Below are 144179 nucleotides of genomic sequence, written 5' to 3' on the forward strand. Positions count from 1 at the left end.
TGAGCACACTGTGTCATCTTTATTTGTACCACTTCACGAAACCCTTTCCTGAGTGAGTGGAATGTCTTTCTGGCCTTATTTTCCTTATCTTCTCCTCCTTGGTATAGGAATCCTGTGTTGACTCACAAACATTCATGCTCTGCTGCTGATTGGTTTGGGACTGGTGCCTGAGGCCCAGAAGTTGCCCATTTTCAAAGCCTGGAAGATACTTGAGATCATCACCTTTGGCAATACATCTTGTTTCAGAATTACCCGTAGCTTACTACCACTACGTATTTCCAGTTTGTCTCTAGCACACTGATTTTGCAGCTACCAATTCCTTCTCTGGATTGCCAAGATACCACTTATTGTATAAAGAATTGTGGCCAAATTTTATATTCAGCTCTCCTGTGGTAGTGGGAATAATATCAACGCCATTTGTGGCTGAAATTTTGAAGGACATTTACTTTGTTCTAAGTTGGCCATGGAACCAGTGACATCACAGAGGGTCAGCCAGGGCTCTCCCGCTCATCCTATCTCCAGGCTACTTTTCACAGCATGTCAATGCTAAAGCTATAGAAAATAATTTGGAGTAGAATTGCATTACAAAAGGTGTTTGTCTGCCTTGCTGAAGAAGATCTGTACTTATCATCTTGGGAATTTTCAGCAGATTTTAGGAAAAGGAATGGTATACTTTCTTCCTTACTGCTGATTAATGATTTATGTTTGGTGGAAACTCAAATTTCTGAGGTCTTATATTCTTTAACCTGCTTGTATGTTCCTGTTTGTATCTTTATCAGATAAATTTATCTGAAAATAGCATAGCCACTGCATGCATAGTAGTGGGTTTTTTTTGTTGTTGATTATATTTAAATATCAAATGTAAAAACTATATTGAAGAAGAAAACGCATGTTCAAAACATTGAACAGAAATACAAGAGACTAGGAAGGAGTATGCTGTACATACTAGTGAATCCTATTTTACACATTTGTACTTCTCCAGATGTGGCACGGAATATAGATTTTGCTGCATCATCATCTAGTAGTGTCAAGGTATTTTGTTAAGCATTCTGTGACACGGAAAAAGCCATTGTATAACTTGCCTTTAGCCATATTACATGCGTGTCATGCGTGTAAAATATGCACTCATAAAAGGTCAGACAACAGTATGGCATAAAGCTTTCTTGACTCTAGTTTGAGTTGGAAGTCTTGTTTTTAACACTGGAAAGATTATTGGTTTAAAAACATGCAAAATATGCCCTTAGAATTGTTCTGAGAAATAGATTCACAAAATAATTGTTTTGTTTTTGAATATGTAGTCTGGCAGAAATAATGTAAAATGGAAATCAGGTCAAATTTTCAGCTTAAATTTTTTTTTCAACTGTGAAGCTCAATTCCTCTTCTCATACATGCATGCAGTTTTCCTTTTGGTTTGTGCTTTTATAATAATTGAATCATTATACTGCACTCTACATAAATCCAATTAAATATTGGTCACTGCTCTTACAAAAAGTGCTCACATTTTCATTGTAGAAATGACTTGATTTAATAAATACCAATAACACTATAATCATTACCTAAAAACGAACTTGTGTCATAAATGCAAGAATTTCTATTTTAAGATAAATCATGTCCATATGTTAAAGTCTGGCAAATGTTAACTTTATTGTGTAAATCCCCTTTACAATTGATGTTCCTTGATTTGAAATCTAAAGCACTTCAAAAGTATTGTAAAGTTGGAGAAATAATACATCAGCTAAAATCTGGAGGTTTAGGATTTGCTCTTCTTCACCCCATTGAGCTTTGTGTAATAAGTAATGGAAAATGCCTTTTCATTAGTGTAGTTGATAAAGTTAAAACTTTTCTTGATTAATATTCTCTTGCAGAAATCAGGTATTGCTATGGATTTATGCTACAGATGTGTCTTGGTGCTTGTAATTTCTTTTGTACTAAAGATACAGCCGATAAGGATTTTGTTTAATAAGGATAATTGTTGTTGAAGGGTTTGAATGTTTAGTATTCCTTAGGTATCTCTACTGCCAAATTTAAAAAATGTGAGAATCTCTGATACTTGACGATGACCTTCAGTGATATTACAGGGATTTATGCAAGTCTTATTCAGGTAAATGGTGCAAGGAATATGGTATTTCATTGTCCTCATGTTGATATAGGATATAAAGATAAGGCCTGCAGATGGTGGGTACTGTGGGCAACTGTATGAATCTAAATTTTCTTTTTGACTGCTAATAATTGACACAGTTAGTAGATGGCACCTTTTAAATTCCATATAAGCCTTACTTCTAAGAATTTTGGAAGCATTTCAATATTCTGCTTCCATCCCAAGTCATTTTGGGATAGTCATGCAACTGTCCACCAGTTAAAATTAATATAACTATAACAGCAACAAACACTGCACATGCATCAACTGCAGCATGTATTGACTATATCTATGTAAGTTAAACATGACTGAGAACTTTCCTGGGCGCTGTGATCAGCTGGTAAGAAATGGCACCTGCCAATACTAGTCTTAGCCTCCAGAACAGGAAGTGCACACAGTCTGGGAAAGATCCCCAGAATACATTAACCCTCAATTCATGTCCTGGAATGGTTTGAGAGAGTGCTAGCAGGACCCCAGTCTAGAACCAGGCGAGGATCTTATTAAAGAGTTGATGGTGCAGATTAAAATCTCCCAGGACCGGGAGATGTTCTGGTGCACTGTCTAATACATTTTTAAAATGTGACCTTTCTATCCCAATTAGTCTTGGACAGATTGTTGGCTGCACTGGGTCTTCTAGGAGTATCAGTGACAGAAGAATACATTCAATGTTTACTTAAAAGAAGAAGACAGCATGTATGACTTATGAAATTCGAGAACTCAGGAGGAGAGAATAATAGAGTGACACTAAGGATAAAAAGGTCAGTCAGAGAATATGTATCTGGACCTACACCATATCTGTATAAATATTTGTATGTGCTAACATGCTCTTTCTGCATACTAGCAGAAAAGAGTTCTGTTAATGTAAAGGGAGATTCTCAGCTAGGAAGCTTCCTTGTTTTCATGCATTTCAGTAGCTTCACTTGCTTCAGAGTGCAGGACCTGAAGACCAACTCCATTCTCTGTTGGCAATTAACTGCTCCATTGCTGAAGAGAAATTATTCACAATTATACAGAATATTCAAATACTGTGGGGACATTTTCATGCTCACAGAAGCCCTATGCCTACAAGCGAGTTTAGATACTAGGCTACAAGCTAGTTGAACTATGTGTACTGGCTTCCTCAAAGAAGGCAGGAAGAAGAACTCACTCCTTGTGCATGAACCATCAGTATCAGAGTTAATGGAAGACACAGATTTTCTCTGAAAATATTACTTTGCTATTTTCTCAAATGGACATCAAAGAGTCACTGGGAATGGTTGCCCAGCTGCTGTAATGTCTTGAAACACCCTTGAAACACCAGTGAAATCAATGGGAGATATAAAGTCTAAAGAATCTGCTGAAGATCTATGCGCTGCTATCTATTTCCATTAATCTTTTGAAGTAAATTTAAGACATTCAAAGCAATTTAAAGGTTGACACTTTGCAGCTATACATATTCATTATCTTAAAATGTTTGTTTTCCCCCCTGTTGTCTTTCTCATGTGTATCCGAACTGTTAAGGTACTGTGTTTTATTCAAGGACTCTTAAATCTTTTTTAATTCCACAGTGGTCATATCCTCCACTAAGTTTACGTTTAGCTTTTTTCTCTCCAGGTGTCATTTTATCAGTGAGTAAAATTTGGCTGATTCATTGACATATTTCTATTTTACCAGTGATTTTTTCCTCTTTTTTTTTTTTTTTTTTTAAATTATATTTAAAACGGAATAATCCGTTGTGGGCTGGTCAGAGCTTTGATCCTGATCTCATCCTTGATCACTTGGCATTGATTTAACACTATTCTTGCCTTAGCAGGCAGACTAGGATAAAACTTGTCATGTGCATTCATCTTTGTTAAAAGATGAATGAATAAGACAGGCTTTAAAAGCTTTTTAAAGAGCAAGGTGCTGGAACTACATTCTCAATCTGCATTCTTTCCTGCTGTTTTACGGGATGTACTGAAAATGTGCTTTTTAGAGGTCAGACCATTTTTTCCAGGTGTAAAAAAAGGATGTAAGCCATAAATTAAAAGGCCTATAGGATAAGTTCAAGAACTAGTCCATTCCAGCTATAGATGCCATATTCCCTTGAAAATTATGACTCATCAAAAGCAAGAATTACATCTCATTTCTAGAACTCCAGCTAGCTTAACTCTTATCCATTTGTGGATTGGACTTTGTCATTTACAATAAAGTAAAAAAAACACCAACAAACACAAAGCAAAAAGCCCCTTTCTTTGTTCTGTTAACTCAGGAAAGAAAAGTACAACCTATTGGAACAGCAAATACTTAGAGGAGGTCTTACTTGATTGTAAGTATCTACAGGGACTTCATCTTTTATTCTTCTCTAAATTAGCAGCTAACTGATAGATGTATGCCATTTTCTACCTAGCTGCCCAGTGTCATCTTAATATGAGAAAAAAAAAGAAGAAATTAATGAATTCCTTGGAAGCATGTCAAAAAGACACAGTAACAGGGAAGAATACTCAGCATGGTCAAGAAAGCATGTCCAACGTGACGGAAAATGTGCCTATTGAAATACGAGGTCTGAAAATTGCCTGGCTTTCCTAGGAGAGCTACCTCTTTGTCAGTATTCTTTTTCTCAAGCAAAGAAAATAAATTCAAGGATACATGTTTCTCACTCCATCTTCTTTATGAGTGACAGTCTGAGTATATTTTTCTAAACTTATGACAAAGGATCCTGAGCTTCTGTTGTTAAAATTAAATTAACAGAAGCAGACAGGTTAGGTTTAAAATTACTTCTTTGTGGACATTAAGTAATGTTAGAGAAACAGTGAGATTATGCTAAGTAACACTGCCTTGAGCCTGTCACTACCTTTTTTCTCTGCTACACAAGCTGTTTTTCCAGTAGACACTCTTGTACAATATATATAGAATGGGGATTTGAGTTACAGTGTAATGTAGGATTACATTTGGCACTTGGATTAGGGCCCTTACTTCCAATTCTCCTCTGGTTTGCTGCAAAAATCTAATAAGTATGTGTCAGATCCGTTTCTCTTTTACAGAGGTTTGTGACAGGGATAAACCATATTCTCCTGCTATTCTTGTTAGCCGAAGGCTCAGTGATCAGGTGCTGTACTGTTTCCCTCATTTATTCAGCACTGTATTACCTTCAGATGTCTCTTGATTGATTTGAAGTTACTTAAACATTTGTAGTCCACAGAGAAGATTAGAACATTTCTACCTGTCTTTTAAAGACTTTCTCTTAGGATTTTGAGTATGACAGGACAGTCATGGCATTCTAGATCTGGAAGAAAAGTGACTGACTCATTAAATAGTATTTATGCAGAAAGTAGATACCAGAAACCAGGACCTGGAAACTCATGGTCAGCTGTTGCCTGAGACTTGCCACACGTAAACCTCATATATATATATATAGTTTTGTTACTTTTGACAATGAACAAATACTGAGTCCATGCCTTTTCAGGTGCCTAAGAGCACTTTGACTTGGCCGATCAGCACATTGCCACCTGAATAGGATTCCGAAAACACCTAGTTTTCAGTTTCAATTAGCCTAACCATCTGCAGCACAGATTCAACTTCGGAACTAATTATGATGGATTCTCTACATGATCAGTAGAATAATGTAGGTAATTCTAGGGTGGGATCAATCTCATCCTAAACTAAACAACCAAAATAGTTCACATGAATCATGCCACAGAGGTACCTCTTTCTCTCTATTAACTGTACAGGGAATCTAAACAGATATTTCAGATGATGACATTGGAAGCTAGTTGAGATGAAGGCCACCTCTTTACATTCTTCCTTCTAGTTCCCTGAGGGGTTAATCATAAACTACATTCTCAGAGCTTGCATAACAGACTGAAAAGACTGGCCATGGCATAAATACAGTTGGTGCTAACACTTTCTTTTAGAAGAAAAGTATAGTTACTGTCCTTGTGTCACATTTCATAAGAGCTTAGTAGGCATGGTAACCAACAGTGGACAATCAGTTGGTTGAGATGGCTCCCGTGATGCCATTGTCCCAATGTGCTTCCTTGAAAGATCACTAAGCAAGGAAGAAACAGATATAGAAGACAGCAGGACTGTCTCGTAACAGTGAAAAAAAGGGATATTTGCAGCACTTCTGTAATATAAGATCGCTCTTTCCCTCTGCTGACACCTGATGTATGATGCAGTCAATGGTGAATGACTTAAGATTTTCATGGCTGATGGATTTAATTTGAAATCCATCAGCAATTATTTTAAGGAATAAGCCTGCCAGTTCATCAATTCCAGGTATGCTCACTTTTCTGAAACAATTGTTTTGCACTAATGAAAACTGTAATTTCTCTATTCCTATTATTTCTATTAAGCTTATAAAAGGGTTTCAAACTATTGATGACATAGAGTGAATCACGTTTGCTCTTTATTGTATAATGAAAAATGATTGTTTCCTACACAAAGCTAAAGCAGGTGATATTTTTAGAGTAGAAATGTGAATAATTAAAGTTTGAATGACATGATATTACTGCCTTGGGCTGTCCCACTCACAGTCAGGAAAGAACTGGTGAACTAGTTTAACCTCATGGTTTATAGTATCATCACACATTTCTTTGTTTGCTCTTCTGCTACTATGCATCAGCAGAACATTGCTCTGCTCTCTTTTCCCTGAGTAATTACATACTGAAAGCAGGATAGCATATAATAGCTACTATCATGATGTCAATACAATGTCCAAAAGTCTTTTTTGTTATCTTGTTATTTATAGCAAAGTTAGTCATTTTGACAAAGGAGTAAATCCCTTAAATGGTGTTATCCTTTCTACATCCAGTTATTAAATCAACAGATTTTCAGAGACAATGGAGGATTGTTGATCCATGATTCTACCTGAAGAAAACTCATGCAAAATAATCCAAAAGGCATCAGAGAAGCTTCAGAAAAAAATGAAGACAAACACTTATACCCATTGTTTTTGACTTGTTGTTTTTGTTGTTAGCAGTATGATTGTACAAGTAGTAGCAGGTTGCAACGATGTACACAACCCTATAAGGTACCTACGGGTAGGTCAGAATCGATGGGTATACACTGGTGTCATTCTTTATAGCTAGTGGACTGAAAAGTGACATCCCTTTCTTTATTGCCTGTCTTTGAGTACTCTGTTGCTGCTAATGTTTTCTACTTTTTCACGCCCTAATTCTGGGTTTGGCTAAAGCTTCTGCATGTCAGCTGTGGTGGTGGGTAGATGGATATCACAAACTGTCACTCATTCTCCCCAGTAATGCCTCTGCTTTAGAAATAAACTAAGTAGGACTGATCTCACTTAATTTGATATCTACATCACAGACATCTACCTTTGAGCCCATCATTACTTCTAGGACACATTACCATTTGACATACTTTAGATGTCTTCCTTTCAGTGGTTGGAATTGCATACTCAAAGTGCTTATTTCTGTCTCCAGACTATGTGGGTTTAGGAGCCTCAATAAGGACTTTTGCATAGTGAAAAATTACTTTTGGACTGATGAAGCTGCCTCAGTGAGTCATTGCTTAGACTGTTCTGGGCTTCATGAGTTGCTCACAGGAGACTGTTGCCAGGATCTGCTAGCCCCCTGAATGGACTACCTAGATGGCATCAACAGGAAGGAGATGTGAAAGCTGCATTAAACATTCAGTATAGTCCAGAAATTATCTAAACAGTGGCAGAAAGTAGAAAGAAAATCAGCTCGTTTCTGCCACCAAGACGGATTCAGAGCTTTTGTCCAGTCGGAGTACATCTATACTGGTAAATTAAGCAATTCCAGGAAATATTCCTGAGTACAGAAAATTGACTGTCTGTACTGATGAATTATTGAAGACATTTTTGTACGATTTTGGCCTGTGTTGACAGTTTTTAGATAGGGGGAGTCAAGAGTTAGGGACAGAAACTCCAATACATAGTTTGGATATGGACATGCTATTTTAGGGAATAGACAAGTTTAATGATGTGGTTGTGGACCATTTCATTCCAGTTGCCCTCACTGCCATAGAATATTCCTGATCATGTTTAATTTGCTGGTATAGATGTAGATGGAGTAGATGCATGTATTAGTTCCTGATAAAGTTAAATTCACTGTATTTTCTGAAGCTTCCTGAAAAGTTAACTCTGACTTTTCTGTACTGTAGAAGCATTCTGTATTCTGTGTCATTAGAACGATAACATATTTGATTATTCTTCTCATTTGTGTGTCCTTTGGCTGTTACCCAAACTGCCAGTAGCTAGTTTTTCCCGTGCACGTTGAGAACAACAACAAGTGTATCTCAAAATGAATATTAATTTATAATGAAAATAGTGTCCACTGATAGAAAAGGCTGTATGAACTGAAAGAAGTCATGTTGCTCTGGCCACACTGAGTTTCTTATATGGTATGGCACGAGCTACTGTTTCTGCTACTCCCTGTCATTCTTTTGCGTAGGTTGATTTCTGAGCCCCTCATGCTTAACCCTTAGAGCTTCGCTTCATCAGAAAGGTAAATACAGTACTTTGCAACCACAAATCCTTCAAAATTTGTTACCACTATACCTACAAAATCGTAATCTCTAGGAGATGGTTTCAATAAAAATTTAAAAAGTAGTATCATAACAGTTGGCAATATCCAATCACAAATAAGATTCAATGTCATGTTGCATATTTACATAACATAAAAATCTCTTAAATAACAGCCATTTGGGAGAGATGGAGCTTCTATGAGCAATTATCAGTGACCCTTTCTTGAATACACCAATCAAATTAGCATTTCTCAGGACAAAAAAGGACATTTTTTTAACAATAAAAAGAAAAAGGAAGTAATCTCAGAATAGAAAACCATAATGAGTGTCAGTAGTTCTCCCAGTGGGAATTATTCATGATTATGTCAACCTTTTTCAGACAAATTCAAATTCTGAGAGAGAGAGAACAAGACCCACAGAACTAGGAGCAGAAATTTTCCAGTCCATTTCTTAAAAATAAATGTATTGGTCTGACAAGTGAGGTAAGGATTCAGAATCTGACCTAGGAGTGGTAGACAGCTCTTTCTAATGTCTAATTATAGGCAATGACATATCTGCTAGGACAAAACCCCAAAGGAGGCGAGTGAAGCATTTAACATTCAGTACTGAAAATGATGAACCAGTTATCTGTCTGAAATAAATTGGTTTTATTCTGCTTAAGAATTTAGTCCCGTGAAGTAGATTATTCTAGGTTTTTTTACTATTTCCTTGTTTGTCTTCACTCAGCTAAATGACACAATAAGGAGAATAAAATTTAATCCTTGTTGTGAGTTGCCCTGTAATTCAGAAGCCTCCCAATAATTAAGAATTATTTTTTTTTTTTAGAGATTTCATACTCCCAGAATGAATGCTACAGATCCCAGCACTGGCTACAGTTGTGTCTTCTACATTAAATGCACACAGGTTAAAACACAGAGCCAGCCCAGGGAGCAAGGATTAGAACCCATGAATCTCCTCCCAGCTTAGTGCACTAATAATAGGCTGAGGTGTGTTACTCCCTCTTTATAGTTCAATGAATCATGATTTCTTTTTTTTCTCCCCAAAGATGAACAGCTTCAATAATCAGAGCATAAAATTCATTTCCTCACTGCAAGCAGTCTGTGAACTTGTGGAAAGGCAAAAGATACTGGTATGTACTCTACCAAGCCTAAAAGGGTACATAACCACTCTCACATCTAACATTTTGTGTAAAGGGAGGAGTTACCATGACTGCCTCTTCCATCTGCTTTTTGTTTGCCTTTTGCTTCCATCTGTCTACTTGGTTTTAAATAGAATGACCAAAATAAGTATTCCAAAATGCTAACTATGAGCACACAGGGGTCTTCTCCAGACCCTCTCTTAGTCACTGAGACTCCAGGGAATGGATTGGATTTGAATATTCACTGCTCATGTTGTTTAAAACTAGTTAGTTTTCTAACTCTGTCTTACAGGTCATGGGGTTTGGGTATCTCAGTATGAGGTGCCAAATTCTTCCCCAGCATTTTGTAAGAAAGTAAGGTGTGACAGTGTTCATTACTTTGTTGCCTGCCTCTTTCGCTTTATATCACTATGAACCATTTTTCGCTAATAAGTACAATCCTAGAGGTAGTAGACTCAGATTATTGATGTTTGAGAGTGATTCCATGTTTTTTTTTTTTATTTTAACACTAAAAGAATTTGGGCCTGATTTTTATTATCTTTATTTTATTATCTTGTTATTATCTTTATTATTGGTGGACAAGAAGCTCAATATGAGCCGTCAATGTGCTCTTGCGGCCCAGAAGGCCAACCGCATCCTGGGCTGCATCAAGAGGAGCGTGGCCAGCAGGTCGAGACAGGTGATTCTTCCCCTCTACTCTGCCCTCGTGAGACCTCACCTGGAGTACTGCGTCCAGTTCTGGAGCCCCCAACATAAGAAGGACATGGACCAGTTGGAGAGGGTCCAGAGGAGGGCCACGAAGATGATAAGAGGACTGGAGCACCTTTCCTATGAGGACAGGCTGAAAGAGTTGGGGCTGTTCAGCCTGGAGAAGAGGAGGCTCCGGGGTGACCTTATAGCGGTCTTCCAGTACTTCAAGGGGGCCTACAGGAAAGATGGGGAGAGGCTGTTCAGGAGGGCCTGTTGTGATAGGACAAGGGGTAATGGTTTTAAAATAGAAGGAGGTAGATTCAGGTTGGATATTAGGAAAAAATTTTTTACCATGAGAGTTGTAGAACACTGGAACAGGTTGCCCAGAGAGGTGGTGGATGCTCCATCCCTGGAGATGTTCAAGGCCAGGTTGGACGAGGCCCTGAGCAACCTGATCTAGTTGGAGATATCCCTGTTCCTTGCAGGGGGGTTGGACTAGATGACCTTTGAAGGTCCCTTCCAGCCCTAACCATTCTATGATTCTATGATTCTATGATCTTTATTATCTTACATTAACTTAACTTGGTATTGACTAAACTTGTAAGAAGACAGAGGTTTGTTAAATTAATCAGGACAATTTTGATCCATTGTTTTTGTTTAAAAAAATCAAATGTTGTGATCTAGAATCCCTCCTTCCTGCTATTTCTGTAGGCAAAGGGGAGCTTGTGCTTAGAAGGGAACCAGTGCAACAGTTTTGAGCTTTGTCTCAGTTTGGAGTCACTGCTGAGATGGCAAAGATAATAGGATTACAGGACGTGATCACTAGTGTGACAGCAACTCACATTGACAAGATCAGCCTTTTTGCAGCCTAGCTCTCACCCATGCCGCCAGTGGGATAACTGTGACAATACAGAGCTCAGCAAAGGCATGCAGAACACAGATGGTACATGCGACAAGTAGTTGGCTGTCCCTTGAGCTGTATGGTCACAGCTAGACATTAATACTGAGGGTAGCAAATGTAAACCCAGATTAGATACATCTATATAACGCAGAGCCACATTTGTGATTAAATTGTAGAGAGTTTCTATTCAGAATACGAATATTTATCACAGTACGTTCAGTTCTTTGTCTTGACATACATCACTGTAATATGACTGTCCAACTCTGTCATTATTTTTCCGGGTCTATGTCACCTTAACTGTCCTCAGCCTGGTCCCCAATCCTAAAGAAATAAAATAACATGGTGATGTTGATTAGAATCTTTCAAAAGGGAGAGGGAAGAAAGGTGTATCTATCACCCAGCAGAAGCATCAGGAAGACTGCATTCAGTACTTTTTCTTATCTCTCTGCTTCTCTGGGTCTGGAGCAGTACTTTTCTGCTCCTCATAGAAATGTCGTGTGATATGGTTTGATAATGCCTTTAGTGCTTAGTATAGTGGTCCTGAGGAGATAAAGGAAAAATCATACAAACTGACAAAAAGGAAATATAGGTGCCATGTTTCTTAATGTGAATTTTGACTGTCAAAGAGTCTAGATAAAACACCTATATTTTGCTTCATCTTAATAATTTTATTTTTTTTTGGCATATACTCTTGATTATTGTATCAGTATCCCTAAATCTGATCTCGTTTTTTTATTTTCTATTTGCAAAAAGTTTAGGGCTGTATGAATTTTATTAAGTCTATCTCCCTTTTCTCTTGCTCTTCCAATGAGGTCTCAGGTTTTTTGATCTTGCTTTTCCAAAACTAGGTAAGCTTACACACTTCTAGGTAAGATTACCCACTTCTGTTTATGGAGTCTGAAGGGAGAGTCCAAGGGAGTAAACACCTGGTCAGATGAACTTATTTAACACAATTGAAGTGTGTTTTTACGGTCTGAGAGAAAAGGGGTTCCTTCTTCTCAGCTTGATGGTATTTCTTTTTCTCTGTGGAGGCAGAATTCAATACATCTGAATAATATATCAATTAAGAAAAACACAGAACACAACAAATATAGCAAAGGTTCCAGATAGTCAGTACCCTGTAAATTTGAGCAAACCCTTCACCTTTGTTCTGCCCTGTCTCTCAGTAGAATTGAACAGATTGATACTTCCCAAGATGGAAGACAAAAATGGAGATGGAAAGCTCCTTTGCAAGAAACTGATGGAAAGTACATTTAAGAACTGAGAATTGACAATGAAGAGTACAAAGAATGCCAGCTAGGCAGAGAAGAAATCATTAACATAATATGGAAAGATAAAATATATGGAATTTTAGACTACTGATGTAGGGAGGAAAAAATAACATGTGTGAGAAGGAATGAAAAAAAAAGTGAAAAATTGATGGTCAGCAACCACTCTTGTGTGAAAGGAAATGTTCATCTAGAGATTCATAAAGTCTCTGAAAGGGAGAAATGTCATAGATGTTGCACACTGAACAAAATATATGAATGGAGGAATGTAAAGCATTCTTGTCTGCAATAAGTTGAAGCAACAGACACAATAAGACAAATAAGTCTCCTTTTTATACTATTATAGCAGTGCATGGGATTTCACTGCCTTGGAGAAGACCATCCACAGGTGGGAGTGGTTATAACAGAGAAACCAATGAGTTGATTAACTTCATACATGTTTTACTAGTTTAAGTATAATTAAAAGAATGGGCTTATTCATAGTTTTGACTCCCATACTGACACAGTTTTTAGAAGACAAAATATGGATTTAAAGAACAGTGACTGGCGTATAAGATGAAGCTAAAGCAGTGTAGGTAAGATACAGCTCAAAACGTGTTTGTTGCGGGTCTCTACTAATTCATTTTAGCATCTCTGTTGATGCACTTTAGTGAGGTTGATTTAATTCTTCTTAGGCTTCCTTCCACTGAAATATCTGATCTCCTTTCCCAAGGTTATGCTTTCATCTCCAAGTTCCTCTGTGAACTGAGGAAATGGATAGAGAGCTTTAAAGTCTGGATTCTCATGTTCGTGTGTGAGCATCCAATCATGTTTACAGTGTCCTCTAAGATAATTCATTTTTGTGTGTGCATGTATGTACAAACACCATTTCATAGTCTTATAACAGATTGGATCAATACTTTTATATTATTTTGGATAGCACAGTTAAGACATTTACTCGAAGTATTGTCTAACACAAGCATTCCATACATGTTATTCATACTGTTTTGTTTTGTCTTTTTTTTGTATGAGGTCTTTAGCACACTTTCTTGCATTTGTGAGATAGAGAAGAATGAGAAGAATCATTAAATTTTTTGTTATATTGCCTGACTGAATCTTGTAAGATCCAGCTCTTTACATGAGTAAAGGGACAGGAATGAAGAGATACGAAAAGGGGATCTTATCCATTCTGCCCTATTAACGTATGAGTCTCTTGGTCTGTATTAAGCAGATTTTACAGGAAAAAAAACGTTTTTTTTTTCCACAACAGCTGGGTTGAGGAAAGAATCTCTACTTAGGCTGCCCCTGAGGGAAACCATACAAGGTTGCAACTTCCCTTAATACACATTTAGCATAAAAGAGAAAGACCCTGTAGTTGACCTAATCTATGGGAAAATATTTAATCAAAGATTTTGGATTAATAAAAATCAGAAATTTCACTATTTGATCAAAGTTTCTTTCCTACAGAAGTCTAATAAGTCTAACAAAGATCAACTTTAGGATCCATAGCTGTAGTAGAAGTCAAAAATTCAAAGAAAATTGAGACATAAATTCATCAATGGCCAGGCTTCAGTAGTTCTGTTCATGAAACTACTTGTTGTCTCAGTGAAGCAGCTGGTGATGGGTTAGATCACATTATCACATTCTGCTCTATATTAGGAAAGCTATGCGAAGTTCAATTCTCAGAAGACTGATAATGGGTCATAATCTTCCTGACAGTATTTTAAAAATATCCAACACCGATCTAACTCTCCACTTACTGAAAAAAAATTAATAACACTTTCATGAACTTGTTCATTCTCATTGCTTATCACTTATCAATTCATGCTAGGACTGTAGTTTGAATTTGAACTAGTAATGAATTAAACTTTCCACCTGACACACAATTTTTTGCTTGCTTTGATAGACTAAGCTGTCTTTTCAGAAAAAGGGAGCATAAATCCATCCACTGCCATGGGATCCTTACCTGTTGTGACAGCAGGAAGACCAAGAGGGCACTTGGGCTACAACTACAATATTAAAACCATTAGTCCTGGCTTCTATGTCAAATGATGCTCAGTGATGAATCCACTCTGTTCATGTCTCATCTTTTCTTGCATAGACTTGTGTGCCCTTTCTAAGAAGCACTTGGTCCTTGACTTTTTTGAACTTAAAACTTTCACATGTATGTATGAATGTAAGGGTGAGTAAGAGGCATAACATTTATGCTTCAGCTTGCAGAACATGTTTTTCATACTGCAAAACTGATGCAAGTTAGGCATACCTTATGATATGGCACATGAAATATGACATTATTTGAGGGTATAAATGTTCTGGCATAGTGTCAGACGACTTTTTGGACGGGAGCAGTTTAAAGCTTGTTCCACTGTACTTTCTGGAAGCTGTTCCTGGAGTAGACCAGTCTCTCAGAACCCGCCTCAAACCCTGTTCCAAAGAGAACTAGCTGATTTGGTAGATGGTGACTGAATGAATTAACATTTGTGCAATGAGGACGACAGGAAAGTAGGGGACCAGTATGTGATTTTGGCAGTAACATTTATTGCCTCTTAATAAGTTAAGCAGGGATCAAATGGTATGGCACTGTCTGTGTTACCTAGATCCACAAGACAAAACAGAGATCCTATCCAGGTCCACAATGAAAACCATTACTGGCATGTGCTGTTCCCTTCTCTGTGCCTGAACATTGACTGGGAGAGTCAACATAGCCAGAAGGATGCTTATAGTTAAAGAATAATAATGACTGACAGCCGCTTTTTGAACTAATGCACTGATCTAGTTTTTCTTACTAAGATAGATACAACCAAAACCCCTATGGATTTTACAGCTGCCTATCCAGCATTTCTAGTAAGGGAAATTTACTTTTTTTTTTTTAAGGAATAAATATCTAAGTAATACATAATTTTAATCAAAATTAATAGATGCATTCAAAACAATTAGATGGATATACTTGACTCTTCTAATGATTTTAAACTGCAGTTCTTGAACATCTACTTTTGGGTAACAGTTTCAAAATTAAAATAATTTCAATTTCATTTTAAATGTCTTTCCATTTAATTTTCCTCATTAAAAATAGCAAGCAATTAAAATTAAAAAGTAAGTAGACTGCCCATACTTAATTATTTTTGTGGGGTAAAAAGTATAAAATGATACAGAAACGCATTAGTTGTCATGTCATTATCCATAATAACTTCAAAGGTCAAGAGTAGGATGCAGAGAACAGATACAAGTGTATGGTTTAAAAATCCTTTAAATTTAGGTTTAATAAAAAAAAAAAGAGAGAGAAAAAAGGATGGAGACAAAGGTCTCTCAAACTTAATTCCTCACTAAAAAAGATAATACTCATTAGAAATAGTTTCTGGATTGACTTCTAAGTCTTCTATTAAAAGAATAAAAGCCACTTTGCTTGTAGTTATTTAGAGCAGGTTTGTGTATATCCAAGTACTTAAAGGGTTAATTTGCTCTTTCAGCATATGAACTTATTGTGTCTGTGCTTACTGTTTGAACAGCAAAATTCCCAGTCTCTGATGAGACTCAGGGCTTAGTTGTGCTAGATGCTCTCCAAACACAGAGCATTGTCTCTAGTCTCTCTAGTATAGGATATGGCAGGAATTAATGCTGCCTGGAATAAGAGCTGTTAGTTTCACATGTCAAGACAGTTGTTCTAAAAAAAAAGTATATCAGAAAGGATATGTTATGGGACAATCCTAACTCTTATGTCAAATCATAGCCTCGTTCAAAACACATGACCAACACATTGCCTCAGGTAAAATATCCAGCTGAGTGGAATCTAATAAATCTTTAGATTCAGTTTATTATTTTTCTCCCTGAAGTTACTGTTAGTACTTGAGAGAGAATAAAAAAAAAAAAAAAGAGGAAGAAAAAATGCCTGTATTTTTCAGCCTTGTTGGTAGCCTGTTGGTTTTCCGTATTACTCTGCTGTGCTCCCCTGCTTATCTTCCATTCTACTTCAGCAGTTTTAACAGGTGTGTGTGGATCATTGGGTTGGCTGCTTTCCATGTGCTCTGGTCATACTTAAGAAGTTGCTCTGCTATCTGCAACATTTTGTTTTCCACTGCAGAAACAGGATTGTATTTTCCATTAAAAAGTAACTTTGGACTTAGAAAGATTCACCTAGAAAGCAACATCAAAAGAAATCTACTGGCTGGCCCTCAAGTACCAAAAGATGGAAATTCACAGTTAAAGATAAAACCTGCAAAACTTGAGTTCAGCAGTGCTCTCTGTGGGCAGTCTTAAGGCAATGACAAAGCGTAAGTAGGCAGCAGGGCTTTGATTTTTAGCTGTGCTGTCTAGTTTGTTTCAGTCAGCAAAGTAATATTCTTTTCATTAAATATTTAATTTGAATTTTCCATGTTTAACTGCAAATTTTTTAACTTGATAAAAATTCTTGGGTGCTTGGGGCCATTATGATTGCACTATCATTTTGTGCTAAATCTGCCTTTTCAGTCTCTTTCTCTCTCTCTCTCTCTCTTTCTTCTTTTCTTCCTCTTTCTTCTTTTCTTCCTCTTTCTTCTTTTCTCTGTCTTTCTTTCCTTTCCCTTCCTTCTCTCTTTCTTTTTTCCTTCCCTCTCTCTTTGATTTGGCACCTCTCTCTCTTTCCTCAGTTTCCTCTCTCTCTCTCTCTCTGTCTCATTCCCTCCCTTCTCTATTTGCTGCCCATTCCTTTTCCCAGTTAATAGGCCTCTGTACGTCCAAAGACATACTAAATAAAGTATTAAAAAAGTGCATATTTTAGGAAGGTTTGTTCCCTTTTCTTTTCCTGTCTGTTTTATTTTTTTCTTACCTCCAGTGAAGTTACCTGACCCCTGGCTCAGACCTTATTGATAAAGACTGTGTGAAGGTAAGAAAGGCAAGGAGAAAATCCTGAAGAAAATACTTGATGCCGAGTCTCTTGATGCCAACAGTTCTTTGCCACACAAGAAAAACAGACAAAAAAAAGACGAGCCCAACAGGATATTAGAGCTAACCTAATTTATTTATTAGAGCTTGAATTTCTCTCCTCATGACCTGCTAATTTGTTCTGTCTCCAGCAACATCAGTAATTCAGAGAACAAAGCAAAGAGAAAGGTGAATTTTATTAGTCATTCAGTGAATCTGTGAATGGCTGTGCCTGTCGAAGGCTCCTTTTCATTCATACTAGCAATAATTTCTTCCACATTAAGCAGCCCATTTGTATAAGTGGGGGTCATTAAAGCTCCTATGAGAGCCTAGTGGAGTAGATTTGGATAAGTTCCACTTGGATATGCTGCTATTCCTCATGTTAGATGTGGAATATTATTTCTGAAAACTGTTTACAACACTGAAGATAAGGTAAGAAGGATGATATTGTCATACTTTCTCCAAGGTTTTATGGAACTCTGATAAGGATTTACTTTATACACTATATTTCATATTAATAAAAAAAATAAATCCTCCTATCTTTATCTTCCCAAAATTCTCGGATGAAATTCAGTGCAACATTTTTTGGAAGTTCCTTAAAATACTCAGCCTGAAACTGAAAGAATGAAAAAAGATATTTTAGGTTATTGTTATGTCTTCCTACTTCGGGGCTGGAAAGACCTTCGATATCGTTTATATATTTTTGAAGGACCTAGCTTATCATATACTCCTTAGTTTTTGAGGAATGCTGTCTTAGATTCTGTGACATTCTGGAAATCTTTCACAGCTGGATATTGAGCATCCTGAGTGGCATAAAATATCCTAGATTTCTGTCGTGGCATAAAGAAGTTTTGGAGTAATATGACCCATGATAACCATTCTTCGGTGTAAAAGTCAATAAATTTGACGAAAGATGTAAAAGGGAACTAAAGAAAAGATTTTTCATATGTCTGAGAGCTTCCCTCATAGTCATAGAAGAGAGATCTAAAATAAATACATGTATTCACATTATTTTAAACAATATCTTCTGTCTTTGGTATCTAATCATACCAATGCACACTTTATTGTCATGGAAAGCTCATTTATGAAAAAACATTGTTGTTCATGTTCATCATGGTAGTGCCCAAAGGCAATATCAGTTCCAGAGAGCTTGCCATCTAAGTAAGGAGGACAGACACAGAACAGGGAACAAAACATATTGGCACAATCTTCTCATACTTCTATAAAATTATGCTTTATTAGATGCTGCAGATGATTGTTGCTCATTAAAGCTCTCAATACGTCACAGATAGACTCCAACATAATACTGAGTTTTCTAATCTCAACGTTTCATTCAGCTTCCTCTACACTCTGATATTTCCTTCTTTTTTCTACGTTTTCTTCCTCAAAGAGGAGTAGGGATAAAAACCACTTTTATCTGTACTATTGCCAAATGGAATGACTTAGCAGTCAAAGAACAACTGACTTTCAGTAAGACTTAAGCTCATAAATGACTTTTAACAAGTTCTTCTTGGCTATTCTTCAATCTTATGCTGCCTGATAAGTGTGCATATCTGCTGGGATTGGATCGATTGAATTCAGAAATCTAGATTTACTGGTGAAGTCAGAAGATATTTTTCAAATTATGAAGGAGACAGTTTGCTGTCCAGAGCTGTCCAAATGTAAAAGAGTAGCTCATAAAATTTTTTTTCTAGGAACCACCTAATTACACAAGTGCCCATGCTCAATGGTTTCTTCATTTTACAAAAAAGAATTCCTTCGTGTTGTGTTGATATTAGTATCTGGGCACAATATAGTTGTTTAAATTAACTATTATTAATTAATCATTACTCTTTAAATAAAATGGTACCTCAATGGTATTAAATTATCACTCTCCCATACAATTCCCAGACTTGTTTAGTATTTTGGAGAGGCTGGGCACCATTCCCAATAGGCAAGCTGGAGTCAAGCTTCCTCTTTTGGGTGATTGAAGATTTTAGCTAATATTCCTATGTTTATTGGACTCAATGTCAGAGAACAGTTCTGGGCTTGTTTAGTTGGTTAGTAGAGGTATGACCCATGTGAACTAACCTTTGGTTTTCATTGTGGTGAATTGATGTTGACTGGACATCAGGTTTCCACCAAAGTTGCTCTGCCACTCCCCTCCTCAGCTGGACAGAGGAGAGAAAATATAATGAAAGTCTTGTGGGCTGAGATAAGGACAGGGAGAAATCTCTCAGCAATTACTGTCATGGGCAAAACAGACTCAACCTGGAGAAATTAGTTTAATTTATTATCAATCAAATCAGACTAAGATAGTGAGAAATAAACCCAAATCTTAAAAATGCCTTCTCCTCACTTCTCTCTTCTTCTCGGGATTAATTTTACTTCTGATTTTCTCTACCTCCTTCCCCACAAGCAGTGCAGGGGAACAGAGAATACGAGTTGCAGTCAGTTTGTCACACGTTGTTTCTGCTGCTCCTTCCTCCTCAGGGGAAGAACTCCTCATGCTCTTCCCCTGTTTCATTGTGGGGTCCCTGCCATGAGAGACAGCTCTCCATGAACTTCTCCAACATGAGTCTTTCCCATGGGCTGCAGCTCTTCACAAACTACTCCAGTATGGGTCCCTTCCGTGGGGTGCAGTTTTTCAGGAACAGACTGCTCGAGCATGGGTCCCTGATGGGGTCACAAATCCTGCCAGCAAACCTGCTCCAGTGTAGGCTCCTCTCTCTATGCGGTCACAGGTCCTGCCAGGAATCTGCTCCAGTGCAGGCTTCCCATGGGTTCGCAGCCTCCTTCAGGCGTATCTGGCATGGGGTTCTCCACAGCTGCAGGTGGATATCTGCTCCATCACTAACCTCCATGGGCTGCAGGGGGACAGCCTGCCTTAACATGGTCTTCACTACAGACTGCAGGGGAAATCTCTGGTGCCCGGAGCACTGCTCCCTCTTCTTCTGCACTGACCCTAGTGTCTGTAGAGTTGTTTCTCTCACATATTCTCAATCCTCTCTCCAGCTGCCATTGTTGTTACATCATTTTTTTCCCCTCCTTAAATATGTTATCACAGAGGCATCACTGTCTCTGATTGGCTCAGCCTTGGCCAGTGACAGGTCTGTCTTGGAGCCTGCTGTCATTGGGTTTATTGGACATAGGCGAAGCTTCTAGCAGCTCCTCACAGAAGCCACTGCTGTAGCCCACCACTACCGAAACCCGGCCACACAAACCCAATACATCCATGCATACACAGAGGGTCATTGTTAGGTGGAACTAGATGTTTAGCTTCCTTCTAAGGTCTATTCTTATTCATCTTATTAGAGAAGACGCCTAAACTTGCCTAAGTTCCTGGAGTAGGTCTGACAGATGAACAGGGCTGGCATACAAAGACACCACAGCAATCTGTTTTTTCAACCCACAACTGGCAGTGAAGCAGCTGCTTACTTCTGCCTAATTTCTGCATAGTGACAAGTGGCTGGAGCAGTCAACATTGAGCAAGAGACGTGTTCTAGACCTCCTTAAGCTTATATTTCCACTCCACTAAATATTTCCAAGTGTGTATGTGAAATCTCTGAATCAGTCTACTGAGGATGAACTATTATGCATGTAGGAATGACTGTCAGAGTCGAGAAAAAAAGGAAGTCTATAGTTTAGAGGAAAGTATGACCCAAATCTAATGAGAAACACTGAATGAGGTGTTTGTATGCCATAAAAAGGCAGATGTTCAAACATGTCTTGTTTGTAAATGATTGTTTCTGGGAATTGTCTTTATCAGTGTAAGTGTAAGATGTGCCTTTCTCATGGTACTGACTACAGCAAGCCTAATTGCTAATTCTAGTATCTTATGTGATCCTATGGGAATGAAGCTTTTAGTTTTCAGTGAATTATGGTGCTCTGACTCTGGAAATAATTCATTTGGTCATCTTGACCAGTCAACTTGGGATGTCTGTAGATTCAACAGAGAGGAACAATTACTTTTAAGGTGCATTTATTTTAGCTTGTCTGAATTTGCTCTGAAAATTCACACCTCAGAAATTACAGTTCTCTTTACTATTTCTGAGGGAAATCTAGCTTAGATTTAACATTTAAATTTTATATATTTTAAGTGTTATGAATCCCTTTCTCTGAATATGGCTATAGATGTCTAAAAATGTGACCTTAAAATGTAAAGAAGAAAATTCATTTCTTGAGCCTTCTGTGTCTATTTGAAAGAAATAGGTTATGAACATGTTGGATAAGCTGACACATTCATTTTCTGCATTTATGGGTGTTTCTTCAACCTTCAGAAAAGGTTCAGGTTCTTTAATTACTCATAATTAAACAACTTAGAATTGGAAATTCCTGTTAGTTTAAGTTCGTTCAATTTTAGAACATCTGAAGTTGTTTTGTGATCTGAAAGTTGATTTCCTAAGACTGTGTAATAACCTACATTAGCTTAGTAATAGCTTATTTGTTTGTAAACACCTGTGATTTTATAATTTTGATCACATTCATTAATGGAACTTCAGTTGCTTAAAGACACTTTTAACAGACTCCAGAAAATGTTAAAAAGCAGCACAAAATAATAATATATTTAATAGCAATTTGCTTCTCATATTTTCTTTTATTTATCTGAGAGAAAAACTTTCTAATCTCCCCATTCCTATTGCCTTGTTCTTTGGTGGTATTAAAAGCTGCAGATTGACAACAGAATAACTTCCTGGATACTGGAAAAAAATGGACAATGACAATGTATTTGCAGAGGAGGCTCTTTGAAGTCATCTCAAAATCAGTTTCATATATCAGAGCTTAGAACTCTAAATATGATTCTTACTTCAAAATATTGTAATGAATATTTAGTATAATAACAAACACAGGACAACGTTAACATAAATTAAATGATTAACTGAAATTTCTTATAATTGATTTTGTCTTCTACTTGTTGAGCAACAGAAAATTGCCTGTAGAAGTACAAAAAAAGTGAGAGAAGCACAGGAGGATTCCCAGAGGTGGAAGCTTTTCCTCTCATTACCACTTTGCCCCATTCTTTACAATTACACTTTGTCCAAAGAGTTGGCATGTAAGCCTATCTGTTTTGATAGCCTTATTTCAAATTTGAGTTACTGGTGATGTTACTAGCCAATTCTCTCAAGCCCTGTGGAGTGATAAGACTAATAGGAGAGAATGATGAATGAGTGTAGAGGCAAGGCTCTAGACTAATTATAATTTTTTAAAAAAGACTGTGAAAGGAAAGTAGTTCTTTGCCATCAGGGAAGGAAAGAAATATGAACATCTTTGGATCATGCAGCTCAAATGACTTAAGGCAATTCATAACCAACTACTAAAATAGAATATACTGTCAGCAAACAGAAGAAGCACAAGGTAAGGTAACAGAAACCAGGTTTGTCAATGTATCTTCCACAATTTAGTAGGGTAATAAAATGAATGTGTTAAACTGTATAATATTCAGAAATATGGGTAAAGCAAAACTGAGAGTATACTACTACTGTAAAGTAATCCTGCAAAGAAATGTAGGTCTCTTCTAAGTAAAATCGTGTTTACCAGGTTAACTTCCTGCCCTTTTTGTTTTAAAGATAGAGAAGTCTGAGAACAAGTGCATCTGGACTTGACATTGAAAGCCATGAAGGAAGGGTCCCACATATCTTTGTGTTTACGGAATCGCAACATTTTCATTGCCTAGTGATCTTCCAGTCATGTCATAATGTTCAGTCATCGAATGTCCATGGATCAAGTCATCCCTTCAGAACTAGTTTGTTTTTGTGTATGTCTTCCATAGCTATGCTTGTTTGTACAGTGAGATACTTTATAAGCTTGACTGTATCAGCGGTTATTCAGGAGTCCTCCAGAGAATAGCCTGATGCTGTTGACCAAGAAGAGAACTATATTCCAGTTCAGTTTTGATCAAAACTCTCAGCGCCAGGAAACACTGTGTTAGTCAGTTGTCTTCTAAATACAATGAAGCACAGATGAGATCTGGTGTTGAACCTCATACAAAGACAGAATATAGACAGATGTATGCTCAAATTGATGCCCTTCATGACATCGTTTATAAGAGAAGAAGTATTAACTTTTATGAATTGTCTTATTTCTAGTACCAAAAGTAATATTTATCCACTTAAAGATACTTCACAATACTGCTTGGCTAAAGCATACTTCATTTCTCATCCAAATCTGAGTTTGTAGTATTGTTGTGAGCTAGTAAAGATTTCTCTTTTATTTTCAGTCTAAAAGTCACTGCGCTTCATCAACAGATAAAATTAGTTCTTTGTGGGATTTTCAGAAATACCTGGAACATGAAACAACTAGTCCTGCCTCAGTAATATAATTAAGAATACCTAATTTAAGGCTACCAGATTTAAGGCCACAGTACCAAATAAAACATTAAGAATAGAAAAAGGCTGTGTACATGTGGGATGCACTACTGCTGTGTCCCTACTGGGACAGCATCCTTCTTTAATACAGTATCACTGTGGGGTTTAGATATTAACAGTATGATGTAAATATCTGCAGCTTAGACTAAGTCTGGATTTGATATTGGCACTTTATGGTCTGTGTTCAGAGAAAGGAGACAGTCCTTGATAAGTTGCCATGGTAATAGTGTGGAAATGCCTCACGTAGGCAAATGAAAGCAGAGTCAGGGTGTGATTCACCTGACTTACTGTAATAATCTAAAGCCATCCTAGATACATAGGGTACTCCTAATCTCCAGCTGTTGTGTCAGAAAGGCACGAAATTCCCATGTGTTCTGTCTCTCAGCTCCACATTTATACCTCAGGGGCATGAGAGTATCTCAGATAATATGAAATAACAAATAACCTATATTTAGGCAAATTAACCACTCCATCAGACTTCTTCACTTTTTCTATCTTACATATCTAGGTATAACTATTCTTCTCTTTATAGCTCAATTTCTCTCCTCATGGCGAATGTCTTTCTGAAATGTTATGCTTCCTCCAGCATCTTCCATTGCTTTTCAGTTAAAAGACTTGCAGCTCTGTGCAGACCAAGATTCTGAACTGTTTTGCACCCACCATAACCTGCTATATAACTGTGGACATTGCTACCAGACAATGCTTCAAAGGTAAATCTCTAGCATCTTCTCAGAAATCAGTCCACTAAATTTGTGTCTTTAAAGGTGAATCTAGAGAATAAGATAGAACTCCAAGTATGTAAGACATAACTTAATGCTTTTGTACAGCTGATGAATTTTAAACATGCTTTGTGCATGCTTTCATGGTGGTCTCACTTGGGATTTAAAAGTATGTAATATATACGCATTCCGTTCCTCCTCCTTTCAGTTTTTGCTACCACCCCTCCTATTCCACCAGCTGTCAGTGTAATTCGTAGAATGTTTCACTGGTTAAGCACACTAACATAAATCCCATACATTTCCATGTCTGTAATGGGAGGAAAGTAGAACATAAATATTGCTATGTTGCAGAGATCGTAGGGGAGAAAAAAACCACAACATTTTTAGTGATGGTGAACCAAAAAGCCCAAACACTCCAAGATTCTTGACTTCTTCGATTGAAATCTGTAACTTTAATGAATTTTGGTTAGAGTTACAGATTAAATTCAGGCTCTGATGTAGTTACTTAACGCATGATGTCACAGGGAGCTGCTCTGTTATGATAATATATGAATGACAGGATTCTATCACTGGCAGCTATTCTACATGGGCCTTGTTATACATGGATGTGGCATTACATCCATGTCTAACAATTTGTCCTGCCAGTCAAAAATCTTGTCAAATATTGATCTGACATCAGATTCATGTATAACAAGATTTTTGATTGACAGCTGAGCAACTGTCCAGAACTAAAGCAAAACCCCACTGTTTTTAAAAGCTAAAGCTGCAAGGCAGTAATCTGGCTTTTCCGTAACTTTTTCCCAAATCCATAGTGTCTTGTACCTTTAATTTTATATACGAAAAAAATTTCAAACTGATAACATTACAAAGATTGGATTTAGCTTCTTAATGAAATTTTAAAGATAAGAGCTGGTGTAGCTATGTTAACAAATGCTATAGAAAACCATGTTTGGCAGCTTCAATTTTGGTGCAGACATATGGGATATCAAAACAGCAGGAAGAAAGTGAAAAGGCCGAGGGGAATTAAGGTGATATGTGTAAGAAAAACATGTTAGACATGAGGTTTCAGAGCCTGGGTATTACCATTAAAAATCCCCAGAAAAAAACACCATCAGGATTTTTGAAGTTTATGGAAACTTGACCAGAATAAGAGTCTCATCATTTCTGCTTACTTATCTCTTACAATATTTATGCTATTTTGAAGAAGCTTTCTGGTTTCTAGTGATTAGTAAGAGGAAGAGGAGGGGAGAGCAGTGTCAGCTTCACTAAGCTTTTGGCAGGCCTGTGCAAAGGATGTTGTCGCAGCCATGAGACATAGAGAGAATAAGAAAGAACATAAGCTAGAGTGAAGAGATTAGGCATTCATCGTTGAAACTGCCACAAAACCCAAATCAGCCAAGATATATCATCAGCAACAGAGAATTACTCAGGCAACATCAGTCATTGAAAGCAACCAACGATACGGCTCAGAATTTTATTGCAGAAATGCCGTCAACAGCACGAGTATAGTTTCGTATTTACCTTTAAAAATGACTGTAGCTGATGCTGCCTATTTTAGTAATTTCAGGAAAATATAAACACACTCAAAGAGAGCTTATGCCATGGAACAATCACACAGAAGCTCCTGGCTATTAAATAGAAAAAAAGTTAACAAATAGTTTTTCAGGTCAGCACTGTAGACTAAAGTGCAAAGGGAAATGGCTGATGCAGTCCATTAAATTAGACTAATTATGATCAGCAGTTTAAGACAAATGGGAATCTTATTACAGATGTCAATTGGCTGTGGATCAAGCTTTAAGGGATCTCGCCTACTTCATACATTGCCTTCCCTCCTTTACTCCAACTGCTTTGAATTAATCTGACGACCCAAGGCAACCACTACAAGGATACAAAGTACCTGTTAACGTAGCTTAACTGGTTGGTTAAGACAGGTTTATGGCTCCTTTGTGTTGCTCAGGCATTGCAAAACATCCAGAACATATCAAGTCTAAAAGCTATAGAGACAGATTTTAAACACATATAAACATGTATGCACCATTTCTCCTGTGCTTATCTTCAATTTATTCAGTATCTTAAGCCACTTAAAAAAACATTAATTGAACCTTTCAATAGCTCTGCACGCATTTTACTTGGGAAGGCTTTATGTCTGTTTTATGCTTCAATGAGCAATTGCACAAGGATGAGACAGCTTGCTTGGTTAGTTCTGTATTTGCAATTAGATTTCTGTATTATCGGTTTCCCGTTACCATTAATACTCAAATAAACAACTGAGTATTTAGAAGGACTGGAGAAGAAAGATGTGCATAAATACAGACAAATAGAAATTTATGTGCATGTGTACGTACATGAGCTTCCCTTTCAAAATGTCAGATTCAGTGGTGGAATCTGAAGATGTCCAGAGTCAGAAAATTACGGAACTGCAGCAGTTGGAGCAGAATCCAGCTTAAACTACTGAAATTCGGGTTGCAATTTTATTACAAGGTTTGATGCTGCTTTTAAGATATGAAACACTAATTCGTTCACAGGAATAAGAGTCACATTTTTCTCCCTTAGCTACACATGCCTCAGGATAGGAGAAAAGTAGGAAAAACTCTTTGTCAGGGTCAGGATTTTTGTGTGCTGTTTGTGTTTTATTCAGTGCAATCCATTATTAATTCCTACATTCCTAAAACCTCCAGCAATGTTGAAACCAGTGCTTTCAACTTCAGCCTAAGCCATAGTATCTACTAAGTGAGGCCTTTGAAATCTCTGCATTTGAAACCACTTTCAAATCAGAGAATCTGGTAAATCTCTCTAGCCTTTGCATATGTCTGTGAAAAGGCTTATTTTCAAAGAACTGCTGTTTTTTTTCCCCTCTAGGTTGAGAGTGGCTTCAGCCTGAGTGCTGATACTTCAGAGGTTTCCAACTACAGTCATGTGTCTGAGGCTGGATTTGAGCTTGCAGTTTCAACAAAGAATAAAACTTTCAGTTTCTGAGACTTTTATTTATTTTAAAATCAATTTTAAATCAAATATGCTCTGGTACAGTGTGTGGAAAAGTGTACGTTTTTATTTTGGATGTTGAGAGTTGTGAATGTAATTAAAACACATAGTAAGCTATTGCAAAATTCAGAAAATCTGTTTTAAAAAGAACAAAACACAACCTAAGACACATTAATATGGACTGATTTATACAAACCTGATGTATTTCAAATAGAAGGAATCTTTATTGCACAATGCAAACAAGTCTTCTGGAATCTTTTTGCTATACCTGACAACATCCTGATCTAGCAAGAACAGTAATTTCAGTAGCTTTTTTCTATGGCTTTTATGTTTTCCAAATCTTGGAATATAAACAGGTGTATTCCAGGAGGCTGTCACAGTGTGATTTTATTTGGAATTTCTTTAGTTCTTCTGTACTGTGGGGTTTTCTTTCATTTTCTTGGGTTATAACATCTGTCAGTTCTGTTTTATGGGTTTGTTTGTCTACAGAAAATGGAAAAAGTAATGATTGTGCCAAGAGACCTCTTTTTCTACCAATATCTATGTATCATTTTATATGACCATGAAGAATGACCATTTATGACTTGCTTACAATGAAGACAATGGGCCTGATGCTGATAGCAGTTACACCATTGTAAAACAGAAGAAGCTCCACTGTATTTCACCAGTGTAAAATTAAAGTAAGATTTGAGGAAAGGAAAAGCTTTTCAAAATCTGACAGGGTATAAAACAAAGTTCATGCAAGTTCAAATATTTTTTTAATAAATAATTTTAAATTCACTTAAAATCTCTATTTTCTCCCCTAAGAATGCTCTAATTGGCCATAAGGGGAATAACACACCCTAGGCCTTTCAGCTGCTTTGAGAATACCAGATTTCTCATGCCTCACTATGTATCCAAGCTGTGTAGTTCTCTCACGACAGCTGCACATGCTGTCTTGAGTTATTAAGTCCAGTAGGAAGCCTGAGGAACTGCTGAGTAGCTTCCTTTCCGACAGGGTTTCTACATTGGCTTTGTTGGGCTCCTGCATGGGAAGTGGATGGTTTAGAAGTCACCCTCTTAATAAGGACTCTTTGGAAGCTTGATTCAGATACCAAAAAATGACTACTCTTCTTATCTTGATCCAGGCTGTGTTCGGGGAACAGAAAGAAAATAAAGTCGAGGAAAAAAAAAAATAAAAATTTGTCTTGTGCTTTGGCCACATTTATATTTATGGAGATCGATTCTTTGAAAAAAAAATATTCAAATTGCCTAATGAGAAGAAGTTGGGCAGGGAGTAAGCTGCTGTGCAATGGTTTGTCTCTGTGACCTAGGGTGAGCTTCATGTGCATTTTCTCTCTGTATTAGTATGTCAATTAAATAGGGGCAATACTGCTTCTATAGGTCAGGTTGATAACTTCTGAGAACAAGTAATTACTTTTGAGATACTTAGATATTATACTGATCGGTGTTTACATGAACTGATACAAATGTTGAATATTTAAAGTTTTCTAACTGAGCTGTATATCTGGCCAGCAAGTTGTACAGTGGATGACCTGATTTTCAGTAGCTGAAGTAAAGTATGACAAAATCTTTGGAATAATAAATGGTCTTATGAGACAACGACAAAGCTTTAGAGTGGTAAATAAGTCAATGAAGGAACTTACAAGGTAGCTTAATTTCTTCACTACCTTCGCATTAGAAAAATTACATTGAGTCAGTTTTCAAAAGGCTCTGTGTTCTTTCCCAAATGTGGGAAAGAAAAAATATACAATAGATGTAATGACTTCTCAGCACATTTTGCAAGTAGTTGGTTGATGCCAAGTTGCTGTATTTCGCTATGCCTGTTGCCAAGGCACTTCATTTCTAACTTTCTAGTTACAGGTCACAGACCAAAAGGACACAGGATCATGTCCATAGCCAGACAAGTTGTCAAAATCATAGATATTCCCAAACATTAACGTTTCCAGTGGGATGTGAAGTTAACATCTTCCCCTATAGTGTGTGAATCAGGTATTTTGCAAATACTTATTTTCCTTAGCGAAAAGACTGTCTTTTTTTATTCCAAAACGTCCTTCACTCTCCTTCACATATTATTGCTCATGTAAGATGCCTACTTAATGGAATTTATATGTATAACTTGAAAATAACTTACCTTCTCAATCCTCTTTTGTCTTTCTGCCTCAGACAACTCTTGACATCTGGATCTTCTGCAGAGATACAGACAAAGCGGCTGGGTGAACATTTCTGGCCGTCATCTTCATCCAGATACAAATACTTTTCCCCAAAATATTTGTGCTGGCATTAATAGTCTCAGTAATGCAAACCTGAAAAGACAAATAAGGGGGGTGGGGGTGGGGCTGGGGCTGGAATAAAATATATGCAGGAAAATATTATTCAGGATTACTTGTGTTTTAATATGAGATGTGATAGCTTTTGAAAAAACAGACTTGGATCAAATCTTTGAAGAAACTTGACCTGCATATTCTACGGAATTTTATTAGCCCTTTGCTGTTAAACTGGAAGCAAATGCGATTCGTAAAATTTTGATCTCGTGGAATTTAATTACTAACCCTTAATTGATTTCAGTGGGTTAAAATTTCAAACTGTATGTGTATGTTAATTACATGTTCATTTGAATTCAGAAATAGTTTTCTGCATACATGGAGCTAGAATATTTTTGAGTATTTAAATTGGAACTCATAATAAAGAATGGCAAGCTAAAGCATCTGTTCTATTCTGTTCCTCTCTAAAGTGAAGGAAAAAGATTTGGCTTTATTGACTTTTTCATTCTATTTTATGGATTGGTAGGAAGAATAGAAGGGGAATCTACCTGTCTATTTAGCACTAACAAGATTTTCCTACTGTTTGGCTTGAGACATGTGAAGGCTTAGAGAGCCCATAGAAATGACTGCGACTCAAAGATGAGAGACTGCCAAAGTCAGTAACTACAACAGATGCTGATGAATCTATTTTTAGCTCCTGAAAAAGTAATACTTTTCTTATCTATGCAATCACCTCAGATTAGTTTTATGTAGCCTTTTCTATACTGTTTGACACTTCCTGACACAATTCTTTACATAAGAAAGTATGTATAGGAGTGAAATTTTGCTATATAATACAAGGTGCGTACTAATGAAACCTGAGTAAAGCATTTGGTAAAAATGATAATGTAGAAAGAGATGAGGAATGTCTGATACCAAGCAAATGAAATGAAATTTTTGGTAGAACTTATGTATCTAAGCTCCACTTATATATTATGTAATGTTCTGGGCAATCCTTTTCAGACTTTTACAAGTTTTACAATTCACTATTGAGATACAAATGTTGCAAACATGAATATGTCAATCAGGAACTGTACAAAACGGTATGATGTTACTTAATAAAATTATGTCAAGTATTATAACTTCCACTATTTCATGTAAGTCTCTTTTAAAAACTCTGGAGAAAGGTCAGCAATTACAAAGGCAGAAAGTAGGGTTACATCTGTAAGATTTCTAAAGGAGTCACTTATTTAGCAAGGTTTGATGGTACACTTTAAGGATTATTACAAATCAATTATTCCTTTGTCTGGAAGAAAATAGTGCCTGTAATGTGATTGCTATGTCAATACTAGCTGTGAATTAAGTTTTGAAGCATGTAGAAATGCAAATTTCTGCTACACACTGAGTATTAATCCTGCAACTAATGAATATTCACTTGACTTTTGTAACCTAACCTAATTACCCATAAAGCCACAGATAGGTTTCCTTTGACCCCCAACTTTAAACTGCTCCTTTGCCTGATAACAGAGCGATAATGCGATTATTTGTGTACCAAAGCAGAAAAAGGTTGATTCCCAGTAATATGTCAGTGAGTTGCAGAACATAGAAAAACTCAACAGTTTTGGAGAAATTCCATTAATTTTTTAATTGTCTGCCTGAGGAGTGTAGGAGTCTTCTAATCATCTTACAAAATAATATCTACCCTAGGCTTTAGCAGCATCATCTGTGAGGGAAGGAAGGAAAATAAATGAGATTAAAAAAAAAAATAAGGGAAACAGAAAAAAGTTCCTTCACCTAGGCTTAAGTCAAGTTATTACACATTTACTTTCATTCCATGCTTAAGACAAAATCCCTAATATCAGTGGATATGTGCCTGCATAAGAAAGGAGTTGAAATCGATGAAAAGTCTCTTGATTTGATCTTCTATCTTAGCAGTGAGGTAAAGGTCCAACAAGTGAAATGCCTAAATGCTGTCAGTTCTACATAAGAGAAATACATAATAAATAGAATGTGCATCACAAGAAATCTTAGGAAAACTGGAAAATTACATCTGTACTTTCTGTATTTTCATACTACATCTGTATTTTCTAGGGAAGCATTTTGCCATCTCACTTTAGTAACTAGGTTTTGTTTCTTTATGAGTAAAGATTCTCTATTTGGCCATGTTCCCAATGACAGCAGACAGCAGCTGGAGATCAATAGAGTTGTTTCAGCCTGGCGTTCCTCGTGTTCAGCTTGCAGATATACAAATGTACACCTGTTTTTTTCTTTGTGGACTTGAATAGAAGATTCTTCTCCTTTTTTAAGTTTTAGCTTCATGTTCTTCAGTAGTAATACTTGTGGAAATTGCTCCTAGCCCCTCCTTCAGTCTTCCTTACTTGTTCTTTTTGAAGGGTTATTTTTCCACTAAGGTAATTTCTGTGACTTAACCCACCTCCTAGCTTGACTGGGGAGAACGGTGGCTTACAGCACCGGGAACAAACAGCAGAGACTGAAACAGTCTGCAAACTCTTTTATGAAGAGATTACGACTCCTCTCCTGCTCTAAGACTAAAATATGGGAGAGATCCAGACTCACTCTTCTTACTCACGTTTTAATCGTTTTGAGAACTGACAAAAGTACACTTCAATCCTGTAAAGGTGAAAAGTTCTGGCTTTAGCTCACCCTCATTATCTATATACTGTTAAGTCTTCATCTTGTTTATATGTCTTCCGTGTTCCTGTTTGTTCTACTGTCACTGATAATAGTGCAAAAAGCACAAGGCACATGAAATATGCTTGAAAATTCTTACTCCAGTGAATGAAATGCTTCTTTGTAAGGGGTTCAAGTGTCAAAAATAGGTTTCTCACCATTTTCACTAGAGAGAATTAAAACAGTAAAGCTTGGGCATGATAAAAACCATGATGATGCTGTCAACTTGTCTGTCATGATTAGTACTGCTGGAACAGGGGGCTGTTCATTTGTTCCCTAGAGGAAAGCTAAAGGATGTTGTCTTTCCTGCTTTTCAGATTGGGTAGAGAGAAGCTTCCAAAGCAAGTGCTTATGTTTTCGCTTTTCAAACAGTGTTGCTCAAAAATGCCATGATTCCAGGCACCGTAGTGAAAATACAATACAGATCCCATGCAGCATCAGGAAGTAGAAGCTAGTAAAACTTCTGAGTTTGCGCTTCTTGAGCTTCACATGAATAACAACAGGAAGAGATAACCAAAAAACATTGTCCAAGCAGAGACAGTGTTCATCCATATTCGGGAAAAATGGATCAGTTCTATACATCCACAAAAAGACTGGCTTGCCCAGGAAATCCTTGATTGCTCAACAGTCCTCTACAAGCCTTGCTTATGGACTAGGGTTAATAAGAACTGACAGGAGATGATTTCATTACTGAGTAAAATATTCCCCTTTCTTCCCAGTTTAAGACCTCTTCTACAGGTGAAAATGATGCTTAATTTTGACAAAGTGTGGCCAGAAGCACACATGAAACATCACGTCTGAAAACAGAAAAAGTGAATGAATTTGCTTAAATCAGTAAATTTCAATTATACTGCATCTGTTGCTTTAAAAAAACAATAGTAGAAATCTAAAAATAATGATTTAAGGATCTCTTGTTGCTGATGAGAATATTTTAAGAAATACTAAAGACTGTGGGTCAAATTCAGCTTAGGTGTAGGTGGACATAACTTCCATTGCCTTCAAGGAAAATTACACTAATGTAAAAATAAGTGTTGCCATATATGTCACTTTCCTTTTAAACTGAATAACTGGGAAATTATTTTAAGAGCAGGAAAGTTTTCATATTGTCTGCTGCTGATATTGAAGACATGCATGTAGTGTTCTGTTAGGTAACTTATGGAGAGGTACATTTGTATTTAATGTGTTAGGGGTTTCAAAAAAGACACTCTGACCTGCAGCTAAAATAGTTGTGAATCTTTCTACTTGTAGATGACAAGATGCCTCCTGAAATTATTTCTTTTGTAGTGTCTTCACAAAGTGACACTATTCTCTCTGCAGGCAAACAAGAAAGAAAGAAAGAGGGGAAAAAAAAAGGCAAGAAACTCAAGTAATGTTTCAAGGCCAAAGAATTCACCTTTTTCCTGATGTAGCAAAATCCACTCTGCTTAGTCTATGTAGATTTATTAACTTAAAGACAGAGTTTGTAGGGAAGGATGTTAAGAGTGCTTCTCTTTTATTACCCAGAAGAAATTAAGGTTCCAAATGGAGGAGAAAAGATACCTTTTTCACTGATCGACGATGCCAACAGGCTGTTTGATATTCAATTTGGAGCACACAACCTATCAAAAATGACAGAGGACTCTCTCTCTCTGCAGATTGCCTCACACACCATATGAATAAATCCCACTGGTTACCTCTGGAATATATCGTACAGGAGAAGAAAGATAAAAATTCTTCTATTTCAGCAGCCTCCATTTACCCAGAGTTCTTTAGGGTTACCCTAATAAAACCCACAACATGATGAGTTATGAATTAAGATAGAAATTAGCTGACGTAACCTGTTATCATGCTGCAGTAATTCCCTAGGACGTCTGACCTCAATCTGGATGGGACATTACAACAACTAAGAAAAATGGTGCAACTGGGAATAAAAATTATTTACATTGGCTCTTTTCCATTCTTATGCAAGTCTACTTAGAATTATTATTTCAGGATTGAGGAGCAACCAGATAAATCAACATACTGCACAGTCAGTTTGTATGGGTAGGAAATATTTAAAGCAGCATATATTGTGTCATTTTGTACCCTTTTGCACATTTGCAAAGCATCGCAGTTTCTAATGTCTGCAATTTCTTTCCTTTTAAGAAATATAAAATAACCTCAATGTGTCAAATCAAAATAATAGATAAATTGTAAAATTATGAGATAATTTCATGTTTTGGCCAAAAAGGCTGTCTAGGCAGAATATGAAAGCTTTTCTATGTTAGTTAACCTTCTGTGTTGTGATTAGAAGATTGGACTAAGTGGAGTGCATATGCCTAGCCTGATGTTCTGTCACTGTCTTATTATCATGGAAATTTTCCAAAAAATATCATAAATATCATGCCACATATAAAACATGCATCGATTAAGGATTTTTGCAAAAAAAAAAAAAGGAAAATTTTGCAGAAAATATTGTGGTTTGCTAATGATTTATTTTTTCTTTCTGCTGAGAAAATAAAAATGAAAGATTTAATATGAGGTTGTATTCATACTATTTTGTTGTGCGTAACATTACAGGAACAGTACTTTGTTCACAAAAGGCTTTTAATTACTCCATGGCATGCACTTACCATCTGGACTACAATTCCCAAAATGCATTCTGGAGAGTTCTCTGACTGAATCGTCCAGTGTTTTAACGGAGCTTGACTGTGGTGCACCACTAATCGGTAAGGTGCAGCAATAAAGGAAAAGGAAACACAAGGTGCCACTGTGTTTTAGGCAGATGAAACTTAATTTATTTTGGGTTGAGTTGACAATGAGATTGTACCTGAAATGTACAAAACACTAGGTGCTTTGTGTTTCATTTCCCTTTATCTTTCAACATTTTCCTTCCTAAATCTCTTGTTATGCAAAAAAGTCAGTTTTAAATAGTTTTCTTTGGTTTTCATCTATTCTAAATATGAAGAATTCTTGCCATTCTAGTAAATATTTAGCAAAAGTTACCAGATTAAATGACTCATTGCTTATATATATATTTATTTAGCTATTTATTTATTGTACATCTACTGATAATAATAAAGCATATATTCTGTCTTTTAAGTCCAAATAAGGACAGAGATTTAACAGTGAAAAACCTCGAGGTAAGTTTCAGGTTTTTTTGTTGTTTTTTTTTTTTTTTTTCTGTAAATATTTTTGGGTTTTGACCTCTCAAATATTTTTTGAATATATTCAAGAAACATGGCCAGCAGGTTGAGGGAAGTGATTCTCCCCCTCTACTCTGCTCTCGTGAGACCCCCACCTGGAATACTGCGTTCAGCTCTGGGGCCTGCAACATAAGAAAGACGTGGATCTGTTAGAGCAGGTCCAGAGGAGGGCCATGCAAATGATCAGAGGAATGGAACGTCTCTCTGATGAAGAAAGGCTGAGAGAGTTGAGGTTGTTCAGCCTGGAGAAGAGAAGACTCCAGGGAGACCGTGTTGGAGCCTTTCAATATATAAAGGGGGCTTATAAAAAAGATGGAGAGTCCCTTTTCAATAGGGACTTCAGTGACAGAACAAGAGGTAATGATCTTAAAGTAAAAGAGGGTAGTTTTAGATTAGATATAAGGAAGAAAGTTTTTTACAATGAGAGTGATAAGACACTGGTGAAGGTTGCCCAGAGAAGTTGTGGATGTCCCATCACTGGAAGTGTTCAAGGCCAGGTTGGATGGGGCTTTGAGCAACCTGATCTAGTAAAAGACGTCCTTTCCTGTGGCAAAGGGAGTTCAAACTAAATGAAATTTCAGAGTCCCTTACAACCCAAATCATTCTATGATTCTATGTATTCCTGGTGAAATTTGGAACAGATACTGAAATGGACAGTTAATTTATATTTTTTTTTTAGTTTATCAAATACATATTACTGATGAACAATCACAGATTGACAATATAAGTACTATTGAAAAATGTTGAACTGACATTGGTATTAGAGAAAATACATGAAAATGGTTGCTGACATTTTCTTTGCTCCCTATACAGTATGGATATGTCTGTGATACTCTACTAAGCATCTTCCTGGAATACAGAATCCAACTCCTACTTATCTTTAATTTTTGAGGCTGCTAACAGTCCTTGTTAAATATCCCATAACTTTAACTGTCACTTCAACTCAAATGACTACCCTTTTCTTTCCAAAATTTCTTTTGAAATAACAAAACAGTTTCATCCTGTTAATATAACATACTTCTGTCTGAAGTAGGAATATGATCATCTTTACCTGTAGCAGTTTCCTTAAAAGTAGTACTTTCTCCATTTTATCTATATGGTTTCTTTATTTACTTCTGCAGCTTTTCACGTCTTTTGCATAGTGATCTAAAAAAAAAGTTTACCCTCTTGATCTGCTTCTAACTGCTGTCATTTGGCCCAGCTATCCCACCTTTGTTTAGCTCCCTTCCTACAAAGTCTGCAGGACAAACTGTGCTACTTAACATCTGACCCTTATTTCTCATCAGAGGCTTGGGAAGATAAAAAAAAAAGAGCATCTCATTTCTCCAGTTACCAATCAAGGCATTGCCTTTCATCATTCCTGCCTCACATTTGCCATCTCCAATCAGCAACCAATAGCTATTCTTATCTCTCTAGTCATTGCTCACAATATCTCAACTGATTTTAATTTCAGTACAGTTCTAGTGATAGTACAGAAATTGCTTTCCTTCATCTAGCTAACAACACTCTTGTTTATTTCTCCTTTCCTTCTAGACTTTAGTTGACATTTTAACACTGTGGACCACTCCATGCTTTTGACCCAGTTCCACAGACCTCTATTGTTCAGTTTTCTTACATACCTAAAAAAAATACATAAATCAAGACAAACAACTAAAAAACCCTATTTTGTTCTGATTTTTTTCCCCCAAGACATTTATCTACAGAATTGCCTTTAACAAACCTCTTTGTTTTCTTTTTTATCCATCAGTATTATTTCCCTTACCTCATCTTGGATGTAATCCACAAAAGAGATCATTGTGATCCTTAGGATCTCACCCTATTTCTTAAGGCTTATGTCACATGGTAGTACAGACATTTTTAGTTTGGGTTCAGATCTGTTTCAAAGACTGAGACTAGGTTTAGTATTTATGACATCCTCATCTTACTGTGCCCCCCATAAAAGACTAGCAAGCTGCATAAATTATTCATTAATAGGTAGAGAATAAGTTGTATTTAGTCTTTTTACCTGTAGGAAAGTGAGATGTGGAATTCCAGACTGCAGGTAGCCTTTTTACCTTCCTTTGCATTCAGGAGCTTAAAACAGTCCTTTCTAAAGGAAAAAACAAAACAAAACAAAACCAACAAACACACACAACTACAAAAACAAACAAACAAACAAACAAACAAAAGAACATGCTGAATAGATTTTTTTACTTACATAATTCTTCATAATTCAAATATCAGGGATGTTCTGTCAAGGACATCCATTGCGTTATCCAATTTTTAGAAGACCTGACTAACCAGGAATAGGAGAATATTCTGTCTGGATTGCCTAATCATCCAGATATTTTCACACGATGGGAATAAGTGTTACATGACTCAGACAGCATTGGCAATGATTATCTTCTGTTGAGGCTGTTGCAGGGAATAATTTAGAGTGTACTGAGCCACAGAAAGAGAAAGAATAAGCTAGATCAAAAATTAGGATTTGATAAGTTTCCAATTTAACTTCTCTTCCTGGGCACACAGTGGGATTCAGAGCTCGGAGTTAGATTTATGTCTTCCCACATAGGACCTGGAGAAAGCTAAGCAACCCAGAATTGAATCCAGGAAACCTCTGGGCTTCCTGAGAAGCTACCTTGATGTAAGCGTGGGAACTACTGACAACAGGTGTATATCTAACAGACTGAGCATCTCTGAAGTCTGCTGGCTGGCAGAAAGCTGATCGGAAGATGTCTCCAGCCATTTGTGATCCCTGATACAGTACCCTGCCTAGAAGGTAAGTTGCCTACTTACAGTTCGTCTTTCAAAGAATGAAACAAAATTCTCACCTGTGGTAATGATTAGGGTGTCAGAATTGTCCAATTTGGTAGGATTGTCTAAGAGACATTTATAAATTGGGAATTCTGTAGGTTCAGAACCGGGTTTTTTTGAGCCTGAAAGAGCCAGACACATTTTTTTGCCTTCCTTTCAGGGTTTTATATAGTGTAAGTTTAACAAGATCCCCTCCCTGTCATGTTAAAGTGGTTTCATGATCTACGGAGACAAAAATAGAAATGTATGAGAAGTGGTCTCGTCCTGTAGGTTGTCATGCTTGGGGTTCTTGTGTGGCAGATTAGAAACTTTACCAGTTGCATCATGTAAACGTATATAGAGAGACTAAGCTAAAAAACAAACCAAGTTGTTATGAAGTCCTATGATCCCCGGTGAACAAAACACTGTTAGTCTAGTCATAGACTCGTTATATCTGTTTCACCTAGCCATTGCCCTGATGCTGAGAAAATTATGGAGAAATTGTATGTTTCTGTACTACTTGGGAAAAGGGTGATTGTTCTGAGGATGTCTGTTTTACGGTTTATGGCTGTTTTGCTTTGGAGACACTATATGGGGAATACCTGCGAGTGAAATCCAGCTGATTAAATGCAGAAATGTGCAAGATACAGTGAATCACCCAGGAGAAATTAAAGCTGCAAAGGGGCAGTTAAAGCACTATACTGAGGTAGATGTCCAAAACAAGTCTGTTGTATTGCACCCTAAACCATCGTTTCTCGCTCACTGGCTATAAAAAACCACAAATGTAGATACCTACACTATAGCATGCCTAAAGTAATAGGAGAATCATATTTACTCAAACAGCTACTAATTTCTAATCTATTATGTCACTTTGTAATCAAAATACATATATTCCTCTGGATTACGAAGTATAATTACCATATGCTATCTGTGTTACATGATTGGTCACTTGAAATGCATGTCCATTCGTCGAATAGGTGAAATGAGCTTTTCTAACTAAAAAAATAATAAAAATAAAGTAATGTACATAAATAAAACAAAGTATTAAAAATATCCAGTAGAAAACAATGTGTGCTAAAATTTATAAAATCATTGGGATTTTCAAAGATATTTACTAAATGCTGTTAATCGTAGAATCATAGAATGGTTTGGGTTGAAAGGGATCTTCAACAAGACAAAGGAACCAGAAAGGTGTGCCTTTGCCCAGGAGCGAGGAGAGGGGAGGGGAGCCTTTCCCACTTGCAGCCTGTGGAGAACCCATGTTGGAGAAGAGATGCCTGGGCCTGAGGACGGTACGCATCTAGAGTCCGTGTGACAACCCACGTCGGTGGGGCGGTGTTTTGTTTAGAGGAGATGCCTGAGCCTGGGGACAGTTGTGAAGCATGGGCACAAGTAGAGATGCATTTAGAGTCTGTGTGACGACCCATGGTGGAGCGAGTGGCAACAACTCCCTAAGAATCTGAGACTGTGGTAAAGCCCTCACCCGAGCAATCCGATGGGGAAGGATTGCATCCTGCGGGTAGGACTCACACTGGAGAAGTTTGTGGATTTTCCTCATGAGTAGGGGATCCACTGGAGCAAGGGAAAATGGTGTAAGGACTCCTCCTCCTTTAAGAAAGGAGTGGCAGGAACAACATGGAATGAACTGACCTGCATTCCCCCATTCCCTGTCCCCCTGCGCCACTGGGGGGAGGAGGTAGAGCCGGGAAGAAAAGGAAAGGGGAGTGGAGAGGTGTTGTTTTTAAGATCTGGCCTTGTTTTCTTTTTATCCTCTTAAGTAACTGGTTTTGCTTGTCTTTATTAAGTAACTGCTAATAAATTGTTTTGCTTTAAGAAAGCCGAGTCTGTTTTTCCTGGGAACATGGTTGGTGGGTGCTCCTTCTCTGTGCTTGTCTCGACCTTCAGTCCTTTTATTATATTTTTCTCCTCTCCACTTTACTGGAGAAGGAGTGAGAGAGCAGCTGTGTGGAGTTTAGTTGCCGGATCGGCCTAAAACCACGACAATAGTTTAAATATTCTCCTCAATATATCAGAAAGAAAACGTGATTCAGACTGCAGATCTTCCCATGCAAAATTTCAAAGCCTCAGTTGTATATATTGACTAAGACCATTTCAGTACTTATTTAACATCATGGTAGAAGGTAGTAGAAGAGAGACCTGGTCATGCCTGTGAGATTGTAACTCCAGAGGTTGCCAGTCCAGGGCCAATCGCCGCTCATCTGAGGGTGCTGCTGCTTATATACCAGACTCACAAACGAGGCTCAGCAGGATCCCTGAGGCAAAGACTATGGCTTATCTAGGCCAGTGTCACCCACATGGTATAGTCCAAGCGAACATTTGTATCTTCATTCTTTTCACCTTTCCATTAGAAGATCCCACTGTATCACTTCTTAGATCTGATGTCAGAATTTATATAATATTTAATAAAATATACCTTCATCCCCTTGTAGTAAATTACTATGATATCATCAGCACTGCACTTTGTAAAACACAGTAGCTGTGGAAATAAAAGCACATCTTTGAAACTGTCCAGTACAATTACTTTTGCACAATAGTCTTTTCAGGGAAGTACAGTAATTACCAAATAGAAATATGTGCTCATTATTCTAATCCAATTACCTTTCAACAACTGGAACTGTGACTGTTTCTGTCACCGATTTCTAGATTTTAACTTTATTTTGAATTCAGTAAAACCACAAGTCTTCCTTAATCACAGGTGCTTTTGGCTTCAGGACAGATGATAACTAGAAATTATAACAGAATTTTTTGAAAGTTTTACAGGATATCTAACAGGGCTGGCTGGGTCATTGGTTAAATAGCGAGATATGCTTTCTACTTCTAGACCAGCAAAGTGCCTCTAGCCTGTATCAATATTACAAAAATTACCTGCAGCAGACTAGCTTTTTCTTAAGAAGAATAGATAGCCCTCTATCCATTCTGAATACTCTTTTTAATGTTGTATACTTACCCCAGGAGTAACTTAAATAAAGCGGCTATATAAATGCACATGTGTTTAGATAAAACGTCACTATAAATATTCACATTTACAGCAACTATCATGACTGTAGCAGAAAAATCATTCAGATCTGTAATACTGCAATCTCATTATCCAGTTATGATATAAAAAGCAAACATATATATATATGCATATACAGCAAATGTAACACAAACTTTAATGAATGTCTCTTCTAATGAACCCTTGATACAAAGCAGAAGAGCCTCTTTTTCTTTCTCTTTTTTTTTTTTTAGTTTCTAATATTTCTCAGTGCATTTTGTGAAACGAGTGTTATTTTGGAATAGCTACATTTGTTGACTTAAAACCACCACCTCTTCCAATATTTTTCACTTCACCCATAGCTAGAAGGTCATGAGCCAAATAAACAGTAAGATAGACCTCTATGCTATTACAAACAGTTACAGTAATTCTGCTTTACATTGTGTAGGAGAAAATTTTTGTTATCTCAGTAGAGGGGAATGGATTTATTCATTGTACATCGAGTTGAATCATATCCTAAAATCTGTGAACTGAAGGTGGGTCTCACAAAAGGATCTACCCCCTTTTTGTTGGGGGAAATATATCTGTGAGTGAATCAGATATACAATTATCATAAATATAAATATCTATCTTCAGATACAGAGTCAAAACCCTTCTCAGTATCTCAAACTGCCTGGCTATCAGTATGCTGCTGTCATAGAGTTTACTTCTTGAATTTGTCTCTCTCTTTATATATTCATTGCTTTAGTCCGTGATGCTTCTCTTCTGAAAACACAAGATAAACACCTTTGATCAGGGGTTTATTTAAACAAAGTAAACAACCTTCTTCACTGAAAAACTATCCGTAACATAGAAACTAGAAAATGAAGGATATATTTTTTGCACATTACACAGAAGTTAAAACAAGTATAAAAATGACATGCCTTGCAAGTTAAAATACAGTATTTCCTTAGCAGTGTGTGCTAATTGAACTGCACAGTAGACAAAAGAAAACATCACTAATTATAGCAGTGATTAAAAAGTTACATAGAATTATCTGGCGGGTGATGACATTAGTTTATGTCCAAGGCTAATGGAATAATACTTTTGTTTTATTTTAAGGAGGTACTGTAAAGAATTGCTTGTTTTAATTCAGTACTTCAGGGGCGAAGTTCAGGACAGAGTGGCTCTGCTTATAGCCAATGCACTAATGAAGTGCTCAAAGTATAGAGTTTGTGTAGACTTGTTCAGGTCATCAGTACAAAAGAGGAATTTTAGCCCAAACGCTATTTATCTAGAGAGCCAGAGTCTAGAAACACCACTAAATGATGCACCTAGTTGTTGTTATGGGGTAAGTTTAGTACTAACCTGAGAGCTACAATTCATAAACAACTTCAGTATCACATATTCCACATACATTTACTGTTAGTTGTTGTTTATTAAATAATTAATTGCTAAAAAATGCAATGGTTTAGTGTTTAAAACACATTCCTGAAGATACTTGCAGGGCAGGTTGCCTGTATTTCATTGTATTTCCTTTACTTTGAAAAATGTGGTTCTGTGTTTTCCAGACATTTTAGTAGACTTTTATAGGGAATTTCTTCTCTAGTCCGGACAGGTCTGCTGCTTTTATTGCCAGTTACGATTTACAGCAACAGGTCTGCAATATTTTTCTGCTTGAACTCAGTGGACCACATCATGTGCTGATTGCATCCTTCTGACCCCAAGAATGTTGTTTCAGTAACCCAATGGGAGATGTGATACGGAAATCTGCAGTTACATGCAATTTGGATCTCCTTGTTATGACTTCTAGTGTCATATTTATTGGAATGATATCTTGGCTTCTTGGTCAAGGAGCATCATTTTCCTCATTGACTTCATGTCATTCATTCAAATTTATCTCTGTTCTGTCTTCCGATTGTTTGCATGTGATGCAGCCTGTATGAAAATGCTACTTGGTTTGTGTTATACAATAGCCTACTTTTAGACAGGCATCTTTCAAGGGTTCTGCAGAGCTCTTGTCAGCTTTCAGTTTTCTAATATGATATGCCCACATAAGAAAAATCCTTTCATTAAAATAATCCATAAATCAGAAAAACATTTGAGAAACAAGGCAAACCAGCACACTAGCAAAAGTTCAACTCTCTGAAAAAGTGTTCTTTTCTTAGTCCCAGATGCTTTAAAATGAGTGAATAGCATACAAACGTTCACATCAAGATAGTATTTCAGACACTTGTTGATTATTAGCTGTTTAATTTTTAACCACTGTCATTTTAGATCTCGAATTGGCCATGAACGATTCACCATAAGTCATGCTGACTTCCAACACCAGTGTTCTGCAAACAATCAATCTTGTGATCAGGATTATGCTACTTAGGAGCCGGAAGGCATTCAGGGGCTTTGTAAACATAGTACTTCAAATACATATGGAAGTATGTAAGCAGACATACTGTACTTAGTAATATTAAGAGGATTTTCATTATATTGTATATGGATTTGAGGCATTATTCTTTACAAATGACAAGCTATTCTAGCTCTCTGTGGTATGCTCAGTTTCTATCTGTGAGCAGAAGATAATGTTTGCTGTGTTCTACACACAGTTCAGTGGCTTGATCTTGCAAATAATTATGCATGTACGTATAAAGCTTTACCAAGAGAATGACTCACATAATGTTACTCACGTGTAAGTGTTCATAGGAATAATTTATAAGAGAGACCAAAAGCAGTGTAAAAATGTTCTGTATCAATAATGAAACAAAGCCGAAAGCAACTATAAACTGACTTTAGGATTGTGGATTCAACTGTCTGAAAATTGCTTATGGCGAAGACTGCTTCTTAGCTTTTGACACACACTATCGGGTCTACTGAGACAGCTAGTAAGTGCTATTTTGCTTCTTTGTGCTAGTTGACAAACCTAGCTGCTACTGGTTCTTTTTCTATTATATGGTATTAACTATATTTCTATACAGTTTTCACAGATACCAAAACTTATCTTGTGTATTTTTGTGCCATTTACACCATACTAGGAAACAACCATTCACTGGAGGCAGGAGGAAATATTGTGTTGTAATTTTGCCATACATTTCTCCCTTTTCTTCGTTTTTTTTTTTATTTCTTTCTTTGTCTTTCTTTTTTTTTTTTTTTGAGCTAAAATTCAGTTGAAAATATTTTCAACTAAAAATATAACATTTTGAAGTTGTTCATTATTTCTGAGCAAAGTAAAAAAGTGTGAATATGATAAAAACTATCCAAAAAGAAAGATAAAAATGTACTCAGTTTGAAATTATAGAGCAGAATGTCTCTTTTGCATAGAGAATATAGTTTCCTCATACATCGTATATTTGATATGTATAACCATAATGATATATTTACTTTTCATATATGGTCTTGTCTTCTTATAATGACTTTCTCTTTTTTGTAGAAGTGAATTAGCATCTAAATAGAGTCTTCATATTTTTAAATACTGCTTCTTTCTCAAAATACTACATTGAAACAATAGACTTGAAAAATGAATAGGGCATCACAGTAAATCACAGTAAATGTATATCAAAGTATATCAATAATATGAGAGACAAACAAATTGACTATACGAGTTTATACAGCTTAAGAATATTTATAACACTGTGTGTGTCTTTTACGAGGCTTTATGCTGGATCTGTTTTAACCTTTCATTTGAGAATACCTGATTATTCTAGATGATATTCCTCATCCTACTATACAAAAGTTGATAGACCTCAAGCTTCAAGAAAGCATACAGAGTTGAAGGAAAGCCTTTAAAACTTCGAAGCTTAAGTTTACTCGGGTATCCATTTCATGTCAAAGATACTTTTTGATGATGTCATTTAGAGCCTTCTTAGAGAACAGAGCTGGGGGAAAAAAAAAGCTAGTACTGAAGATATAGCCTTTTCGACCATCAAATATATGCTTCACCAAATTACTTCTTAAGAAAAGTGTTCATTTTTTGAAATGAGGTATGGACGCAGTCCTCCTAGTCTATCTAAAGGAATTTTTGTCAATGCCTGTCTTGCCTGGTCTTTCACAACTTATCGGGTCTCTGTCTAGCTCTTTTGCAGATCTAAATACCTCTTACTGTCAGATGCTGATATCTGTGAGAAAAATATATCCAATCTGTGACCTTCTTATCTCTCGGCGTGTGCCCATGTTCCACCTTTCTTCACAGACCTTAGCTTTACCACAGTGTTCTTAGACCAGTGTAGGTCTCAGAAACAAAGGAAGATGTCTCAACAAACATTTTTAAGATATGATTTTCCTTGTATTGTGAGTATTAGTTTAGTCTAGTTATCTACATCTATATTAATTAATTAACAGGGCCAGGATGTGGATTGAGCATTACTTACCTCAGTGAGAATCAGACAGTTAAATCTGGGATCCATCAGTCAGTAAATTTTAACTGCTTAGCATTCTATACATTCATATTATATTAACATCTAGTTTTAAATAGCTTGCATCGGGGCTTTTTAAAGACATGTTCTCCTCTTTCCTCTATTTCTAGCTAAACTTAACAGTGGTTAACATATAATGTAGCATAATCCAAAGTTTAAAATGTGTATAACCCAGATGCTAATTACAGCTAAATAGGAATGTGTGATTTAATCTTAGAGATTCCCTGTGTGCAGTTCTGGGACAATGCAGGAGTGGGGACAGTATTTCCTGTGAGAAATAAGGATGATTTCTGTCAGATGTCAGTAAGTCTATTAGTTCTGGTTTTACCATATCCTGGGGCTGAGTTTCAGCTGACTCCAGCTGTTTACCACAGCATGTGGAGCATCATGTTCTGGTTTCAATAGATTCTTACTTTGACCTCTGAATGCTTTTCTGCCTCAGGTATCCTTTCTTGCAGTATTCTGGATTCTCTGTGATGTCTGCAAGTCTCAGAGGACTGTCTGCAGTCCATGGGTTTGTCTTGTCTGTGTAATTCTCTTTGCTAGACAAATTCTAATCTCTGATCAAGAGTTAAATCTGAGTCTTACATTAATTTCTCCTTTAGGCTGTTTTGTTCCAGATTCCAATCATGATCTGATATTATCAAGGATTCAACTTGTCCCTGAATTGCTACATTAGCTCTTCACACATGAGCACTTCTATGTTTTCAGTTTTTTTTGCTCTCTACTTAGAAATGCATTGCTGATGTGTTTCATTTTTATGTAATGAGAAACACTTCTCAAATCTCTGTATTATATCTCTGCAGTTAGCCTCCTCTGCCTGAGTCTCATCTACCTGAATTAATTGCAAAATACTACAAACATTAAGTGCTTCAAGATGAGCTGTTATCAGTAAGTTTCTTCTGTCTTCTTTTCCGAGGGCAACCATGGCTTGCAGACACAAAATGAATCATTACTTTTCAAACCTTTTTGTTTTAATCTCTCTTTCCTGGAATGTCAGTTTTAACCCAGCTTTTAATGGCTCCACCAGAGACCAAGTGGTCTTACAGAGATCTGTTGTTTCTACACTATATGTTAATTGATTTATTTATCTCTAAAGTCGCCAGGGTTCTGGTCCCCTAACAATCCAGACCTGAAACTTTGTGAAACTGCACAGTGTAGTTCCCTTCTGTTCTGCAACCCCAAATTTCTTCTGTATGAAAAATAGGTGGGGAGAGAGGTGGATGTGCTACGATGCTTCAATGGCTTCCAGCCCAATGCACTCTCAAGGTAGGGTTGTATGACATCATCAGTCTTGGGCACTGTCAAAACTCAAGGTCTTGCTGTAAGCCTCTATGAAACATAACAACTGATGCTTTCTAGTGGTTCTGATTATGACATGACTACAAAAATCAGAAATACCGTATTAAAATGAGACTTTATTTATAATGCCATATCTACAGCAAACCTAGAGCTGCTATAGTCCCCTCATCTCCCCACATTCTGTATTTTTTCCTCCTTTTTATATGAGATTTATCTTTCATAGGATTTTTTCTCTGGGGATGCTTTCCTGACTGACTAACTTGGGCAGGGTCAAGCTGGAGCAACCCTTCAGCAATCATTTTAACAGTTAGCAGTGGTTTACTTTGTTCTTTTTTCCCCCATGAGGTAAATACCTGCTTGATTTGAGTTCCTCCTTTCTTATAATAACAACAGATTCTTATATCTTTCATCTGCTAATTTTGTAATTCTCCTTTAAATAACTTGTTTTTTTTCTTTCTCTGGACATGAATCTTGCCTAGTAAAAAGCGTAAGATTATTAGACCCAAGTTTTATTTTTCTCCGTTCTCAAACCATTCCATGCTGCCAGTGAACTGCAGATGGAAGAGGTCATCCTTTCAAGCTTGCATTTGTATTCTGTGTGTTATGAAGTTTTCTTTCACACAATAAAGTTCTTTTTTCCCCCTCTATTTCACTTTACCTAAGTAATTAAACTTACCCATTACTCTAACATTCAACAGGCTCAAGAGTTCTTCTGGTAATGGGTTGTACTTCTGAAACTCTGCTTAAAGGAGCAGATAGCCATTGTTGTTCCAGGATTAGATGACCTTGTGAAAGTTTTGCTCCCTGAATTAGTTTGGAATTTGAAAGTTTTAGAAGTTTTGACTAATAGGTTTTTAGGCGGTAAAGTTTTTAACTATTCTCTCTGGGATACCTGGGCTAGGGAATAGGGTAAAAATTGATAAATTTCCTGCTCCGATTCCATATTAATATCCATAAGATGCCATTAGCTTGTGCTGGCACAGCTATGTTGTTCATTGGGAATTTAATACAAAAGAAAATTGAAAACAAGACTTTCTTATTCATTAAGAATTTTTTTCTGCTGGAAGAAGAAAAATACCCTCAAAAAAACCCCTCTAATGTCTCAAATATTTTTCTTCTGGGAAGTAAGAAGGTGCTGAATATATATTGTCTACGTTTTGCATACATCTTATTGTAACAATCTCATTGTAACATAAGGTTGTATCCTCAGATTGTTGCTATGAAGGAAATCCTATCAATAAGCCAGTCTTGGAGAATACTTTCTGAATTCAGCTGTGGAGGTAAGAGAGATGGGAAAATGCCTCAGCTGTGGATCGGGACTAATGTGGCCATCTTAAAAAAGAGCACTTTGCATCTGGTGCCATATCTAGAACAGTGGAAAAATGCTTCCTTTCTTTTGTGATGGCTCTGGCATGCACTTTTGTTAGACAGATTAAAGGTAACCAAGTGGTACATAACTAGCAGAGATTTGACCACTAGTAGACCTGCACACTACTATTGAGTTTCACAGTTTTATGATAGAACATTTTGAAGCAAGGTTTTGGACATAGATTCCTAAAATGGTTCTGAACATTAATATTAACATCACCATCAGAAATGAGGAGAATACAGCAGATTTTCAAAGCCATTGGTATAGTCAACCAGACAATTTCTGTCAGAAACAACAAATACAAATGTTATTATTATTATGACATTTTGCCTGTTGTGGGTCTTTTTGTTATATTGAACTTGATAATATTATTTTAGGTTGAAGCAATACTGTGTAGGTCTAAAGATCAGGAAAACTACTTAATGTAGCTGTGTCGCTGAAGTGATGGTTATTGGATAATAAGATAAACAGTAGACTAAGCAAGAGTTCTGTTTTCCATCGGATTAAAAAAATTAACGCAGTTTGTAGTACTATAGGAAGATGACAAGAAAATAATCACATCTAACATTTGATAGTATGTGACATGAACAGATACATGTTGCTCATATAGTCATAGTAACTTGAATGATGTTGAGTACATAAACAAGGCAATTAATCATGTAAAAAAGCATGATAGTTTCAGGAAAATGGATCAATAAGTAATTGGAAACTATTATTTTGATTTAAGCTGCTGCAGAGATGACCCTACTGTGTGAGGCTTGGTCACTAGCATAAAGAGTTATGTTTACTACTCACCATATGAGAAATCCATGCCATGTACCTGATTTTCAGTGAAGTCTATGATTAAAAGTTGTGGAGTATGTTGGAGTCTTTTATCAGAAAGAAGGCTGTCTTTGGAACAGTCAATGTACATGTACATGGCTGAAAAGTCTACCTGAGACAGTAAAGAGGAAATTTAGATCCTAGTTGTAAAAGCCAAGAGACAGACCTTGGCTGAAATATATGGCTATTGCAACTGTGGCTATTGCCCAGATTGCCCAGGTGGGTTGAATTGATTGAATTTCCTAATTAAGGTTTAGACCCTGCTTACAAAAGGTGGGCCATTTCCTCCTGGCTGGGGGAGATGCAACAACATCCTTGGAGCTGCAGCCTAGGCTGGTGAGCAACAACTGGTGACCCCGATGTGGTATGTCTGAGAGACTCTGAGGACTGTGACTCCCTCACTGGAGCGAGAGTCCTTTGGTAAAGAAGGTAAAGCTGCAAGCCCAAAGGAGGGAAGCATGCTGGAGTTGGAATAAATGGGCTGGGTCTCTGCTCACTGTAAAGCTTTCACCTTCCTTTAAAAACAAAAACTGGTAAAACAAAAAGGGGGAATTATGGCTATTGCAACTGTGGCTATTGCCCAGATTGCCCAGCTGGGTTGAATTGATTGATTTCCTAATTATGATTTAGACCCTGCCTACAAAAGGTGGGCCATTTCCTCCTGGCTGTGGAAGATGCAATGACATCCTTGGAGCTGTAGCCTAGGCTGGTGAGCAACAGAAATAGCCAACCACTTTTTATGAATATTAGATAGAAGAATTTTATGATAATAAAGAAGATTTTTATGAATATTAGATATTTGAAATTTACTGTGAAAGTGTGATTCATCTGTAAATTCTATTTCTGTACTAGATACCCTAGCTAGACTGTTTATGTAGCGTATGTAAAGAAAGATTCAACTTCTCTCATTCTGATGTAGAGATCTAAACTAGTTGTGATGAACTACCTCCTAAAAGTGCTATTTTTCAGCACTGCCTAAGGAACAGTGTAGATAGGTAGGTAAGTGTCTCGTGTGGGAATAAACCAATCTGCCTTACTTGTGATTAATAAACAGAGACAAGATATTTGTCATCATTTGCCAGAAACTGGAATTTATTTCAGAAAGAATCAAAGACAGTAGTCATGCCCGCTCCTGTAAGCTAGCGCAGGATAGTCAGAGCTATGACTGATTCTTCCTTCATCAAAGAAGCCAGCTGGCATGCCATGAAGAAGGGCAGAAGAAGGGAAGAAATGGTCCTGTGATGAGATCATTGAGAATATCCCCAATGAATATCTGTCTGACTCCAAAATATGTCCTGTGTAAATGTTTTAGGTTCCTTTAAACAATTCAGTTTCCCATTTGTGGATTTGTACTTTCATTTTCTTCTAAGTTTTGCCTGTCTTCTCTCCTGTGACTTTTAACTCGTAGAGGATGGATAGGGCCATTCCAAGGGTGTGTGTTCAGACAGAACCTTGCACCACAGAGCCTCAAGCTGCAGATGTAAAGCAAACATATATTAATAATTATTAATATGCAAATTCCTCTTGTGGAGGGGGAGATCCAGAAAGCACAGACTCCACTGTAGGGCTGTGTCTGAACTGCATAACTAAGATGTTAATTAATAAAAATAATAATGAACAAGTCATGCTCTGTTTTGTGGCTCATCATGCAATTTTCAAAACCAAACGATGAAGCTGGGGAGAAGTTCTAATCTAGATCTGAAAAAGGTTTTTTCTGTATTGAGGTGCACTGTGGGAAACATAGAGCTGTGCAACTGAATTATTAGATGATACAGCTGAAGGAAGACTATATTTTGACAAGAATGTTAGCAAAATAGTCACTTGGGTTATTGAGAATGTTGGTCCTCATACTTCATGGAAGCACAGAATATTTTAGGTTGAAAGAGAAGAGACCTTTGTGGATCCTCAAACTAGTGCTGACTCTGTAATTCGATTGTGTTGCTCAGGACCTCGAGCTCAAGATGAAAATTTCACAGCATCCCTGGGCAACTTGTTTCATTCCAGTGCTTAAGCATTCTCATAATGAAATTTGTTTTCCTTTTATGTAGTGACAGTTACTTTGCTTCAGCTTATGATCATGGCCTCTTTTTCTCCATGATGCATCTCTGAGAAGAGTCTGTCTGTCTTTCCTGTAGCTCACCATAAGGTAGTTGAGGAGAGCAGTTAGATCTTACCTGAGCCTTCTCTTTTTGAGTCTAGGCAAATTCAGGTTTCTCAGTTTTTACTGACAAATCATGTGCTCAGATCCCCTTCTCATCCCAGTGCTCCTTTGTTGTACTGTCTTCACTTGGTCAATACCACTTTTAAAGCAAAGGGCTCAACACTAGATAAGCCAGAAGTAGACTACAAGTGCTAAATAGAAGGCAATAATTACTTCCCTTGACCTTCTGGTTCCTCAAACCAATATTTAGTGACTTTTCAGCATGATAAAGATGTTTTCCACCACTTGTTTAATGTTATATAGTAGTTTTGATTCGTTTAAATTATTGCTAAGTCCAAATAGTCACGATACTAAAGAATTCAACAAATTAAAGAGGAAGCACAGGTATAACAAGTCCTTTTCCCAAGGTTTCAGACACAAAAGTAGTCTCTGGTGGTTAAAGCATAACTATTACGCGGTGAAAAGTAGGACGTTCTGTGTTGTTACAGACCAAACTTTTTGTTCTGTCTTGCATTGCTGGAAGAGAAGTGCATCCTGAAACTGTAATGTTTCCTTCATAATTATAATTTCCTGAAGAATTCATACTGATTCATGGAAAGGTTAAAATAGAGAATTCTGTTTCCTTGCAAAAGACCTAAAATAATGCAGAGCCACATGGTAGCCTTTTCCCTGAAAGAAAAGTACATAGACTTGGGAGCGTTGGTTGATGAGAAGCTCAAAATGAGCTGGCAATGTGTGCGTGCAGCCCAGAAAGCCAACCGTAATCTATGCTGCATCAAAAGCAGCGTGGCCAGCAGGTCCAGGGAGATGATTCTCTCCCTCTGCTCTGCTCTCGTGAGACCCCACCTGCAGTACTGTGTTCAGCTCTGGGACCCTAACATAAGAAAGACATGGACCTGTTGGAGCGAGTCCAGAAGAGGGGCCACAAAGATGATCTGACAGCTGTAGCACCTTGCCTCTGAAGACAGGCTGAGAGAGTTGGAGTTGTTCAGCCTGGAGAAGAGAAGGCTCCAGGGAGACCTTCTAGCAGCCTTGCAGTGCCTAAAGGGGGCCTACAAGAAAGCTGGAGAGGGACTTTTTACAAGGGCATATAGTGATAGGACAGGGGGTAATGACTTTAAATTGAAAGAGAGTAGATTTCAATTAGATCTAAGAAAGAACTTCTTCACTCTGAGAGTCGTGAGACACTGGACTAGGTTGCCCAGAGGAGTTCATAGATTTCTAGGTTGGAAAAGACCTTAGAGATCATCCAGTTCAACTGTCCCTAATCTCCCATTAAACCATATCCCTAAGTAGTTCATCTACCCTTTTCTTAAACACATCCAGAGATGGGGACTCAACCACCTCCCTGGGCAGCCTATTCCAGTGGCTGACAACCCTTTCAGAGAAGAAATACTTGCTAACATCCAACCTGAATCTCCCCTGACTAAGCTTATATCCATTTCTTCTTGTCCTATCACCCATCACTAATGTAAAGAGCCCTTCCCCTACCTCCCCACCATCCCTTCTCAAGTATTTGCAGGCTGTAATCAGGTCTCCCCTCAGCCTCCTCTTCTCCAGGCTAAACAGGCCCAACTCCCTCAGCCGCTCCCCATAAGTTTTATTTTCCAGCCCCTTCACCAGCTTAGTCACCCTTCTCTGGACCCGCTCCAGGAGCTCAATATCTCTCTTAAAGCGAGGGGCCCAAAACTGGACACAATATTCCAGGTGCAGCCTCACCAGTGCCGAGTACAGGGGCAGGATCACTTCCTCAGTTGTGGGTGCCCCATCCCTGGAGGTGTTCAAGACCAGGTTGGATGAGGCTTTGAGTAACCTGATCCAGCAGAAAGTGTTCCTACTCATGGCTGGGCGTTTTGAACTAGATGATCTTTAAGGTCCCTTCCAACCTAAACTATGATTCTATATAGGAAAGATTCATGCCTTACAGCAAAAGAGGTTGTAAGTATCCTAGAATTCTTTGCAAAATAATAAAAATCCTGGGCTCTGAGGCCATTATAAATAACCAATTAGACATTACGTTAGATATTCTTTGTCTTTTTCCTTTAGTGCCCTATAGAGATACACAGATCATGCCCTCTAAAATAGCCATTCAGTCTTTGAAAAAATTTGTTTATGATTTATTTATGACTTTTCCTTCTTTTTTTACCTTAATACATAACTTATACAGTTCTGTAGTTTTGGTTAACACTAGTGAGAAATGTTATGTGTGGTAAAATAGTATTTGGAAAAATACAATGAAAACCTGAACATCCAGTAAGAACACCTCACTGTGGAGGATTTCCCAAGACATTCTCTTGATGATACAAGTGGCCAAGTAGAAGAAAGATTCATATAGAACATATAACCAATCACTGCCTCTTTCTTTGGGATCTTTTGTGTGTGTTCTTTGCTTAGCTATGTTTTCCTCAGTTCCTCTTGATGCACTCCTTTCTTCTTTTCCTATTGGCAGCTTTTAAGGCACAGATGCAGAAAGGAGTTCACAGAGCAGGAAAGGCGTGTCTGGCAAGGAATCAGAGCCATCATAAAACAATAAAAATACGGTTGAGGAATCATTACTTCATAGACCTAGATCAAAGCTGTAACTGGTTTTCAGCCTGTATGGTTAGATTTGAAAGGACTTTCAAATAAAATATAATTATAGTGAAAGATGCTTATTTTCAGGTGATCAGCTGAAATGGAAACACTGTGATAAAAGTTTCAGATTTTTAATTCAAAAGAATAGCTTGTTTTATAATCCTGGTCAATGTCGTTCTTTTAAGTAGGCTTTTGAGGAAATAATTCCTTGATTATGTTCAGAGAAGATAGAGATTTTTTTTGGTCAAACATGGATTAGAGAGGCACGAAGCCGAACTCTTTGAATGTTTCCACATACATACCACTTAACTTTTTTATTTGTTACAAACGTTATGTGGCTAAGGGAATTACAATAACATGCAAAATTACGATGAGATAAATAGACTTACTATGTAACAACAAGCATCACAGAGAATATCAGTCAATAGAATGTGATAACATTTCACATAACTGAGAAATGGAGTCACAGACAGGATTAGAAGAGCTCTGAGATCAGGAAAAGAACCCTTTTAATCCAACAAATGACTCAAAGTTTTAAAGAGACAATTGAATTTCGAGGAGAACACAAAGGGTCAAATTCATCCCAGGCGTGACTGAATGGAAATCAGCACAATCGCTCCTGGAATGAACTTGGTCCAAAATATCTTGCAAAGGATAGAAAGATGATGGAAAAAGATCTACAGTACATGTAATTTTAAAAAGATATATTATAAAGAAAATCTCTTTTGGTCTGTCACCTACGTTCAAATGCTTCCCTTTTTCTTTTGCCGCATGCAGGGCTGATGACAGAAAAATCGTCAAAATTAAAATATATATCTCTCCTTTGCCAAATGAGATCAGAGCAGAGAATTAGTGAAGTAACACGATAAACTTAGCCTAGTATGCTATATAAATGGGGCTATTAATGTAAATGGTACTTCATTAATAACTCCATTTTCGTCATGACATTTCTATTTGTCTGGGCAGTGTGAGAGTGGATTTTACATGATATTCAGTAGGCATCACCTGATATAATGACTTGTCTGAATAGAACATAGCAGAATATGAATTCCATTGTCTTTTAAATTCTGGGTTATCCACCTAAGACAGGTGTCAATTAACAGATCCTTAACATATTTGCAGGCCTGTGGGTAAGGAAACCTAACGCAGCTATACGTTGCAGATAACAGAGATATGATTACTATATAAATGGTGCACAGTTGGGCAGATTACATCAGAATTCTGATCTCTGATATTGTAAAACAGAAAAAGGTTGTGAGAGTAAAATGTGTATTTAGGAAAACAGCTTTTTTTTTCAGCAGTGTTGTTAATATAATCATAGTCTTCTCCATGTGTCAGGTAGTAGAGGCCAGCATTAGGATTATTACAAAAGTGTACTGAATATCATATTTTCTTTAGCCTCCCAATGAATATTATGATTTAAGCACATTCTTGGAAATGTCACCCTTAAGAATTTAGATAATGATACCAGGCAATCCTAAGCAGTTCCCACAAGTAATGTCATTAGAAAGAAAATTCTTTTCCACTGAAAATACCACCCTCCTGATCTGGATTCCTCCTTCTGAACTGGGTTATGAAAGCATTGTGAAGGATATTGTTACCATATTTCATACCTCATGAATATGTGGTCCTAACCGTTCAGGGGTAAGTACTTTTCACTGAAGTGACTAGCATTGCAGAATGTCATAGCGGGAAGATTCAGCATCTTTGCTACGTATCCATGTATTTCAGGTACTAGTGGAGTTTTCTCCAGACTTTCAGTAGGGCAAATTTTGCCCTTTGTATTTGCATTATGCACAAGTGTTGAATGTGTTTCTGGATTCTGTTTCCTTCCCTCATATTTAGTTTTACATCCTATTATCTGATAATTCATATTTTGCTTCCATGCCTCCAAATTCACACAAAATTAGCATCTATGACCATGATTTCATCATCCTTTATGTGCCCAAGGCTGTGAGATATAATTAATTCCTTGATAAATTTTTAAACACAAAAGAAGGAAAAATAGAAAAAAAAAGAGAAATTTGATGCAAGTCAAACAATATTACTTGCACTGCCAGATTTCTGTCTAAAAGATTTTAAACAAAGATTTACAAATGAAACACCAGGAAATGTTGGCTACATACCATTTCTTTATGAAATAGATGAAACATTGGGGATTTACAGACATTTTTGCAGGTAACTACCATTTGTCTGAATAATGACTAAGATCCTACAAATCACAGTGAGCAAAATGTAGTACTTCCTTAAATCATGTTCTGTCATTATTGTCCCTGATCTACCTTTTCTGTTCCTCTTAGTGGTAGATGTAGGCAATGTAAAATAGACTGTGTGGACTTTGTTTCTCAGTACTAATTTTGATTTCGCGAACAAGCAAGAGGAGTTAGAAGTGTGTGCATGCCTGCAGGAATATGACCTTATTGGCATCACGGAGACGTGGTGGGATCCTGTGACTGGAGTGTCAGAATGGAAGGATGCAGGCTCTTTAGGAAGGATAGGCAGGGAAGAAGAGGAGGAGGGGTTGCCCTCTATGTCAAAGACCAGCTAGAGTGCATGGAGCTGCACCTGGGGATGGATGAGGAGTCAACTGAGAGCTTATGGATCAGGATTAAAGGGAGGGCAGGGACAGGGGACATAGTAGTGGGGGTCTGCTACAGGCTATCTGACCAGGAAGACCGAATGGATGAGACCCTATACAGACAGATAGGAACAGCCTCACGTTCAGGAGCTCTGGTCCTCATGGGGGATTTCAACCACCCCGATATCTGTCGGAAGGACAACACAGCAGGGCATAGGCAATCCAGGAGGTTCCTGGAATGCATTGATGATAACTTCCTTCTCCAAGTGGTAGAGGAATCAACGAGGAGAGGTGCTTTGCTGGACCTTGTTCTCACCAACAAAGGAGGGCTGGTGGGGAACGTGATGCTCAAGGACAGCCTTGGCTGCAGTGACCATAAAATGTTGGAGTTCAAGATTCTTAGGGAGGCAAGGAGGGTGCACAGCAAGCTCACTACCCTGGATTTCAGGAGACCAGAGCTTGGCATCTTCAGGGACCTTCTTGGTAGAGTACAATGGGATGAAACCCTGGTGGGAAGAGAGGCTCAAGAAAGCTGGTTAATATTCAAGGATCACCTCCTCCAAGCTCAAGAGTGGTGCATCCCAATAAAGAGGAAGTCATGTAGGAACACCAGGAGGCCTGCATGGATGAACAAGTTGCTCCTGGGCCAACTCGGACACAAAAAGAAGGCCTACAGAGGATGGAAGCAAAGACAGGTAGCCTGGGAAGAATACAAAGAAATTGTCTGAGCAACCAGAGATCAGGTTAGGAAAGCTAAAGCCCTGATAGAGTTAAATCTATCCAGGGACATCAAGGGTAACAAGAAAAACTTCTATAGCTGTCAGTGATAAAGGAGGACTAGGGAAAATGTGGGCCCTCTCCAGAAGGAAACGAGACCTGTCTACCCGGGATATAGAGAAGGCTGAGGCTGATGAATTTCACTCAATGACTTTTTGCCTCAGCCCTCACTGGCAAGAGCTCCAGCCGCACAACCCAGGTCACAGAAGACAAAGGCAGGGACTGGGAGAATGAAGAACTGCCCACTGTAGAAGAAGATCAGGTTTGTGACTGTCTAAAGAACCTGAAGGTGGACAAGTCCATGGGACCTGATGAGGTGCATCCATGGATTCTGAGGGAACTGGCAGATGAAGTTGCTAAGCCACTATCCATCCTGTTTGAGCAGTCAAGGCAGTCTGGTGAAGTTCCCACTGACTGGAAAAGGGGAAACATAGCCCCCATCTTTAAAAAGAAAAAAAAGAAGACCCAGGGAACTACAGGCCAGTCAGTCACATCTCTGTGCCTGGCAAGATCATGGAGCAGATCCTGCTGGCGACTATGCTAAGGCACATAGAAAATAAGGAGGTGATTGGTGACAGTCAACATGGCTTCACTAAGCGCAAATCCTGCCTGACTAATTTGGTGGCCTTCTATGATGAGGTTATGGCATTGATGGATAAGAGAAGAGCAACTGACATTGTCTACCTGGACTTGTCCAAAGCATTTGATACTGTCCCACATGACATCCTTGTCTCTAAACTGGAGAGACATAGTTTTGATGGATGGACCGCTCGGTGGATAAGGAATTGGCTGAATGGTTGCACTCAAAGAGTTGTAGTCAACGGTTCAATGTCCAAGTGGAAGCCAGTGAAGAGTGGTGTTCCTCAGGGGTCAGTACTGGGACCAGTGCTATTTAACACCTTTGTTGGCAACATGGACAGTGGGATTGAGTGCACCCTCAGCAAGTGTGCTGACGTCATCAAGTTGCGTGGTGTTACGGACACGCTGGAGGGAAGGGATGCCATCCAGAGGGACCTTGACAGGCTGGAGAGGTGGGCCTGTGAGAACCTCCTGAAATTCAACAAGGCCTAGTGCAAAGTCCTGCACATGGGTCGGGGCAATCTCAAACACAAGTACAGGCTGGGTGGGGAATGGATTGAGAGCAGCCCTGAGGAAAAGGACTTGGCAGTGCTGGTGGATGAGAAGCTCAACATGAGCCAGCAATGTGTGCTTGCAGCCCAGAAAGCCAACCGTATCCTGGGCTGCATCCAAAGAAGTGTGGCCAGCAGGTTGAGGGAGATGATTCTCTCCCTCTACTCTGCTCTTGTGAGACCCTACCTGGAATATTGCATTCAGCTCTGGAGTCCCCAACACAAGAAGGACTTGGAGCTGCTGGAGAGAGTCCAGAGGAGGGTCACGAAGATGATCCGAGGGCTGGAGCACCTCTGCTATGAAGACAGGCTGAGAGAGTTGGGGCCGTTCAGCCTGGAGAAGAGAAGGCTCGGGGGTGACCTTCTAGCAACCTTCCAGTACTTAAATGGAGCCTACAGGAAAACTGGAGAGGGACTTTTTACAAGGACGTGCAGTGATAAGACAAGGGATGATGGCTTTAACTTGAAAGAGGGTAGATTTTGATGAGATCTGAGGAAGAAATTTTTCACTCTGAGGGTGGTGAGACACTGGAACTGGTTGCCTGGAGAAGTTGTGGATGTCCCATCCCTGGAAGTGTTCAATGCCAGGTTGGATGAGGCCTTGGACAACCTGGAGTAGTGTAGAGTTTCCCTGCCCATGGCAGGGGGGCTGGAACTAGATGATCTTTGAGGTCCCTTCCAACCCTAACCATTCTATGGTTCTGTGATTCTATCATTAATAAAAGAAAATGCTGAAATAAAATTCAAACCAAAATGTTTTGAATGATAAATCAGACTGAGATAAAATTCCTTTACTTTCAGAACTAGCTGTATAAGTTTTTGCTTCTAAAAACATTATTATGCTCACCAATAAATAGTTTTTTTTTGTGTTTGGGTTTTTTTTTTGGGGTTTTGGTTGTATTTTTCTTTTCTGGAAGAAGACTATAACCCCAAAATTGGGTTTCAATTTACGTATCTTTGTTATTGAAGTAATATATTCCAAGCCAGTCCTTTCTACTATTTTCCCTAGGAATTTTGTACAAGAAACTATTCAAGATTCAACATAAGACAAAACAGATAATTGTATGATAAGGCCGGTTCACTGGGAAAATCTTAAGTGTATGTTCTGGGACAGCATCATGTATGTCAGCCCTCTCCTTAGGCATTCAACAGGCATTCAGCATGCAACAGGCCTATTTTGGTGGCAAGATACTGGGGCAGATGGATTTTTGGCCTGACCTGAAGTGATTGCTTTTATGTTCCTTAAATTTTGGGGTGCCACAAATATTGAATGCAACTCCTTATGGTCACTATAATAATTTGCCTTTATGACTGGGTTGTCAAAGCAGTAGATTGTAATACAACCACAGCAATATGGTGGCTCATGAACAGGTCGCTACCTTCCCAATACGGAAGGATAGTGGAGGGATTAAGTGCTACAGAGACCCTTGTTCATTTGGGAAAAGAACTCTTCGGTCTTTTACATGTGACATTTTTGGTATTTTTAAGTGGCTTTTCCAGTATTTTTTAGAATCTTGCCATTAAAGTTTACCATGCAACCTCGCACCTGCTGCTGACAAGATCAAATATGTGTGTCCTCAGTATTGAAATCCTGTTATTGGCTTGGAAGGCCAGTGTGCTGTGCTGTACGAATGAATGGATGTACATGTCCCCTCCCTCTCTCCTGAAGAAAGAGCAAATTTTTGATTTTTATCTCCAGAATAATTAAGAGTTTAAATTATACTTCATAAACTACCCATTACACAAATATGCTTGAGGTTATTTACAGTCTGTTACGTTTGCTGCAGGACTTAGAACACTTTTTGACATTGCTTCAGGAGGAGTGCTTGCTCGGTCTGTGTCAGGCTTGAAATAGATTCTTGAGAACTGAAAGCATCATAGCTGAATTAGTCCCTTCGATGTTAGGTCTCTGGGTGCAAAATGTCATCCCTTTCTGCGATCTCTGCAATCAGTTGAGATTGGTGAGCTCTTTAAGATATTTTAGAGGATTCATATCTTAGGAGGAATTGTTTCTTTGAGGTGACTCTTTCTTCACCAACTGATGAAATGCCCAGAGGAAGCGCAGTCTGTACCTACTGCAAACAAAAAGACTTAGGTTTTTTAGCTGGGAATGAGCAAGGCATTTGTACATCAGGCCTAGAAGGAGACACCTACAGCCTTCTAGCTAATGGGTTATTATTCTGTAATTATTTGTTAATGAATAAGTACAAAAAATCTACAACATAATGGAAATAACGGGTTCTTTGGTTCAGTTCAAAACACTTGTACAAGCATAGCTTCCTCCTTCCCTGAATGACTCTCAATTCTGCCGAAATCTTCATTTAAATCTATTTGATTTGAACTCTACACTCAATACAGCATCTGTACATTGCTTCTGAATCAACAGTATTTTCCTGAAAAACAGGACATCCTGGGGCAGCTGTGGCAAGTAGAAAAGATACATAAAGACAAACATTTCTGATAACTCATGCCAAATTGTCGTGTGGAATGCCAGGAGTGAAGTATTGCTGCTTTGGTTGTGTGTATATGTGTATCTTCTGGTAATATGCGGTTCACTTGTTATTATTTTCTAATATGAAGAATACATCCCTCTATCCCTGTATTTAATTTTCACAAATTGCATAAGGACTAGGCATCTTTAAATCCGGAATTCAACGGGGTCTTACAAATAAAAATGCCTTCTTTGCCGCGGTTGCAATTCAGACAGAAGATGGCAGCTCTCCCTTTTCAGTCCTTTAAGCCTGGGGATTGTTTCCAGAAACAAATCAGACTTCCTGGCTGTGTTTCTTGTTTACAAAGTGCTGTATACATTGACATTTAAAGATTTCTGTGTACTTTATTTCTGACTGTCATACATCACATCATAAAATTAAGGGCAGTTGATGTCCCACAGAATCCTGGGTGAGATCAAAATTGTTCTGCACTCTACTGGTTGTTGTACAGTACTTCAAAAAATACATCCTCTAAAAAATCTCTTTCTGAAGTCCTCATTGCTTTGCTAACTGTACTTCTGGTAACGATGATGGACTTTTTTTATTTTGTAGCAGGAATCCTGATTGAAATACAGTTTAGCCATTTTGCTCTTACATTTTTATGATCTGTAACAAAAAGTACAAGGTGATCCAATATGCTTTGAAGGTGAACTCTATATTATATGGATTAGATTTCTTTTGGGAGATGCCTTCTAAAAAAAAATAAATAACCAACAATGAAGAACTTAAAAAAATATAAGAAAATAAAAAATGACTTTGACATCAGAAGTACTGAATGTATAAGACAGATAAAATCTTTGAAGATGAGCTGAAACAAAATATGATTAACACTGATGAAGTAGAATAGTGCCAAGTATATGTCATTTCTGAGCCAAATGCATTATACAAGGTGGAAATTGAACTTTCAAGTCTCATGTTAACATTTTACTCTTATGCTTTCTCAAGGTAAGTGAGAAAAAAAAAAGAAAATGAAAAAGAAAAAACTGCATAGTGATAAGTCTGTTGAAAGTTATATATGGTCATGTGTCAACACTTTGCTGAATGACATCATTCTGAAAAAGTAATTAAAAGATTACATAATAATTCATTTCTAAAGACTGGTGAATAATAAAGTGAGTTACCTTTTGCGGGTCAAAGCCTGAAGAGTTTTCACAGTATATTCTTAACCTCCATTTTGTTTGTGACTTGTATGGAGATCTGTACTTAAGCTGATTTGTAGAGCTACTTTATGCACTCACACAATGCAAATCCTTTTCATTATGCACTGCTAAGGGAAAAAAAATCTCCATAGAGCTGTCCTTGATCTTACTTCAAAATGATAAATCTGTTTTCATGTCATTGTTCTGAGTTTATTGCAAGAGTAACAAATTTCTCTTCAGTCCATATGGTATAACCTCTTCACAGAATCTGTACAGCTATTTCTGCAAAAGACTACTGTGCTTTCTTGGGATATAAAGTATCATAAAATAATGATTTGATTATTTTTATTTATGTTCTGTACAGCACATAATAAAATGAAGGCTCAGTGATCTTGCACTGCAAATAGAAAAAAATAAAAAATGTAAATCGTGTAGATAAATGGTAAATAAAGAAGTAATATTATCAGACAGGTGCAATTCTCATCAACCTTTGTAATTTTATACAAAAGTAGCTGATCAGATCAACTTAGTTTATATACAGGCATAGTTACTAAAAGTTTGACTATTTTAAATGCTGTGGAAATGTTTCCTTATATTCATAACTCATACAATTAAATACGAGAGAACAGGTCCAGTGCTCAAGCTTGTTTAGGTGCTTTGATTCCCCTGAGTTTACGCATTTGAAATACCCTAACTTGAATGGTATATGTTTGTTATTTGTCGATGAGATGTAACTGCTCTGTTAAAAAAATCCATAACTTGCCCAACATATATGTGTAATCTGTTATTATAAATTAGAGATGTATTTGATAATAAGAGTAGTGATATTAGTCATGTGCTTGACAAAGTGTAAATTTTAGAGTGTAAATAAAGAACTAAGTATTTCCCTAAGAAAGAAAAAAACAACTAGCTGACACTGAGGCTTTATTAGTTTCACCGTTGATATTTTCATCACATTTCGTTCATCTCATTCTGTTAGTATTTAAAAATGTGAAATATCCTGAGGCTCAGAAAAACTATTCTGAAACCTGTGGTACATAATGCCAGTCTTCGCTGATTCTTACTACTTCCTTTTAATGGGACTATATTGCTTCTTTGGGTACTGAAGTACAATCAACTCTTTTTTTTCCTCTCATGCTATTCATTTTACAGTTTTTGTTTTACTGTGCAAAATGATTTCTGCATCCTTTTTTCAGTTTTGTAGATACCTTGTGATATCTACAGAATTCTCTGTCACGGTCATTTAAAACATTGATTACAGTTTGTAGAACTCCAAGAACTCCTTAATTGAGAAAACATACTTCCATGTCAAAAAGTTTCCAAGTCCTTTTAGGTGTTTGATTTAGGTCACACACAGATGGATTACTAGGGAAAAAATTTCTTTATCTCTTGAGAATCTGGAATGTCTTCTCACTTTTTTTAAATACCCTGAATTTGATGATTGTCTAGAAATATTGCAATTTCTATTTGTCTAACTGCTTCTTGGGAAAAGCATGAAATTTTGTCCTTCAGGGTGAGAAGTGGAAAACTTCTTTGAGCTCTTCCTTTTTCTCCGTTTGGTAAGTTGAGGAAAGTTATTCTTTGCCTTTGGGTATTTAAGGCTGTTGGTCATCAAAGTATTGTATTCTGAATAATAATCCTAGAATCATGGAATGTTTTCAGTTGGAAGGGACCTTAAAGATGATTTAGTTCCAAAACCCCTGCCATAGGCAGAGACACTTTCCATTAGGTCAGGTTGCCCAAAGCCTTACCCAAGCTGGCTTTGAACACCTTCAGGGATGAGGCATCTGCAACTTCTCTGGTCAACCTTTTCCAGTGCCTCACCACCCCGAGAGTGCAGCATTTCTTCCTTTACATCTAATCTAACTCGACTGTCTTTCAGTGTAAAGCCGTTCCCCCTTGTCCTATCACTGTACTTACACTATATGCCCTTGTAAAAAGTTCGTCTCCAGCTTTCCTGTAGGCCCCCTTTAGGTACTTGTGTTGGGTTTACCTAAGGAGGGTTTGGTAGGAGGGTAGAGGCTGCAGAGATGGCCCCTGTAAGGTGCTGCGAAAAGCTTCCCCAGCTCCAAAACTGGTCAGACTGATGTCTGGCCAGGTCAGACCCTCCCGCTCCTCTCAGGCCAGGGCCAAGCCAGTCAGCACCTCTGCAAAGGCCCTATTTAAGTCGGAGACAAAGGAGCTCAAACAAGACTGAACCTGCACTGAAGAGAGAGGGAAGGTGGGGGACTGCCCTCACTCCCAGGATCCTGGGTGGGCAGCTGCCCATGCTCAGTCACCACCACTTGACTGGAGATGGCCACAGCATTGTGGCTTGGAGAGCTCTGAAGCTCCCCGCTCCCGGGGCACCTGCCAGGGGGAGTTCGTTCCTGCCAGAACTGCTGAGGTTCATCAGGCTGGTCGGGTCCAGCGTGGCTGCAGTGGAAAGAGTTCTGAGATTTGAGAGAAACAGCTATGCAGACACCAAGGTCAGCAAAGATGGAGCAGGAGGAGATGTGCCGGAGCTGGGATTCCCCCCGAGCCCGTGGTGATATGGTAGGCGGCCCCCCTGCAGCCATGAGAGAAATGATGGAGGAGAGATCAACCCGCAGACTGTGGAGAATTCCACACTGGAGCAGAGATGCCTGAGGTCAAAGGAGTTCGAAGAGGATTATCTCCATGGGAAGGACCCTCCACGCTGCTGGAGAATGACAACAAAGCAGAGATGCATCTGAAGTCCATGGAGGAGCTCATGTAGGAGTGGGTGGAAGCTCCCTAAGAAGTCATTGCTCCATGGGAAAAGCCTGTACTGGAGCAATCTGATGGATAAAGATTGCGTTCTGCAGGAAGGTCTCATAACGGAGAAATCCGTGGATAATTTTTCCAGTGATGGAGGGGCCTACAGAGCAGGGGAAGAGAATAAGAAGGACTTTCCCTTTAAGGAAGGAGTGGTAGAAACAGTGTGTGACAAACTGATCTGCAAACGCCATTCCCCATCCCCCTGCGCTGCTTTGGAGGGGAAGGAGGTAAAGCTGGGAAGAAGGAAGGGGTGAAGGAAAGGTATTTTTTAAGATCGGGCTTTGTATCTTTTTATCCTCTCAAATAACTGTTAATAAATTAAATCAATTTGTACCCAAGTTGAGTCTGTCTTGCCTGGGGCCATGATCGGCGTGTGATCCCTCCCTCTTCTTATCCTGACACTCAGGCCTATTGTTACATTTTTCTCCTCTCCACCTCACCAAGGGGAAGGAGTGAGCGAGCGGCTGAGTGGTGGCTGAGCTGCTGTCTGGCCTAAACAATGACAGTACTGGAAGGCTGTTAGAAGGTCACCCTGGAGCCTTCTCTTCTCCAGGCTGAACAGACCCAACTGTCTCAGCCTATCTTCATAGGAGAGATGTTCCAGCCCTTGGATCATCTTCGTGACCCTCGTCTGGACTCTCTCCAGCAGCTCCATGTCCTTCTTCTGTTGGGGACTCCAGAGCTGAACACAGTATTCCAGGTGGGGTCTCACAAGAACAGAGTAGAGGGGCAGAATCACCTCCCTCAACCTGCTGGCCACACTTCTTTGGATGCAGCCCAGGATACGGTTGGCTTTCTGGGCTGCAAGCAAACATTGCCAGCTCATGTTGAGCTTCTCATCCACCAGCACTCCCAAGTCCTTTTCCTCAGGGCTGCTCTCAATCCATTCTCCACCCAGCCTGTACTTGTGCTTGAGATTGCCCTGACCCATGTGCAGGACTTTGTACTTGGCCTTGTTGAACTTCATGAAGTTCTCACAGGCCCACCTCTCCAGCCTGTCAAGGTGCCTCTGGATGGCATCCCTTCCCTCCAGCATGTCCACAACACCACACAACTTGCTGAGGGTGCACTCGATCTCACTCTCCATGTCACTGACAAAGATGTTAAATAGCACTGGTCCCAGTACTGATCCCTGAGGAACACCACTCGTCACTGGCCTCCACGTGGACATTGAACTGTTGACCGCAACTCTTTGAGTGCGACCATCCAGCCAATTCCTTATCCATCGAGTGGTCCATCCATCAAATCTATGTCTCTCCAGTTTAGAGACAAGGATGTCATGTGGGACAGTATCAAATGCTGTCCAGGTAGAAGATGTCTGTTGCTCTTCCCTTATCCACCAATGTTGTAACCTCATCATAGAAGGCCACCAAATTAGGCAGAATTTGCCATTAGTGAAGCCATGTTGGCTGTCACCAATCCTCTCCTTATTTTCTATGTACCTTAGCATAGTCGCCAGGAGGATCTGCTCCATGATCTTGCCAGGCACAGAGGTGAGACTGACTGGCCTGTAGTTCCCTGGGTCTTCTTTTATTTTTTAAATAGTGGGGGTTATGTTTCCTCTTTTTCAGTCAGTGGGAATTTTACCAGACTGCCACGACTTCTCAAATGTGATGGATAGCAGTTTAGCAACTTCATTGGCCAGTTCCCTCAGGACCCACGAATGTACCTCATCAGGTCCCATGGACTTATACACCTTCAGGTTCTTTAGATGGTCTCAGATCTGATCTTCTCCTACAGTGGGCAGTTCTTCATTCTCCCAGTCCTTGCCTTTGCCTTCTGTGACTTGGGCAGTGTGGCTAGAGCACATACTAGTGAAGACTGAGGCAAAAAAGTCATTGAGTACCTCAGCCTTCTCTATATCCTGGGTAACCAGGTCTCCCCTTTCCTTCCGGAGAGGGCCCACATTTTTCCTAGTCCTCCTTTCATCGCTGGCATACTTATAGAAGCTTTTCTTGTTGCCCTTGATTTCCCTGGCCAGATTTATTTCTATCAGCACTTTAGTTTTCCTAAGCTGATGCCTGGTTTCTCTGAGAATTTCTCTATATTTCTCCTAGGCTACCTGTCCTTGCTTCTACCCTCTGTAGGCTTCTCTTTTGTGCTTGAGTTGGTCCAGGAACTCCTTGTTCATCCATGCAGGCCTGCTGGCCTTTTTTCCTGACTTTCCCTTTGTTGTGATGTATCATTCCTGAGTCTGGAGGAGGTGATCCTTGATTACTAACCAGTTTTCTTGGGCCCCTCTTCCCTCCAAGGGTCCATCCCATGGTATTCTGCCAAGCAGATCACTGAAGAAGCTGAAGTCTGCTTTCCTGAAATCCAAGGTAGTGAGCTTGCTTTGCTCCCTCCTCGCAACCCTAAGGATCTTGAACTCCACCATTTTGTGGTCACTGCAGCCAAGGCTGCCTTTGAGCTTCACATTCCCCACCAGCCCCTCCTTGTTGTTGAGAACATGTCTGTGTGCTGTTACTATTAAGAGCAAAACTCAAAACATGTATATGAGTGCTCTTTTAGTGTTAAATCTGAAAATAAAATAAAATATGTCCACTTCATAAATACATATGTACATATGGATCTCTCTCTTTTCTTTTCTTTTGTATTTAATGTGATTACATGATCAAGATTTCTAAAACTAACTATGCTACTGATATAAGAGTATGTAAAATTCAAACATTTATTACAGATATATGACTTGTTCATTCAAAGGGATAGAATTCTGCTTAGGAAGAGAAAGATTTTTTTTTTCCCTTGAAAAAGCAGATAGGCAAAATATCCATGTCAGCTATAGCCAGTATCTCCCCTATTCTGTTCCTTCATTCCCTCTCTGCCCTTTTATGCTCAAAAAAGGGAAAAAGAAAAACATTCCCTGAAGATAGTCATGTATACAGATTGCTTTGCAGCCTCTGGAAGATTGCTCCACTGCCAACTATCTTCAGCAGTGACTGCTTTGTCAACAGACATCACTCGCTTCAGTCTAAATTCTGTCAGTGATTTTTATTTTTTCCTCGAGAGATTTGATTGCTTGGCGTTTTTTGTTTTTTGTTTTTTTTTTCCTTTGCAAAATCAAAACCTTCACTGGGGCTGAGATTCAAACCTAAGAGTCTAATTACCCAAATGAATATTTTACCAAGCAGTTGCAAGTACCATATCTACCATACTTGTGAATGGAAGATATTTAAATTTTCCTATTATTCCTTAAATAAAAAATAAGGAATTTAAAGAATGTAATGAATGTAAGGAATACAATATTAAGCAATATACCTATATTCCTTAAATATAAATCTCTTCAATTATTTAAATATTCTTTGCTGAACGCTCTACTTTTTGGCCTATATGGTATTTAAAGTAAGGCTATTCGCACCTCAGTTCTTGGAGTTGTGGTTCCTCACTTAAAATAATTCAGTGCTCTTTGAAATGCAAAGTGAGGGGACCATTCTTTAGGCAGATGGCTAAGATTTTCACATAAATTCTTGCCCCTTCTGTCATGGCTTTATCTATCAAAATTGAACAGTGTCAAGAAGACACATTGAATTCTTCCTTCAAACTTTCCAAATATTCTGTAGCTTGCTGATTATGACACTGATCTAAGAGGTTGCTGTCAGATGTTTGAATGCTCCTTAAGAAAAGTGGACATCAAATCTTGGTCTCCTATGACTTGTGTAAGTCTCTAGCACCAAAGCTAAGGAGCCAGAGCCAGCTTAATGAAAGCTTTTTGCTCAGTTGCTCAGTTACTGAACATTATCTATTCTCTGTTTGGAATGATGAAGGAACTTGTGTAAAAATATTATCTCATTATATAATTATGAACTGCATCATAAAGTATAGAGAGAAGAGAGATGAAGGAAGATTCCAGCAATTCTTAACTTCTGAATGTCTCATTCTACCACTTGACCAGTGTAGTCCTTTAGTAATTTTTATGTTTGTAACATTATAAATACAGGGATAGGCTTTGATAATTGACTGCTAGAATATCTGGAAGGAGTGGAAATATGAAGCTGGGTCACACTCTGCTTCTCCAGGGATGGTATTAGATACACCATATGTTAGGGAGGTACAGTATGTCAAGAATTCCCTGCATTTTAGGTAAATCAGATTCATTGAATTGAGGAAGTTCAGAGAGCTTTCAGTTGTGACTAACCAATATCAAATTCTGGTGGGAAAAATTCCCAAGCCTTGCCTCCTCTTGACAATTTTTATTGTGTTTTAAATCATTAATATACCAAAGAAAGTTATTAAGGGACACTTCCTTCTCCCCTCGCTTCAAATTTCTTGTGTGAAAGGCTCTTTTGCCCTCCTTTTTTTAATTATATAGCAGCTGACTACAGTGATTTGTAAAAAGATTTTGGAGGTTTATCTGCATATTTTTCTCAATTTAATTGTGATGTTGTAACTATAAAGAGCTTTCCCTCCCCTTCTTATTTAGGAGGTATTGTTAGAAATATGCCACAGTTCTTGAAAAGCAGAGACATTATTTGATGCAGTAATTGCTTCAATAATTGACTTTACTAAGACAAACATTTAATAGCTCCTAACAAATAAAAAAAAAGATTTTGTTTATTGCAATATAAAAAGCTTCATCTACTTTTTAAAATATCTGACGTAAATCTTCAGAGTTAGGAGTCTTGAAATTACTTTCTAATTCTAGTATATTTTTATTTCACTATTATATTTTTCTTTTTTTTTTTTTTTTTTTTAATTTTAACCGATAAGCCTGTAATGAGAGGTAAAGGCAGAACTGCCACTTTAGATTAATGAATGTGAAACCATAACGAATTTCAGAAATCAAATTGACAGTATGAACAGAACACAAGAACAATCATAAAGATTTGAGATTTATGTTTACAGGCCTGTGACACACCAGCACTATAAAAATTGTAGATTCTTCTCTTTTTATTTTATTCATAAAACACCAGTGATATAATAAATTATTATTATGTTTAACAAGTATTTAATTAACTTCTCTAAAAAGCTACAAGTCACATTTTGTTAAAACTTCTTTCATATTCTTAAATGTAATTATCTAAAAATTATCAATCATTTTTATTAGTTAACACTTGAAACTGCATGCATATCCAATATAATTATTAACGCCAATCCATTTACTGGTTCATTTAACTCTGGCTATGCACAATTATGTGTGACATTTTGAAAAGAAGCACCATTTTCATAATGATACAATCATTATTTTTTCTGAAGATCAACAAAAGATTTATTCATTTAATTCTATTGCTTATCTTTCTACTGTCTGACTTATAAGGATAAGAGAAGCCAGATGATAATGGAAAATATAGCTGTTGCAACCTATATAATTGCCACTCATAAACTGTTTTTCCTTTTGTACTTTCACCATAGTACAAAATGAGGACAAAATAAAACAACCTAAGGAAAGATGAGAAAGAGAACCACTTCTCAGAGGTGAGAAAGTTCATTTCCTGAGGCCTACAACAAGCAGACTGGGTTTTGCATTGCATTTGTTGATCAAAGAACAACGTTGATTATTCTTTTTATAAAAATAACGTTGCAGAACATAAGTTATTAAAAAAAAAAAAAAGGTTTTAAAGTGCTTGTGACTTATTGAAGATTACTACAGTGTGCAATAGAAGAGGGTTTGGTGACTTGATTGCTTATCCAGAACTTTGGGTAGAAGGTTTTTTCCCTGTTTTGTCTCAGACTTGGTTTGGATATTGAAGAGATCATTCAGGCCAGATTTAAGAAAATGTAGTTAGGTTCCTAGGGAGTTTTAGAAGTCCTCATATGACTGAAATCTATTAGGAGATATAGATATATGAACGGTTGACATAAAAATCCCAGTTTATCTTCTGTCTAGTGCTGAGAGGCGTTATGTGTATCTGAAGGTGCTTAATCCTCTAACTTTTCTCAGATGCATAGAGATTTTCCCACATGAAGAACTAATTGGCTTGATCTTCAGTGAGCTAGAAAACTGTACATACTGGCATCTAAAAGTTAGTCATTCCTTTATGTCATCTGCCAATGGAGAAGGATACCGTAATTGTTGTTAGATGCATCTAACATGCTTATACAGTCCAAAATGCAACAAAAAAAGACACACTCTCTATCCTGCTCCTGTAATTATTTATGCCATGTGCTAAAAAGGAGTCTAGCTGACTCTGTGCTCTATTAATTTTTCCTTAGTCACTGCTCAATATACTGGACATATTTACTTCTCCTTTATTGATGTGAATGAACAGGACTGGAAAAGGAACAGTCACCGAGGAAGGATCAAGCAAACATATGAGCATATGGGGTGAATTTTTAGGGAAAGACTTATCAGTTAGATCTTTTATTAATCCAACTCTCTCTTTATGGTCAATAGAGAGAAAAATGTTTTTTTAAGTAGATGTCCTGGTTTCAGCTGGGATAAAGTTAATTTTCTTCTTAGTAGCTAGAATAACGTTTCTGATTTAGCATGGGATTTAGTATCAGAAGAATGTTAATAATACACTAATGTTTTTAGTTGTTGCTAAGAAATCAAGGACTTTTCAGCTTCCATGCTTTGCTAGTGTGCAGGCACACATGAAAATGGGAGAGAACATGGCCAGTGCAACTGATCCAAATTGACCAATGGGATATTTCATGCCATATGACATCCTGCTCAATATATGAATTAAGGTTGGCCAGGAAGTTCTCTCTCTCTTCTGGGATTGCAGTTTTGGGATTTCTTTCCTCTGGGGTCACTAGCTGGGGACAGACTGGGCATTGGTCAGTGGTTGGTGAGCAATTCTACTATACATCACTTGTTTGCATATTCTATTAGTATTATAATCATCATCATTATAATTTTCTATTTAATTTTATTTCACTTATTAAATTGTTCTTATCACAACCCAGTAGCCTCCTTACTTTTACTCCTCTGATTGTCTCCCCCATCCCACCAGGGACAGGGGAGTGCGAGCGAGCTGCTGCGTGGTGTCTGGCTGCCTGCCAGGTTAAAATCACAATAGACATTTAGGGTAGGTCAGACATGCTGCTTTTCGAAGATTGCTTTTATTTTTATATTACTATTATTTTTGACTATTTTTTTTCAGTTGATTTTAAGGCAGCTTTGGGTTAGTAGCTTAGACACTGATGCCAATCTTTTAGTGCCCTTAAGTCAAGTGAGATCAGTACTACCTTTGGGATCTGTAATAGTTTTCACTGGATACTGCCTATTTGCTTCAGGATGTCAGCTACACATACGGGTAGTAGGAATGCGCATTTTCAGCCCTTCTTTAGATGTTAAACTTGAAACCCAGCATGCTTCTCTTATGTGGTTTTGTACATTTGGAAGTAAATAAAACAACTACTGATACAGTTATTAAGTTTTATTGAAGTTATCAAGGCTTGAGGAATATATAACTTCCCTGTGAATTTCAGTGGTTTCTAAGTGTTATCCTTATTAAACTTCCTTTCTTTACAAAGTGTCTGTACTATATTTCCCAAATATATTATGTCCCATTGTATCAAATTCATACGCATTTTTTTTCTTTCAGATTGCTATTGCTAGCATCTTTTCAACTTTTAAAAATAACTGTTGATTCTGTTGGGTCATATAATCCACAGACAAAAAAAAATGGAGCAAAAAAATATTTCCTTGTAGATTGTCTTTTGTTTCAGATTTTAGCTACTTAAAAAAAGAAACCAGCTGTTGATAAGGATTATTTTTTTTTATTTTAAATACAATTTTACAGTATATGGATTCTGAAGCAAAACATTGCCTCACTGTGAATTCCAGTATGTCAATTCCGGGACTTATATCTCTATTTTGTATTTCTAACTGCAGGTACAGCAGTAAATTTAACCTTGCCAATGAATAGTTATTATATTTTCTAATTATTATTATTATAAATCAGGCATAGATTCTGCATCAGAGAAAGGCATTTCATGTATACTTCGATACAATGCTGCAGAAATTTTAACTAAATCATTTTACTGCTACATGCCTGTAAAGTGGGTGAATAAGTACTATTTCGGATCTAGAAAAATCACAAAGAAAGAAAATGAGATGCTCAAAATTTTGTTACAAGTGCCACAGAAATAAATAATAAGGACTTGATGGGCAAAGTGCCGTGGGAGGCGGCCCTGGAGGGACGAGGGGCCCAGGAAAGTTGGTCCACATTCAAGGAGCACCTCCTCCAAGCTCAGCAGAGGTGCATCCTGATGAAGAACAAGTCGGGCAAAAAGACCAGGAAGCCCGCGTGGATGAGCAAGGAGCTCCTGGACCAACTGAAAATGAAGAGGTTAGCCTATAGAGGGTGGAAGTGGAGACAGATAGCCTGGGAGGAATACAGAGAAGCTGTACGAGTGACCAGGGATCAGGTGAGGAAGGCTAAAGCCCTGAAGGAATTGAATTTGGCAAGGGATATAAAAAGCAATAAGAAAAGCTTCTATAGGTATGTAGGGGACAAAAGGAAGTCCAAGGAGAACGTAGGCCCCCTCCGGAAGGATACTGGTGCTCTGGTTACCCGGGACATAGAGAAGGCTGAGGTACTCAATGACTTTTTTGCCTCAGTTTTCACTGATAAAGCCTCTTGTCTTACCACCCAAGCTGTGGAAAGAACTAGCAGGGACTGTGAGGATGAACCACCGCCCACTGTACTTGAAGAGCAGGTTCGAGAATATCTGAGGAACTTGAAGGTGCACAAGTCCATGGGACCTGATGAGATCCATCCGCGGGTCCTGAAGGAACTGGCGGATGAAGTTGCCAAGCCACTGGCCATTGTATTTGAGAAGTCGTGGCGGTCTGGCGAGGTCCCCGATGACTGGAAGAGAGGGAACATAACCCCCATTTTTAAAAAGGGGAACAAGGAGGACCTGGGCAATTACAGGCCGGTCAGCCTCACCTCTGTGCCTGGCAAGGTCATGGAGCAGATTCTCCTGGGAACCATGCTAAGGCACATGGAGAGCAAGGAGGTGGTGGGTGACAGCCAACATGGCTTCACCAAAGGCAGATCGTGCCTGACCAACTTGGTGGCCTTTTATGATGGGGTGACAGCATCGGTGGACAAGGGTCGACCAATGGATATCATCTACCTGGACTTGTGCAAAGCTTTTGACACTGTCCCGCACGACATTCTTCTCTCTAAACTAGAGAGGCATGGGTTTGATGGATGGACCACTCGGTGGATAAGGAATTGGCTCAATGGCCGCACTCAGAGAGTAGTGGTCAACGGCTCGATGTCTAAGTGGAGACCGGTCACGAGTGGTGTCCCTCAGGGGTCTGTGTTGGGCCCGGCCCTCTTCAACATCTTTGTCGGTGACGTGGACAGTGGCATGGAGTGCACCCTCAGCAAGTTCGCCGATGACACCAAGCTGTGTGGTGCTGTCGACACGCTGGAAGGGAGGGATGCCATCCAGAGGGACCTTGACAGGCTGGAGAGGTGGGCCCGTACCAACCTCATGAAGTTCAACCAGGCCAAATGCAAGGTCCTACATCTGGGTCGTGGCAATCCCAGGCACAAATACAGACTGGGCGGAGAATGGATCGAGAGTAGCCCTGAGGAGAAGGACTTGGGAGTACTGGTGGACGAGAAGCTCAATATGAGCCGGCAATGTGCTCTTGCGGCCCAGAAGGCCAACCGCATCCTGGGCTGCATCAAGAGGAGCGTGGCCAGCAGGTCGAGAGAGGTGATTCTTCCCCTCTACTCTGCCCTCGTGAGACCTCACCTGGAGTATTGCGTCCAGTTCTGGAGCCCCCAACACAAGAAGGACATGGACCAGTTGGAGAGGGTCCAGAGGAGGGCCATGAAGATGATAAGAGGGCTGGAGCACCTTTCCTATGAGGACAGGCTGAAAGAGTTGGGGCTGTTCAGCCTGGAGAAGAGGAGGCTCCGGGGTGACCTTATAGCGGTCTTCCAGTACCTCAAGGGGGCCTACAGGAAAGATGGAGAGAGGCTGTTCAGAAGGGCCTGTTGTGATAGGACAAGGGGTAATGGTTTTAAAATAGAGGGAGGTAGATTCAGGTTGGATATTAGGAAAAAGTTTTTTACCATGAGAGTTGTAGAACACTGGAACAGGTTGCCCAGAGAGGTGGTGGATGCTCCATCCCTGGAGACGTTCAAGGCCAGGTTGGATGAGACCCTGAGCAACCTGATCTAGTTGGAGATATCCCTGTTCCTTGCAGGGGGGTTGGACTAGATGACCTTTGAAGGTCCCTTCCAGCCCTAACCATTCTATGATTCTATGAATAAAAAAAAAAAGCTCTTAAGGTCATCTGTTTGTTACTTTTGGATTCAATCCCCATGAAACAGAAATTCGGTAGGGTTCAACGCCTGTGTTTAACAGCAATTAGGGATTTTCCCATGTCTTACCTCTCTTCTCCTACAAGTCATACATTAGCCTTTGGAATAAAAGTTTGTTCTGGCTCATTTTGAGGGCAAACAAGTGTTGTACTCTACATGTCCATAAGGATTCTGTTGCTCCTGTTTTGCCTTGGGGTTCAGTGCTTGCCTTCCTCTTGTGTTTTAATGTTTCACTCTGAATTTAATGTTCTACGCTACACCAGATGGATGGCCCTGCAGATGGAACTCCTCTTTTTAAATTATAGATGTAGTACAGGTAGAGAATGAGCAATAGCCAGCAAGCTTCCCTCATGTAGCCTTGCCTACGTGCTGGTACAAAGGGACCTTTCAGCAAGGCAGTAGTCCATTATCCATATTTCTTCCATCCTTGGCTTTTGTGGTAATTGTGCCAAAATGGAATGAAATGAGCTTTTTCTGGGAATATCCATCCTGCTGGGACCAGTTTGAGAAATGCAACTAAATCTTCACATATTTTTTTCTCATGGGGGAATGACTTTAAAATATCTTTAATAGTCCCTCATCTATTCTTACTCTGGGATTTAAATGGTAGTTTGCATTTTTTTTTTTTTCATACTCTAATCTCCCAATTTGTGTTTGCCATCCACTTGGAGTCTTGCTAATACTAGTAGGGCATGATGAGTGCTTAAATCTATCATTATATCGTAAATCTCTGGGCTGTAAACTGCACTCTTCTGCATCATGATGCAACTTTGAACACCCTGCAAATATTATGTAGTAACGTCACTGGATGCTTATTAGAGGCTGATGAGCTTTTGATCACAACTAACTTGAATTGTTTCACCTTACAATGAAATATTCAGTGTTCTGTTACCAAATACCTCAGTCATTCAATCCCCATTTTACCAAGATATTAACTAAACATCTTCCTTCATTTTAACTAAACAGTTGTTGCCTCACAAAGGATCCTGACCAGGTTACATTCTTACTTAATGAGGAAATTACTCTAAAGCTGTTAACAACTGAACAGAGGTGCCCTTGGGAGAAGACATGAATTCTTTTCTTAAGAAGAGACTGAACAACCAGATGGGCACCTTCAAGGCATACACAGCTTCAAGGAGGATGCTTCAAGCGCCTCAGTTTGCCAGCAGCAATGGTGCTTGTTTACCATGAAAGGATTTTCTGTGTTAGCTTGTTTAAATTTTTAATTTGGGAATCATCAAATAATGGGAGAAAAATATGTTAATTGAGGTGAATTGTGTTAAACTCTTCAGAGCATATAGACATGAGTATTTGACTGAAAAGGAACCAGTGGAAAAAAGTCAGAACAAATTCAGAGCTGTGGGTTTCTTTTACCCTTTTTCTGCAGCATTTGTTTAAAAAAATAAAACCCACATGTTCCAGCAGTGTTTAGCATGTAAGATGAATTTTTCGCACTGCTATTGTTGCGTAACACTGTTGGATTGACTCCAAAATACATATTTTTAATGTTGGAATTTCTTAATATTATAGAACAGGGTATCTGTGACTAATGAAGACATTAGATTTCTAATCAGAATGCAAATAGGAGAAGATAACCCTCTTCTAACAAAATTTTATTTTTTAATATTTGACTGTCAGCACTATGCAAGAATTATTCAGCTTTGATATTGCTACATCAGTCATGTAAAATTCTGTCCTATTTTAGAGTCAGTGCCCATGAAGCTAATATTTCTAGTGCTTTAATATGTTGATATTTTAATTATAAGTCTCAGAACATTTACAGCTTTTGTATGCGTATGTGCCTAAGACTGTACTGAATATCCTGAAAAATACAATGCACAACATTTCCTGTCATATGTTTTTGTTGTTTCTGGAATAGCTTGAATTTTAGAAAACATGTCTGTGGCAGGTCCTGAGACTAAAAAGATCTTCTTAACACTCTGCAGGAAACAGGTGAGATATGGATGCTAACTTAAAAGAAAAGTAAACCCTTCACAAGAGTTGATTTAGGTTATCCTGTTTGTATGGATAGCTGTAGGGCGAGAGAAAACTTCACAGAGTCATAGAATCATTTAGGTTGAAAAGGACCCTTAAGATGATCGAGTCCAACTGTTAACCTAACATTATCAAGTCCACCACTAAACCATGTCCTTAAGAGCCACATCTACATGTCTTTTAAATACCTCCAAAGATGATGACTCAACAACTTCCCTGGGCAACCTGTTCCAATGCTTGACTATCCTTTTGATGAAGAAATTTTTCCTCATTTCAAAACTAAACTTCCGTTGGCACAACTTGAGGCCGTTTCCTCTTGTCCTATCACTTGTTACTTGGGAGAAGAGACTGGCAAAAAGACCTCCTTTCAGGTAGTTGTGGTGAGTGATAAGGTCTCCCCTCAGCCTCCTTTTCTCCAGGTAAACAATCCCACTTCCCTCAGCTGCTCCTCATAAGACTTGTTCTCTAGGCCCTTCACCAGCTTCATTGCTGTTCTTTGGACATGGTCAAAACTTTGGTCATTTCTCTTCAGTGGTTTCATGGTTTGCATGCAGGATTTCATTGCAAGAATTAGCCCTGAGAATACCACGACAAAATATAACATAAAGTTCTTATGAATGTAAGAAGCTCATCAGGTAAAGTGGTTAAGATGAGGCAATGTCTATAGCTACTGTATCACAGAAGGTGATGCAGTCAACATCACATCTGGTTTTCAGGCTGACGCAAGGTATCACAGAGCTGAGTCTTGTTAGCAGTAGCCTTAGATGTAAGTTTTATAGATATTAGGCCTGAGCACCTCTGCCAATTGCTGCCGCTCTTCTCCCATTTCTGAAAAGAAATAAGTTTTAGGATGTCCAGAAATGTTCCCCACTTCTTGAGAGGTGTGAATAAGATCCAAATCCTGTTAGGGCTTTGTAACAACCCTGCTTATTACTTCTAAGATTGGACTATAAAATATGACAGCCAGATATGTGATGGAGCCAGGTGCTTACAAAACTATACATTATAGTAGTCAGAATATTCTGATCAAGGAAATAACTTTATTGTCTATGAATTAGTTGTATTTTTTACCTAGTGCAATTATCTTAGTTTCACTTCATAGGATTCAACGACAATGGGGGCAATCATTATTGACTAGTCTGACCTCCATAGTGAAGGCCGTAGAATTTCAGCATTAAAGTTCTTAATACACATCCAGAGGAAATAATTTCCTCATTCTTTAAGCCTTCTAACTAAGAAAGATATTTTAGAAAGTAAAGAAGATTTGTGCAGCAGAGTATCTGAAATATTTTAATCATTTGACTCTTCTTAATTGTGGTGTTCAAGAAGTTCATCAACCTGGGTATTTTGGATCTTCAGTGAAAGAACATATTTAGTTTTGAGGTAAGCATTTTTTTTTGACAGAAACCCTTTTCCTTCTGTTTCTCTTACTGTGGACCATGACTTTCTTTTTAATTTGATTAACTTGGCCTGGTTTAGATTTTCCTTCTGGCAAATTCAGTTTGTTGCTCTAAGGAATTAATGTTTCAACTAACCTCTTTTTTTTTTTTTTAATTTCTGAGTTCCTGTTCTTCCTCTCTGCCTTTCACCATCTCCTTGGGATTCTCTTTTGTTTTATGTTTACTTGTTTCCACGGGTTAATTCTATTCATTGTCATGGCCTAATGTGTCATATGTGTGCTGATAGCACACTGGAACATTTGTTCCAGTCTTTGCAGTCCTGCGAAGCTGCTTGATGATTCGTGTAATTGCTTGTGCTATTAAAGCATGTGTACCTTCAAAATTTCTTGAACTTAGGAGAGATAAAACTGAGTTATTATTGATTGATACTTCAACATGGGTATCTCAGGTATAATCCATGCTGGTATCCGCAAGCTGCAGCTCTTTTCACTCCCTCTAATAATGACTGTAATCCTGGTGTTACTGAACTTTCATTAGAAGCCTTGGTTATACAGTACTAACTATGTTTTTACTGTGTCTGAGGTTAAAAGAATTTAGGGTTAACTTTTCTTTCTGGTCAGGTCTAAAACAAAAAATTAGACATTTTAAATTGCAATCTGATAAATTCCTTACTTTTTCCCTTTCAGTTTGACATTGATGTGGTCTAGGTGTACATGAAAACATCAAAATTACTGTCTAGTTGTAAGGCAGAGTTAACACTGTGTTTGATTTATCCTTTTAAATATTTATTGCTTCTGGTTTTATATTGAATTTGCATTGTGCTTAGGATTTTTCCATGAAGGACACGTTAAAAAAGTAAGTTGGATTGATTGATAGATTGTGTGAAATGTTTGCAGGAAGTACTATTTTATGTGGTAAAAGGATATTAGTGAAGCTAAGGTGCTTCTGAGTTCTGAGTAACTGCATAGTTGTTGTACCAGGCTACCATAGAGTACAGAGTTTGGACACTGTCTAGTAACTGCAGAAGAACAAAGCTGTTTAGAAAACTGCATGGCTCGAAAGATAAATATTAAAACCATTTACTTTCTGAAATAATTTTAGGGAAGTAGTTGGTATTGGAAAATAAGAATTCCTTACAGCACTACCAAAAGATTTAATCTGCTATTCTCAGCATAGATAAATGTGTTTTATTGACTAGACACCTTACATGATTCTGAGAAGGAAAGCTTAGAAAATCTGAGATATTTTAATGGAAAGCAGCAATAAAATTATACTTATTAAAAAGACAAAGAATTACTTATAGTAAAAGAGCACTAACAATCATAATAAAAAGAAGAGCAAGTTGGTTACATGCTTTTTGTGGAAAGTAAATACTGAGATATTTTTGTTCGATGTTTCAAAGCCTGGAATATATTATTATATATTACATTCAATTGTTTTTTATATATATATTTAAAATGTAAATGAAAACAACAAAACCATTTTCTTTGGCATAATAGTACATATATCAGGACAATGTACAATCATATTATTTTGAATGTAGGGGGTTTATCTTTTTCTTTTCATATTTGAATGCCAGGAGGGATGCAGAATTATACAACATTAAGCCATTTGCAGTCACAGACAGAAATGTTCATCTAATCATGCTGTACATTGGTATAGACTTTTGTCAGCTATCTTATATAACAATAGCTTTATTCTATAAATGAATTTTAATAAAGTTATTATGTCATAAAACTTTACTTAATCTTTTCAATGTTTCTGAATCTCTCATGGTTAAGCTTTTTTACTTGTCTTGTCAGGAAGAGGGATTTGCTACCAAAAGGCAAATTAATACATCCTTAATGGTGACATCTACATGACTAAGAAGTCTGGACCACTAGGAGAGGATAAGGAGAGCAAAACAGTTGCTCTGAGGACCTGATGCCTATTTAATAACATTGCACAAGGTTTTTACCTCAGACTAGCTTGACTAATGAATGTTTAAAGGTTCTTTTTTACCTGGAGTGTGTTGGAAGCCTGTTTAGTTTCATCCTGAAACACTCCTGATTTGCCTAAAAAATGGATTTTTTTGTTTGTTTAAATAAAAAGATTTGTTTAAAAAATGCTCTTGATCCAAATTGGAACACTGATTCAGACACATTAGAGTTTACTGCAGGACGTGACTGTATTTTAATTCTAGCCTTTTGCTTTCTGGAGTTGCAGATTTAAATGCCAGGAAAGACTTTTGCACAGTTTGTTATTCTATTTTCAAAATGTGTAGCAAAAAAAAAAAAAAGATACACATCAAAAAGATTTGTTAAGAATTAGAGTAATGAAAGGAGAGTGATCTGAGACCATTTCACTTCACTAACACCGCTTGCCATGGGAAAGCAAACTACAGCATTTAGTTCTAGAGATGTCCTTGTCTTCTCCTGGGTTGACAGGCACCTTAAATGAAACCACTGTATAGTGTATTCACAACTCCCAAAGGAGACAATTTGCTCAATATAAGTAATCTTTACTTCAAAGTCATGCTTATAGCCACACAATGGTATGAGATAAATAAAAACTGTGACAATCTATCAAAACGTAAGAGTGCAAAGCAGATCAAACCAAGCTATAAAACAGAAAACAAAAACGTTCATACTACTGGAAAACATTCAGTCTGTATTTCTCAGCTCCTGCACAGACTGTTTGGCCAAGCCTCTCCAGCCAGTGGCAGTGGAGATATATTCCAATAACCTGTCAGTCACCTGTACAGAAGCACAGGACTAAGACGCTGCCCATAGTTAGGGGACTGGTAACTCTCTGCCCTTACAGCATTGATATCTAGGGACAGGAGCTTAGAAGCTGGGTTCCCCTTAGTTATGCCTGAGGGGATAACAAAGATTTTGATCATTTAAATAGTTGCTGAGACCTTTACTGGGTTTTTCACTCTTTTTCTCTTGTATCATTGTCTCCAACCAAATTATTCTCTTAAATCCACACAAGTAGAGGCTCTTTGATATACTCATGCCAGACGGTATTCATATAGGTCTTTCCTTTGATTATAGAGATGTGGAGTTCTTTGTTTTGGTTGCTCCTTCACTAGTAACAAATAAATGATGGTCTTTTATGCAAAGATGGTTTAATATTCAAGGCTTTTAGTCGTGCTGCTACACATAGCATATGAAAGGAAAAATGAAAGATTAGATGTAAAAAAAGCAGGAAGTATGCAAACTGCATAAGGTAAAAATGAAAAGTACAGAACTAAGTAACAACAATATTAGTAAAAATTATGGGCAACACATATAATAATAAACAAAAATATAAAATTGGTAAAAAATTAAATTAAAACATTCACTGTGCAGATTATCTGTGCCAATGATCCAGCACTAGAAATTTTTAATTGACATAAGACACAACCATTGTGCCTAGACAATTCAGTGATTATGAACACTTATTTTTATCATCACTATACACTCCATTTCTTAAATCCCAGCTAGAAAGCTCTAATGGAGAACAAACTAAGATTACCTATGTGTGAATAACCCTTGTTTCTAACTTTACACCCGTATTAAAATTGGAGCCTGTCCTGTGCTTACTAGTCTGAAAGAACTTTTGTCCCATATTGTGGTTTAACCCCGACAGGCAGCTCAGCCCCACTGACTGTTCGCTTTCTCCCCTCCAGTGAGACGGGGAAGAGAATTAGAAGAGCAAAAATAAAAAAAAAAAAAAAAAAAAAAAAGTGATTTGAGATAAAGACAGTTTAAAAGGTAAAGCGAAAGCTGTGCACACAAGAAAAGCAAAATGATGAATTAGCTCACTGCTTTCCATTGACAGGCAAACGTTTAGCCATCTCCAGGAAAGCACACTTAATTGGTTACTCGGGAAAACAAATGTTCTATCTCCAAATGTCCGCTTTCCTCCTTCTTCTCCTAACTGTTATTGCTGAGCACAATGTCATGTGATACGGAATATCCTTTTGGTCAGTTGAGGTCAGTGTCCCCTCCCAAATTCTTGTGCACTCCCAGCCTACTTGCTATTGGGACAGTGTGAGAAAGAGAGGAGGCTTTAACCCCGTGTAAGCACTGCTTAGCAATAGCTAAAACATTGGTGTGCTATCAGCACTGTTTCAGTCACAAATCCAGAACACAGCACCATACTAACTATGATGAAGACTCTTATCCCATCCAAAATCAGGATACTCAGACATGTAAGATCTTAATTTTAAGTCTTGAGAGAGGTTAAGTCTCTCTGCCAGAAGGTGCTGATAATGGTCCTGGGCATTTGTGAAATGAAGAGGTGACCATCACCTTGGTAAGCCACTAAGCTATGCAGAAGAATAGGAGGCTAGAAGAAAGCTCAGTCTTCACCTGCATGAGGACAGACTGGGGTCCTAGATCCCACTTCTGGCAGAGTGTATGCATTTTACATTAGATCATCATATGAGAAAAGTAGAGCAGTCCTAGAAGAAAAGATGAGAAGCTTAGTTTCTCCCATTTCTGCTGAGTTAAATTCAAGTCTCTCTTATCTATTTGGTTTCTGCTCCTGTGACTCCTTCATTCCTGGCTGTCAGTGGTTCTGTTTCAACAAGAAGGGTGGGAAAGTCATTTAAAGTGAAAAGCAAAAGCTGTGTCCAAAAGATGAAAGAAGGTAGTCTAGACTTTGGCAAGGTAAACTTAAGTACACAATAAGGCAGGCCAAAAAAGATTTTGTGAAGCAATTTGCTAACAGCATAAAAATGAATAATATATATATATTTAAACAAATCAGAACTAGAAACTCTGCCAAATAATTTGCATAGCCAACATAAGATTGATGTGTAAAAGGAACAATATCAGAAGATAAGGCAACTGCATAAAAGTTACATAAATTCTCTGCATTGATATTAACCATGATGGCTATTATAGAAGTTTTTTTCTTTATGGGTGTCAAGTCTACAGAACTGTCCTAAAAGTGTCAGTATAAAAGGTTTTAGAACAAATTAATAGCTACATATTGTGAGGATGAAACTACTTTTGTCCAAGAGTTTTAAAGGAAATCAAATATAAGATTGCTGATCTTGTTTGTAGTGGATAGCTTACTGCTTACATTGGCTTTAGTATCAGATGAATGAATTAATGTAATGACTATTTTCTAAAGGACACCAAAGCATCTGGAACATTAAAGATTTTTATGTTTGACTGCTATTTCAGGCAAATGTTAAAGGAAATATGTTGAATAATATAGTTCATAGACATTAATATATGTACTACAAATGATAATATGAGACTGACTAAATAGAACATTTGTAGAAGGAAGTTGGTGACTCACAAATGCAATAGATTTTTGTTTGTTTGTTTGTTTGTTTAATATCAATGAGCATGTACGTGTTAGCTTCTAGAAATACTCTACCTGGATTTTTCAAAAAGCTATCAACTATGTCCTTCACCATTGGTTCTTAAAGAAACAAAGTTGTCAATGAGAAAGAGGGAATTTTGTGACCAATAATGGGTTAAAGGGTGGAAATTAAAAAGTAGACTTAAATAGTCTCTTACTAAATTGGAGAAGGTAAGGTAGTTATCCCACAAGGCTTGGTTCTTGAATCCAAGTTGCATAAATACTCTCATGTAATTTAGGATAGGGGATGAACAGTAAGATCCTGAAATTTGGTGCTGTTATATAGCTCTTCAGCTTGATAAAAACTGAAATTGAGTGAATCTGCAGTAAGATTTCACAGTACAGAACAGTCAATAAGAAGATAGATTAAATTCAATATCAATAAATGCAAAATTATGCACATGAAGAGAAAAATAAACTCTGAGTTTGCAAACGACAATAAGTACTAAATGAAGTATTACCGCCCAGAAAAGAACTTTTTTTACAGACCATTTTACATATCCGATGGTCAAATGCAGATCAAAAATAAAATAGGAACTTGTAAAAAGGAGATAAAGAGTAAAATGGAAAACCAAATTATGATATTGAATAGTTCTACAGTGTATCTATTGCTTGAATGTTTCTTACAGTCCAGATTTTTTTTTCTCAGCAAAGATGTCAAAAGAGGACAACAAAGGATGATCTTGAATGTTCAGAATAGAAAATAATTCAATGAAGTGAGGTATGATATAGACACATGAAATCAGGAAAAACATAATTAAGTAAAAGGGTTTAATACAATTTAAAATTAAACCATACATTTCATTTTCAAAGGACGTTCTGCTTTCCAGAAATATGAGCAAGTTAAAAATTCTTAGGGAAAAGTCTGCAGGAAATATTAAATCCATGATGCCGATGCAACCTTTTGGTTAAGAAGTCCCTAAATATCAGGCTACTGACATTTTGGAGGATTCTTGAGGAAGAAGTATCACCTTATTCTTGCCTCATTTTCTTATAGTTTTCACATAAGCATCTTTCCTGGCTGCAGTCAGAGACAGGACATTAGACTAGATAGAACATTGTTATGACCCCATAGCAATGTTCTTTTGTTCTTATGCAGCCTATTTATATGTAGTTACTCCCCTATATAAGTTTTCTCCCCTTTTTTATCTAACTTCTTGAAAATGTATTCTGGTGATATCATAATTTCTTTTTTTCTGTGCAATATCTAATAGCTGTTGTATGTTTGACAATAGCCATCATAAAAATGATAGAAGACACAGATGTATTGCAATTTTATGTAGATAATTAAGACCCTTATCCAAGGATAGATGGAGAACTAGGGGAAATATCATAAATAACCAAGCTATAATTAAAATTCAAATACTATTGTCTTTAAGTGACTTAAGGAATCAGACTGATTGTTTTCAAGAGAACTACCTATGTGTGTAAAACATGCACAGCTATATGTGCTACTTATTACAGCCTATATTGAATTTATTTTTTTTCTTATATCATATTGAATACCAGATATAATCTCTTCGAACTAGAGAGTGTCTGAAGTTGCTGTGGTATAACACTTGCGGTATCTTGAAGAAGCGTTTATATCTGAAGTTACTCAAGGGCATTTCAAAATCAAGAAGCACGTGCAATGCTGCTGAGAGAGTGCTGAGCTATTTTGTATTTTTGAGGCAGATACAGAGAAAGAAAAGAGGCTGAAAGTGTCTAAAATGAAACCTACATAAAACATAAATCCAGGAGTCCACATCTGAAGTCCCCGAAACTTTTCAACCTTTGACCTAGCAATACAGATGCCTTAAAAGTTCTGGGACAGGTCTTGCAGTAGACAAGTCTGATTTGGGAGACGAAAGTTACATACATTAAAGTGACTCAGCTCTATATGAAGATCTGTCTTTGGAAACTTGCCCGTGCATGCATTTTTCTATTGGCTCTTGATTTAATTAACTGATTTTCCATTTTAAAAAAAGTTCCAACATTTTAATTTTCATGTTTATAAAGCAGATTTTTTTTCTTTGAAAAAGACAGATTATTTTCTCAACTTTCAAATAGCAAAGATGCTACTTGAGATAAGGAGTGATGTGAAAAAAAGAATTATCTCTGTCTCCATACTTGGATGCTGTGAGCAAAATGAAGAGATTCTTGAAGTTAGCACATGCTGGTAGATTTACAGCTCCGCTGTAATTGGTGAAACAATTGACAAAACATGTTTATACAGGACTCATGAAAAAGGACATTTTTTCCTTCATGCACTCAATGTTTATAGGATTTCTTTTCTTCTTTCATTTTCATTATAGCCAGAGATAGAACTTAACTAGTTTTACGAACATATTTTGGTATAGGAACAAAATTATTAGCCTTATTGGTAGGAAGCAGAAGTTACTCAGTTTTAGTAAGATCTTCTCAAGACACCTTAATGAAAATAAGAACTACCCAATGGGCTAAATGAGGTATATAAGAATACACAGTTTCTGTCCCAGAAGTTTACAATCAATATAATTATCACTGGAACCATGGAGGTACTGTAGATTTTTTCTCAAAATATTTCCCAAACTGTTAACTAAGCTCCATAAAAAGTTGTTTTTTTTCTCAGAAAACTGTTTATGAAAGGAAAAAATGTTAATTTCACACAGGTCTGGTTTGTTTCCTCTTATTTCCTGCTTTGCTGTTTTGCATAGTAGAAAAATCTCATCAGAAATGTCTTATGCTCCTGACCCAGCTGTCTTTGAAAACTGTTTTGTCATTCTTCAGCTCCTTAAAGGAAAAGATGAAAGCAAAAATACGGATGTGTTTCTAATGAGGATAATGAAAGTTGAAAGGCAAGTAGAGGCACTGGAGAAAAAGTGAAGTGTGGATACTGATAGATGCTCAGCAGAAAAAACGTGGACATGATGAGTCTGTAATGTGACTTAATGAAAGGAAACACTTTACTGGAGAATAAAGATTCTGACGAACAATGCTGAAAGCGGACACTTGAGATTTTGGTGGGAATCTGAAGTCTATGTGGAGGGATTAAATTGAGTAGAGGCAATATGATATAAACTTCTTGTGACTTTCTTTGACATAATGTTTAGTCTACCACTGAGAGCTGAAAAATATTTTTTTGATAAACAAAATATTTCTGACACCAGCATCATAGTATAGTACTAACGGACAACAGAGATCAGCAGAGCTTTCCCATTAGTTGTTTAAAGTGATTACATTCTTTCTGGAACTTGCCAGGAGAAAATATCTCTTTTTTTGTTGTTTTTTGCTTTTTTTTAATGGAGTTTTGTGTTTCTTAATATAGCATGAGTTACAAAGGTATTTTTTAATTCTGATTTTTCTTGAATCCCATTTGGCTATTTTGCAGTGTATTTTCTGGAACAAGGATAGGTATTTGCCTCATAAATGATGATGATAAAAAGCTGTTCCTTAAGTTAATTCTTCAGCTTCTCAGACTGAGTTTGATAAAAAAGCTGACAGTTTATTGGCTGGCGGTGGATGGTATGATTGTTTCTTGCTGCATTGCTTTTGCTTTCTTTTGTTTTCCTCTCTTCCTGTGCTTAACCTTTAGAACTTCATCTGCTATCTATATTGATAGATATTTTATTTTAATATGACATAGATCTTTTGATGGATGATCATACTGAATATTAAATATTTGGACTATGCCATGAAGTCCTTTAAACATAACAGATTTTTTACTGTCCTGAGTGTAATATAAACTATTAATTATGTACTGTCTTTCTTCTTTTATCAAGCTGTGGACTTTATAGACATAGTAAAATTATCTCTTGTTGTCTTACACTAGAAAATGTACAATGAGCTTGATGAAAGAAATCACATTTTATAACTATGGTAACTGTCAGTAACATCTGTAGATCCCTCTCTCTCACATTTCTCTATGAAGATTGAAAAACGTCATTCATTTTTGTTGATTTTTGGTTTTTGTGCAAAAGACGAATAGAGAAAATCAATGATGGGCATAATTTTAAATCGCATATGGCTAAGTATTTGGAAATCACTGGCACAATGAGTATAGCAGGCAATAAAAAATATTTAGATTCAAATGAATTTGTCAGAGATAGAATTAGTCTTTCTATAAAATTAGACTGTCTCTATAGTGTCTCTGCAAATACTTTAATGATACCTCTAATGATACTTTGTGAAAAACACTGATGTGTAAAGTTCTTTTCAAATGCTTTTTATAAGATAATCTGGTACCTCTTTGTCAAACTGCATCCATCTGCCCAAAAACCTGAGAGGATTTAAAAAAGAAAAAAGCCTCTCTGTGATGATCCTGACAGATTGTTCTGGAATTTGGGGACAGTGCTAGCAAGGTTCCTGCCTGATACTGTAAGGCTGCTAAGTGTATTTCAGTGATATTTTAGAATAACCAGACACTAACACAGGAATATTAAGTAAAAAACATAGTAGTGCTATTATAATGGAGGGTTGCAATGGTCTAGTCAACTTAAGTTTAAAGACAGGCAGGTCCTCTGAGATTAAAGGATTTTTCAATGGTCTCACTTTTCAGCTACATATGAACATTTTGGACTGTCTTTCTGTTGACAATTTTAAATGCATGTGGAAGTTGGCCTTGTAATGGGTGAACATTCTGCAAGCCTCATTATAGAAAAACCCTAAAATATATTTACTCTTCTTTGTTTCTGGCACATAGATCAGACTCTTCTCTAATATTCCATGCTGAGCTATGTCAGTACACAAGTCATTCTTCTCTATGCCTCTGTCTCAGTACCTTTGCCCACACCTTTCCCAAAGGTAGGGAGAGCTGATATTTAACCAAATTTTGCATACCCCAGCAACAAGATCTGACTGTAATATGCAGTGATTCCTATCCCTTTAAATCTAACTCTCTGGCATTCAAAATAGAAATGGATCTCTAATATCTGAAGCTGATCTCCCGTAGAGCATAGATCTGCTTTCAAGAGGCCAGTCTCACTGACACAAAAAAAGCAATAGGTTTATGAAAATACAAAGGCTGATTGCAAGACTCTCTTTCTCTGAGACAGCACTTGAAAGGAAATGATAGGTGTTGGATGAGTCTGCACTTTGTATGGAAGTTGAACTCTGCAATGCAGACCAGACCTGAAAGCCCCCTGGAAATCCTCAGGCCAGCAAGCTCCTAGAGCATTAGGACCTCTGTTTCAGCTACATCTATTATGGAAATGTGATTTCAGTCAGAGAAGAGAGACAAAGGCTGTGAATGTCGAAAAGACATGTCTCTCCCTGCTTTCGGATACCTTATGGCTCTTTTGCAAGATGCCTGGCATAATAATCCTGTTGCAACAGTGTTGATATGCCACAATCTCCTGGTTTCCTGCATGCAGCTGAGAATTACAGAAGGAAAGAAGGCATAATGCCCACATGACTTCTTTCATTGCATTCACTGCCCAGCAGCCAGAAGAGTGGTTTCACCCTTCCACACCTTTGCTCAGAATAAGAACTAATGGATGGATGTCTCATGTTAACTGACTATGGATTTCCTGTGCCTATTCTTGCCCTTTCTGCTAGATGATTTAAATCTGTGTTTACAGCAGATCCTCTGTGATCTTATCCTTCTTGGAAATACTGTGGAAACACTGTGGAAACACTTCTTGCTTCTCTAAGGCATTCTAAAAAGCAATCCGTTTAAAAACAAGCCCACAGAATATATAGATGCAGACAGCTGAGGGGAGAGATAGAAGAAACCAAACTCTTACAGAATGTTTTGGACTTCCAGAACATTTAAAAGATGTGAGATACCCCACTGGTAAGCTGTTTTCAAAGCCTTCTAAATGAATACTTTCATTCTGACAGAGTAGTCATGTCAAAGATAACATGTAACTCCCTTTCTTCCTCTGTATTTGACTGTGCATCTAAATAGGCTGGTTTAGTTTGAAATTGTGAACATAGCATGGCTCCTGACTTTTAAGAGACTTTCAGTGAAACCCAAATTGCATTGTATAACGTGGGAAGGTTGTTTATTCTCTGAAGTGAGTCAGATTTCCATAGATACTCTATGTTGTGAGAATATTCTTCAAAAGATCGTGTGTGTGGATGTGTGAATTGGTAGATGTGTATACCAATAGATGAAATGTTATAATCTCTGAAAATTCAAAAAATATGACTCAAACACCAAAGATTCATGTTTTTAAAATAAGTTTTAAATAGTAATAATTTGAAGATGGAGTTTCTTTGCTGTTTTGATTTTAAACTCTCAGAATCTATGCACCTATAGACTTTTCTCAGGAAATCTGGAGATGCTAAACTTTTAGAGTAAGGTATTTCAGGTTCTTTTATAAACAATTAGCTGACAAAAGGAGTTTAGGCTCTAAAAAAGTCCATAGAATATTGTGAGAGTTACAAAAAATTCATGAGTTGACAATCTTGAGACATTACGGAAGAAGATATATTAAAACATTCTTCATAGGTTTTGTTGGATCAACAGAAGATGTCCTCATGCATTTCTAATGATTCCCTATGTACAGCTCTTTACATGCAGCTCTTCATGATGTATTTAGATGTTCCTGTCACAGCTAATCTTTGTGCTGGCTATAAAATACATTTTGTATTTTAAATGCCATTGACTTCCCTCCTCATTTTCTTTTAGGTATTCCTTCCATATATCTTTAAAATATCTGAGCTTCTCTTTTCTTATAATGCGTAGCCTTAAAAATAAAAGACCTTTTTCAAATGTAGCAATGTTCCTATGTTGACTTTAATATCTAGTACCTTCTCATCTCATAATTTTTAGATCCATGTGTATTTTCTGATTTAAAGTGGCATTTTCTCCACATTAGTATGAAGGGTGTTATTAAAGAAAAAAAGCTAGAAGAGAGTTGAGGTTTTGTGTGAATTTTTTTACATTTTGCTGTGCATGTTACACTGAAAAAATGTCAGAGTATATAAAGAATACCTACCTAGGAAAGTCTATGAGAAAATTTTCAGTATGATCAGAGAATTAAATCATTTAAAGGGTAGGAAAACAGTATGCCTAAAACTATGACAACTGGATATGACTAGGACTTTTAAGTAAGTGGACAGAGATAAAAGATGCATGAATGTATACCTGTCTAAGGTTTGGAAATTTATATTCATAAACATCATTATCAAATAAATGTTTGTAAAGTCAACGCTTATGTATCCACTGATGTAATCCACAACAGAATTACTTTTAGCATAACAATTTTTTTTAAAAAGAGAAAAGTCTGGAAAAAATATTTTAAATTCATGGCCATTTGAGTATATCTTTTCTATTTGGAAGCTATTAGCATATTGTATTTCTACAGTTTAGCTGCATGTACTCTTACAAAACTACTCAAGCACATTCTAGATACTTGACAGAAAAAAATGTCAAAATCAAGCATTGCAGCTTGATTATAGCCTATACAACTTAAAGCCAGAAGACTTACAAACATCTAATTAAAGTAGAAAACATCTAATAGAAAACTAGCAAACACTTAATACAGGAAAGAAAAGCACAACATCACAAAAAAGACAGAAGAATAAAGTGCTTTTTGCAGGAGATTTCATAAAACTGACAATGTAACACAATTAGACACATCAGGGAGCCACAATGCATAAGAAAACATTTCAGTAGTGACAGTAAAGTCCATACAAATTGCATGGTGTATTGGAGCAGAGCTTCACATGAAGGAAAGTGAAACAGCTGCCTGCTGGGATTAGGCATTAGAGAACAATGAACTGGCCAGCTGCTGACAACTCAGTACAGTACACACCTGTGAAAGGCAGTCCAGTTAGTCCAATTCAGCAATGCTGATGCCACCGGTAGGTGGTGTGTCTGGCTTTTGATTAATATTTTTTGGCTTCAGTTGCCATACTTTTACTTCCAAGGACAGTGAATGTCAAGGGATGCTTGTCCCTTACAGCAAAGGCACTGAAGTAAGTGGAGGTCTTGTGTTTCTACTAGAATTCATCCTGTAGACTATGATTCGCTTTTGTGAAAATTTTACCAAAACTAGAGCTACTAACGCTCATTCTTCATTATTTTTAGAAACAATAGGAGCCTCAAAAGAAAATATGTGCATATGATAATGCCCAAAACAAAAGCACATGTGACATTTCCCAAGATTTAAAGGGGGCTTTAAAGGGGGCCTACAGGAAAGCTGGAGAGGGACTTTTTACAAGGGCATGTAGTGATAGGACAAGGGGCAATGGCTTTAAACTGAAAGAGGGCAGATTTAGGTTAGATATAAGAAAGAAATTCTTTACATTGAGGGTGGTGAGGCACTGGAACAGGTTGCCCAGAGAAGTTGTGGATGCCCCATCCCTGGAAGTGTTCAAGGCCAGGTTGGATGAGGCTTTGGGCAACCTGGTGTAGTGTAGGGTGTCCCTGCCCACGGCAGAGGGGTTGGAACTAGATGATCTTTGAGGTCCCTTCCAACCCTAACCATTCTATGATTCTATGATTCTATGATTCTATGATTCTATGATTTAAAACTGTATTATTGGAATGCTTTGCTGAGAAGTTGGTTTCGAGAAGGGTGCTCATTAATCTGAGATGGAGATAAAAGACAGAAATGAACTTAAAGTCAGGACAGGTAATCAGGAATTAACATGAATGCAACAGTATGCATAACTTTAAGCATCTCCAAATCTTCAAGAGGTGCTGTTTGGGATAAGTGTTGCTTGACAGATGTCTGAGTGTAAAAATAAATTAAAATCTTCCTTTTCAATGGTCACTCCTGTGCTTAGAAAACAAGATTCTAAAATCATTCTTCAGAAATAAGCAGAGTTGCGTGATTGATACTCATCACCATTATCACTATGTCCCCTATGTAAGCTGCTGAATACTGGACTAACAGCTTGAGTTAAAACAGAAAAACCTGTTACTGTTTAAGTGACTTCTATTTATAACATTTTTTTCTATTACACACCCACCAACAGGAAAACAAATTTTAAGGATGCAAGGTTAGCTTTAATATTTCATAGTTGAATGTTTTATAGCCAGCCTTATTAAAACCAGAAATCACACTGGCTCTTCCCTTCATAGCTGAAATGAACTATGGTCGAGATACTCCCAAAGAAAACTACTTTAGAGCACATACATAAGACAGAGATACTACAGATTAAGTCTGCCTAATATGTCAATTTGGCCATCGTGAGCATTGATAGAAGTGCTCCTAAGTCATGGGAAAACTGGATGTAAAGACATATAAAAACTTTAACTGTTCACTTACTAGACGTGGCCTTACCTGTAAGCCCCAAAATTTGGGTTAATTTAAAAAGTCAATTCAAATATGAATTTTGTGGATACGTCTCTTCCTTAGTGTCTGATTGCAATTAAATATTTGTCTCCCACCAGAATAGAGCTACAGTTACTGCAGTAATGTATTCAGGTTATGTCACATTCATCTTGAGCCTTTCCAATAAGAAATGTGATGATGAATTTGAATGTGGTCTATCCTTCCTCTCATCTTCTCCCAGAGGAAAGAATCATATGTGTAGTGAAGTGGTTTTTGCTGGTTTATTTATGTTTAATATGTGCACTGTGCTGCAGGGGTTTATAGTAGTGTGCTTTACTTTCATCTGAAAGAGGTTAGGTAGTGATATTATCTATGTATTTCTGAGTTATCTCAGAATTGTTACTGTGAATAGGCCGTTATCTGTGGAGAAAAAAAAAAAACAAAAAAACCTTGCAAGTTCTTTTACTCTTTTTTTTTCATAGAGAAATGTATATTGTTGAATTATATACATGTTCTGAAAATATATCAGTAGTTTAAAATAGCTGAATGCTTGAGCAATTGAACCGTGCCCATGGAACCAGTGTTTTGAAAATCTTTATTCTGAGACACATTAAGTACTGTACCATGGAAGACAGTTCTTCCAGGAACAAGCTAATGCAGTGCCAGAAAATCAGCTTTTATAGCACTGTCAAAGTATTCCCAGCTATAACACAGTTTTACAAGCAGATACTGGCATGAACATCAGAATACATCTGAACTTCAAGATATTTTTTGTTATTATCTATGCTTTCAACCTACGAGGAGAGGAAAATTACACTAGAAACAGCAGTTAACATTATTTTTAATAAGGCAAATCCTCCAGGATCTTGTCATGGAATCTGTTCCTGCTAATAAACTGCAAGATTTAAGTTGTACTACTTTTGAGCGCTCTTGTGAGATAAAACTCATGCAGAGGCCCTGGAACTAGCCAAAATGGTGGAATGTGATACAGCTGTGTCAGCATGGCGGTGTTTCTGAGGCTGTTTTTGTTAACTAACAGACACCGCATCACCACAGTTGCAGAACCACTCTCAGATAGAAGCTGATAAGTCTTTATGGCATGATCCAGCGCTCTGGATATGCATCACCTCTGTGTGACATTGGCTGACAGGTGGTTCAGGCACCTATAGTTTCTTTTTGTAATACAAGGAGATAGAGGCCTGAATTCTAAAAGCACTTATGAGCTTCATTTCCATTGAAATCAATGTAGATGGCTCTGTATGCTCTGAGTTTCTTGCACTAAGCAATTTGTTCAACACAGATAGAAGATTTGTAGAAGAATGGGAAACTGAAACTGGAAAGACTATACAAGGATAAGAATTTTAAGCCTTATTTACTCAGACCTAAAAAAAAAAAAAAAAAAGTAGATTTTTTCTGTGATTGCCACACCTCTATATCCGTGATTACTTTCTAAGATTCTCTCAAACTGTTAAGCATAGGCCTATCACTCAGTCATTTTAGGAGAGTATGGGAGCAGGAGTGGATTTTAACCATTAGCATGATGCAGTATCTTCCTGTCTTTTAGAGCAGCATTCACAGGCAGATACACATTGCTTAGTGAAGCTTCTTTACCTCCTTCTCCAAGGAAAGAACATTAGATTCTTTTACCTCAAACCATAAGGGTTGGCTAAGGCTTTAGATGGCTTCTTTTGGCTCAGTCACTGTCTGGAGGGTAGTTTCTGATGAAAAAAATTAAGACATATGGTGCTGTTAGGAGAAGCGTGGTTATCCGCAAAGAACTGATGCTATTAACATCACAGTGACCTTACTAAAAGCCTGATTCAAAATCTAAGATGTTAGAAAACACAAATGCAGCTATCCTAAAACCATAATAATCTTCAAAACCTATTTTTCCCTCATCTGCAGAGCAATGAGTTGCACATCAGAATATGAAATCTAGCTGACTGTCTCTTTGTTCTAGACACTGTTCAGATATATGAATTAAAATTACTCTTTGGTGGGGTACAAGTATTAGAAAGTCATTCAAGCTGTTCAGTTGCAGTAGCATGCTGAGGCTATGATGTTTAAGCAACTGAGCTAGAAGGTGGAAAAGAGATGAAATTATGCAAAATAAACGTAAAGAGTGGCAAACTATTACTTCATGAGCTGATTTTCTGGGAAACAGGTTTAGCGGTGGTGGGACTTCTTTCAGGCAAATTAATGTGTAGAGGGTTAATGATGGGGCTGGATGCAGCACGATGCAATTGCCAGTAACATCACACACCTCTATGTTATACAGTGTGTCGAAACTAATGACTCTTTCTGACAGAGCCGTGCTCTTCTGTGTTTTGTAGTTTTCTTTTTTTTTTTTTTTTTCCTGATTTAGCTGTTAGGGAAAACCATGAAAGCAGCCACAACATACACAGAAATGAGCCACACACCACAAGGAGTGCTCTACACAGTAAGTTACCCAAATAACACTTTGTGGGTTTTTTTAAACTTCACTTTTTCTTCTTTTTTGAGTCAATGTCAACTTTCTCACCAACCTGAAGTTAACGCTAAGAGAACTTGTGTAACTACTGCTATTGGGTTACTTCAACTTAGGCAACTGAGGAAATTAAATCCAGATAGCAAATAAATAACAGACTCTTTTAGTACAATATTTAATTAAAACAATCTGTTTTGTGATAACTATTAATAGCTGACCTTCAAATAGTTCTCAACAGAAAATATAAAGAAGACTCTTTTACCTGATATAATTGTGCTTTTGAGAAAGTTTTAAGTCTTTTATAAAACAACAATGCCTGTTTAATTAATTTTTATAACCGTATATTTTCTGTAAGCATACTTGTATATGAATTCATGTGTGTGCACTTATGTGCCTGATAATATTTAGAACTACTACTTGCCTGAGAAGTAACTCCGTAATAGTCTGTCAACACAGCTTTCTCCAAAGCATTCCCCTTGTAATCACACAGAAGCTCTGCGCACCAGAGCTTTCACTCTGCCAGAATGAGATTCGTCTTATTCATCAAAAGTCTAAATTAATTTGGCAAATTTTCTGATAGTTTGTCTCAAATCTGAGTGGATGTATACATAGAAAATCTGTGTCCTAGGGTAGCAAACTGGGAAAAGTATATTAGTATATAAAGAACAGTCCTGAATCTACAGAAGCGTGAATACTATTTGCTTATGATTTGAGATCCAACTTGCATTAGAGACATAAGAAAAAGAAGGCCTTTAGCAAGGCAGAGACTGAATTAGTAATGTGCTTCTGGAAACTTATAGATATTAATCTATAAACTTGGAAGATAGAGCTGTAGGGTTTTGAAGAATGTGTACAAAATATGTTTGTATGCATCTGGCCTTGTAATTGTGATGTACTTGTTACCGCAGATCACTTTCACAGACTTAAATGATAAAAAAAACCAAAAGAAATCAGAAATCTAATCTAACACTCTCTTTTAGGTTTATTTGCTCATCTTTGCGTTTATTCTGGGGAGTTTAACATCTGACTAATTTTCAGGTTTATTCATAAAGTGAATGAGAAATGGCTTTCCGATTTTGAAAGACGCTTGAAATTTTATAAGTCCACTTACACAAACAAAAAAGTCAAAATCCTGAATAAAAATATGCAGTGAATGACTTGCAGGAGAAACACAATGGTTTTAAAGCAGTGATCCTTAAATAATGTGACAGTTGATGTCTATTCCTGTCTGTACCACAATGTCCGTGTAATTTTGGGCAAAGCACTTAAGCTACATTTGTACAAGAACTGGACTCTTGTAACATTTCTCTAGTGTTGAGTTTCAAAGAAATAAAAAGTACTGATACTTTGTACTCTGAAATTTGTCACCAGCTAGTGCATGGATTTGACTTTGGTACCTCAGTTTCCTGCCCTCAAAATAGAAGTAATAGCACCATACTGCTGTGCTGATTTTGACTGGGGCAGAGTTAATTCTCTTCACAGTGGCTAGTATGAGGCTATGATTTGGATCTGTGCTGAAAACAGCATTGATCATACAAGGATGTTTTTGTTATTGCTGAGCAGTGCTTACACGGAGTTAAGACCTTCTGCTTCTCAGACCACTCCACCAGTGAGTAGGCTGCGAGTGCACTAGAAGCTGGGACAGCTGACCTCAAATGACCAAAGGGATATTCCATACCATATGACATCATGCTCAGTATGTAAAGCTGAGGGAAGAAGGAAGCGGGTGATGTTCGGAGTAATGATGGGAAGTAGTGAAAAATTTCCACGTTTTGCTTTGCTTATATGTGCAGCTTTTGCTTTACTTATTAAACTGTCTTTATCTTTACCCGTGAGTTTTCTCACTTTTACTCTTCCAATTCTCTCCCCCATCCCACCAGGGAGGGAGTGAGAGAGTGGCTGTGTGGTGCTTAGTTGCCAGCTGGGGTTAAACCATGATGATTCCCCACTGAGGTAGTTGTAGAAATAAGTACTTAACATGTTTATAAAGCACTGGGATACCCTCGTCAGGAACTTCTTAGAGCAGTCTGTGAGGAATTAATCATAGTTTCTATTCAGAAACAAGGTTTGAATTGTATGAAGTAAAATCTTGGGTCACACACTGAATAATAAGGGTAAAAGAAAATATTGATCATCATATTGATCACTAAATGAACATCATACATTCATGGTCTGTAGTGAGGATGAGGTCCTGTCGAAAAGATGTTGCGTAATGGTGTAATCAAAGATTATAACATAATGCTTATGTATGAGGGATCAAATTAACATTGCAGTAGTAATGTCAAACCTGGCATTTTCAAACAACCAAGCACTCAACCTAGTAAGTTCTTTTAACATGTTTTTGTGGGTATGTACAATATATGTATAGGCAGTACTTAACTGTCCATATAAATGAGGGACGGCAGAGAAGGAAAATTTGAGACTTTTTAAATTGTATTTGTTATGTATGTGCCCATAAATGAACTCTTTCCAACAGAACAGCACAATGGGTTTGAACTTGATGGCACTAAAGTATTATAGAATTGAATCACAGCATGATGAATCAGATTCCCTAGTTTTTTGAAAGTTGGTAGTCTGATGTATTCGTCTTGAAAAGAATTTTGTCTTCTCACCAGATAAATTTTTCTCACCTGCGAACTGTAGATTTCATCAAAAAAAAGAGTAGGTATGAATGACATGGAAATTCCATAGCATACAACTCAGAATTTTGCTCCATCTTCCCCTGCTGTCTCGTGTGTTCACATAGCTTGACATCAGGAGAGTCCTTTGGTGACAAAGGCTATTGCAATAAACTGGAATAAGAAATTTTTAATCAGATCTGCTTAAGATGCTTCTTATGACTACCAAACCATTGGTAAATATGCAGGACATGAATCAGCACTTTTAATAGCGCAAGAAAATTCTTTGTTTCAGAAAACCAAGGACAGTCATTTATTGGCTACTGACTGTTTTGTTGTATGAGTATATGGGAAGGAGGAAAAGAAAGGAAGAAAATATGTCAATTACTGGCAACTGTTGCTGTCCTTTTAACAGTCAAGTAAAAGCACAGTAATACAGAGGTGAGTAGAGGAAGTGAGAATCAAAGTTTTTTAAGTCTTGTATACTTTCGATTATGCAAAACCTGGAAGGACTTTCTTTTTATCTTTTTGTCTTGTTCCCATGAAAAAACAATAATAAAAAAAAGAAAAATTAAATGTAGAAGTTATATTTTAAAGCACCCTTTCCCTCCTGTCCTTCTAGACATATTTATATATGTATCTGTTTCTGTAGAGAATTTTTAATACACTTACGCTTCCTGGATATAACCGTTTAAGGTTGCAATTGCATCAAATTGCTTTGGTAGAGTATGTGGTTGCTGTCATGGAACGGCACACTTCTCCCACAGACATAATTGTATTCCATTGTTTTGGATTATATTGGTTTTGCCATTCATAATATGCATACTGATGGGATGTGGATCTGTGGATGACAGAAGCTACTGTTGACGTCATTGGTTTTTAATCTAAGGTAGTCAAAACTCTTTATTTATGTGCTTTTGTCACACCATTTGACCAGCATTACTTTCAAACATTTCATCAGCTCTTGGACGGCCCTCTGTCTTTTTCAAATCATTCAGTCTCACAGTCCCACATAGAAAATGGTGTTTTCTAGATGACACAAGAATATCTAAAAGATTTTGTTGAAAAGTTCCATAAGCATATATAATCACCTTTTCCAGGTGCTGTGGTTTAGCTCAGCCAGCAGCTAAGCTACCATGCTGCCGCTCGCTCACTCCATCCCCCTGATGGGATGAGAGGAGAAAAATCAGAAACGAGAGGGGCGAGATCAGTAGGTTGGGATAAGGATGATTTAATAGAACAATATCAGGAAAAGGAAAGAACAGGGTAAACAACTATAAACGTACAAACGTGAGAACAAAACTAAATGAACTGCTGTGCAAAACGCAACGCACCGCCCGCTCCCGATCACCAAAGCGAACCCCCTCCCCTGGCTGCTCCCCCAATATATACTCTGAGCATGACGCCACATGGTATTGAATAGCCATTGGCCAGGCTGGGTCAGCTGCCTGAACAGTGTCCTTTTCAGCTTCCCGCGAAAAAAGAAAGTTAACTTGTTTCCAGCCCAACCCAGGACACCAGGTAATTACAAGGAGAGCTTTGAACAATGTACAGATTTCAGTATTGTACATAATCATTATCCTAGAGCAAGATCATAAAGAAGCTAATGCAGATCCTCTATAGGAAGCTATCATGCGTGATCACGTTGTGTATAAGTATGTTTTAAAGCACAAATATTAAGACAATTTGTTTTCTCATTAATAAGTTCTCTTAGGTCTCAACTTAGTTTTTAAAAACATAGAAAAGTCCTTGATTATTTAGCAAAATTTTAAACATATACTTAGGTCACATTGACTTTAATAAGATTGAGACGTGCTCATAATCAAGCATCTATGGAAATGTTTTCTTAAATGGATGTTCATTACTGGTTTGAAAATCTTCAATACTAAGTGTGCTGGGTTTATGGGAAGGGCTGCAGAAACGGCCCCTGTAAGTATCTGTGAAAAGCTTAATATGCTGGCTTTGCGTGATAGGGTTTGGTAGCATGGGAGGGGTTGTGCAAATGGTCCCTATAAGTAGCTGTGAAAAGCTCAAAAAAAGCTCCAAAGCCCGCTGGACCAGCCTCTGGCCAAGTCTGACCTCCCCATCCCCTCAGGCCAGGGCTGAGCCAATCAGAGCGTCTGTGAATGCCCTATTTAAGACGGGGACAAAGGAGCCTGAAGGGAAGCTGGATCTACACTGAAGAGAGAGGGGAGGCAGGGAGCTGGCACCCCAGCCTCCTGAGTGAGTGACTGCCCACACTGGGCTACTGCTACCTAACTGGAGACAGCTGCAGTGGCATGGCTTGGAGAACTCCAAAGCACCCTGCTCCCGGGGCACCCTCTGGGAAGAGTTCGTCTTGCTGGGACTGCTGAGGTTCATCAAGAGGACTGAGACCTGAGAGAAACAGCCATGCAGACACCAAGGACAGCAAAGATGAAGCAGGAGGAGATATGCCGGAGCTGAGATTCCCCTGCAGCCAGTGGTGAGATGGCAGACAGCCCTCCTGCTGCCCGTGGAGATTAAGGGTGGAGCAGAGATCCACTCACAGCCTGTGGAGAACCCCACACTGGACCAGAGATGCCTGTGACTGAAGGAGGTCACAGGGAATAGTTTCCGTGAGCTGCTGGAGGCTGATGACAACGTGAAGAGGCATCTGAAGCCTGTGGAGAACCCCATGCCAGAGCAGGTGGCAGATCCCTAAGAAGCCATGACTCTGTGGGAAGAAGCCCACGCTAGAGCAATCTGATGGGTAAGGATTGCATCCTGTGGGAAGGACTCACGTTGAAGAAGTCTATGGACTATCCCATGAGGAGAGACCATTGAGGTAGGGCAAAAGAGTGTAAGCAGTCCTCCTCCTTTAAGAAAGGAGTGACAGAAAAAAACCTGTGATGAACTGACCTGCAGCCCCCCCATTCCCTGTCCCCCTGTGCCTCTAAGGAGGAGGTAGAGCTGCCTCTGGGAAGAAGGAAGGGGTGGGGGGAAGGTGTTTTTTTGAGTTCTGGATCTGTTTCTTGTTATCCTCTGAATGAGTCGTTAATGAATTAAATTGGTGTGTCCCCAAGCTGAGTCCATTTTGCCCGGGGCCATGGTTGGTGGGTGATCCCTCCCTGTTCTTATCTTGACCCTCAGTCCTTTTGTTACATTCTTCTCCTCTGCATCTCACTGAGGAGGAGGAGAGAGCCAGCGACCACCGGGTGGTAGCTTAGCTGCCAGCTGGGCTAAATCATGACACTAAGAATCAGATTCTGCTCAATAAACTCGTCATGAAACGTCAATATAGGTAAAAAGGAAATAAAATATGGCTTATTCTTATGTTGCTCTTTAAGCCAGGAATATGCAAAAGTCTGTTTGTGTGCTTTAAGGAAAACTCTAGCAACCTTTTTCACTGATGCTGGTCTATTTTGCTGAAACAAAGTGGGCATACATTGCCAATGTATGTTGAAACGGATGATAAAGCTCAAAGCAAATAGAGACTAAAACAGAAATACTTGGAAGACCCTTCATTTTAGCTCTGCTATGTGGTGATGACCAACAAATGTAAAGTTTGAGGATATTAAAGACTATAAATAGTGTCTTTGTAAAGCACTGTACCATTAGCCTCCTTTTATTGACAATTAACCGATGTATTGATTTACCATGGACAACCTTGGATTTCCTCATCTGATATGAACACAGCTTTGAAAAGAAAACTTCCTGCTGCAATTACCTTTTCTGCTATCCTTACCTATTCTGCCAAGTATTGAACTGGCACCAAATTGCAAGTAGTGTCACTGACAAGTACTGCATTTAGAAGGGCTGATTTAACAAAGTAGCAGAGCATCAGGCTGGTTATGGCAGTGAGAGCAGCACTAAGAGGATTTCAAACCATTGTTAGACTTTCTAAATCTTTCTCTTATCATCTTTCCAATTTTTAATTTGCTCACTCATTCAGTGCAATCTCTTTTCAGAAGTTGTTCTGACTCCCTTTCTGGAAGTCAAGTAGTAAACTGGAGCCATTCCCTTCTGCACTTACCTTGGTTCCTTATTTTTTGGCATATATATATTAATTACTTATTCAGGCTATTCCAGCACTTAACTTTTTGTATCCTGGGCAAAAAGAAAAGCTGCAATAGGCTATGGAAGTATGTAATTGGTCTTTATATGCTGTCAGTTCTTCTGTTAGATCTGCCTGTGCCAAACGTGAAGATGGAAGTGGGAGAGAGGAAAACTAATCTGCAGAAAGCATCCCAAATTCAATTAGAAATGCTTGGTATGATAGAAATTAGCATTGAACTGAATAAATTCCAAGCTTTGACAGACGGAAGGTCTGAATGCCAAAGATGCAAAGTGATAATGTGTGCAAAGGTTGATTCCTCATAGGAAGTAGCAGCCAAGATGTTGGTGAGGTAACCAAGATACTACTGAAATGTAAGGGAGATGGTTTAATGTAGTGAACTGTGCAAAATCCGTGGGGGCATGATTGCAGGAGACATCAGTAAATACAGCATCAGTGGAATCCAAGAGTCTGGAGGGAAGCAGATGCTGGAATAAGATTTGAAACCCTGTGAAGGGGCAACAACAGATGAATCCCTCATGAACAGGATTGTATATTCCTTTCTGTGTCACTGGGAAAGTAGAACAACAAGTATAGATTTCAACTCATGGAATATTGTCTGCTGAATTGAGGAAAGAATCTGCTGAAAAAAGAAAATGGTGATTTGCTTCGTAGAGCAGGAGCCTGTAGAAATGGTAATTGAGAAAACAACTTATGTGAATACACGATTGCTCTAGCAGCACCATTTTTTTACAGAAGAATGATTGAAGATTCAGTAAATCATATAAACCTTCTTAAATTAGATTCTTTAAAGTCAATGCATTATTCTTGTATAAGAGTCTTTGTATAATCCATGCAATATATACAAACTTTATAGCAGAATTCACTCTGGGAAGGGTGGCAAACACATTTTGGAGGTCAAAATGAGGATTTGATAAAAGATCTTTGAATTTCATGTGATTTATTTTAGACAAGTGCAAAGCATTGCACTTAGGAGAAATAAGACACAGATTTAAAATAGGTTCTAGCTGGCAATGTAGTTGGATGGAAAAGAGAAAAGGTTCTCAAAATGAATTCAAGTCATTAGTACAATCCTGTTACAAAACAGGAAAATCTCATTCTGGAATGAATTAAGATGACTGTTGGATGTAAGTCATAGGAAGCAATTTTTTTCTAGCTCTTCCTGGCTTTAGTGGATGCTTGGCTGCAATAGAGTACAACAACATGGTTTAGAGAAGATTGTGATAAGTTGGAGAGAGTAGTAGGAATGATAAGAGGTTTAGAAAAAATTACTTACAAAAAAAAGAAAGGTTGAAATAATTGCATTTATTCAGTCTAGCAGATAGAAGATTAAGGGACAGGAAGTAGCAACAGCTTCTTCTATCAGGTAAAAGGCAGTTATAATGAGGGCAGTGAATGATTATTCTCTGTCACCATACGGTCTATGACAGAGAGAAACCAGCTAAATTGTCAGCAAAGAGTTTAGATACTGGGGGAATTTTTGAAAGTTAAGAGTTAGTAAAGCAATACAATAAGATGCCTGCATAAGCTGTTGTGGGGTTTTTTTTGTTTCTCTCTTATTTTTTTTTTTTTTTTTTAGGGGTAAGACATATTCTTTCAATATTTGTCTAAGTGGTTTTTATCCTACCTGTATTCAAGTAGGATTAGGTGATACCTCCAGCCCTATGATTTCTAAGATTCTGTGCTTAAATGACTGAGAAATTCACCAACTACAACGGAAATTTTCTACTCAACCAGAAAGCAGCGAGGTTATTAATCAGGATGTTCTACGGAGAACTCCTTCAGTGATTAATGAATTCTTGGTAAAGATGAATGAAAATAACCTGCCAATGTGAATGACATTCATTGATTATGAGAAAGATAGTGACTAGCATCCGAGAAAGAAAAATGCTGTGCTGAAAGGGACCCAAGCATAACAAAACACTATCTGCAGTTTCTGAGAAGCACAAGTGGGCTGAGCTGTAGCTGACACAGATCGGAAAGAAGAAAGAGAGAGCTCAGAGTAATGCTTATTGTCTGCAGTCTACTAGTGGTGCATTTATATGAAAGGACCAAAAGGGTCCAGTACTGTCTGAGGACACAGTGTGAGAACTTGAAAGAAGCGAAGGTATCACTCCAATCCCAAGTCTGCAACAAAGGCGGAGTGCAGCACCCCACAGACAGCATAATGAAAGCTCAGGTTCAAACAGACTGTGAAAAGGGAGTCTGGGAGGGACCTTGGGAGTTGGGGAGGGGAGAGGAAGAATGCTATTGTTCTGCCAAAACACATTTAGTTCTTACTTCAAAAACAAAACCCCTACAACACTAAATTCCTTCCGAACATTGCAAATAACATTGAAGGAAATTTGTATTCTCTTATTTCAAGCTTGAACTTTGGCCAAATTCCTTTGAAAAAGTGGAGAGTAAAGAGCAACCAAGATGTCTGTTTCCAAATGCCATTTCTTTTCTCACTGGGAAAACTATTGTTTCATCAGGACCATGAGAAAAAGCGGAGGGTTTTTTTCAGTGCAAATATGATTTTCTCATGGGTTTCTACAACCCCAACCACTATAATACATGTTCTGACTCGGCCTTCTGGATACTTCTGTATTATAAATGATAACATCTATAGCTGCACTGAGCAGGAGAAAAATTAAGATTAAAATAGAAAAGGAGAACTTTTTGAATAGAAGCAAAAATGAACAAAATCTGTGGAAAATGTCAAGGCTGAACTGATCGGAAATCAAAAGAAGGAAGTCAAGGAACCGCCACCAACTGCTGCACTACTCTGTATTAGCATTTCTCCTTCTCTATTAGAGTGCATTAGGAAGGACAATGCAACAGAACAGGGATTACTTACATGGCAAATCCAATAAAGTGTGGTCAAACAAATTGTACTGTGGGCTCATTGTGATAGCAGCAGTCAGGAATGAAACCTAAGAAATGGGAAGAACATTACTATTGTGTTAATAAATGTAATTAAGACTGAGATGATCGTTTTATTCAGAACCCGTATTTCCTGCCTGCTAATGTCTTTCTCAGAAATTTACCTTTCCAGATGATGCATCTCATATTAGTTCTTTTCTTGTTCATTCTGTAGTACATTTCCATTAGACACAAGCGGAAAAAAAAAGCAACCATATTACAAACAACATCAATTCCTAGCATTAAGAATGAATTAATTAAAAGAAAAATGTGTTAGGAATGTTATGTCCTAGTCATTCCAAACTCCAATTGAATTTTCACAAAACCTTTAAATTACCTGTGTGGAAGCAAAATGTCTACTTGCTTGTTTCATTTTGTTATAGGCCTATTTATACTTTGTTATTCTTTGCTAACTCAAAAATTGCCTTGTGCATAAAACACTAACTTTGGTGTATGGAGTACAGTCTGTCTCTAAAGTGTGTAAGTGATAGAGAAAGCCTGTGGAGGCAAGATGGAGAGGAACATGTGTTGCCCAGGAGGTGCTGTGAGTCCTGTGATTCCACTGTTGTGGGGTTTTGCTGCTGGGGCTCAAGGCCGGCTGAGAGCAGCCCCTTCCCACTGCTGATGCTGGGGGCATGCTCCTGGGCAGCACAGCGGGCAGACTCCACAAAACAGCAGTGCAGGGTTTAACAGCAGGAATCCTGTGAAGACGGGGGGACCTGCGAGTGCTTCTGAGGTTTAACAGTACTCCCTCAACACCCCCAATTTCCTATCAGGTGAGACTTCGACACATACCAGTCATTCCAATCATCCTTGCTGGTGCCAAAGAAAACCTACACACTTGGCTACACAGAAGCTGCAGTGATCACTGATGGCAACTCATATAAGCCATGGTCCTGCAGCAGTTGTGGGACTTTGGCAGAGGTCTTCACATAGGAATGTGTCCTGGTGCTGGAGACCAGGCATTTGTAAAACATTGAACTCATGTAGTAACAGCAAGAGCATAGCTGGGAGTCCTGACAGATGGAAAGAACTTCACAAAACCCTCAAGGTGGCCTTGGGTAGCTCATAGGAATTAAGGGCCACTGCCTCTGTTCTCTGTAATTCAAAGGTAATTTCTCCATTAACAACACATATTGCGGGCAGTGAGGAACAAGTATCAGAGAAGACAAATGGGCATCGAAAGTGTGCGGAACTAGTGAAATATACACAACCATAAGGAACCGTTGTGTAGGGTCTAGCTGTCTTCAAAGGATGATTTGTATTGCAGTGGCTTGGAGAAAAACTGAGTATGATGAGTGTAAATGCATAACTTAAACCTAGTTAATTTCTTAATTCATTACAATGCTTCTTTCTTATAAGCAGCTTGGAAAAAATATTGATTAAACAAACAAACAAAACCTGGGTTGATTTTTGGCTGGCAACTACTCCAGCCCTAAATCAAATGTTGAATCTGAGGCAGCAGTGTGCTTATCAGCCTCAGGTCATGTCCTTAATGCTCAATGAAAGGGAAACCTGTTTCTCATTCAGTGATTGCTCAGCTATAATAAACTGCTAACATTTTTTAATTTGATACTTTACATACTCATTAAACTCTGGTATCATATAACAGGGCAGAAGGTTTGACTTTTTCCCCAGGAGCAATTTTCTCCTGAAGCCTGAACGTTTCATTGCTGTACTATAATTTAAAGGGTTATGGAGAGTTGGTGGAATAAATTACACTGTTTATGAAAACAGCCAAAACCAAACACAAACTTAAAAAAATCCAACACCCAGCTTTAGTGTATATATTGCTCAGTGGCTTCAAGTCACATACAGGGGGACAAGTTAGGAACAGAGAACTTTATAACTAAAATATCACAGTCTTTATCTCTACAGGAGGGGAATAGAAAGCTACAGGATAACTATCTTAAAAACTGATTTATTATGATACTCATTTCCCCATATATACAGAAAAAAAAACCAGCACACAGCCATGTTGATTTTATTCATCCAGTTAGAGAATGCAGAGAAAATGTAATTCAATATCAGAAAATAAAACAGGTAGTTAGGCATCAAGGCTTAAGCTTTCAGCTTTCCTTCAGACTGTATTTCCACATGAGTAGGAGGGGGTGGAATCAGACATGAAAGCTGTGTTAAATCATCCATTAAAAAAGGAAAATAATAAAGAATTCAGGTTAATAATTAGAAAGAACTTTAAAATTAATTAAACAGAGCAACAGGACACAAGAAGTTATACTTTACTGAACCAGGAATGCATGTTGTGAAACATAATGCTATAGGCCAGAACATATTCAGTCACCTGAGTTACCTATTAATAGACCAATTAAACATAGGCTAGTATATCTTACTGCTCACATAAAATAGTCACTGCATTTAAAAAAATTCTTAGCCATAAAAGGCTTAGCCAATGACTTGCACATACTCATCCATGGTGGCAAGCAGTTCGTGGTAGGAATGTAGTGGGGGTATGCAACCAAAAAGAATTCAGTTTCCCCATTGTCATCTCCTTCTTACCTCAACCCATGTAGCAGCCCCTTAAGAGGTCCTACATGAAGTGATGATATCAGTCCATTTTCTCCACTATATTGCAGATTGTTTTTGCAAGCTGATGCCTCTTCTTTGAATACTCTTTGACTGTGTTCATATTGCTATGATGTTCAAGACTTGAGCCTAAACTCTGTTCTCATCCACTTTACATCTATTTTGTTTATTTTTTTTCCATCAGAAGTGAGCCAGCTGATTCTTGGAGTGGGAAAGCACAGGCAAGGTGATGGTTATTGTTGTAGGAAAAAATTCTCAAATTTCTGATCCACTCCAAGACAGCATGGAGGCAACTACCACCAGCCACTCACTGTTACAAACCAATGGCTGAGTTTGAGTACTGCTATCACAAGTAGTGTGCTTGTGGCTTTTTAGATAGAGAGGTTGAGTGTTATTAAAAGTTCGCTAAAAAAAGTGTCTTTAAAAATGCAAAACACTAAAACTACTGAAAAGCAGATGCTGCCTCATAGCTTCAAAAATAAGCAAGCACTCTATAGATGTGTCTCTCCTTCTTTACAAAATATTATAGCATAAACCCCAGAGCAATCTGTCGTGGTTTTGGATTGAGGGTCGAGACAAGAACCGAGAGGGAGCACCCACCAACCATGGTCCCAGGCAAAACATGACTCAGGCTTTCTTCTTAAAACAAAACAATTTATTAACAGTTACTTAACAAGAGACACAAGGGAACGAAACCGGTTACTTGAGAGGAGCGCCCTCCTCCCCTCTCCTCTCTCCTGGGCAAAAGACCTTTTCCTGTCCCTTTGTCCCAACTTAAACAGGGCAATTCGCAGAGGCGCCGATTTGGCACAACTCCCCCCGGGGCCCGGGGGAGGGGGGGGACACCAAGATCTGGTGGCACAGGGAGCAAATCTCCTCCCCTGCCACCAGAACACCCCCCCCACATCAAACTATCACACAATCATAGATTGACAGTATCTCTCAAAAGAAGAAAAAGGCAGAAAGGAAACCCAGAATTGGGAGGAAGGAAACTAGAAGAGATAAATGATAGCAAAATAGAGACCTCAAGGGCTGCTGTTATAAATATAAGACTATAGAATGAAACAGAAGATTGTTGAGACTATAGAAAATAAAAGGCAAAGGGACATGTGAAGAAAGACACCAGAGCAAAGAGATAGAAAAAAACACTAGGGAAAGAAGAAAATTATTTTCCTGAAGGCAGATTTTGCTGCAGAGCTATGGTTGAGATTCAGGCTGAGAATGAACTTCTACTCATGAAGGGTGGAACAGATAACACATGCAGATTAGAGTTTCACTATGAAGTCAGATTTATGAACTCTCTAGTCCAGACCATCTCCAACAATGGATATCTATTGTTGATACAAAAGTGCAAGAACCCTCTAAAAGCCAAACCTTGTATAAACTGCTCCCATATCACTCACCAAAATTTCCTAAATTTAGAGATTATTTCAAGACTGAAGTTCATCTTGTTTTATTCCACGCATAAGCTCCAGATATTCTTACTGTCCTTACAAACCTCTAATCCTTCTTTGAATCTTTTAAAGTTCTTTACATCAAACAATATCAAGTTGTAGTGTGCTCTACCGGGCCCTCTACTGATTTCTTCTCTGGAAACCTCTATTTCTCTCAGCTGTGAAAGGAGAAGGATTTCTGAAAACTACATTCACTCTTTTGATACTTTAGTTGCTGCCCAAAGTCAGCTGTGGAGATTCTGGCAATAAATTTCCATTCTTAGTATGTATGCATCTACATTAGCTTTTAACTCAGATGAGGAAGACCTTTGTAGAAAATTTTCCATCTATAACCACTTTGGTTTGCAACATGGAGTGATTTAAGAGTGTATAATCTAAATTACTTTTGGATGAAATTAATCAAAATTGTTCAAGCTGCTATGTGGCAGTCAGTAAAAGGTACAAGACAGGAGTTAGCCTGAAGTAACTCTCCAACAAAAAGTGTATAATATGGCCATCAGGCTCCCAGCAGCAGCTATTTCACTCAATAGATATGATACTATTGCCTAATAGAAACTGCTAATGCAGACATAACCTTCCTTAATCAGTTTTGCAGGAATAAAGTTTTGTACTGGAAGCTCCTTCCTAGTTTTGTTTTGTTTTTGTTTTGTTCGCTTCACCACTGTATGTCCTATTCTTAACACACTGGAAGAAACAAATGAGTAAGTATAGGGGAAGTAAGTTAGGTACAAGTGTGTGCTCGTGAATTCGTGGGGAGCTAGAATTTATGGTGGAAGGGAGGTGATGAAATTCAATAAATGATTGAGAGAGGGAGCATCAGTAGGTAGAGATGTGGAAAGATTAAATCTCCCTTGAGAAGATGAAAGGACAGTTCAGTAATTGGGAACAGCGAGGACTCATTTGGAGGGCAGAGAGGAAAAGAAGAAGTAGTTAAGATAGTGTAGTTGTTTTCAGATCTTCAGCTCAGCTCCAATGCACTGAAGTAATGATTTGAAAATTAAAAGAGAATGGAGTGAGGAAAATGTTTTGTTTTATTGAAACACACACAGGTTTTTATCAAAAATGTGCTTTTGTGATTGCTAACTTTTGTATAAAAAGAGTTTATAAAATAATAGTATCTATCCCTCTGGTTATGCACTAAAAGTAACTACTGTTTTGACAAGGAATCTGGACTTTTCCTACTCATTTCAGATATACCCAGACCTATTGTGCATGCATGGTGTAGTACTAGGATTATTCAAATATGCGAAGTCCCATTGACATAATAGTCAGGGGAGAGTATGGTTTAATGTATCTGTAATCCACATATTAAAGCTAAGTATGATTTGACATGACAGTCCATAATGCCTCTAAGCTTTAACTTTCTATTGTTTATGTGACATATACTCCACAAATTAAAGTATAGCACTGTCTCATGAAATTCCATTTATGATCCATAATTTTGTTACATTTATTATACATATATCTATGCATAGATATATCTATATGTCTACAGCTTTTTAATATCTACTCATATAACATGGGAATTCAGAGATAATATCTTCTTCCAGTCTTTAGTTCCCCCTGCTGTGCCTATGTGTTGAAGTTAAGTAACCTCGAAGGGCTGTAGAATGTGTCTGTGCCATCAGCAGGAGAGTAAAAAGGGAGGTGTATATGGGAGCACTAATACTTAAACCGCAAGCTGCCAACACCACTGATATGTCACAAATGCCCAGTGATCCATTGAGTGCCATAGTCATCCTCCTGTGTTTCCATCAAGCACTCACTAAATATGATAAGCTCCTATTCCCTAGCCCATGGTTGCAGGGAGGATCCTGGAGGGTTTGATAGCTGATCCTCTGCCAAGGATCATGGGTATTAGTGACACAAAGTTAATGGAGCTGGGCCTGATTGTGGCTGTGTTCTCCCTTGCAAAGACTTCTTGTTTTTATGAAAAGGGGAGATGGCAGCTGCTAAGGAGTGGCAGCTTCACATTTCTTCTAAGAACCTAAAGGCAACTGAAATTAGTGGTAGGAACCATACCAGGACAGACCTGCTGCCTGTAGCATCTATGATGGACTCAGGTGACTACACTGATAATCAGCTTTGAGAGGAAAATGTACGATTCAGACTATCTGGTGTCATCTGTGGGTGCTAGAGCCTGTCTGCCTGCACAGTGGAGCAAGGTGCTTAATGACGTGTGCTTTGGATGTTTAAGTAGGCATTTGATGATTTTTCGTCAGCGACAGTGCTAGCAACAAAGCTGTATCTGCCATAGGTAGCCGGCAGCTCCAAAAGCAGCTCCAGCTGCTAATATTTGTATTCCAAGGAATCGTTCTTGGATCTAGAAATGAGATTTTTTAATGGCGGAAAGGGGTGTGTCACTTCAGTAGCACGTGGGGAGGAAGTGAAACACTAACTAACAAAAATCCTTTTGAACTATATTCAAAATAATCTTATAATCAGTATTTTTGATATATATAGATATATATAGATAAATACTTATATAGAGAGACTTTTTAGAATAATTTGAGTGCCTTCATGAGTTTATAGGTGTCGTAACTGCAGCCCTCGTCACTACTTCGAGGTAGGGAGAGAGAAGAATTAAGAGAATGTTATTTTAATAACCTTAGAAGATCATGCATTTACATCTCTGAGCCCTTTTCTGTTCACACTGCCATCCTATCAGTAGATCAGTCTAATGCTCTTAATTTAATATGCTTTGTCTTTTCCATAAAGAATGAGAGTGCCTGTCTAAATGATTAGATCACTATAAAGAAAAGGTCTGTTAGTATTCTTTCTATATCCAGCGTATCGTGGAGAAATATGATAATCCTCATTATGCAGCATTCCTTTCTCTGGGCCTGATCAGGTTCCACAAATAGGAAATGTTCGAATTGCCAATATTCATTTGCATAGCTGGCCTGTTTGCCTGCTGCTTTTCCACTGGGATCTGTCCTAGGCTGCTTCAAAACCTTTCAGTGACCACTTACATCAGTCTGTTTTTCCCTCTGTTGTAGTCATGAACCATCTGATATTTTTTATGGTAGCTTTTAAACATTTATCTCCCTGTCTGTTTACTGCCGCCCAAGCAACATGTTTCCTGAGTCTTGTCTGTAGAAAAATGTACACCAGAGACTCTTCCTTTCAACAACTTCTAATTAGGCTGCTGAGGTTGAGATCTGAGCAAAGCAATTTTAAGGGTAACTTCCTTGAGCTGGCTCCAGTGCTTCCTGCTTACCAGAGCTCACTGCTTAAGAAGCTTATCAGCTAACTTCCTGCAGGTGAGACTCTTGCCAATCATCTGACATTACTCTTTCACTGTATCAATGAGTTGGACTGCTGTTTTGAGAATAATAAGAATTAGAAAGAGGAACTGACCTTGTACAAAGGAGCGTTGTGGCTTGCATGAAGAACATGGCCACTGTTGCGAGTAACGATTCCATTTCTGGGGCGCACGCGGTATCACTAGTTGTAAATATTCCTGCTTCTGCCTGAAATGCATGCAAAGCTGGCCTTTGCATAGCCTGTCTTTTCTGGTTCTTGACATTGGTTGCCTTGAAATTCTTAAGGGATTTTTCACTTAATGAAGGAAAGGTTTCCTCGTGTTGTTTTCCCTCCCTTTACTTCCCTGTCAAACAACGATATTTTAAAGGCAAACAATTTTTCCAGTATGTTGCTCTTAATTTTCATTTTTATAAATGACAGTTCAGTCAGTGCAAACAGCCTTAAACTCAGACAGGTATGCATCACGCAGCATTAAAGTCGTTTGAGAACTTTAGATTGCACACTGGCCCATTTGGCCCATTTGTGAAATTAAAATTCTCCTTTTTATTGCAACTTGGATAATAAATGTAATTTTTTTTCTATTCTATTTAAGAATAAAAACCACCCATAGAAAGCATAATTTTGTTATTTCTCCAATTCCCTCCCAAAGCTTTCTCCCCTCATTAAACAATAGGACATAGCTACATCATTATTCCTACTGGACCTAAGTATTTCATCTATTAGTCAGTAAAGAAATTGGGGACAAACCCCTAGAAATGTAAATTTAAATCTATATTTGATATACATTCAAAATATTAATCTATCAAGGTTAAAAAATTGTAATATAGAAGTGCAAAAAGAAAAAAAGGAAAACAAAACAGATGAGAAATTGCGGCTTCGTAGTCTTTCACTACAGAGTTGTCCCTGAAATGCTGCTTGAATTTTCACAACCTCTGAAGAATTCTGTCAGTTTTATAGATAATGTTTAACCATTTCTTTTTAAATAAACTACAGAATTCATTGCAGAATTAACCAGTATCTACTGTCTTGTAGTTCTACAACTGTGAGACATCTCTGTTAAATTCAAATAGTTACTATAAACAAATAGAAGATGTTTACCATTCAAACAGTTTTTCCATGCATTTTCTGTGAAGAGATGTTTAAAATAGTTAAGATTCTTACCACAAGCATTAAATAATTTTATGGAGGTCTCTGTTCTCAGGATGACTTCAATCAAGAGATGAATAATTTCTTTTCTGTGATAAGCGTATTATAAATACTCAGGCACTTAGAAAAAGAGACAGATAGGACATACCTTTATCCTTTGTGTCAGACTTTGAGACAAGGAAGGAGTTTCTTCTTCTGATTTTTCTTCATCCCATATGTTAGGCCATGACACGACTCATTTCTGACCATGCTGCCTTATGCTTTATTGGCTGCTTGCCCATTTCTTGGGGCAATTTCACAACATGTGTCTTGAGTTCTATTTGACTCACTCCTCTGAGGTTGATTTTGTCCCTTGGTGCCAATGCCTGTATGCAGGCTGCTTGCAGACAGAATTCTTCTGCTGGGTACATTTTGACACACCCCATGTGGTTTTCATGGTTTGCCAAAGCACTTGCTGCATTGCAACCTGTTTTCTTGTCAGCAACAAGTGCCATCCACAATGTCTTTTTTTCTCTACTGTCCAAGCATCATTTGTAAAGACACCTGTCTTTTTTTGGCTTCTTCTCTGCAGAAAGGGAGTTAATAGCTAAGGATAATAAAAGCAATCACAGAGTTTGTTGAATCTTTATTGCTACCGAGTCACAATTGAAAATTTAAAGAGGGAGTAGTTTAATAACATTTATTAGATCCATGAAAGGATTCAAGGCACAACAGCTCCCCATCTTTTATACAATCAAGTTATTCACACAAAGAGAATAGAACTGGCTTCATTTCCCACTTTGATATGACTGGCTCCACAATATCCTTTAACTAAACCAACAAGTTATGCTAGGCAATGGCAATTTTTATCCTTTCTCACTGTGACAATGCACAATACAAAGCTGAAGAGTAATGTATCAGAAGTGAACACAAGAGAAGAACCACTATAGCTTAGTGATTCAGGCATTCACCTGAATGAAAAAGTACTTGTTCCAGACTCTATTCAGACAGCTGTTTATTTATTTTACCTTCAGTGGTCTTTGGATAAATGCATAAACACTATAGAATAACAGAGGAGTCACTGCATAGTCAGTACCTTTAAGTCAGACAAGAGCAGAGTTGGGTTTTTTTTTTTCAGGATTGTAGTTCTTGCACTTAAACATCTAAATTTCAAGTTCCACTTTACCATACAAGTCTTTGTGGTCAAGTCTTGTCTACTTAACAAGAAATACTTACCCTTGCTTGCATGGTGTGTCCAGCATAAGCAGGCATCATTGTTTACAAATGGGTTTGCAAGTGTCTGGGACCTCAGAAATCATATTCTCATACTCAGAGACATAGGTCAATATTTCCAAACTGAAAGCGTTAAAGATACTCCACAAACTTTCAGAATGAATGAAGTCAACTACAATGATTTTTTTTTTAATACTGAACTGCTTGTTTCTGGAAAGATACAACATTTGCACAGATATTCCAGTGGTACATTTTTATTAGTTGTCATGTTGGCTCTACTCAAAAGTTTTGAGTTCTGATGAACCTGCTGAGCCTAACACTGTTAGTGCAAACAAATAACATGAATGTAAGAATTCAATGTATTCTGAAGACAATCTATATGGACAAACCTCAAAATTTTTGAACATACATTTAAAGATTCAGTCTGTTGCTTGTGTTATTCATTTTGTTGAGAAGGATGCAGGGAGGAAATCCTGTAGGATTATGAGATTCCAGAAACAGAGACCAAACAAAGAAACATAATCACATTGTATTTCGTTATTACTGTTTCCTATCCTTGGACTGAAAGTTTCAAGAAGTATAGACACAGCAAATGTAAATGAAAAGTCAGGAAAACTAACTTTTAAGTCAGGAAAACTGACTTTTTTGATTATAAACCGGTTTTGAGTTCCTTTGGCATTTGTTCAGCTAGGTTGCTACTATGTCTACACAGTTTTCTATTTTTCATCTGTTAACATATTCACATTTGGAAAGAAGTCATTTTTTTCTAGACGGAAGTGTCCAAGTACCTAATTGAAGTGTACATATATTTATGGCTAAAGAGAAATGCTAAATTAAGTTAATCAGATGATTAATATATCCTCTTCTTCGGAAATGCCTCCATATTTTTCTAACCCAGTTTGGTTCATTTTGATTGGTAAAAAGCCAAGGATGTCCTTCCATCTATTCTCTCACTTCTGTACTTCAAATAAAGAAAAACATCTTACATGAAAAGAAAGCAGTTCTGATGTATTTTAAAAGAAAAAGAAAAAGAGTCAAGCTTTCATCTTAATGTTAATATTGTAATAGAAATGCTGATTACCTGATTAGTGACTTATGCAGTGTGCTAAGGGTCAGTTTCTCACCTGGTGCGCTTCATTATGTCTCTAGAACAGCACATCCACATTTCATGTTTGTGGCCAGTGAAGTATGAACCAGTTGCCAGCCCAACTGTGTACTGCACATGCCTAAAGTGCTAAGTGCTGGATGGTCTTGTGTTCATGTTCCAAATTGCACAATCTACACAGTGCCCACATATATAACTTCAGCCTTGGTTCCATCAAATTTGCACCAAAAAGAATCCTTCCTGCGCATTAAACTATGAAAACTTTATGCACTCATAAAGTACCTTTTTTGTACTGATGGAAATGTCTGTAGTACGTCGCATGGATGAAACAAGAATCATGATAGGTCTTCCATTCTTCCTTCCTTTTTATCTCCTTTTGAAAGTTCCCCATTAGAAGCACTTCCTTGAGATGGGGGTGCAGATATGGGTCTCCTCTTGGTACTGTGGACAGAGATCAGAGTGAAAAGAGCACTGATAAGTCTATCTTTAATGCTCTGTTCACATCAAGAAAACTGCTTTCTTTGATAATGACGTTATCAAATACAGTTATTTATTTCATGATATGGAGCACACCGCCTGGGGGACTATGAATAATTCATTGGCTGAGATTGAAAAGATATTTTTATGCCTGGGCCTTGTATTGAGAAGATGAAAATAATATTCCATTCTTTAAAGAATTTAAGAAGTTCTGAACTGCCAACAATTAAGTGAATTAAAGCAAAATTATACTTTTTTTTCTAGACAAATAAGGGTAAGGGAAAATAAAGGGACATTGAAATCTTAGGTTATATATGCTTTGGAATGAAAATAGGGCATTGAAGGTTACTCTTTCCCTTTCCCTTTCCCTTTCCCTTTCCCTTTCCCTTTCCCTTTCCCTTTCCCTTTCCCTTTCCCTTTCCCTTTCCCTTTCATTTCTGCAGTTGGATGAAGAGAATAAATGGACTGTGCATGCTGATGCTGCTTGACAAGTTGTCAGCCTGCAGAGTTCAGCCAACAACAATGGAGGAAGAGTCTTTGCTTGTAGTTGAATGGCACAAGCTAATTTTCCCCAGAGGCAATGAAGGAAATGTCTTCCCTTTGACTACATGCAGAGGTGATGTTGCTAGGATAAGATGCAAAGTCAAAAAGCTTTTCTCCTTAAGTTGTAAGCTCCTTCTCTGTTTTATTAATCTGCAAATGTCTCATACATTTATAGTGCTGTATAAGTAATAACGTAGGGGACGTTAAGTAGATCTTAATAGAAGCTTTCCATTAGCTCTTTCAGGCATGCAAACAATACGTGGAGAGTATACTCTTTAAATAATCAGATTTCATGATTTGGGAATTTACTTTAAAGTTGCAGTTTCCAGAAGTTGTATAATACAGGTATGGTTCTTTAAAATTTAAGGGAAGGTAAGAGTGGATCAACAATATGCGTTTTTTGCCAGAATTGTGAAATATTCATTCTGGTAAACACACTCTATTGTTCTACCTTGACAATGAACATTTTATGCTTTCCATTGTTGCACAGGTATTGTGTTTGACATTTCATCACCTTGTATAAAAAGTATTAAGAATGTATAAGTGTTAAGAATGTGGATCTGAGACAACTGTGCCAATGCAAAAATCAGTTTTACATTTAAATAGGTGAAATTATTAGGAAGCTGCTAAACAGATCATCCGTTAATGAGCGATCATACAAATATGAGTGGTTTAGAGCAAACTAGTGGAGATTGTTTGTACTAGGGAATCTCAAGTACAAGGCATGACATAGCTTTTTCTTCTTGAAAATTAACCCATAATGTCATCATAGATAAGCTATTTTCTTTAACTAAAATACTATGCTGCAGTATTCTAACTGCTCTTGTTGAAGATTGTTTTGTTTCACATTTTGGATTATTTCTTAATTCTAAGCAGTAGAAAGAGAGTGAGGAAAAAGTCAAAAATAGAGTTTTAAGATTTCTTAAACTGCTAGAGGAAAAGTATTCACAAAAGGAGGAGTTTCTGGCTGGAAGAAAATAAGGATATAGAAGTAAGAAAAGACTTTAATATCTGCAAGATATAACTGTGGGATTTAATTTATTTTACTAAAATATCTTTACATTTAAAATATACATTTAACAGTTCAGTTATTAACTTTTATCTCAGACTTCAGTTATTGAGAAAAGTACATTTATATATTTTTTTATGGAAATCAACAGGAAATTCCCAACATACATGACATCTTCTCTCAGGAAGCCTAATATGAAGGGAATTAAATTTTTAACATAGAAGGCAAAAGCCTATCTATCTCAAATAGATCATTATCCTGCAATTTTGCATCGTTCTCAATGGCTGCATGTCGTGGTTTATGCCGCTCCGGCAACTAAACTCCACGCAGCCGCTCACTCACCCTCCCCCACCCCCAGGGGATGGGGAATAGAATTAAAGGAGAAAAGGGAAAGATACCAGTGGGTTGAGATAAGAACAATTTAATACTACTACAACTGATATGAATATATACACATGTACAGTGATAAATGTGTATACCAACAAGTGATGCAGAGTGGTGACGCTCACTATCCCTTACTAAGGCCTGTCTCGTCCTGGACCAATGATCCCAAAACAGATAAGTCCCGACACCACAATCCCAGATGAGCGAGAGGCCCAAAAATAGAGCGAGACAGCGAGAGCACTCCGAGAGTCCGAGAGTGAGAGACCTGGAAGAGCAAAGGCCCTTCTTTCCAGCTATCCCTCACATTTATACTGGGCATGACGTTGCATGATATGGAATATTAATTGGCCAATTTGGCCCTCAATCCTAAGTCTAAGTACAAATCATAAGGAAAGTCGTGGACTCTCCATCCCGGCCATGCTCCCCCCCTTTCCTGTTGTGCTCCTGCACACTGGCAAGAACACGGCAGCCGAAAAGTCCTTGAGACCTCAGTGCCAACTATAAACATTAGTGCACTATCAACATTCTTCTCAGAGCAAGTCTCAGACTAAAACCAAAACACAGAGCTCTTCTGGCTGTTAAAAAGAAAAGCTAACTGTCCCAGCTGAAACCAGGACACTGCGTCTTAGCTGCCATGTGCATGGCTGCTTTAGTGCCTTTCAGAGGCTGGATCATAGAATCATAGAATCATAGAATGGCACAGGCTGGAAGGGACCTTAGAGATCATCTAATCCAACCTCCCTGTCATGGGCAGGGACACCTCTCAACTAGACCAGGCTACTCAAGGCTCCATCCAACCTGGCCTTGAACACCTCCAGGGAGGGGCCATCCACAACTTCTCTGGGCAATCTATTCCAAAGTCTAAGATCTAATCTAAATCTGTTCTCCTTCAACTTAAACCCATTTCCCTTTGTCCCATCAGTGGACACTCTTGTAAAAAGTCCCTCCCCAGCCTTCCTGTAGGTTCCCTTCAGGTATTGGAAGGCAGCTATTAGGTCCCCCCAAAGTCTTCTCTTTTCAAGACTGAACAATCCCAGCTACCGCAACCTGTCCTTGTAGCAGAGGTGCTCCAGCCTCTGAATTTATCAGTTGACCGAATTGACAACTGCGCTATAATTCCCACCAAGCCCACATACCTGTACTGCTTTACTTTGTTTCAGATTTTTTTTCCCAGCTTGGAGGTAGCTTCTTTCAGCTTATCCTGAGAGTGCAGAAGTACTCCTTCATCTTGGAGGCAGTCTTAGCTTCTAGGGTATCTTTTGTAAATGGATTCATTTAATCTTTACATGATGTTTTTTTCAAAACATTGTCCACGCAATCCACATCCCAGCTTTTTGCTTTACAAGGCTGTAGAGTTCTGCACAGGGCTGAACTAGGTTTTGAATGAAAAATCACTTCTTCATAATTTACAGAATGCAGCGTATTTCAAAGAAAAATACAAGATAGTGTTCTATCCTAAATTCTGCCTAGAAGTGAATAAACATTTAGAGCTCCCTAAGAAAGTCATCTTTACAGGCCCCGGAGAACTAAGGAGGAATCATGTGACAGATCCTTTCTTACATTTTATTCAACACATTTCTTTAGCAAAAGGTCATGTCAAACAATCCTCAGACACACTTTCTGGGAGCACAAAAATAGTCAATTTTATAGATACTCTACATTGGTATGTCTTTAACAAATATTGTTTCTAAGGCAAATTCTGTGCTTCCACAATTTTTTCTTTGGCCCATTTTCATTATCTTAGTATTCATGTTATAAGCATAGGGTTGGTTTTGTAATACCTTCATCATGGTGAGACTCCTTTTCACCTCAGTACATGGCACCCTCCCTGGTAGTTTATGTATTGTGCCATAATCTATCTCCATTACTTTCTCTCCCATCCAATTTACACTTCCTCACATGTGCTAAGAGCATTGTCTCCTAAAGAATTTCCTACAACACACAGAAAGAAAAGGCAAATTATATACTGTCATCAATAGTTATAACTGTAATGAGCATTTCAGTGCCACTTATCTTCCTCTCATTATTAGTTTGTACCTTTTAATATCTGCTGCCACATACTTTTTAAAATGTTAATTTATTAGATGTTTTTATTCCTGTATGCAAGTACCAACTTGAAGAGGTGTATTCAGCTTTCTAGAGTGACTTTGATGAAGAAAGATCCAGGTATCAGAAGGAGTATCTCTGATTTTTTTCTTAGCATTGCTAAGCCTTAATTTTTGGTGCCTCATCCTTGACTGGATGTCCCATCCTGAGCTTATGAGCTGCCCTATGAAGCCCATAGGGAAAAGTGCTTCAGAAAGGGGGTTAACAGTCTTCAAGTTACCTGAAAGTCACCAGTAAGTGACTCAGTTCAACCACAGGTTCAAAATTCAGTCTTACTTTCTATACTTTTTCAGAGTATAGACGATTAACTCAGGAGACCTAGGAATGCACCTCTCTTAGAGATTTGAAGCCTCATGCCCTCTCCTAAAGAAAGAACCTACTTTGAAGATACAGCTCTCATTTTTTAAAAAATAGTGATGATGTCCCATTTTTTTTTTTCACCAAACAATTGGATGCTTGGAAAAGTGCAGATTTAAATGAAGAACTCTCCCAACAATCCTTCCTTCATTAGTATTCACAAATACCATTTTCCACAGAGATACCCTAACCACAAAAGTGGTTCATGAAGTTAAGGTATTAAAAGCACCTTTTTGTAGCTTTCTAGAAAACAATCCACTTTTCATCACAGTGGAAAGATGATGGACAACTCTCTAGCTGAGGTACTGTGGATCTCCCTGAAAAGGAGGTGAGTGACAATGCTGGGTTCTCCTTCTAAGATTGTCTAGAAGTGTCAATAGGTTAAAAAAAAAAAAAAAAAAAAGAAAAAAAAAAGACAAACAAAGAAAACCAACGCTTTTTGGAGAAGAGATCAGCACTGTTTTTTGCCAGCTGAATGCTCTCAGTGTAAGGACAGCAGTAAACCCTGACCACCTTCCAGGACAAGAGCTATTAGGTGAAGAGAGAATGTGGAAGTATGATCTCCCTACCATTTTTTATTTTTTTTCTCTGTTCTGAATGAAAACGGATGTATGTGTGTGGCCAGTGGCCTGTGTAGATCACGGCTGGTGTGGATTATGCACGTTTTGTGTATGCCTACTAGGCTGCTAGGCTAAGCCTTCCCTAGGACTTAGGCAAATGAACATCTAGCCTAAGGATCCGTCCATACTCAGTCAGGTCTAGAGGGTAGGATAACCACAATGCCTTGTCATAGTTTGACCCCATCTGGCAACTAAGCACTACACAGCCACTTGCTTACTCCCCCTCAGTGAGACTGGAAGGGTAAAAGTGAGGAAACTCATGGACTGAGATAAAGACAGTTTAATAAGTAAAGCAAAAGCCATGCACACAAGGAAAGCAATGCACAGCAGTCAACCTGGAAGTGCCTATAGCTTTGACAGGTACTGGAGATCATACGCTTGGATTTGCAATCTTAAACCTTGCCTCATTCTCATTTAAAAAAAAAAAAAAGTACTTTTTTTGTGCTTATGGACTTGTTTTTGTTCAGTCAACTACTGAACTAGCTGTAAAGAAAGAGTAAATTTATATCTTTGTTATCTGATCATTCTGCTGAATGTCTCACAGTCTTCACCCAATTATTCTCTCTGTGTGTCTACGTGTTTTCCTGCCTCCATCTCAAATCCAGTGACTTAAAAGAATAGGTTTTGAAACAATACAGTACTCTGTAATACTTCTTTAAATGAAAAACAAAATTTGCTCAAGTAAAAGTCTAAACTGTCCTTTATGTTTGTTATCATATAAATTGTGTATGATATATTTTTCTGAGATATTTTGTCCTCATTGTTGATGCCTCTTGCATTAAGTTACTGACTCTACAGCAATGGCACTTCATTCAGTAAATCACACATGAATGAGCTTTGCAAGATATTCCTGGACTATGGCAATAGAATTATGAGATTACATTCATCCTCGTAATGTCTTCTTCCTGACAGTTTTGGTAGAACTTGGATTACTGGTTATGTTGAATTTCGTATCAAGTTTCAGCGTGCACTAAGGATAAAATTAATGATAAAAATGGAAGCTGGAAAGGAAAGAACTGCTGAGCACAGACCAATGCACAGGATATGGAGGAACTAAGATAGTAAGAAATGCCTGCTTTGATATACAGACAATTAAAAAACCTCTAATGTCAATTGTGTTGGATTGACCCTGGCCAGCAGCTAGACACCACACAGCTGCCTGCTCACTCCTGGTCCCCAGCAGGATGAGGGAGAGAATAGGAAGAGAAAAAGTGAGAAAACTTATGGGTTGAAATAAATGCAGTTTAACAAGCAAATAAAAGAGGAAGGAAGGGAAAAAAAAAAAAAGTAATGCAAACCCACCACCTCCCATAAGTAGACTAAAGCCCTTCCAGTCTCTGAGCAATAACCAGTACCCCCCAAAAACCTACCCTCAGTTTTTGTTGCTCAGCATGATGTTATATGGGTTATATGGCATGGAATATTCCTTTAGTCAATTTGGGACAGTTGCCCAGGTTGTGTCCCCTCCCAGATTCTGTCCCATCATCAGCCTACTCATTGCAATGACAGAGTGGGAAAGAGAGAAAGCCTTGATGCTATGCAACTACTGCTCAGCAGTAACACTGCTGTTATCACTGGTGTGTTATCAACACTGCTTTAGTCACAACAACATGGGGGTCCTTTCCCATGGAGACAATCCTCTGTTTTGGGTGCAGGCATCTCTGATCTAGTGTGGGGACCTCCATGGGCTGCGAGAGGATCTCTACTCCACTATTTCTCTCCTGGCTGCAGAGGGCCGCTGTCATCTCATCACGGGCTGAGGGCAATCCCCGCTCCGGCACAACTCCTCCCGCTCCATCTGCACTGACCAGGTGTCTGCGTAGCCGTTTCTCTCAAGTCTCAGTCCTTTCTGTTGCAGCAACATCGGGCCTGACCAGCTTGACAAACCTTGGCAATCCTGACAGGGTGAACTCTGTCCAGCAGGTGCCCCAGGAGTGGGGCGCTTTGGAGAGCTCCAAGCTGTGCTGCAGCGGCCATCTCCAGCTGAGTGGTGGTGGCCCAGCCACCCATGCAGGAGGCCGGGGGCTAGGACTCCACCTCCCCACTCTTCACTGCAGGTCCTGTATGGCTCAGGTTCCTTTGTCCCCTTCTTAAATATGTTGTTCTCAAGGACACTCATTGGCTCAGCCCTGGCCAGAGACATGTCGAGAGCTGGCAGATGTCATTGCCAAACCCCTGTCCATTATCTTTGGGCAGTCTTGGCTCACTGGGGAAGTTCCGCTGGACTGGAGGCTGGCGGATGTTACCCCCATTTACAAAAAAGGGCGGAAGGAGGATCCGGGGAACTACAGGCCTGTCAGTGTGACCTCGGTGACGGGCAAAGTCATGGAACAGGTTATCTTGAGTGCTATTAATGAGCACATACAGGTTAACCGGGTGATCAGGCCCAGTCAACATGGGTTTATGAAAGGCAGGTCTTGCCAATCAAACCTGATCACCTTCTATGACAGGGTGACCCGCCTGGTTGACGAGGGAAGGGCTGTGGATGTAGTTTTCCTGGACCTCAGTAAAGCCTTTGATACAGTTTCTCATAGTGTTCTGGTGGAGAAACTGGTAACTGCTGGCCTGGATAGGCACACCCTCCTTTGGGTTAAAACTGGCTGGATGGCCGGGCCCAAAGAGTGGTGGTAAATGGGGCTAAATCCGGCTGGAGGCCGGTCACCAGTGGGGTTCCCCAGGGCTCAGTGCTGGGTCCAGTTCTGTTTAACATCTTTATCAATGACCTGGATGAGGGGATTGAATGTACCCTCAGTAAATTTGCGGACGACACCAAGCTGGGAGGCTGTGTCGATCTGCTCGAGGGTAGGGAGGCCCTTCAGAGGGATTTGAACAGACTGGATCGTTGGGCTGAGGCCAATGGCATGAGCTTTAATAAGGCCAAGTGCAGAGTCCTTCACTTGGGGTATAAAAACCCCAAGCATCGCTATAGGCTCGGGGAAGAGTGGCTGGAGAGCTGCCTGGCGGAGAAGGACCTGGGGGTGTTGGTTGACTACCGGCTTGATATGAGCCAGCAGTGTGCCCAGGTGGCCAAAAAGGCCAATGGGATACTGGCATGTATCAAAAATAGTGTGACCAGCAGGAGCAGGGAAGTGATCCTGCCCCTGTACTCGGCACTGGTGAGGCCGCACCTGGAATATTGTGTCCAGTTTTGGGCCCCTCGCTTTAAGAGAGATATTGAGCTCCTGGAGCGAGTCCAAAGAAGGGCAACTAAACTGGTCAAGGGGCTGGAAAATAAAACTTATGAGGAGCGGCTGAGGGAGTTGGGGCTGTTTAGCCTGGAGAAGAGGAGGCTGAGGGGAGACCTGATTACGGCCTATAAATACTTGAGAAAAGATGGTGGGGAGTTAGGGGAAGGGCTCTTTACATTAGTGATGGGAGATAGAACAAGAGGAAATGGGCATAAGCTTAGTCAGGGGAGATTCAGGTTGGATGTTAGGAAGTATTTCTTCTCTGAAAGGGTTGTCAGCCACTGGAATAAGCTGCCCAGGGAAGTGGTTGAGTCCCCATCCCTGGATGTGTTTAAGAATAGGGTGGATGAGCTACTTGAGGATATGGTTTAATGGGGATTAGGGATGGTTGGACTCGATGATCTCTAAGGTCTTTTCCAACCTTGAAATCTATGAAATCTATGAAATGTCCAACTGATTTTTCTCTCAGCTCCTTACAGGGGCTGTCTCTGCAGCCCTCCCTCTGCTACCCAAATCCCACCACATAAATCTAGCACATGTGCTTATCAACACTAAGAATCCCATGGTATACCTGGCTCTGAGAATATCTGTGAATGTCCTGTGGATTTATATCTCTGCTTCAAAACTTTCTGGTTTTGTTTTTGTTGTTTTTTTGTTGTTGTTGGTGTGTGGTTTGGTTTTTTTTTCATACAGGAGATTATCAAGAAAGTTACAGGAACAGCCAAAGGAGCATTTTGTTTAGATTTTATTATAATTTGACCTCTTTTAGATACATCTATTAAAACATTAACCTGGCCTTAAATTCTCTAGAGATATGATGTGTAAAATATATTGTAAGGGCTAGGAGGAATCTATAGAAAATGTCTCCATAATCAGCAAAGACTTTAACCTAGAGGTATGTAAATTTGCCTAAAACTGATGCAAAATCTTAAGAAATATCCTTAAGATTTTTTCTCCTTTTTATTATGTTAATGGTCAATACCAATGGAATATGTAAAATGTATGAAAATTTATGGGGTTTAATGTAATTGCTGTCATATTTGCAAGGCAAAAATACAAGAAACTCTGAATATTTGAACTTAATTTGCAAAGGAAGAGAAGAAAATTTAGTTCATAAATTCAGGGAAAGTTTTCTTGAAGTAATTTACATTACCTAATGTTTTTTTCCATTCTTCATGAAATTCAGGAAAGGTAAAATTCCTGTTGAGATTTGGACAAATGCTGGGAAAAAAAGAAAATTAATATAAAACTCTGACTGAATTAAACTGGAAAATCAAAGAAAGCTTGGCTAACTTCTGGAACTCATTTTGCATAAGAAGGACATTTTAAGAAGGATTTTATAGGTATGTGAGAGAAAAAAGGAAAACGAGAGAGAATGTGGGGCCTCTCCGGAAGGATATGGGTGACCTGGTTACTGAGGACATGGAGAAGGCTGAAATATTCAACAACTTTTTTGCCTCAGTCTTCACTGGCAACCACTTGAACCACACCACCCAAATCACAGAGGATGTTGGCTGCATCTGGGAGAGTGAAGAACCACCCAGGGTAGGAGTAGATCAGGTCTGGGAACACCTAGAGAACCTGAAGGTGGACAAGTCCATGGGACCTGACGAGATACATCCACGGGTCCTGAAAGAACTGGTGGCTGAAGTTGCTAGGCCACTAGCCATCATATTTGAGAGGTCCTGGCAGTCTGGTGAGGTTCCTACAGATTGGAAAAGGGCCAACATAACCCCCATCTTTAAAAAAGGGACCAAGGACAACCTGGGAAACTACAGACCAGTCAGCCTTACCTCTGTGCCAGGTGAAATCATGGAACAGATTCTCCTGGTAGCTGTACTAAGGCACATAAAAAATAACCAAGTGGTTGGTGACAGCCAACATGGCTTCACTAGGGGCAAGTCGTGCCTGACTAATTTAGTGGCCTTCTACGACAAAGCTACAGCGCTGGTTGATGTGGGTAAAGCAACGGATGTCATTTTCCTGGACTTGTGCAAGGCGTTTGACACTGTCCCACATGACATCCTTGTCTCTAAAATGGTGAGACACGGATTTGACGGATGGACCACTTGGTGGATAAAGAACTGGCTGGATGGTCACACTCAAAGAGTTGTGGTCAATGGTGCGATGTCTACATGGAGACCAGCGTCAAGCAGTGTCCCTTAGGGGTCTGTTCTGGGTCCAGTGCTGTTCAACATCTTTGTCAGCGACATGGATGACAGCATTGAGTGCACCCTCAGTAAGTTTGCCGATGACACCAAGTTGTGTGGTGCCGTGGACTCGCTTGAGGGAAGAGATGCCATCCAGAAGGACCTTGATAGGCTTGAGAAATGGGCCAGTGCAAACTGCATGAGCTTCAACAAGTCAAAATGCAAGGTCCTTCACCTGGGTTGGGCCAATCCTAGGCACAAATACAAACTGGACACAGAGTGGGTTGCGAGTATCCTTGAAGAGAAGGATTTGGGGGTGTTTATAGATGAGAGGCTCAACATGAGCCGGCAGTGTGCTCATGCGGCCCAGAAGGCCAACCGCATCCTGGGACGTATCAAGAGAAGCGTGGTCAGCAAGTCAAGAGAGATGATTCCTCCCCTTTACTCTGCTCTTGTGAGACTCCACCTCGAATACTGCATCCAGTTCTGGTGTCCCCACCATAAGAGAGACACAGATTTGTTGGAGCGTGTTCAGAGGAGAGCCACAAAGATGATCCAGGGGCTGGAGGACCTCTGCTACAAGGACAGGTTGCGGTAGCTGGGATTGTTCAGTCTTGAAAAGAGAAGACTTTGGGGAGACCTAATAGCTGCCTTCCAATACCTGAAGGGAACCTACAGGAAGGCTGGGGAGGGACTTTTTACAAGAGCGTCCACTGATAGGACAAGGGGAAATGGGTTTAAGTTGAAGGAGAAAAGATTTAGATTAGATTTTAGAAAGAAATTCTTCAGTACGAGAGTGGTAAGACTTTGGAATAGATTGCCCAGAGAAGTTGTGGATGCCCCCTCCCTGGAGGTGTTCAAGGCCAGGTTGGACGGAGCCTTGAGTAGCCTGGTCTAGTTGAGAGGTGTCCCTGCCCATGACAGGGAGGTTGGATTAGATGATCTCTAAGGTCCCTTCCAGCCTATGCCATTCTATGATTCTATGATTCTATGACATGGAGCTGTTGGAGCGAGTCCAGAGGAGGTCCACAAAGATGATCCAAGGGCTGCAGCACCTCTTCTATGAAGACAGGCTAAAAGAGTTGGGGTTGTTAAGCCTGGAGAAGAGATGGTTCCAGGGAGACCTTATAGCAGCCTTCCAGTACCTGAAGGAGGCCTACAAAAAAGCTGAAGAAGGACTTTTTGCAAGGGTATGCAGTAATGGGACAAAGGTCAATGGCTTTAAACTGAAAGAGGGTAGATTTAGATTAGATATAAGGAAGAAATTCTTCCCTCTAAGGGTGATAAGGAACCAGCACAGATTGCCCAGAGAAGTTGTGGATGCCTCATCCCTGGAAGTGTTCAAGGCCAAGCTGGATGGGGCTTTGAGCAACCTGATCTAGTGGAGGATGTCCCCACTCATGTCAGGAGGTTTAGAACTAGATGATCTTTAAGGTCCTTCCAACCCAAATCATTCTATGAATCTATGTTTCTAATAACAAGGTGTTTTCCCTACACCTCAATGCTTCAGCAGCGAAGCGCTGTTGGTTTAAGTCATTATTTTCCCTGACCATCTGTTATGGATCATTTCATGCAGAATTCTGCCTTCCTAAAGACTCAGCAAATGGAAACTTTTGCCTTAATATTAGCATCTGTTTGTGCAAATCTGGCATCTTGTGTCAAAACACCAATCAGACTTCATAAACAATCAACTGAGGTGGAAGCACACATTTCCTCTGTTGTCTCTGCTGTGGTGGCTGTAACCTCATGAGCCCATAGCTGTAAGGTATCAGTGTCTCAAACTGCCACAGGTCTAGGTGAGTAAAATGTATTGGTTCCAAAAACAAAGACTGAAGTTCCAACGTGGAACGTAACAGCAAATTCTCTTTGGCATCTGTAGGTTAAAATGATAATTTAAGACTTGAGCATGGCTATTCCACAGCTACATGCACCACATAGTTAAAGGTGATTTTTAACAGAGGTATGCAGAAATAGGTATGTGGATTCTGCGTGGAAGGTCATAAGAGAAAGGTTCACTGTATTCAGCATCTCCCCTCACCTTCTATTGCCCAAGAAGTATTTACAACAGCTACAAAATTTTCACTTTTAGAAAGTATACATTTAGTAACTGTTTTCCCATTTGTAAAAACAAAACCAAAGATTAAAATGGCTTTAAGAACTAATCTAAGGAAAATAAAAATACAAGATTTGGATGCACTTTTCCAGGTCTCATTTTCAGTTGTTAATGAAAACTGAGAAGTGCTGGGTGTTTGTATACACTTCTCACTTTTCTGTTGCATACTTGCTTGTACATAGGCAAAAAGCTCAACCTTTTTTCAAATGGAAATAAAATATTTTCATGACACAGAAGTGTGATGACAGTTCACTAAAGTAGGTGAGTTGCTCTGAAATCTCAGATCAGTGAGCTTATAGCATAACAATTTTTTTGTTTTGTTTTGTTAGTAAATGGATTGAAAATAAGATGCACTGGAAATCACATAAATGCATACATTCTTTCAAGAATCTCTGGCAGATTTTTTGACCAGACAGGCCTAGATAAACCCCAGATAAGCATCTGGATGCTTATCCAAAGTGAAAAGAACACAGTAAGTTTGAACTGTGTTCTTTAGCTGTTGCACAAAGTTTTTATGAATGACACACAATATAGAAGGACCTCAGTGCTGCCCAGTTCAAATAGGTCAGAGAAAAACTTGACTGTTTCTTGGTACAAATGGAAAAGGAATTATCTATTAAAATAATTTAAACTACAATGAATGATATCCGCTGTGTATTACACTCTAAATCTGTAAAATTTCTGATAAACTTTGGAAATGATAATCCAAATCCTTTTATCTAGGTATAGTTATTATGCTCCCTAGAGAAATGTTGCCGCTTTCACAATGAAATAAGGCTTCTGCTTGCTACACTAAATGAAATCATAATATCCAAGGACAGCACTTAAATTTTAAATGTTTATACAAAATCAGGGCAAGAAGAATGAATTCACTGTTGCCTGCCTTAGTCATCTGTCCTCTCTTTTGAGTGGTATGGCTCAACACTGCTTCACTTGTTTTACTGATGCACTACGTTTGACTCACTGACTTTGGTGGGACTAATTTTCTGGATAGAGTTCAGCCATGTATCTATAACATACACATATGGTTTAGCTCTTTTACTTATACTATGACTTTTTGGGAGAGTAATCTTAAGAGTAAACATGTCAAAGCATGTATCATGTGTCATTTTATCTCTAAACACAGATTCATCTGACTGTTTAAACTAGCTCCAATTGCTGACACTCTTTGTCCTTGGGGAAAAATAATGCAGATAGGGGGATTATTTGATACAGTAAGGTACTCAGTGGTGCTGTCTGTTGAACAGGCAACATTTCTGACAGCATAATACCCTCAGAATGCAAGGTATTTGTCAATGATATTCTCTGTTGTTAGGGTAAGAACTAACGAACTTCCAGAGGCCATGACTGTGGAAGCAGGAGGTGGAACCATACTGGAACTACTTGCACAACCATTCCTCAAAATGCATTTCTAAGTCTGGAGAAATGAAACTGAGAGAGTGTCCAACGTCTTAGTATAGCTGGGCATGCAGTGCCTAACTTTCTCCATATTTTCAAGGTCTTTTATTTTGCACTATCTAATGTATTATAGCAATTGACTGACAACTCTACTTCCACTGCAGCAGTACCGTGGGTGATTGTGTACTTCTTTACTAAGATTTCCTCCTGAGCTTCCTGTGGTCTTTCTTTTCACTGGATATGTACTACTGCGCAGAAAAATCTTGAAGGAACAAGTCATCTTTGTGCTCACCATCTGAATTCCTTCCAAAGAAGCTGTAGGTGTTACATTACTCTAAATACTGTTAAACAGGAATGAAGGATTAAATGCTGTATGGACTGCACATGATGCTCTTTAATATTTCTCACTGACTATTAAAAAGAAAATGTGAAAATTACCTTGTTCCAACTTTTCCTTTAGTGAAACAATCATCAGCTTTAAGATGCCATGCTGCAGTCAATACTCTACTGTAATTATACTATAGCTACTAGCTGCACCTCTGAGGATTTGAAACACCTGCTACTGGAAAAACATAGCTGTTTTTATACTGTATGGTTCTATTCCAACTATGACATCGTTGAGGTTAGCACAAGAACTATGTTCTGTTCTCACTGAAGAGAACAATGGTTCGATTGGGTTTCTTCATCGACTATGTTTGCTGTTCTCATGGAGTTGATATAGTGAAATTACATTTCCCATAAACTACTATGTAACCTTGTGTAATTCTATCTTTCTGCCTCAGATATCCTTGGATTGCTATCTATAAAATAAGAATATAAATTTGGGGGTTTTTATAAAGAGTTTTGACATCTTAAGAATGAAAAATAACATGTAAGTGCAAAGTGCTGTTGTTTATCATGTATGAATATGAAGCTCAGTCTATTACCTTATTTTGCCCCCTTAGAAATGCAACAGAATTATGAATGTCAAATATGGGTGGTTTTTTTTAATTACAACACAAGAATAATGTGTTGTGCATAAAACTTTCTCAAATAAAAACATTACACTCTTCTTTTGAAAATACAGTGTATGTACATCCTGAACAGAAAATGTTTCACTAATGACTGTCATTTTGGAACAAATGTCTTTGTCTATAACGTTTGTTCTTCCCTGAGGAACAGTTGAAGGTCACATTATTAAAAGTGCTAATAAATTACAATATTTGTGTTAGTTAATTAAACCTGTCAGATGAAAAATTATCTGATACACTAGATTCTATCTTTTTCTATCTCCACTTAGGTAGCTCAGGGAAATGGATTTCAGAGTTAAGAAGAAAATAAATCCAGATTTGTGTTTGGACTGGAAAAAATTTAAATAAGTAGGTGTTTTTTCCAGTTGTGTGTAATATGACAAATCATTGCAATTATGAGCTCATGTTGATTTTATGTTTTTCTCTGTATAAAAACATATTTGATGACATGGTAATTTTGTTGTTTGTTTTTTTTTTCCCCTGACTTTGTGTCAGGCCATAATGTTCCTGAGCAGCCTCACCTGGACTGGTGCAAATCTATCTATCTCAAGCTGTGTCTCTTCGATGAACCCTTTAGATGTACACTGTAGTCTCATTCTCAGCCCTGCCTCTGGCCCAGTCTCCTTTTGCTTCTGATGGAGCCCCTGGTTCTGGTGTATCACTTGTTCTGTCAAGGGCTATCAGTGTCCCCTGCTATTACCACCTTTGCTCTACCCAATGTTCTCAGACTCAGTGGGACTATGCCTTGTTGATGGAGGCACTGCATGTGGTGAGGTCACCCTGGGCTCACAGCTCATTCCTCTTCATGGAGCAGCCCCACTCTTTAGGCTCCACGACATGGTAAATGTCATTACTGTTTCCTTAGTTAGACAGTGATGTCACAAGTGATGTCCCAGAGGTATTCCTAGGTCACATTCTGTGGCAGATGCACACGTCCTGACAAAGACCTGACAAAGACCTAACAAAAGCCCACAAAAACTTCCTTCCACAGCCCTTGTCACTCCCACATGGTTGTGGTCAACACATACACATTTCACTCAAAAGGTGAGGAAGTTGAAATTCTCATCCGATGCAGGGGGCTACTTGACCATAATTGACCACAGATTAGATTCGACTGGGGTAGAAATGGAGCTCCACAGAGAGCCATTTTGAGTTGGTCCTTCTCAGAGCAACGGGTCTGCAGTTGATGACTCTCCCTTTGGGTTGAGATGCCATCCAAGGAAACGTCTTGAAGTTGAGAGTCCCTCTTTTTTTTAGGTGAGTGATTGTGCATTTTGGATCATTGGTCATAAACCTTAAGAGTTTTTAAGTTGGTTGCATAGTATTAACTCCTGAATGACATTCTGAACTTGTGGATTGTCAATGTTTGTTGGCATCTCAAAGTGGTTTCAGTTAGGGTAAAACTTAGTTTGATTTTCTTACCATCTTCTAAAAAATAAATCCTGTTTCTAGTTTGTTAGTCAGTCTGGCTTGGTTTTGTGAGGTTCTGCGACCCATTCAACTAGGAATTCATCAGTGATAGGATTCATCTGGCCAAATGTAGTGTCTGGCGAAAAGTAGTACAGTGTAATGCCTATATCTGAACTTGTCTCACAGATTATCTTTATAATCCCTTTATTGTGGAAGTGAACAGACAACTTTAGGCTGTAATTCATCTGACCAGTTTTAGCTACTGCTATAGAATAGATCCCCTACTTCAGTGGACAGAAAGAGACTGATTCTTACAAAAGACGATTACTATTATCTTAAATTTACTCCCACTCTCTCTAGTGGTAGTAGTTTATCTCTAATTTCTACAGAAGAAAGCCCGATGACTGGAAATGGACTGACAGGAACCTCAAAAAGTTCAATAAAGGGAAGTGCAAAGTGTTGCACCTGCGAGGAACAGCCCCAGGCACCAGTATATGCTGAGGTCATGCATCTGGAAGGCAGTTTGACAGAAAAGGACTTCAGGATCCTGTTGGACGCCACCTTCAATGTAAGTTAGCAAAGTATCCTTGCTGCAAAGAAGGCTAATGGTATCCTGACTGCATCAGGAACAGTGTTGCCAGAAGGCTGAGGGAGATGATCCTTCCCAACTACTCAGCACTGGTGAGGCCACACTTGGAGTGCTGCGTCTAGTTCTGGATTCCTCAGAGATTTGGAGCAGCTGGAGAGAGTCCAGTAAAGAGCCACAAGGATGATTAAGGGGCTGAAGCATTTGATGTATGAGAAGACGTGAGAGAGCTAGGATTCTTCAGCCTGGAGAAGAGAAGGGTTGGGGACATCTTATCAACTTATATAAATTCCTGAGCAAAGAGGATGCAAAGAGGATCCAGCCAGGCTATTTTCCGTGGTACCCAGTGACAGGAATAGAGGCAATGGGCACAAAGTGAAACACAGGAAACTCTGGCTAAACATTCAGTGATTTTTGCTAGCTTTTAGAAGTTAGGCCAACATTGGTTTAAAAGAATATGATTTTTAGAGTGACTCTTAAGAGAATAAAACTAAAATCTCTTTGTTGACAACAGCCACATACACTATATGGTGGACAACTGATAGAAATAAGACAAAGACTTCCTTTATTTCCAGTACCCCTTAGTGAAAAGTCATGGATTGATGGGGTCAGATTCACTTGATTTATATGCTATGTAGGTTTATCAATCTACTGGTACTGACTGAAATGAAAATGAATGTGAAAAAAATGGAAATGTAAAACTGTAAATTGAAATAAATTTTTTAAAGACTGAGTGAAAAACTGAAACCCTGAGAGCTAATAAAGGTGGCAACTCCATGAACTGTAGAAGGAGGTAATAAAGATTTCAGGATGGAGTTGAAATTTTAATCAAAAATGCAGATACAAATGTGCTTTTAGGTTTCTTGCACTAGAGTAATGCAATAAAACTGAATGTTATTCAGTCAAAGAACAACACATAGCTGCAGCTGTTAGGTAGATTCTGTCTCAACTGCATGCTACTCTTAATCCTGTCTTCTTTAGAGACAATAAATAGTCCAGAGCCTTCTAAAATCATAGCTCTCTGCCTCATGTGCAGTATTTTGAGTCGACGAAGTGAAAGGTACTTTTCTTTTCCAATAGCGTGTTTCTTTGGTAGAAGCTTTTCCTAATCTAGGAACTGAACATTCACTGAATACAGTCTTTATAAAACTTACTCCTTCAGTCTATGTCTGGGTGATACGTTGCAGCAATATAAGAGCTGGAATACCCTATCTAATCCTGTCTATGAAATGACGGGCTTGCAGAGGCATAAAAACTCATAGAAGAGTAGCTTGAAGTCTACAGCATATGTGGCAGTTAATCTTCTCAGTCACTGAAAGCTGTGATAACTTCTTAACTCAAAAGATTTTGGATAATATCCCGATTAGGGTACAAGTCATCTTTTTCTCCCTCTCAGCAGAGACAGTGGATAGATACCTCAGCTATTCCAACAAAAATATTTAGTAACTGAAAACAAAGGTCTTTCATGGAAAAACAGGCTGTGATTGGTGACAGCCAACGTGGCTTCACTAAGGGCAAATCCTGCCTGACTAATTTGCTGGCTTTCTATGAAGGGGTTACAGTGTTGGTGGATAAGGGAAGAGCAACAGGCATCATCTACCTGGACTTGTCCAAAGCATTTAATACTGTCCCAAACTGGAGAGACATGGATTTGACGGATGGACCACTCGGTGGATAAGGAATTGGCTGCATGGTCACACTCAAAGAGTTGCGGTCAATGGCTCAATGTCCAAGTGGAGGCCAGTGATGAGTGGCATTCCTCAGGGGTCAGTACTGGGGCCAGTGCTCTTTAACATCTTCGTTGGTGACATGGACAGTGGGAACGAGTGCACCCTCAGTAAGTCTGCTGATGACACCAAGCTGTGTGGTGTGGTTGACACCAAGTTGTGTGGAGGGAAGGGATGCCATCCAGAGGGACCTTGACAGGCTGGAGAGACGGGCCTGTGAGAACCTCATGAAGTTCAACAAGGCCAAGTGCAACGTCATGCACATGGGTCAGGACAATCCCAAACACAAGTACAGGCTGGGAGGACAATGGATCGAGAGCAGTTCGGAGGAAAAGAATTTGGGAGTGCTGGTGGATGAGAAGCTCAACATGAGCTGGCAGTGTGCACTTGCAGCCCAGAAAGCCAACTGTATCCTGTGCTGCATCCAAAGAAGTGTGGCCAGCAGGTCGAGGGAAGTGATTCTGCCCCTCTACTCAGCTCTCGTGACACCCCACCTGGAATACTGTGTTCAGCTCTGGAGTCCCCAGCACAAGAAGGACATGGAGCTACTGGAGAGAGTCCAGAGGAGGGCCATGAGGATGATCCGAGGGCTGGAACACCTCTACTATGAAGACAGGCTGAGAGAGTTGGGTCTGTTCAGCCTGGAGAAGAGAAGGCTCCGGGGTGATCTTATCGCAGCCTTCCAGTACTTAAAGGGGGCCTGCAGAAAAGCTGGATAGGGACTTTTTACAAGGGTGTGTAGTGATAGTACATGGGGCAATGGATTTAAACTGAAAGAGGATACATTTTAACTAGATATAAGGAAAAATAAAATTACATTGAGGGTGGTGAGGCACTGGAAGAGGTTGCCTGGAGAAGTTGTGGATGCCCCATCCCTGGCAGTGTTCAAGGCCAGGTTGGATAAGGCTTTGGGCAACCTGGTGTAGTGGAGGGTGTCCCTGTCCATGACAGGGGCATTGGAACTAGATGATCTTTGAGGTCCCTTCCAACCCAAATCATTCTATGATTCTATGATTCTTATTTCATAGGCAAATGAAAAGAAGGCTCTATTTCTCCTCATTAGGTGGCAATGTTTTTTTGGATATTCTAGAGCAGTACTTCCTCTATGCAAAAAATAATAAGGAATGGGGGCGGGGGAAGGCAAATCACATTGCAAAACTGGGAATATTGGTTGTTATGACAGATAGTTGTGCTGTCATCCAGAGGGACCTTGACATGATGGAGAAATGGGCGAACAAGAATCTCCTGGAGTTCAACAGAGAGAAAAGCCAAGACCTCCTGAACCTGGAGAGATACAATCTCATGCACCAAGGCTGGGGTCTGACAGACTGGGAAGCAGTTTTGCAAAGAAAGGACTGGGGGTCCTGGTTGCCAACAAATTGTCCATGAGTCAGCAATGTGACCTTGCAGCAAAGAAGCTCAGCATCTTCCTAGGCTGTATGAGGAAGATAGTTTCCAACAGGCATGAGGAGGTGATCCTTCCCCTCTACTGAGCACTGGTGAGACACATTTGGAATTCTGAGTCCAATTCTGGTCTCACTTGTACAAGAGAGTCAGGGACATACTGTGAACAGGTCAGAAAGATGATGAACAGAGTGGAACCTTTGACGTATGAGGAGAGGCTGAGAGACATGGGACTCTTCAGCCTGGAGAAGGCTCAGGAGGATTTTATCAATGTGCATAAATACAGGACCGAGGGCAGGGGGAGAAATAAAGAAAATGGAGTCAGAACCACTCTTAGTGGTACTCACTGAAAAGACAAGAGGTAATAAGCACAAGCTGAAATACAGGAACATAAGAAAAAAACGTTTTACTGTAAGAGGGGTGAAACACCGGAACAGGTTGCTCATGGAGACTGTGGAGTCTCCACCCTTGGAGATATTCAAAACTGGACTGGAAAGAGTCTGCTTTTGCTGAACCTGCTCTAAGCAGAAAATGTTAGACTGAGCGATCTCCAGAAGTCCTTTCTAATTTCAACCATTGAGTGATTCTGTGATTACTAATTATTACTACTTTCTGTCTGTTCATTTGATCCTTTTAGTTCTTTCTGGCATGAGACCTTATCTATGCTTAACAGTTGGAAAACCATACACTAAAGCCTGAAAATCTCAGAGTTCAGAGCAGAAAAACCTGATACACTCTGGAATGGGGATAAAAGGTATTAAGTAACTATTGGGTAGGAAGATGCTGAAGACGATGGGGAAGATCCTTCTTCTGAAGGGTAAAGTTTAATTATTTTCTGTTGCAGACAAATAGTTGAAGTTCCTCATATGGGAATATTTGTTTCCAGAATAAAACTCTGCAATGGACACTGATGAGCCTTTTCCCATTTTATGCGCAAGAGATTTACAGATTAAACCAGAAAGCTCTCTCTTCACTTTGACTAAACCTAATCCAAGACTCAGTGGTTTCCTTATCAAGTAGGATGGAAAATCTCCTTTTTGCTTAACATATGCTGTTGAATTTTACTGCCTACATTACATTACACACAGGAATGCATACAAGCTACCTTCACGGCATTCAGTTCCAAAACAATCCTGGGCATTTTTGTATTTTGCATTTGTATGCCCTACATTTTATTGTTTCAGCTGGACGTTCCAACTGGATCCTGATGCATCCTAAGAAATATGATAACTGAAGTTTTAACAGGTTAATTTGTCAAGTGAGCATTTTCTGCATTTGGAACAAGGCAGTTACTGTTTCTGTGTAAAACACGCTCTGTTTTTACAGTGAGGTTGGAATGGAAACAGTGTCCACAGGTTGTCTCATGAATATACATTTTTCCTAGAAATTTCAGTGAGATGTGTAATGGTTTGGTCAGTCTTGTCTTTGTAATCATCTACAAGAGCTTAACATATTCTAAGGTCCATGCTAACACAGAATTGTTTATGGCTCCATAGATTCTTCTGTTATTCCTGTTTTGCTGAGATGTTGCTGACTAGTTGTCTTTATTGTGAGCCATACTGATGCTTGCTTGAAGACCTGAGAAAAGATTTGAGTTTTCATAAATTACTGTGTTTGGAGTGTCTGGCATCACGGAATGTGAAGCAGAATTGTGATTTTAATGTACTTTAACACAGAAGCATCACGAGTTTCAGAGTACATACTGGCATAGCCAATCTTGTGTGTGGGAGGCAGCAGGTGCAATGTAATATTTTGTCTACAGTTATCTGAAGACTCATTGTTATTTCAATATCTGTAACGATCTTTTCTACTTGGTAGAAAAGTTGACATTTACTCCAATTGAAATGACATTTCTAAAATTTTTACTAAGTTATTTGTAGTTTGTGATTCACATAAATGCTTTTATTTTTTCCTGACCTTGTAAAAAAACAAGGATCACCTGTACAAGAAAAGCAATACAGACACTCCATTAGAATGGCCTTTGCAATACCGACTGCAATAACCAACGGCTACATATCATATCATAATACAGTACCATGAACCATATTTCCCATATTAACTAAAGAGAAAGACTAGCAGTTTCAGAACAGAAATGAATAGGGTGCTCTCTCATCTCCCTCGCCTTTCTACGCTCTCAGGATAAAAAATAGAACCGTGCCTCTTCCAGCTGTCATCGTAGTTCTGAACCTGCAAAGAGCTATTATAATACAAAGACTCCCGTCTTTTCTGTTGGACATAATGCCACCAGTTAGCTGGCTTACGTGTACTAGATATGGGAAAGCACTTAGCTGTGTGTCTTGTTTTCTGTGCTCATCTATTTCTATTTGTTGTGTTGCAGATGAATGCTCACTTTCATCTCTGTGGTAGAGTGACTTTGATACTTCTCAAAACTTCAGGTGCCAGGGTGGATCAAAGCCTTTCCTAACAGACATGTTCATATGAAGTAGTAGAGGGTGACTGATTGACATAAAATTTACATTGCTAAATTATAATGCTAGCAAATTATAATACTCCTATTTGCTATACATTTTCTTTTTCTTTTTTTTTTTTTTTCTGTGAACAAGCAAACTCTCAGAATCTGAATTAGTGGGTGATTGGAGAAGAAGAATGTTTCTCTTGCTGTGAAAGGGCAAACCAGCAGTTTGTTTTTTTCATCTCATATTTTGATTTAAAAATAAGTATAGTGAGAGAAACCTTCTTTACAAAATATGAGTAAATCTCTGCTTTTTTTGAGGGGACGATGAAGAGGGAATGAGATGATGAAGTTGATCTTTTTCAACATACCAGTTCAGGAAATTTCTGTGCTTAGATGATATGCTTTTTCTAGTCTCTTCAGACTACTTAGAAGATAGGATTAAAAACCATGTAACATCTTCATTTGTGATAATTTAACTGCAGTGGGTATACTGGAAGAGCACTGCGGATGATTAGATATTTTGAACGACAATTACTTTACACATATAACTTCGTTTTCTCCCAAGGACAGTGAAAACTGTGTACCTGTAAATAGTGCTTTGCTTTTTAGTTGGGATTTTTTGGGGTGGTTTCGTTTATTTGTTTGGTTTGGGGGTTTTTGTGGGTTTTTTTTTGTTTTTCAGTTTCATTTGAATTTACACAATTCTGAAGCTCCTGTTTGCTGGAATTCTTCACAAAGAAGAGCAAGAAGGCTCTACACACCCTACTTCACCCTACCTCAAAATTTTAAAAGGTAACTGTTTGAATAGCATCACAAATAGTTAGAAAATAAGAGCCTATAGCCTTCTGAAGAATATAGGAGTCTATTGATTTCAGCTTGCTTTGGATAAAGGCCTAAGGGAACGTAATATAATCAAGCAGACATTTCCCTTTTCTTTAGAGCCCTTAGAAGGCTGATCTTTTTATTTTGTTTTTAAAGTCGCTGATACCCGGAGAATAATATCTGTCAGAGAGTTAAAGACATACAAGCAGTAAGGAGAATCAAAACATAACTGGCCTTCCAGTGCTACATCTATGATGCAGAGTAATTGCTGAGTATTGGTTGAAAATGGAAATTTCTGCTATGCAACTCAGGTCTTTAGTGAAGTGAAGACTTCTAATCTTTCTTCTTAAATAAGTGAAATCTAAATTCAATGCAAACTCATTACAGTTCTTGCACAGAGTAGAAATGAATACAGACAAAGATTGGACTCTGAGGCACTGATTTTAGTGTTCTGTAGCCTTATAGAAAGATGGATGACATTTTTACTTGGGCAAGCCTCAGGAAGGGCTGAGGGGAAAAAAAATAGATAAAGTTATTGTGTATATCCAGAGTTGAGTTAGAATCATAGAATCATAGATTGGTTAGGGTTGGAAGAGACCTCAAAGATCATCTAGTTCCAGCCCCCCTGCCATGGGCAGGGAAATCCTCCACTACACCAGGTTGCTCAAAGCCTCATCCAACCTGGCCTAGAACAATTCCAGGGATGGGGCATCCACAACTTCTCTGGGCAACCTGTTCCACTGCCTCACCACCCTCACAGCGAAAAATTTCTGCCCTATATCTAATCAAAATCTGCCCTCTCTCAGTTTAAAGCCATTGCCCCTTGTCCTATCCCTACATACCCCTGTAAAAAGTCCCTCTCCAGCTTTCCTGTAGGCCCCCTTTAAGTACTGGAAGGCTGCTGTAAGATCACCCGAAGCCTTCTCTTCTCCAGGCTGAACAGCCCCAACTCTCTCAGCCTGTCTTCAGAGGAGAGGTGTTCCAGCCCTCGAACCATCTTCATGGCCTTCCTCTGGATCCACACCAGCAGCTCCATATCCTTCTTGTGCTGGGGACTCCAGAGCTGAACGCAGTATTCCAGGTGGGGTGTCACGAGAGCTGAGTAGAGGGGCAGAATCACTTCCCTCGACCTGCTGGCCACACTTTTTTGGATGCAGCCCAGGATATGGTTGGCTTTCTGGGCTGCCAGTGCACATTGCCATCTCATGTTGAGCCTCTTATCCACCAGCACTCCCAAGTCCTTTTCCTCAGGGTTGCTCTCGATCCATTGTCCTCCCAGCCTGTACTTGTGCTTGGGATTGCCCCAACCCATATGCAGGACCTTGCACTTGGCCTTGTTGAACTTCATGAGGTTCTCACAGGCCCATCTCTCCAGCCTGTCAAGGTCCCTCTGGATGGCATCCCTTCCCTCCAGCGTGTCCACAACACCACACAACTTGGTGTCATCTGCAAACTTGCTGAGGGTGCACTCGATCCCACTGTCCATGTCACCAACAAAGATGTTTGTTGTGGTTTAGACCGATCCGGCAACTAAACTCCACACAACCACTCTCTCACTCCTTCTCCAGTAAAGTAGAGAGGAGAAAAAAAAATGTAATAAAGGGACTGAGGGTCGAGACAAGAACAGATAGGGAGCACCCACCAATCATGGTCCCGGGCAAAACAGACTGGGCTTTCTTGAAGCAAAACAGTTAATAAATGGTTACTTAAAAGGACAAGGGGAAACAAAACCGGTTACTTGAGAGGGTAAAAAGAAACAAAGCCAGATCTTAAAACCGACACCTTCCCCTCCCCTCCCCCTTCCTTTCCTTTTCTCCCAGCTCTACCTCCTCCCCCCAGCGGCACAGGGGGACAGGGAATGGGGGAGTGCAGGTCAGTTCATCCCGTGTTGTTACTGCCGCTCCTTTTCTCAAAGGAAGAGGAGTCCTTACACCCTTTTCCCTTGCTCCAGTGGATCCCCTACTCACGTGGAAAATCCACAAACTTGTCCAGCGTGAGTCCTACCTGCAGGATGCAATCCTTCCCCATGGGATTGCTCGTGTGTGGGCTTTACCACAGTCTCGGATTCTTAGGGAGTTGTAGCCATTTGCTCCAGCGTGGGTCGTCACGCAGACTCCAGATGCCTCTCTACCTTGTCGTGCGTCCCAACACGACCATTCTCAGGCTCAGGCATCTTCTTTCCACGGGCTGCGAGTGGGTCTCTACTCCACCAAGGCCGTCCTGGCTGCAGGGGGGCCGCCTGTCATCTTGCCACTGGCTGCAGGGGTAACTTGGCTCCGGCACACCTCGTCCTGTTCCATCTTCACTGACATGGTGTTGGTGTGGCCATTTCTCTCAGATCTCAGTTCTCTCTGGGTGAACTCGGCCCAGCGAGCACCCTAGGAGCGGGGCACTCCGTGAGTTCCCCAGCTGGCTCCGCTGCCGCCATCCTCAGCGGGTGACGCCGGCCCGACGCAGGCAGCTGCCCGGCCGGAAGCCAGGGAGCAGGTGCAGTGCCCTCCTCCTTTCTCTTCTCATTCCTGGGCAAATCACCTTTTCCGGTTCCTTTGTCCTGACTTAAATAGGGCAATTTGCAGAGGCGCTGATTGGCTCAACCTCGAGGGGGATGGGAGTCCGATCTGGTGGCCAGAACCAGATCTGACCCAGTTCCAAAACCAGGGAGGTCACAGGGAGGAAATCCCCTCTCCTGCCACCAGAACCCCCCCCCCACATCAAACCATGACAATGTTAAATAGCAATGGCCCCAGTACTGACCCCTGAGGAACACCACTCATCACTGGCCTCCACTTGGACATCGAGCCATTGACCACAACTCTTTGAGTGTGACCATGCAGCCAATTCCTTATCCACCGAGTGGTCCATCCGTCAAATCCATGTCTCTCCAGTTTGGAACAGTATTAAATGCTTTGGACAAGTCCAGGTAGATGATGTCTATTGCTCTTCCCCTATCCATCAATGCTGTAACCTTATCATAGAAGGCCAGCAAATTAGTCAGACAGGATTTGCCCTTAGTGAAGCCATGTTGGCTGTCACCAATCTCCTCCTTATTTCCTATGTGCCTTAGCATAGTCGCCAGGAGGATCTGGTCTATGGTCTTGCCGGGCACAGAGGTGAGACTGACTGGCTTGTAGTTCCCTGGGTCTTCTTTTTTTTCCCTTTTTTAAAGATGGGGCCTATGTTTCCCCTTTTCCAGTCAGTGGGAACTTCACCAGACTGCCACAACTTCTGAAATATGATGGATAGTGGCTTAGCAACTTCATCTGCCAGTTCCCTCAGGACTCGCGGATGCACTTCTTCAGGTCCCATGGACTTGTCCACCTTCAGGTTCTTTAGAAGAACTCTTTAGAGTTCTGGGGCCAATGGAATTTCCTAAGTGGAGAATCACAGAATCACAGAATGTTAGGAATTGGAAGGGACCTCAAAGGATCATCTAGTCCAATCGCCCTGCTGGAGCAGGACCACCTAGATCAGATCACACAAGAATGCGTCCAGGCGGGTTTTAAAAATCTCCAGAGAAGGAGACTCCACAACCTCTCTGGGCAGCCTGTTCCAGTGTTCTGTTACCCTTACCAAGAAGTTCTTCCTCATGTTTAAGTGGAACCTCCTATGTTCTAGCTTATATCTATTTCCCCTTGTCCTATCATTGGATGCCACTGAGAAGAGCCTGGCTCCATCCTCATGACAGTCACCCTTTACATATTTATAAACATTCATGAGGTCCCCCCTCAGTCTCCTCTTCTCCAAACTAAAGAGACCCAGCTCCCTCACCCTTTCCTCATAAGGGAGATGCTCCATTCCCTTAATCATCTTTGTGGCCCTGCGCTGGACTCTCTCAAGCAGTTCCTTATCCTTGTTGAACTGAGGGGCCCAGAACTGGACACAATATTCCAGATGTGGCCTCACCAGGGCAGAGTAGAGGGGGAGGAGAACCTCTCTCGATCTACTAACCACACTCCTTATAATGCACCCCAGGATGCCATTGGCCTTCTTGGCCACAAGGGCACATTGCTGGCTCATGGTCATCCTGCTGTCCACCAGGACCCCCAGGTCCCTTTCCCCTGTGCTGTTCCCCAACAGTTCAGTCCCCAACTTGTACTGGTACATGGGATTGTTCTCACCCAGATGCAAGACTCTACACTTGCCCTTGTTGTATTTCATTAACAGCCTGTCCAGGTATCTCTGAATGGCAGCACAGCCTTCAGGTGTGTCAGCCACTCCTCACAGTTTAGTGTCATCAGCAAACTTGCTGACCAGAATACTGTGGAATTAAACATTCACTTCATGTCTTTCAGTGGAATGAAGTAATTTTAAAAGGAGTCACTAATTTCTTTAGTCTCAGTAACTTATGAAAGAGAAGACCAATACAGTATGATTCTTCAAAACATAAAATGATACCTTTTGTGAAACAGGAAATATTTTCCTCCTCAATAACCAGCTAGGCACTTCATTTTTCACTCTTTTCAGGAATATTATATCTTTTGTGGGATATTAGTAGCTCAGTTCAGTGTCGAAAATTCTATGCTTTGACAATACATAAATAGCTCCATATGGAGGTTTTGCAACTTCTAACACATTTTATCCATTTTTTTGCTAGTATATCTAAGTATTATTTATAAGTAGACAATTTAAAGCACCTATGATGTTCTTAAAGTGCTCA

Source organism: Tauraco erythrolophus, chromosome 1 (assembly GCF_009769465.1).
Source record: "Tauraco erythrolophus isolate bTauEry1 chromosome 1, bTauEry1.pri, whole genome shotgun sequence".
Taxonomy (NCBI): domain Eukaryota; kingdom Metazoa; phylum Chordata; class Aves; order Musophagiformes; family Musophagidae; genus Tauraco; species Tauraco erythrolophus.